The sequence below is a fragment of the Podarcis bocagei genome (genome assembly GCF_964188305.1).
Source record: "Podarcis bocagei genome assembly, chromosome: 3".
NCBI classification, from domain to species: Eukaryota; Metazoa; Chordata; class Lepidosauria; order Squamata; family Lacertidae; genus Podarcis; species Podarcis bocagei.
Genome location: NC_138127.1, coordinates 80,252,012 through 80,368,971, shown reverse-complemented (window position 1 = coordinate 80,368,971; position 116,960 = coordinate 80,252,012). Strand labels below are relative to the sequence as shown.

The following is a 116,960-nucleotide window of genomic DNA, read 5'->3' as shown; positions in this document are numbered from 1 at the left end:
TGAACTTGGGACTGTTTTGTTGTTGTTGAGATTTTCCTTAGAATGCCCAATTCCTAAGGCTTGGGCTAGGTTATGAAACTTAAGAATGTAAACATTTTAATCATCTAAAAATCAAGTAAAATTGATGAATTCTCAAGACACTAAACAAATTATCTTAATCACTCACAAGCAGTTTAGCCATACCATTTAATGTCAGCCTTGCCAAAGAATTTTTATGTGCATCTTCCGCCAAAAGGTTTAGGGTAGCATACATGATTCCATTTTATCAGCACAGCGACTGTGAAATAGGGCTGGGCTAGGGTCTAGAGCTCCCTGGAAAAGACCCTGATGTTGGGAAAGATGGAGGGCACAAGGACAAGGGGATGACAGAGGACGAGATGGTTGGACAGGGTTCTCAAAGCTACCAGCATGAGTTTGACCAAACTGTGGGAGGCCGTGGAAGACAGGAGTGCCTGGCGTGCTCTGGTCCATGGAGTCATGAAGAGTCGGACACGACTAAACAACTAAACAACAACAACAACAACGGGTCTAGAGCAGGAACTGGGAAGCATTTTAAGCTTGAGGGCCACATTCCCTCCTGGGCAACTATTTGGGGGCCACATGGCAGTGGTGGGTGAGACAAGAGGCAATAGTGGGCAAAGTAACAAATGTTCTACACACACTCATGCACCCCTCTCTATCTAGGCAAACAAGAAGCATCATCCCAGAGTTCAAGGGCACATTCCAGACTGGCAAAAAAACACTTGAGGTGTCAAGTAGGGCAGCTGAGGAGTGTGGCTGTGGAGTGTCAAGAGGGTCACATAGGCCTGAGATTCCTGAACTAAGGGCACCCTGTGACTTAGAAGGACTTCGCCATAAATGGTTGAGAATTTTCCCCTAAAAGTTTTTTATTCAGTCCAATTTACATTTTCAGTTTTCCTCTAAAGTAACAAGAATTGTAAGCATACTCTGCTTTTACATAAAAGCTTACACACTAAAGTTGGTTCATAGGCAAGTTGTGGTCATTCATGGATGGTGACAGATTGACCACAATCGCCCATGCATAGGTGAGCTCAAGGTTGGATTACTGCATTGTGAGGACTACCTTTGGGCTTGATTCAGAGGCTGCACCTGGTGTGTGGCTAACAATCTGCTACTCGGCCAAGTCCAAGGTGTTTGTACTAAAGTATAATTTAATTAGCTACTTGAGAAACCGCCTTAGCCCTTATATACCTTGTAGATCATTGCAGTTTGTGGGAGATTTTCTGATGCAAATTCTGATGATCTCAGAAGCCCGCTCCACAATAACTCAGAAAAAGACTTTCATTGTCGCTGTCCCGTTCTGTGGAATAGCATTCCTGTCAAGATATGACAGGTACCCACTATCTGTGCTTTCCAGGGACTAAATGAAGATATTTTTCTTCTGATGGGCTTTCTTAGCTGAATAAATGGGTCTCTGCTACAAGTGTATATTCTGTAGTGTTTTGTTTTAAATGTATCATCTGTTTTTTTTGTGTGTGTAACTTTTCTTTGCTGTTTTTATTGCCTTGAGATGATTTTGTAGAAGGCGATTAGTAAATTGTGATTGTTAAGAATATAAAGATGGCAGCAAGTAAATATTTATTGCAACCATCAGGACACATGGCGTTTTGCAGAGTAGAAGACAGGCCTTTGCCCAGACAAACCTGCAGCCTGAAATTTGACACAGGGAAAATGGAGAGGAGGGGTAAATGAAGAATATGTGATGGTTTCATTTTAACCTGTGCTTAGGATGATTTGGGGAAGGGCCATAGCTCTATGGTACAGTATCTGCTCTGCATGCAGAATGTCCCAATTTCAATCCCTGGAATCTCCAGGTAGGGTTGAGAAAAACCACTGCTTGAAACCTAGATAGGCACTGCCAGACAGAGAATCATAGAGTTGGATGCCCCCACCCCCTGCCCCAGCATCACCTAGTTCAACCCGTTGGAATGCAGGAATCTCAGCTAAAGCATCCATGACAGATGGCCATCCAACCTCTGCTTCAAAAACCTCCAGAGAAAGAGAGACCTCAAGCTCCAGTCAATGTAATACTGAGGTTGATGAATCAATATTCTGATTCAGTATAAGGCAGTTTCCAGTGTTGTAATGAGCTGCAGATGTGAATGTGGGGATTCAACCAAAGGTGTCATGGAAAAGTGGGTTTTGACTATGGATGTGAAGGAAGAGGTGGCATCAAGCAGCTGTCTTGGGAGCCAGTTTCATGTGTTGGGCGGGTAGTTGTGGAGAGAGTGGATTTTGGGGGACATTAAAACATCTGAGGATGATGGAGCTTGGAGGAAAGAATGTAATAGGCAGGGATATATCTGGGTGTGGGTGGGAAGTGAAGTGGGGAGCAAAGCAAAGGCAGTCTTTGAAAGTAATAACAAATGACTCTGCTGGAGCTGGGAGTGAGCAGGAACCTATTGTAGGGAATTAAGGAAGGCTGCAGGGGGCAGGTAAGCCATGCCTCACATAATTGATCAGAAGTCACATACACCATTTAAATGGCAATTCCCTTCAACTTGCAGAGAGACATCAAATATTTTACTGAGGGGGTCAAAAGGACCTTAGCTCCTAGGAGTTGGCTCCTATAAGGAAGGAAGAGCGTCACGTGGCCAGACTGAGGCTATTATTTTGGCAAAGTGCAGGATATACATGAGGTGACCAAGCTGAGACAAACAAGAGGAGAAGATTGGTCATCGCCCAGCTAGACCTGCAATCAAAAGAACTTAAGAGGCATGCTGCATCAGGCCAAAGATCCATATAGCTAAGCATCTTCACACTGGCCAACCCAATGCCTTACAGGAAGCCTATAGTCTAAACCAGGCATGGCCAAACTTGGCCCTCCACCTGTTTTGGGACTACAACTCCCATCATCCCTAGCTAACAGGACCAGTGGTCAGGGATGATGGAAATTGTAGTCCCAAAACAGCTGGAGGGCCAAGTTTGGCCATGCCTGGTCTAAAGGGTCTATCTGATTCTGCCTCGGCTATATTCTTCCATGAGGTAGTACAGCTGTGAAGAGATTTATTGAGTGCTAGATGATCTATCTATGAATTTGATGCACAGGTTTGGTGATTTTCCTTTAGTGACTCTGCTGGCCAGTTGTGCCCTTTAATTATAATATATTTACAGTGATAGATTCCCTTCCCAACCCCCAACCCCAAAAACCCATGTTGCTAAACCAAATTCAGCCTCAGAATTAATGTACTTTTTTCTCACATAAAGTATTAGAAACCAGTAATGCAGAATAAAATGGGATTTGGGGGGTGGGGGAGAATGATTAGAATCTTTATGACAGCTCCTGCTGGAGGAAAATGTATATAATTCCCAATATCTTAGTAATCAAAAGAACACTTCTAGTACAGCGCTCGGACAGTGAGGCATGGTAAAATTCTTAATTACTTGGGGAATTACTTTAGTAGCGACATCAAATGAAAACAAGATAAGCTTATTAATGAATTCCAACCAAAGAGCTACTGAACTAAAGATGAAATAGCATAAAATAGGAGGAACTGATCATTTCATGTAACTGGTTTATGGATGTGTAGTGAAGTGTTTAGCGAAGATTAAGTACTGGAGGGTTTATATCATTAAACTAAAAAAAATGTGATCTCGCTTCTCTTGCAGAGGCAATATGCCTGCAAACCTAGACTCACTTTGGATTCAAAGTTTAGAATTCTGATCAATTTCTAGACCTGAATATGTTCAGAACCTACTTCTGGCTGTCCAGGTGAATGAGACAAGGTCGGGGGTAAAAATGGAGACAATGGGGGCCAGGCCACCACATGCATTATGTCAACTTGATTTCAAAGAATGCTTGTATAAGGCTTATGAATCATAAGAGCATAAGAAGAGCCTGCTGGATCAGGCCAATAGTCCATCTACAGCATCTCATAGTGGCCAAGAACATGCTTATGGGCAGCCTGAAAGCAGGACCTCACCATCACATCACTTGCCTCACTTGTGGTTCCTAGCAACCATATTCAGTCTGTCCACACTGACTGGCAGCAGTTGTCCTGGATTTAAGGCGGGGGGGGACGATGACACTCCAGCCCTACCTAGAGAGGTCACTGATTGAACCTGGGACCTGATCCTGTCCCACTGAGCTACAGCAAAACATTATATATATATATATATATATATGCTTTCGTAGATTTTCACGGGTACAGGAATGTAGGTTTTGGTGTCTTCGGGTGTCTTCCCGTGTAAGAGTTGGGGTGTCTAGGCGACGTTTCGACGAGGTCTCACTCGTCATCTTCAGGCTGGTGCTTTCGGCTTCTTGTTACTAGAACAGAGCAGGATCTCAGTGTTTGAGTTCCTATAAATGACCCTCCTAAGTGGTACTCAGAATATCACTCAAGTAATCACTCAAGATATCCCTCAAGTAATTAATGAACAAAAGAAGAAAAGGCACATTAACCTAGGAACTTCCTCTCTGCCCAGAACGTTGGAGGCTATACACCACACCCCCTCAACAGTATTTATAGGAACTCAAACACTGAGATCCTGCTCTGTTCTAGTAACAAGAAGCCGAAAGCACCAGCCTGAAGATGACGAGTGAGACCTCGTCGAAACGTCGCCTAGACACCCCAACTCTTACACGGGAAGACACCCGAAGACACCAAAACCTATATATATATATATATATATATATATATATATATATATATATATGTTTTGGTGTCTTCGGGTGTCTTCCCGTGTAAGAGTTGGGGTGTCTAGGCGACGTTTCGACGAGGTCTCACTCGTCATCTTCAGGCTGGTGCTTTCGGCTTCTTGTTACTAGAACAGAGCAGGATCTCAGTGTTTGAGTTCCTATAAATACTGTTGAGGGGGTGTGGTGTATAGCCTCCAACGTTCTGGGCAGATAGCAAGTTCCTAGGTTAATGTGCCTTTTCTTCTTTTGTTCATTAATTACTTGAGGGATATCTTGAGTGATTACTTGAGTGATATTCTGAGTACCACTTAGGAGGGTCATTAGGTGTGGATTAGTTGCTAAAGCTTTCGTGTCTTGACCTCTTGAGCTTGTGAAGAGTTTTTCTGAGAAGATGGCTGTACTGCACTTAGTTGTGCTCTGGCTTGGCTTCGTGTATAGGGGCGAGCTGTGGTTTTGTGCCCTGTGCCAGCCAGATCTGTGTAGGGATTGCAGGGGGGTGCAGCATCCGGAGGTGCCACTATGGTTTGGCTACTGGATGGTGTCTGTAATTTATCTGTGGAGAGGGTCTGGGTTTGGGTCTGGTGTGGTTGATTGGAGATGGCGTTCTGTGTGCCTCTGGTTCTGGTGTCGGTTTTTGTGGGGAGGGCTAATTTCCAGATGTCTGGCAGGCGGGACGTGTCGTCACGCTTGTTCATGTTGTGAGGGTGTTTCTCTATCTCGATGGCTTCCATGATTATTCTCTTGTGGTGATGTTCCATGTTAAAGAGCAATTTGGAATCTGCAAAATTAATTTCGTGTCCTGTTTCTTTCATGTGTTGGTAAAGAGAGGAAGTTTTTTCTTCTTTTTTGACGGCATTCTTGTGTTCTGCGATACGTGCATTTATTCGTCTGTTTGTTTGTCCAATGTACGTGGCTGGGCAGACTTTGCAGGGTATTTCATAGACCCCTTGGTTTTCTAACTGGATTTTATCTTTTGGGTTTCTGAGGATATTGGCTATTTTTTGGTTGGTGCAAAAGGCTGTTTTGATATTGTGTTTATGGAGGATTTTGCTAATTTTATCTGTAGTGCCCTTGATATAAGGAAGGAGGGCCATGCCATTGTTTTCTTCTGTGTCTTGGTTTTTGGGGGGTGTTTCTTTTTGGATTAGCTTCGTAACCCTGTTTTGCTGGTATCCGTTGGCGATTAACACATTTGAGAGATTCTGTAACTCAGTTGTCAAGTGGTCTTTGTCAGCCAGGCGTTTGGTTCTGGAGATGAGAGTCTTGGCTACGGAGTTTATTTGTGCAGGGTGGTGGTGTGATTGTGCATGTAAGTAGCGGTTGGTGTGTGTTTTTTTCCGGTAGATAGTGTGTCCTAGGGAGCCATCAGGTTTTTTGTAGATTAGGACGTCAAGGAAGGGAAGTTGGTTGTTGGCTTCTATTTCCATAGTGAATTGTATTTTGGGGTGTAGGCTGTTGAGATGTGTGAGGAAGCTATCTAGTTTTTCCTTCCCGTGTGGCCAAATTACAAAGGTGTCGTCAACATATCTGAGCCAAAGTTTGGGTTTGTGTTCTGACTTGTCTAAAGCATTGGTTTCAAAGTGTTCCATGTACAGATTTGCGATGACCGGTGAGAGGGGTGATCCCATAGGTGCTCCTTCTATCTGTTTGTATCTTTGTCCATTGTGGATGAAGTACGTGTTGGTTAGGCAGTGGTTGGTCAGGTCCAGGATGTATTCGGGGGGATTGTATTTGTTTTGAATGGCTGTCAAGGCTTCATTAATGGGCACTTGTGTGAAGAGAGATACAACATCGAAGCTCACAAGTAGGTCATCGGGATGTAGGTTTTGCTTCTTTATTGTTTCTATGAACTGGAAGGAGTTTGTAACGTGTGAAGCGATAGATTCTGCATAGGGCTGAAGTTGCTTAGCGAGAAATTTAGCGAGATTTTGTAGAGGTGAGCCTATGGAGCTGACTATTGGTCTGAGTGGTGTTCCTTCTTTGTGTATCTTGGGGAGACCGTAGAGTTTGGGGCATCTGGATGATTTTTCTCTGGGGATGATTCTTAGCTGGATTTCTTCACTGATAGGAGAGGCTTTTATTTTGGATTTGGTGGTTTTTTCCAGATAGGTGGTGGGATCTGTTTTTATAGGTTGGTAGGTAGGGTCTTGGAGTAGATTTGATAGTTTTGCTTGGTAGTCCGATGTGTTCATCACAACAGTGGCATTACCTTTGTCTGCTGGGAGAATGATTATGTTGTTGTCTTTCCTCAGGTTGGTGAGTGCTTTCTGTTCTTCTTTGTGTAAATTGCTTCTGGGTGGTTTGCTGGAGCAGAGGATGTTGGTGACTTCAAGTCTGATTTTATTGGCTTCATCTGGGTTGATTTTGGTTAGGCTAGCTTCGACTCCGCATATGATGTTTTCCGTGGGGATGCGTCTCGGGGCGACTGCAAAGTTGAAACCTTTGGAGAGTACTTTGGTTTCAGTTGAGGTGAGGATCCTGTCTGATATGTTATGTACTGTTTGTTTCATGGGTTGTTGTGGAGGGTGGCTGGGCTTCTGGCGTTTCTCTAGTTTGTGGAGTTTGTTGGTGTGTATGTCTGTCTTATGTGAGGACTCTGTTTCAGCTCTCCAAACGGCTAGTTGTTTGCATTTGTCCCAGAGTGCAGGGTGGATTTTGTTACAGAGTTTGAGGTGAAGAGTGAGCAGATCTTTGTTGGTTTGGTTTAGTAGGTATCTTTTCTTATGTAGTTCGTTTCTGATTAGGGATAGTTCAGTTCGTTTCAGGATCCTTTCGGTAGCTGGGGTTTTAGAGTGGAATTTAAGTTGGAAGCATGTGGGAATTAAGTTGTTGTCTCGGCAGTTGCGTAGGAACAAGAGATCACATAAGATGGTGGCTCTTCGGATTTCTAGTTTCTCGTAGGTTCTTGTCAGCTGGAAGGTTTCCTCCCCGTAGAGGTGAGATATTTGCTTTCGTAGATTTTCACGGGTACAGGAATGTAGGTTTTGGTGTCTTCGGGTGTCTTCCCGTGTCAAGGGCACTACAGATAAAATTAGCAAAATCCTCCATAAACACAATATCAAAACAGCCTTTTGCACCAACCAAAAAATAGCCAATATCCTCAGAAACCCAAAAGATAAAATCCAGTTAGAAAACCAAGGGGTCTATGAAATACCCTGCAAAGTCTGCCCAGCCACGTACATTGGACAAACAAACAGACGAATAAATGCACGTATCGCAGAACACAAGAATGCCGTCAAAAAAGAAGAAAAAACTTCCTCTCTTTACCAACACATGAAAGAAACAGGACACGAAATTAATTTTGCAGATTCCAAATTGCTCTTTAACATGGAACATCACCACAAGAGAATAATCATGGAAGCCATCGAGATAGAGAAACACCCTCACAACATGAACAAGCGTGACGACACGTCCCGCCTGCCAGACATCTGGAAATTAGCCCTCCCCACAAAAACCGACACCAGAACCAGAGGCACACAGAACGCCATCTCCAATCAACCACACCAGACCCAAACCCAGACCCTCTCCACAGATAAATTACAGACACCATCCAGTAGCCAAACCATAGTGGCACCTCCGGATGCTGCACCCCCCTGCAATCCCTACACAGATCTGGCTGGCACAGGGCACAAAACCACAGCTCGCCCCTATACACGAAGCCAAGCCAGAGCACAACTAAGTGCAGTACAGCCATCTTCTCAGAAAAACTCTTCACAAGGTCAAGAGGTCAAGACACGAAAGCTTTAGCAACTAATCCACACCTAATGACCCTCCTAAGTGGTACTCAGAATATCACTCAAGTAATCACTCAAGATATCCCTCAAGTAATTAATGAACAAAAGAAGAAAAGGCACATTAACCTAGGAACTTCCTATCTGCCCAGAACGTTGGAGGCTATACACCACACCCCCTCAACAGTATTTATAGGAACTCAAACACTGAGATCCTGCTCTGTTCTAGTAACAAGAAGCCGAAAGCACCAGCCTGAAGATGACGAGTGAGACCTCGTCGAAACGTCGCCTAGACACCCCAACTCTTACACGGGAAGACACCCGAAGACACCAAAACCTACATTCCTGTACCCGTGAAAATCTACGAAAGCAAATATATATATATATATATATATAAATTTTTATTTTTACTTCCATCAATCCTGTCTGAAAATTTTCCAATCTAATCTCTCAGTATGCATTTCTTATCTTCCCTATTACATTTCAAACTCATAACCAATACAGTATCTCTATCTTTTTCTACTTTGTAACACTTCGTATATTTATTCTTACAAAACTTCTTGTAGTCCTACTAGCGTAATTTGTTGATTACAGTTGCTCTTCAAGTAATTCATATACTTCTTCCAATCTTCTGTAAATCTCTAGTCCCGCAGGTTTTGAATCCTTCCTGTCATTTTGTCCAATTCTGCATAGTCCATTAATTTTGTCTGCCGTTCTTCTTTCATCGGAATTTCTTCTTGTTTCCATTTCTGGGCTAACAATACTCTTGCTGCAGTTGTTGCATATAAAAACAATTTAACATCTTGCCTATTAATGTCCTGACCTATAATACCAAGCAAAAATGCTTATGGTTTTTTAAAAAAACGTATATTTCAACATCTTTTTCATCTCAAGGCCTCACACTTTATTGGGTCTGGAAGCGGAAGAAGGAAAGCAGAAGATGACAGGGAAAACTTTTCCAAATCCACTGTCCCATCAGCTTTATAAATTTCCGAAGAAGCCAATGGATCAAATACCCCGGGGAGGAAATTGCCCTTCTCGTGAGGCAGCACTTTTTCCTTTTGTTTTAAGAGTTCAGTCGCACACAACGCCATTGTTTTCCCTGCCTGAGCCTACCGATCACGGCTATTGTGCGTCGGTATGTGAAGTGCCTGGTGCAACAGGAAGCCCTGGAAATGGGTGTGTGTGTGTGTGTTGTCAACAGCGCCGTTTGGCACAGGATGTTGGACTTCTTGGATCAGCTGCCAAGCCTCGGGAAGCGGACTCTCCCCGCCCGCTGCCCTTTTGTGGGGACACAGGGAGGGCAGGCTGCGGCCTTGGCGCTGGCGCCGCCTATGCGAAAGTGTCCCTGTAGCGCCACCTGTTACTTCTCTCCCGCCGGCCCCGCGCGCGGATCTCCTGCTGCGCGCTCGGCTGAGGGAAAGGGAGCAAAGGTGCCTCAGGCGCGCCGCCTGCGCATTCTCCGCGGGGCCACCTGCGGGCGCCATGACCGTCGGGGGGACCCGGAGAACCAACTACCCCCGGCGGGGGCCTGCGGAGGACGAAATCTCTATCCTGGAAAAGGACGAGGAAGAAGAAGAGGAGGAGGAGGAGAGGAGGCAGACAGCCCCAAGCGGCCCCGCTGAGGTGGGGGAGTCCGGTTGCGCCTCCAAGAAAGTCGCCTTCGCCGTCCTCCCGGACAAGTACGAGCCTCTCGGCGGCGCGGGAGACGAGCAGCAGCCCAAAGCCGAGCGCAAGAGCAAGAAGCGCAGGAGGAAGCTCAAGAAATACGGCAAGGTAGGCGGCGAGGGCGGCGGGACGAGGGGCGCCTCAGCCGCTTCGGGCGCCCCGAGGCCCTGCGCGCTCGGCGGATCATCGCGCGCAGGTCCGTTATTCGGGGGTCGCTAGGCGAGTGTCTAGCCCAGCCTCGGCGCCCCGGCTATCGGATAGGATGAGGGAAGACTTCAGTCATACTTTATATAATAAAACAAATACAGTGGTACTTCGCGTTATGTACTTAATTAGTTCCGAAGGTCTGTTCCTAACCTGTAACTGCTCTTAACCTGAAGCATCACTTTAGCTAATGGGGCCTCCTGCTGCTGCTGCGCCGCCGTCACACGATTTCTGTTCTCATCCTGAAGCAAAGTTCTTGACCCGAGGTACTATATCTGGGTTAGTGGAGTCTGTAACCTGAAGTGTATGTAACCCGAGGTACCACTGTATTTAAAAAGAGCTGGGGGACTTCTGGACGCATCGGATTGTTGAACTGGCTTCACCACACTTCACTAGCACCTTGTTGTCAGAGTGGTAAAAAACTGGATCTCACCCAACCGCGACATAGGCACCTTGAGTTATGTTGTGGGAATGTGGGATACAGTGGTACCTCAGGTTACAGACGCTTCAGGTTACAGGCTCCGCTAACCCAGAAATAGTACCTCGGGTTAAGAACTTTGCTTCAGGATGAGAACAGAAATTGTGAGGAGGTGGTGCGGCGGCAGCAGCAGGAGGCCCCATTAGCTAAAGTGGTACCTCAGGTTAAGAACAGTTTCAGGTTAAGAACGGACCTCCGGAACGAATTAAGTTCTTAACCCGAGGTACCTCTGTATTTGGTCTGAGTGGTGTGCAAGCAGAGCTGACCCATCCAGGAGGCTGGCTAAGTGAGGCAACCGCCTCAGGCACAGGAGCCAACTCCTAGGGGTGGAGGTCCCTTACCCCCTCAAAAAAATATTTGAGGGGGCCAGGGCCCCCTAAGTTGATGGACATGGTGTGCATGTGCCATGTCATATGATCAATTATATGGGGCCGGACTTACCTGGGCTCCCCCAATATTTTATTCAAGTTGGTACCCCTGGCCTCAGGTGGCAGGATCCACAGGGGCAGCAGATCCTGATGCAGATCTCTATTCCTCCTTTGTTCCTTATGCAGATCTTCACTCACCCCTTCTTCCTGGGTGGGCTTGGGTGTGAAAGCCCTTGTTTTTAGGGGCTAACCAGGCTGGGATAGCAGGCTTGTGGGTTTTTGAATGTCTGATGTAGATTTTTTCAATTTTGTTGTTCTGTATGGGACAATGACAATAAAGATTATCGTATCGTTTTCCTCAGGTGCCCAAATGTCTTGGGCTGGCCTTGTGCGCAAGGGTTTATGCTTAACCTTTCTATTCAGATGACTCCTAGAGAACATGTAGAGGGTCTAGGATGGTGCTCAGTTCAGTTCTCTCAGCATTCGTAAGGTCTTCTGTACAATGATCCAAGACCGCCCTTTCTTACTTTCATACCCAGTTGTTGACAACCTTGGGTGCATGTTCATTGCACGTTTGAAGCCACCTGCTTTTGAAGGACTGAAAAGTAAGGAGCTAAGCTTTTAATGATCAAAACCTGAAATGAAATAATGTTCAATGTTCTCTAAAAATGTGGATTTATTAATTTTTATAAAAAAATCATTTCAGGTTTTGATCATTAAAAGCTTAGCTCCTTACTTTTCAGGTGCCTGATTAATAAAGCTGAATTCTTGTCCTCATAATTAATAACAGTTAATTTTGTTATAATTAATACAGCAGCTGGTCTTGATAGCTGGCAGCAACACTATTTAAAACAGTCGGGGGGGATCTCATTAAAGAAGAAAAGGGTCTAATAAATGCCGAAACCAAAATTCTTATGATAATAAAATTAATAGTAGTAATTTGATTCCTTACTTGCCCTTCATCAAATGGTCCCAGTGTGGGTCACAACAATATAAAAACACAATATTAAAATCCGTTAAAACAAATTACAATAAAAAGAATAGGGTGGATCCTATATATGCATGTGTGTATCAGGTGACAAAGTGGCAGGAGGCTAGAATGTTCATTTTCCTTGTAACTGTGCTATCCTGAATGCAATCAGTTGTTTGAATTTGTACACTGAAAGTTTATTGTTTTAAATTCCATTTTGTTTTAGTTATTTAGAAAATTTTGTATCACTTCCTTCACTAAAAAGCAAACTCAAGTAGGGTCATATCCAGATAAAAATACAAAACTAGTCAATAAAACTATCTCAAGCCTGAATAGTAATATTTATTTATTTAATTATAAAATATGTACGCCTATTGTCAAAACCTCTAATTGGTTTACTTCCTTTTGGAGGAAGGGCGTGATTAGATAATTATGTTATAATTATCAATAAAAGCAGAAGTTAAAGACAAGCTGGCCTAAACAATCAAAGTATACATAAAACCAGTGGTTTGAAGTATACCTTTAAAAAAAGCCTATTTAAATTCATGACAATCTTACATATGTGGGTGGGATTGCCTAAGCAACAAATAATTCAGCAGGCAGTAAAAACAATACAATGAAGGCACCTGCCCAATATCAATGGGTAAGGAGTTTAAAAATGTAAGTGCTGCTGAAAATTAAGTTCCCTATCAGTGCAGGACAAATATTTTGTGGTACTTGTAAAAGCGCTAGTTCCTCAAAGTGGTCGAATGGGCATATATGGGGTAAGGGGATCCCTCAAGTAAGCTCATTCTGTATCTGTACCAGGTGGCTCAATATCTCAAAACCCTTCTGGTGAATTTGTTCAGCTGGCGCCAATAGTTGAACCATGTTGATGCCAATCATGCCTCGAGGGAAGAACATGTCACATTCAAGGCCCTGTCTCAAGCTAAAGCACCTAAGGTTTTGCTTAGTGATAGAGTGACAAGAAGGACCTTCCTGACAAATCTTAAATGCCCAGGCATGACAATGCCAAGGGAGGTGCTTCTTTAGATAACTAGGTCCTAACTCATTCAGGGAAGCATTCAAAACTTGATTTGGGCTTTGTAGCATGTAGGTTGCCACTGCATACTCTTCAGAAGCGGCATTGCATGATTTCAAACAACTGAAGCATTTTGCACCAGCTGCTGCCTCCAAACCATCTTCAAAGCCACATTGAGTGCATTGCTGTAATCTAGCCTGGAGGTTACCAGAGCATGGATTACTTTGTTTAGGATAGTGCTGATAATCTTAACTGCCCTAGAGCACACCAGTCCTGGTTTGCTTGTTGTAACCACAGCTTCAGCTTTGCCACCTTCAAGTGAGTCTCCTGCTGCACATTCTCCTATGCTGCCCAGTATGGGTGAAATTTTCTCCTTGCTCCCCGACCATGTACATGGTGTCCCCCCCTCTCTCCCTCCCTCCCTCCCTCCCTCCCCTCTCTCTGTTTTCTGTCTGTCTGCCCCATCCCTTCAACACCCTCCTCAAAATCCAAGTCTTTCTACAAGGCTTAAAAACCTCTTAATCCATCTCCCTGTAGCAAAGTATTACGTGCGTAAACCTGCTTTTGCTCACACAAAAGCGCTAAACGGCCTTGGCCCAGTATACCTGAAGAAGCATCTCCACCCCCATCGTTCTGCCCGGACACTGAGGTCCAGCACCGAGGGCCTTCTGGCGGTTCCCTCACTGTGAGAAGCTAAGCTACAGGGAAGCAGGCAGAGGGCCTTCTCAGTAGTGGCGCCCGCCCCGTAGAACGCCCTCCCATCAGATGTCAAAGAGAAAAACAACTATCTGACATTTAGAAGACATCTGAAGGCAGCCCTGTTCAGGGAAGTTTTTAATGTGTGACATTTTAATGTATTTTTAATCTTTGTTGCAAGTTGCCCAGAATGGCTGGGGAAACCCAGCCAAATGGGTGGGGTACAAATAATAAATTACTATTACTACTATTACTATTACTATTACTATTACTATTACTATTACTATTACTATTACTATTACATTTGCTTCTCTCTCTAAACCCCATTTTATCTCCCCTGTTGCCTATTTAGATTGCAAACTACTTGGTAAAAGGGATCTGACCCCCCCCCCCTTTATGGAACTTCATGTAGACAGATAGGTGAGGCATAATACATTCCTCTGTTTACAGTGCCCCGGTGTGATTGCTGTTGTTTCTGTAGGCAAAACAGCACACATTAAACAAGAGGGGGTATCAGTGACTCTGATGGCTGTGCTGTTACCTCCACTGGTGGAGGCAGCATACTTCTGAATGCTGGCAGCAGGGAAACAGCAGAAGATGGAGAGTGTTGTTGTGCCCAGGTGCTGCTTTTGGGCTTCCCATGGGCATCTGGTTGTAAGAGCAGGATGCTGCACTAGGTGGGCGTGGGCCACTGGCCTGATCCAGAAGAGGCCTCTTACCCTCTTAGCAGGTTTGAGGAAGTTCATAACCAGGTTTGAGAATTAAGTCTCTATATATCCTTAGATAAAAGGTGAAGGACACTCCTCCCTGCAAAGAACCTAGTGAGGACTGAGAGTGCTGCTCAGTGGCTACAGAATGCTGGTTGGTTGACCGTTGACTGTTGGGAGGGGACAAGGGGAAATTGAGTGGTTGGAATCCTGAAAAAAAGAGTGCAGCATTTTGTTGCAGGCTCCACTTATAAGTACGTAATAACAACTTTACGTTCAGGCGATCTTCTTTGGATAATTTTTGTGGCAGAAGGCTGCTCTTGCAGCACAAACAGAACTGTCTTTGAAAAAACAAATAACAAGTTAAATCCAGTGAAGGAGCCTGTTGGATTTCACCCCCCCCCTTTTCCCTTTCCCTTTTAAGAAGAAACCAGTCTATCTGAGCTGAAGCCAGCATTCCTGTAGATCAAAAGAGAGACCTGCCATTTCAGTTTGTAAAATACTCTAAGCTTATCCACGTGACAGATGCTTTGCATCTCTTTGTGCAGCATTTCTTGGCTTGGCATCCTTACTTTGACAATGTTCCAATTAGCAAGAAGTGTGAGGTTCGTTTCCCACCCTCTGCAACAGAGACAAAGAGATAAAATAATAGACCTCCCTTCCGTACTGTGTCCGACTGCATCAGCATTAACACTTTGCTGCTGGTTTGCTGCAAGAGTTTTACCAATGAAAATACTACTCTTGCTGTTTATTAATTAATCAATTCATTATACGTATACCTGTCCTTTTAAGAACATAGGAAGCTGCCTTATACTGAATCAAACCATTGGTCCATCTTGCTCAGTCTACAATGACTATCAGGGGCTCTCCAGGGTTTCAGCACTACCTGGGGATTGAACCTGTGAACTTCTACATGCTCTGCCATTGGAATTACCAGTCTTTCCCCCATACCAACCCTTTTCTGCAAGAAGGTCAAGGTGGCCAGTGTGGTGTAGTGGTTAGAATGTTGGACTAGGACCTGGGAAACCAGGGTTCAAATCCCCACTCAGCCAGGAAGCTCACTGGGTGACCTTTGGCCAGTCACTGTCTCCCAGCCTAATTTACCTCACAGGGTAGTTGTGAGGAGAAAATGGAGAGGTGGGGAGAGCCATGTATGTCACCTTGAACCCATTGGGATATAAATGACCCTTTCCCCTTTTATCCTTACAACAACCCTGTAAAGTAGGTTACTCTGGCCCAAGTGACTGGTCCAAGGCCATTCAGTCAGGGACAATGGCCATAAGTTCCCTATGCCTGGATAAAATAGTAAGCATCAGGTTGTCTGTGGAAATTTCATATATTGTATGGGTCAACTGAAAGGATGATTAGCTCACGTGTTGGTGCTGATAAGTCTTGTATATAAGATCCAACATACAGCAGTCATGCCACCTTTAAAGCACATTTGAAACACATTCTTTTCCTCAAAGAATTATGGGCATTGTAGTTTACCCCTCAAAGAGTTACAATTCCAGTAACCTTAACAAAGTGCAGTGCCCAGAATTCTTTGAGGGGGCAAATGTGCTTTAAAGGTATAATGTGTGTACACAGGGAGTTTGATGGCCATGAGTTGTTGTCTGTGTCATTTGCTACAGGTTTCGGTGAGACTTTCACATCCCGCCTCTTAAATATTGCTTCATCGTGTATAGGAAATGAACACAAAGGTCATGCTGTATGTTTGTGTTGGAAAGTACCTTGAACCCTGCTGAAATCAGGGCTCCATTGTTTTGGCCAAGGTCCAAGCATTTTATGACACAATCTTTGCCAGGCCCAATGAAACAAAAGAGGTAAAGTAATTTGGCCAAGGCTAGATAGAGGATGAGACAATGATGTCCTTTATGTGACCACCTCTGTTGGTGGCATTCCAGCTTCATCTTTCTCTTCCTTGAACAGGAATTTATTCTGATCTTGCACCAATGACTTCACACAATTCTAAGCATTTGATAGGGAGTTGGCTGCACCAGTGCATTTTAAAGAGGTGTGATTTGTAGGCCCTATCACAGAGATGGGGAACTCTGAACCTTCCAGATAATGTTGGATTACAACTCCCATCAGCCCAGCCAACATGGCCTGTGGTCAGGGATGATGGGATTTGTAGTCCAACAACTAGAGGGCCACAAGTTCAATCACTGCCCTGCCTTAAGCTTGCTGCTGCAGCAAGTTTTAGAATTAGTTTGGACCAAAGGGCCAAAATGTAGCCACTTCATAGAATTGAAGAGTTGGAAAGGACCCTGAGGGTCAACTATTTCAACCGCCTGCAATACAGGAATCTCAGCTAAAACATCCATGACAGATGGCCATCCAACCTCTTCTTAAAAATCTCCAAGGAAGGAGAGTCCACCACCTTCCAAGGGAGTCCATTCCACTGCCAAACAGCTCTTACCATCAGAAAGTTCTTCCCGATGTTTAGTTGGAATCTTATTGTTTATAACTTGAAGCCCTTGGTTTGGGTCCCACCCCCCAGAGAGAGAGAAAGCAAGCTTGCTCCATCTTGCATGTGACAGCCATTTAGATATTTGAAGATAGCTATTATATCTCCTCTCGGTCTCCTCGTATCCAGGCTAAACATATCCAACTCCAATTCCTCATAGGTGACCTTGATAATCTTGGTAGCCCTCCTCTGCACACGTTCCAGCTTGTCAATATCCTTCTTAAATTGTGGTGCCCAGAACTGGACACAGTTGCCCAGGAGTGGTATGCTCAAGGCAAAATGGAGCAGAACTATTACGTCCCTTGATGAGGACCCTATAGTTCTGCTTATGCAGCCTAGAATAGCATTAGCTTTTGATAATTAATGTGGTATCCTAGTGTTTTGAATGTATAGTGTTGATATGACCAAGCCTTTATTCAGACTCACTCAACAATCCACAACTAAGTTTTTCCTGAGTATGAACTGATGAATGAGCCCATGGTGATAGATAGCTGGTGTTGTGTAATCTAGTACTTGAGGCAATCTCAGTCTAAAGGAAATAGCTTGAATTCCAGGGAGTCTCATACACTCCTCCAGCACCAAGTATTTGCTGCAAAAACAGCATAGCAGCCTCCAGCTTCCAGTGAGGTTTTGTTTCATTTGTCCCAGCATGAATCTGGGGGAGCTGCCTTTTGTTCTTTTTAATGTCCTTTCAACCCTCTATTCCTTAAGGCTTGTTACTTATTATGTTATAAAATAAAGGCAACAACCTTACCTATCTAAATAAAGGTTTTTCCCAAAAAGGTGATAGTCATAGATTCACATAAAAAGAAAGTCTAAAGAGAGCAGTGCAACAACGATACCTAATAAAAAGTAGAACACAATTACAACAAATTACAAAAAAAAAACAACCCGACAAAATTTAAGTGAACACAAAGGTCACCAATATTCAAAAATATTGAATATTGCAAAGCTGATGACATTAGCTCCTAGCAAAACCAAAGACCAGAAATTCCCCACTGATTTATTTTGGAAGCAGCTTCCGTAGGCTGTAACAGATGCCATGGTAGAGTGGTGGTACTCACCTGACCCCATGAGTTGTCAGGAGAAGGGGAGGAAGGTAGGGATGATGGCATAGTGCAAATGCACCAGTAGAGCCAATCTAGCGCTCCTGCTGAAGGGTGGTGCAAGGTAGGTGGAAACAGTCATTCCCTGATGGCAAACATGGTCTCTCTCTCCCCTCACAGTTCTTCCTCTTCTCAGATTTTAATGGAGTTCTAAGGTGCTTGATGTGCCTTCCTAAAGGGGTGCAGGCAGTGTAAAGGAAGTGGTTTTGGTGAGAAGGAATTGGGGGTAGGTGGGGGATTGCATTGTATATTATCTGTTTGGGTTTACATTATTTGTAAGCTGTCTTGAGAACCCTTTGAGGTATAAGGCAGGAAAGGAATGTCCGTATGTGTGCATGTATATGTACGTAGGTTGGTCAACGAAAGTGGTATCATATAGAGGAATTCCATGGAAAACAAAGCCTTGCAAGATTGTGATAAATGCTGGTTCTCAAAAGTCACATTCAGATGAAATCAACATGGTATCCAGGGCCAGCCCAAGACATTTTGGCACCTGAGGCAAATCACAAAATAATGCCCTGCTCCCCAGCAGAGTAGACTAGGTGAGTGGAGATCCGCATCGGAAACAAGGGGGAGGGGGATAAAAATCTATATCAGAACCTGCTGCTCCTGTGGATCCCTGCACTTGAGATGATCACCTCACCTTGTCTCACATGTGAGCTGGCCTTTGTTACAAATGTATCCTGCTCCCTGCCCCAAGGAACTAAGGGGCTGCACCTCATACCAATTAACCAGTAACTCTGTGTGGTAGTGTAGGCTGAGAGATGGTGGCCAGCTCCACAGTGAGCTTCATGGCTAAGTAGGGATTCAAACCCCAGTCTCCCAGATACACCACTCTTTCTAGTACACTGCACTGGCTTTCCTATACCTTGTGACCAGAAAGCATTGTGAGAACAGAGCCTCACTCAAGTAATATTTTTTGAAGCTGAAAATAAATGTAAAAAAATCTGTGTGGTGTAATGGTTAGTGTTGGACCAGGACCTGGAAGACAGGGGTTCAAATTTCAACTCAGATATGAAGTTCACTGGGTGACCTTGGGCCAGTCACAATCTCTCAGCCTAACCTACCTTACAGGGTTGTTGTGAGATTAAAATGGAGAGGTTGGGAGACCCATGTATGCCACTTTGAGGAAACATGGGGTATATGTTGTCACTTTCTTGAGTATGTCCTGCTCTTCAGTAGTGTTCTCTGTTCTTTTCTTCTAGAATGTGGGCAAAGCACTGCAAAAAGGATGCCGTTATCTGGTACTTGGTCTGCAGGGATTAGCTAATGCCTACTCATCTCCTCTTGGAGTGCCTGTTTCAATAGCTACGGCGTTTCGTTAAGACTTGCAGCCTGCCACATTTGGGTTGAAGATGGAAGGAACGGTCGCTGAAGCACCTGGCCAAATTTCCCTTTCGCTGAAACTTCGTCTTCAGAAATGTCTCCCAACTCAGCACCAAGAAAGAAAAAATAGATCCGATTGAACATTCGGGATGGGTCATTTGCTGCTCTGGACTTGAGTAGTTCTCTGATAAGTGCTTTGATCAAAAGAATGAGTAAGGCCAAAAGAACAAAACGTTGATTAGCTGGGCTAGCTTTAGAAATATAGTAATTGTGTGTCAACCACTCACCAGCAGGATTGGCCCAAGACATTTGGCCGCCTGAGGCAAGGATGGCACCCCACCTCCCATTCCACGTGCAAAATTCAACTGGATTGTCAGCTGAATGAACATTGGTGGCAGGACAGTGTCCCCTGCAAGACATGAGGCCTGAGAGGTATAGGGCAGACTATGCGACATGCACAACTCTGTCCTTCAACACCTCACCTCCATTCCTCACCCCTTGAGGCAGCCACCTTTGCCTAACAGTGGTGACTGGTCTCCACTGGGACTGCTGGCATGTAAGGCAGGAGGCCAACAGTAGGTGGAGCCAGAGCCAATGACAGGCACAACCACGGTCAATGATAGGCAAAGTCAATTAATTCTAATTTTGTCTCTATCCTCCTCCTTGCTGAGTTCTGCACAGGAAACACTGAAGCTAAGGAGGAGGAAGCTGAAAGCCAGTTACATCCTTTGGACCAATTATAATTGAAAAAGGTAGGGAGATGGAGGTTGACTGAGGGTAAAATGAAGTTGGTGCGGTAGTGCCCCATTCAGCCCAATGGACCAGACTGTACTGCCGCCTATTAGTCGGGCTGGCCTTGACAAAAGCAAAATCTGTGGACAAAGAAAAGGGCAGCATGTAGGAGGAAATGGAGGTAGAGTGACAGGTAAGGGGGACACATGAAAGGAAAACAAAGAGAGGAAGTTTTCATAATTCTGGTCAGGCCTTAGTAAAGCTGCATGGTGGGCTGGTGTTCCACAGAGGCAGGAAAAGCTGCATCTATGGAATGTCTGTATCAGAGATTGGGAACTTCTGGATGTTGTTGGACTACAACTCCCATCATCCCTGACCACTGGCCATGCTGGATGGGAATTGGAGTCCAACAGCATGTGCAGAGCCACAGGTTACCCATCCCTGGTCTACATGTTAGAGCACGCAGGAGCAAGAGCAAAAGCGGGCAAAGACCAGAAAAGATGGATGAAAAGAGGGAATTGGGAAGAGAAATTATTTGACAAAATAAGAGCTTGAGGACATTATTGCATTGGACCCATCACGTAGCCAAGCATCTTGCGATCAGTTCCAGATACCTTGGGAGTTCTGGTTCTTAGCTGGAGAATTGTGAGAGCCCTGTGGGTAGGGTTGCCAGGCCCTGGTAGTGCTTTTATCTCTCTTAAGGGAAGGGAACATTTCTGCAAGCCATGCCCGCTTTCACCAGCCTTGCCTCATGCCCACCATCACTGGCTGAAATGTGTTTTTGAGGGCAGATAATTAGTTTCATTTGCTTGGATAGAGGATAGAGGCAGGGGTGTGTGTATAAACTAGCCTGTGGTACAAAGGTAACATTTACATTCATTGCTCTGCCTGCTTTTGCCTCTGGCCCTGCCTACCACTGTCATGCAGCCCCCAGAAGGCTGCCCAGAAGAGCTGAATAATCTTCCCCACCACTGTGCTAATTTCGCACCATGCGTACTTTTATAAACCTCTATTAAAGGTGTGGGAAACCTTTGGTCCTTCAGATGTGGCAGAACTATGACTCCTATCAGCCTCAGCAAGCATGTCTCAATAGCTAAGAGTTTATGGGAGTTGTACGTCGGCAGCATCAGGTTAGAACATGAGACCATAAGATGATCCTGCGGGATCAGGCCATCCAGTTGTCACAGTGGCCAGCCAAGCTGCTTATGGGAAGCTCTCAAGCAAGACCTGAGCCCAAGAGTACTCTCGTCTCCTGTGGTCTCCAGCACTGGTATTTGGAAGCTTTACTGCCTCCAACTCTGGAGGTGGAGCACAGCTGCCATGGCTAGTATCCATCTATAGCCCTTTCATAGAATTAAGAATCTAATCCTCTTTCAAACCCATCTAAATTGGGCACTATGCGAGCAAGTGCCATAGTTTATGTGTTTATTTTTAAAAATACATAAAGAATTTTCCAACATTCAGCTTCATTGTATGTCCATGAATTCTAGCATTATAAAAGAGGTTCCCCACACCTACTCTATTATGTCATTTCCCCACCACTACTCTGCGTTAGACTTTCATTCTTCTTCTGTATCACCTGCTTGACCTGTGACTGTAGGTCAGGGGTGAGGAATCTTCAGCCCACAGGCCGACTTAGACCTAGTTAGGCCTCCTCTCATGGCCCCAAGGCAATTTTGGCCAAGCCACACCCACCTGCCCTACCCTTGACTTCATATATGTCATCAGTTGTGGGGCAGATGAAGACCTGGCTCAGCTGAAAGGGGGTTTACAGGTACCACGGATGGGTGGTGCTTGCGAAGTCCTACTTGGGTCTTGTGAAGCACCTCACAAAATGATCCTGAAGACCCCTGCAGGCAAAAATGGGCCACCTGGTGCCATGATGTCAGGTGATTCATAAGTGAGTGTCTCCCACCTGTCTGTCTGCAGAAGCTCCTAGGTTCACTCTCCAGCATCTCCAGGTGAGGCTGGGAAAGACTCCATGTCTGAAACTTTGGAGAACCACTACTAGTCAGTGTAAATAAATAATACCAAGCTGGATGAGCAGTTGGTCCATTTCAGTATAAGGTGGCTCCTTATGATCTGATTGTCCTGGGACCATGTGGCTTCTGACAGCATTGCAAATGACAATTCTTGTTCTACTAGTGGTGCAGAGGGCCACCTTACATCCTCAATAGTCTAGGGCAGTTCATGTGGCACTCAAGGGCATTTTTGGCAGAGAAATCAGGGCAGGAATAGGAAGTAGCCCCAGCAATCTTGCTTTGCAGCTAGAATGCTACACCTAGGATTACAAAGCAGGTGGGAGTTGTGTAAGACATCTGTATGGCATGCAGAATTTTGCCCCATTTGTTGGGTACTAGATGTTGCCTTGGCACAGCTCTCTGTTTATCCTGCTCCAGTCAAAGCAGCTGTAGACAATCAAGCAGCCTGTGTGTATAGGACAGAAGTATCTGTCATGGTGTTTAATAAAACTCATCTTCCTGGAATGCCCTAGGCACCAAGAGTAAGAGATCAGATGAATATCTCACTGGAAAAAGCATTAAGCTGGCTTGCTGGGTTTAACCTTATGGATGGAAATCTCTGAAAACTGCCATTTAAAGAATTATCTTGTCCAGTGTTGACAGAAGAATCGAGCCTTTGCATTCCTGAAATGATATATTTCTACCTAGATAATAGTTAATTTTGATATGTTTTATATATACCTTCTGAGCTTTACAGAATTCATTCAAGAATACAGTACTTGCTTTTTTAAAGAAATATGCTTTAAAGCTGGTTGTTATTTTGTTTTACTTAATATTAATGAACCTGCTAACAAGTAAGCTGGTGTACTAAGATAAATTAAATAGATTTAACCAGAGTGCAATTTGTGTGTAAACTGCTTTTGATTTTCCAAACATTCTCTACTATTAATCTTGTCTTGTGGACAAGACTGGACTTAACCTTCCAGGGGTCCTTTACCTTTACCTTACCTACTATTCATTCAGGACTGGTGTGCGAATAGCCCATAAGGTAAGATCTCTGTAACAACTTCCTATAAAGTGGGTTGTCTTCTGTGAATCACAATTATTTGTTCATTAATTTAGAACATTTTCACCCAGTTCTCCAGCTGAAAAAGGGGACGGGGAGGAAGAGGAAAGCAAGCAAACTCAGATACCGATTCTAGAAGTTACAAGCAAGATTCATACAATTATCAGCTTGAATGGAAACAGTTCTGAGGAAGCAAGGAGTCTCTTAGTAGAGCTGATGGAGAGACTTTGCTTTCCTCTCTGCTGTTGCTGGATGGCAGTCAAGAATGTAAATAGAGTGTGCTGGGTGAGGCCAATGGACCATTCAAGTCCAGCATCCTGTTCCCACAGTGGCCAGCTATAGGAAACCCTCAAGCAGGGCCTGGGGGCAAGAGCATCCCCACCCACCCTCACCCCCCAGTATCAAGAAGCATTACTGCCTCCAGCTGTGACTTAATTAGTACAGTTCTGGACTAATTAGTATATGCAGTTCATGATTTATATAAAGCACCTAAAATCCTGGGTACTGGACAAAAGTGAGGAAGAAGGAGATTCTTTACACAGATAAGGTTGTATAGTTGCCTGATTTTTGCTCCAGAAAAATCTCGTCTTCCATTGTTTTTAAATAAAGCAGGGATAGGGAATCTGTGTTATTGGGCTACAACTCGATCACCTTCTGTGAACTCCATGGGAATTGGAGTCCAGCGACTTATGGAGGGTCAGAATTAAAGACTGCATCCCCCCCCATGATGCTAAGGATACATTAGAAAACATGCTGTGTCTGTGTATGAATAGATGGTACACCCATGATCCAGAACATCTGTACCATTTAATATCATGGCTTAGTCCCAAAGAGAACAAGCAGCTTTTGCTTGATAAGGGTATCGAGAATCTTGTGTTGTAGATCCCTAGACCCCTTCACAGAACTGCATTTCCCAAAGTTAGCTATTAAGCCTATGGGCGTAGATACGCCAATGATATGGCACTGCTTATTTTATAGTTATTGTGTTCTCTATCCCCTGCTGATTTCTGCAAGGTCCCAGGGCATTTTTATCAGAACTCTTGGCACCTTCGTAGTCCATCTAGGTGTCTTGGTTGAGTGAAAAGGATCTAGGAGGATCTAGTTTAGTGAAAAGGATCTAGGAGGTTGAGTGAAAAGGATCTAGGAGTCTTGGTTAAGTGAAAAGGATCTAGGAGTCTTGGATGAGTGAAAAGGATCTAGGAGTCTTGGTTGAGTGAAAAGGATCTAGGAGTCTTGGTTGAGTGAAAAGGATCTAGGAGTCTTGGTTGACCACAAACTTGACATGAGCCAACAGTGTGACGCGGCAGCTAAAAAAGCCAATGCAATTCTGGGCTGCATCAATAGGAGTATAGCATCTAGATCAAGGGAAGTAATAGTGCCACTGTATTCTGCTCTAGTCAGACCTCACCTGGAGTACTGTGTCCAGTTCTGGGCACTACAATTCAAGAAGGACACTGACAAACTGGAACGTGTCCAGAGGAGGGCAATCAAAATGGTCAAAGGCCTGGAAACGATGCCTTATGAGGAACGGCTAAGGGAGCTGGGCATGTTTAGCCTGGAGAAGAGGAGGTTAAGGGGTGATATGATAGCCATGTTCAAATATATAAAAGGATGTCACATAGAGGAGGGAGAAAGGTTGTTTTCTGCTGCTCCAGAGAAGCGGACACAGAGCAATGGATCCAAACTACAAGAAAGAAGATTCCACCTAAACATTAGGAAGAACTTCCTGACAGTAAGAGCTGTTTGACAGTGGAATTTGCTGCCAAGGAGTGTGGTGGAGTCTCCTTTTTTGGAGGTCTTTAAGCAGAGGCTTGACAACCATATGTCAGGAGTGCTCTGATGGTGTTTCCTGCTTGGCAGGGGGTTGGACTCGATGGCCCTTGTGGTCTCTTCCAACTCTATGATTCTATGATTCTATGATCTAAGTTCCCCCATTACTGTTTGTATGTGGGGCTCCAGCATTACATTATAGCCAGTGGGCAGCTGTCACACTGAAATATGTTGATAGGAATAAATGGCAGGCTGTCAAAAATCTTAAAGGGAATCGATACAAGTAACGCATTAAGGGGGGAACTGTTGACACTATAACTCTTTTTATTTATTTATTTAAAGTTTGTAGATATAGTGGGAATAGTTTGGTTTCCTGGAGTTCTTCCCTGGTGAGAAAAAAACCCTATAATTGCAGTGAATACTTTCCTTGATGTGCCTGCTTTAAAATGTGCCTGCAAAAAAAAGGCATGATATAATGTGTAGTCATATCAGTCAGTACTAATCCTTTGCTAGTCAAAGTCCAAAGTCCGCTTTGAGAATGAGAAAGGTTTTAAGGATCACCATCCAGCTGCACTAAATTAAGAGCTTCAACACCAGTGTTTACACCAAAGAGAACACAACATTTTTTTGTTATTATTTATAACTTATACTTTAATATACCAATTCCTTCATAATCTTTACCTGTTAGATCACATTTTGCAGAACACCAGTGCCTTGTAAGTTTCTCTTCATCATCAAATTGCATGCTATATAAAATCTATAGGCTCGGGTCCAAAGGCACAAGATGCAGCAACTTTGCTAAAGTTAAGATTGATTTGGTCAGTGTCTGAATGGGAAAGAGAGAGACTGCCTGGGAATCCCATGCAAGCAATCCTTAATTCAGCGAAAGGAAGGTGGGACAGATGGTGGGTTAAGGCATTCAACTGCACTATTGTAAAGAAATTCTCTGTTTGTTTGCCCAATGTTTATTCTGTTTGCCTTACACAAAATGAAGACTCTTGTCCCATAGAAACTGCTAGCGGTTTATGCCACGCAGCCAGCCCACTATTTGGAAAGGCTTCCCTTAGTCATGCTGTGTTAGTCCAGTTTCTGCATGGGAGAATTGAGGAACCTAAAATGCACATTTAAAAATGGGAACTTAGAAAGCAATCTCTGAGCTATTTGGACTCATAATTCCACCTAACTGGAAACATATGTTACACATAACAACCGTGTCCAGCTTGCATGTTTGGTCACAGAGGCACAGGCATTCCTATGAAAACTAGGATTCCTCTGTCGTAAGACTGTTCTTTAGTGCCCTCTACTGTGAAGAATTCAAATTCTCCTGAGAATAAAGAAAAGTTGTTTTTCAACAAGGCATTAAAAAGGAGATGCATTAGACACACACTTTGGAGCTACCATTAGACGGAGTGAGGCAGCTGTATCAGGAGCTGGTTGGGATATTGTGAAAGGGTAGCAAACTGTTAGTGACTTTATTATTGTTGTACAGTCCTTTTGCCACCAGGGAGGAGAGGGGGGAGAGTGCTTATAGGCTGTTCTGCCTTTTGTGCCAAAATCTCCTTAGGTACTATGCATCTTTACTTGATGTGTTTGCCATTTGCTATTCTGGCTCAGGCAGCCAAATGTCTCAGACCAGCCCATATTTAATGGTCCTCTACATTAAAGGGACGCGGGTGGCGCTGTGGGTAAAACCTCAGTGCCTAGGACTTGCCGATCGTATGGTCGGCAGTTCGAATCCCCGTGACGGGGTGAGCTCCCATTGTTCGGTCCCAGCTCCTGCCCACCTAGCAGTTCGAAAGCACCCCTAAGTGCAAGTAGATAAATAGGGACCGCTTTATAGCGGGAAGGTAAACGGTGTTTCCGTGTGCTGTGCTGGTGCTGGCTCGCCAGCTGCAGCTTTGTCATGCTGGCCACATGACCCGGAAGTGTCTTCGGACGGCGCCGGCTCACGGTCTCTGGAGTGAGATGAGCACGCAACCCCAGAGTCGGACACGACTGGCCTGTACGGGCAGGGGTACCTTTACCTTTACATTAAGTTTAATTTTTCCTTGGTGCATCTAACCCATTTTAGATCTCATGGCAACCAGGCGATGAACCTTTTTTTGCAGTGGTACCCAACCTCTGAAATCTCTCTCTTTCTCTGTGTCACACACAGACGCACACACACACGTGTGTGTGTAAGGCAGTTACCACCTGTGATGTTGTTTCAGCATCTGTTAAAGGCTGCTTTGTTCATTTAAGCATTCTGCTGATTTTATTGCCAGCCTTGTTCTGATAATTTTTACTGAGGTTTATTGTACTTCTTTTATGTCTGCATTTTAATGTATTTGTTTTGTACTTTAGTAGTAGAAGAAGAGTTTGGATTTGATATCCTGCTTTATCACTACCCTAAGGAGTCTCAAAGCGGCTACCAATCTCCGTTCCCTTCCTCCCCCACAACAAACACTCTGTGAGGTGAGTGAGGCTGAGAGACTTCAGAGAAGTGTGACTGGCACAAAGTCACCCAGCAGCTGCATGTGGAGGAGTGGGGAAGCGAACCCGGTTCACCAGATTACAAGTCCACCGCTCTTAACCACTACACCACACTGGCTCTCAGTAAGTAATAAGGGTTGCAATCCTAAATATTACTTACTAGGGTAAACTTGCATAGAATTGCAAGTGTGTCTTGTTGGTTTGATATGTTTTGTACACTACCCTGAGGTAGTTTTGATAATGAAGGACAGCATAAGAGCTGCTGCTGCTGATTTTATACCTGATAGAAGGTAGCAGACAAACCATTATGTAAGCTCAAACATTAGTATCATTGCTCCACTGATCAGTGGGAAAGTACATTTGTGTCCAAAGGAACTGGGCTAGAATGCTAGCAAAACCAAGAAATTGAAGTGACTAGTTTTTGCATGGGCACCATACATTTTAAGCAGGTGGCAATTCTATGCAAGTTTACCCTAGTAAGTAATATTCAGGATTGCAACCCTTATTACTTACTGAGCCACTTAGGCTATAACCTTAAACACATCTACTGTACTGGGATTAGACTCCATTAGACACAATGTAACATACTTCTGCATAAAGAAGAATTGGATTACACTACTTGTGATGTAAAACCAAGGTACTTTAAAGCTTAGAGGGTGTAGCAGTGCCTTTTTAGGATTCCCACGCTAAACATCAGGAGCCCTACAAATTACAGGAGTTATGTAAAGAAATTACATCTTATTTTAAGGTTGTAGGCAGAAATACAGAGACAGAGATTAAGCACAGGTCACAAAAGAAAGAAAGCTGAACTAAACATTGGCTTCAAAACAGTAACTTCTATCACCATGTTCCAGGAATGTACATAGTCATTTATAATGTGACTCAGCAGATTGCTCTGTCATAATTCCAAGACGGCAGAGTGGGTGGAGTTTGGCAGGTAACCTGGTATGCCGAAAGAGCAGGTGAGAGATGAAAGATTTGGATGGGTGATGGCCTGGGAACTACATTGCAGAAGCTCCTGCAGCCAATCGGAAACCGTGGAAGCCCTGTTGGACGTTCGACTTCCAAAAATAGTTCGCAAACCAGAACAGTCACGTCCGGGTTTGTGGCATTCGGGAGCCAAAACGTTTGAGAATTAAACTGTTCGAAAACCAAGGTACAACTGTACATTTGCACCAACTTGGAGTTCCATGACAGAAGAAAGGCAGGATATAAACATTTTTTAAAAAATGAACCAGGATTCTCGTTTTAAAAAGAAAACGGAAGCCAGGGTGAGGCACATAATTGTAAACAAGTTCTAGACTTTATTTCTCAGGAATGTTCTGGATCGGTTGTTTAGACTTCTAAAGTCTGAACAATGTAAACTCATATTCTGCAGCTGGAATGGGGAATCTGTGGCTTTTCAAAAGTTGTTGGATTACAACGCCTATCATCCCTGACCATTGGCCATGCTGGCCGGGGCTGAAGGGGAAATGGAGTCTGACAACATTTGGAGGCAACAATCATCCCTGATGATTCAGGTGCAAAAGACACACATTTAACAGGAAAGAACTCGGAGCCCCATAATTTGCTTGGAGGATCAGAACTGAACTGAGTGCACAATCTTTCCACATACCGTATTTTTTGCACCATAACACTCACTTTTTTCCTCCTAGAAAGTAAGGGGAAATGTCTGTGCGTGTTATGGAGCGAATGCCTGCGGGTGGCAGGGGGGATCTGCTGCAGTCGTGAGCAGAGGATCCATGGTTCCCCTTCCTTCCCTCCTCCGTGGTTACAAAGCATGGATCCACATGGATCCTCAGGATTTTTGCATTGGGCTACTCCAAACTCACTGTTAGATCACATGTCTGTGGCCACAGCATGAACCACAAAAATCATATATCCACTATTTCATGTAGAATATTTTTTTCTTGTTTTCCTCCTCTAAAAACTATGTGCGTGTTATGGTCTGGTGCGTGTTATAGAGCGAAAAATACGGTAACTTTTTTTAAATTTTCGCAATGTATTTTTATGGTGATGGGGGAGTTATTTTGTCATTGCCATTTCTGAACAAGTGGGAGTCAGGAATCTTTGCTGCTCTACTGCAACTCACACCAAAATTCACCAGGAGATCCTGATCTACCATCTTTGCAGGGTAGTACACAATGAAGTGACACCATCCCACACCTTGGGTTAGAACTTGACCCATGGCACAGTCACAAAGAGGTTGATCTTGATGTGAATAGGTTATCCTTCAGTGCAAACGCAGCCAGTAAAAGGTCTCCTGCTGCTTATTGGTCTCTCTGCAATTTTTGCACCACTAATTATGCATTCTTGAAAATAGGTGTACCTGGAAGGCGATTTCTTACTGAGAGAGACAACTGCAGATGAGACCCATTATCTTGCTGCTTTGCAAAATAGCTCTTTTCTTTCAGGCATTTATTATGAATGCCTCTATTTTTAAGCCTATCATTGGCTAGTTATTTGCTAGAATAATTCCGTCCTCTCCTTTAGCTACATTGCGATCACTTAAAGTGCATGACTCACCAAGCTTTCCCCCTGGAGAATATAAATGGTAGAGTAGATGTTTTCATCAACCTCCCTTCTGTTTGGGGAAAAAAATATGTTTATGTTCATTGTTATTTTCTTTAATTTCCTGCCACAGGTCCCCAAACAAAACAGAACAAAAACCTTCTAAAAATATAGCTCCCTGTCAAAAGGACGGCTATTATTAACATGGAATTGTCACCAACCCAACCTTATCTTTTCTGTGTTAACTGTTAAGGTTTTCACCATGAGCATTATTAAGTTGGACTCTTAAGAATTACATTTCTAAATCTGAGATTTAACTAGAGAATCTTTGCTTCAATAGATTTGTATCTCAGGCAAATAAAAGGAATGCACTCTAGCTGTGTACTACTCCTTTTTAAGATTTTATTTTTATTTTTTGAGATTTCATGAGGCACTTAGCCAAGGCAAACTGAAGGTCAACAGCAGATGAACCAAAAGGCTTGTTGTATACTGCAAGCAGAAGGTAGGAATTTGCTATGCCCACACCAATAAATATGGCAATTAGGAATCTTTCTGTTCTGCTCTCCTGTGGTTTTGAGCTTGGCATAATCACCTTTATGCTAACTGGACTCTGGCTGAGACCCAGAACCAAATATTCACAGTGGCCAACCAGATGCCTATGAGAAGCCCACAATCAGGACATGAGCACAACAGGGCTCACCTGTTTATAATACCCAGCAACTGGTATTCAGAGACACCTACAGCTATCATTGATATAGTAGTCATTGATAGCCTTATCTTCCATGAATCTTAGACAAGGATGCTGGACTAGTTGGGCCTTTGGCCTGGTCCAGGAGGGTTCTTAAATTCTTAGAAACATAAAAGAAATACTGCCCTGCCTTCTCCAGCAGGAGACTTCTCAAGCTAAAAAGTTAAGATGCTTCAAAAGTGATCAATATCCTGCTGGAGGAAACATCTGAGCAAACGTTAATTACAAAAAGCAAAACTTCCACCTAGAAATGTTTGATTTGATTTAATTGAAGCCCTTAGAGTTAGGGATCTGACTGCATCCACAATTAACACTTGGATATTGCTGTGGTGGCGACTTTTGCATTTCAAAGGAATCCTATAATTGCTTAGGGCTCCACCATGTGCTACAAAATCAGTGGTTACACTGCATGCATCCATAGTGCACTACATGTAAGAGCGAAACATCTTCTTTAAAGCACTTGTTGTTATTCTTGTTTTGGTTTATCTCTTCCTGTTGCTGCTCTGTTCATTGTGAATATAGTATTGCAAGTGTCAACAGAGTTAGACCAGAACATTTGAGGCTCTACAATTCAGTGCTTAACACCATAGCCAGACACTGGAAAGACTTGTCAGGTGTGAACATGGACCACTGGTACCAAATTGTATGGGAAACAACCTTACTGGAAAAGCTAACCAACAGACTGAAACTGACACGGGGACAAATAGAAGAGGACACCTTCACCCCAGTATGACTCCCCTTTATCACATACACAGCTTAACAGTCAACAACAAGAACCCACTGACAGCATATGAATCAATCCATCCACCCCCTCACAAATGCAAACAAACCCCACTGCAACCAACTACAGATAACCAACCACGCCTTGCCCCTCTCCAATCCCTCTCATTACCAATAAGCAAGTAGAAAGAGAACCTACCCAGTTGACACTGACACCCCCCACATGTACACCATATAAAAATAATATGTTTCCCCATCCCTCCCTTTTCTTCTCTGACCCCATACTAAATACAAAACTAATGTCTCATATCAAATGTAACTGATTTGCAGAAAAGACTCTACAACCTGAAAAGAGAGACAATGCATGTACTTTTGTAAACTAAAAAAATCTTTATTTTATTTTTAAAAAACACCAATTCAGTGCTTGAATTGGTTGGAAAACAGATTCCAGTTTAGCTGAGGTTTTTGTTTTTTTTAATTAATGTTTATTTTCTGGGTTTCCATAAATTCAGGGTAGCTAATAAGTATTGAAAGCAGAAGTCTGCATACTCTCCCAGCAGCCACAGCTGAAGCCCCTGGAGATTATTGTTTGCTGACTGGGGCTTCGATTTAGCATAGGATGGGGAAGAGCTGGCTTGGAAACAAGACAGCACATGTGAAAAGGAGCTCAGGATTGTAGTCAATCGCAAGCTGAATGCGAGTTAGTACAGTGATGCAGGTGCGGGGGAAAAGTGAATACAATTTGGGGATGCATTCCTAGCCCAAATCATGAGAAGTTATAGTCCCACTTTTATCTTGCACTGGTTTGACCTCTTCTGGAATACTTCAAACACTTCAAAGGATATAAACAATTATTACATAAAATAGGATACAGTGGTACCTCTGGTTACTAACTTAATTTTTTCCAGAGGTCCATTCTTAACCTGAAACTGTTCTTAACCTGAGGTACTTTAGCTAATGGGGCTTCCCACTGCCGCTGCCACGCGATTTCTGTTCTCATCCTGAGGTAAAGTTCTTAACTCGAGGTACTACTTCTGGGTTAGTGGAGTCTGTAACCCAAAGTGTTTGTAACCCGAGGTACCACTATATAGACAAATTGGAACAGGGTCAGAGGATGGAGACCAAAATGAGCAGCAGTATGGAAAAGCAGTCCTATGAGGGAAGGGTGAAGGGACAGCAGGGTATAATTAACATGCAGTAAAATACACTAAGGTGCTGGTGACCTTGATGAGAGATGATAGTACTTCACATTTCTGAAGGGCTGTCACACAGAGAGCCAACAACCTTTAGCTGTCAAGTTGTAATGTGATTCAGTATGCTACCTAAAGTTTGGCACCTCCTGTGTTCAGGATCCCCACCCCACATCCCACCAGGTCCTAGTGAATGCTAGAGCTAAAAATGCCCCCGCACCTTTAGCTACTCCATTAAGTGCTATGTTTTTTAAAAAACTACTTGCAGTGATTGGTTGAACAATGGATTTCTGTTTATATGCCTGGCACTTCACATGCATGCTTGCACTGGCATCAATACTGCAAGAAATGTCTGTTACGAGGGTCTGCCTTTTGCTGGCTTCATACTTGTCTACAGTGCAGAAGCAAGTCACAATTCCAGCAGTCACCATCTCCACAGTGAGAGAAGCAGTGTATACAGGCAGATGCACTGAAGGTGTCTTGCTGAAGGACCCATCAAAACCTGAAGCCAATACTGACCTTTCCCCCCATGATAGAATCTGCAGTCCCCTTAGCACCAGTCAGATAGGTGAGCCAGAAGAAGAGCAGGAGACACTAGGGATTGAACCCGGAACCTTCTACATGCAAAGCAGAGGCTCTACTACTAAGCTATGGCCCTTCCCATCCTCACAACTCAAGGAAACAGGATGGAGTTTGCTAAATGCTTTTTATTTCAAAGCAGCAATAGTTTCCCCACGTTTCATCAGTCAGGAGAAAGGTGATCCAGACAAATCCTTGGCTCTAGCTGCCTTTTGCTTTCATGTTCGCTATCAAGTCATGCACCTTCTTATTCAGAGCCCCTCCATGGACTCCCTTTTTGCCCATGAGAAAGATGAGCGCTTTGGCACCCTTCCCAATACAGATGGATCTGCTGTCACCACCTTTGGTTCTCGTGTCCATCACAGCATCTTTCTCTACTAACAAGTTGTCTCGGATTACGCTGCACTTCTTCCCTGCTATGGTGATCCCAGTCTGCAGGAATGCCTTTCTGTCCTGCCCAATAATTATTCCTACTTCCTGGGGAGAGATGGCGGCCAGCAGGCCTCCTGGCTTTGAAGCCCAGACAGATTTGTTGTCAGAATGTCCCACGATCGCTACATCTTCAATGTTTTTGTCCTTCAGGACTGTATTGATGTAGGCTTTCCAGTCTCCCATCCTGCTTTGGCTCCCACAATTTCTTCTTTGACAAGTGTTCTGCCTTTTCTTTGTCTCAGGACTGGGTTGTTTTCCAGCTAATGTTAAAATATTTTTAAAAGTACATATATAAATATATACATTCATCAATTTTAAGATATGTATACACTACTTTTTTAAAAAAAACACCTGACTCCAACATTAGTTTACAGAAATATAAAAGATTAGGCAGAAAGTTAGAATGCATCGCCAGTGTTGAAACAATGATTCTTCAACAACAACTTCGTTGGACTGGTCATGTTGTGCGGATGCCCGATTATCGTCTTCCAAAGCAACTACTCTATTCCAAACTTAAAAATGGAAAGCGTAATGCTGGTGGTCAACAAAAGAGGTTTAAAGACTGCCTCAAGGCAAATCTAAAAAAATGTAGTATAAACATTGACAACTGGGAAACACTGGCCTGTGAGCACTCCAGTTGGAGAACAGCCTTTACCAAAGGTGTCATGGGCTTTGAAGACACTTGAACTCAGAACGCAAGGGAGAAACGTGCTAAGAGGAAGGCACGCTTGGCAAATCCACACCGTGATCAACTCCCGCCTGGGAACCAATGTCCCCATTGTGGAAGGATGTGTGGGTCCAGAATTAGCCTCCACAGTCACTTATAGACTCATTGTTAAAACCATGTTTACGGAAGACAATCTTACTCGGCTATGAGTGATCGCCAAAGAAAGAAGAAGAAGAAAGCAAACCATACTCCTTTGCCACTGGGTATGGTGTTGAATGTCACTCTATCCAGCTCTGCTAGGCTCCAGGCTAGTGCAGAAATTTGCCTGCTCTCCACCTTCCATGCCCTGGCTGGCATGTGCAGCAGAGCTGCAGATGCACTGCTTCATTAAGTCCTGCTGGGCAGCAGCTGGAGTTAGGGGTTATACTCCTAAACAGCTTTCCACAATGTGGTGTGCTCCAGATGTTGTTGCACTCCAACCGCCATACAGCCCCAGCCAGAGATGGTCAATGGCTAGGAGTAATGGAAGATGTTGTCCAACAAAAATCTGGAGGGCACCGGGTTGGGGGTTACCGCACTAAAACAAATGAATAATAAAAAAGCATACCAAAAACAATTGTAAAAATCCAAAAGAGTACTTAAAATGCTTAAGTGGTTAAATGGTTTTTGCCTCACACCTAAAAACTGGAACCAGGGAAGCTTCTTTAGAAAGGGCACTTTTATAATGGGATGCACAGCCAAAAATGTTTGCTCTCTGGTTGAGAACTGCCTCTCTGATGGAGGAGGTTTTAGGGAACAGCATCAGCAGATGACCTTAGAATGAAGGCAGGTTAATATGGGAGTAGGTACACCTTCAAGTATTTGAGTCCCAGGCTATTTAAGGCTCAAGGCTTGGGAAAAGGCTAGTGAAGCTTAAAATACATGTTAAAAAATTGAGAAATGGGATCTGGACAAACTGTACCAGTAAAATTATAGCATCTGTATTCTGAACAGAAGCTCTTTTTGAAGGCAGCCCACATATGGCACATTGAAATAATTCACCTGGGAGTTTACTAAAGCATGGGCAAACTTTGCAAAATGCTCCAGCAGTGGTTACAGCTGCTGAATCAGTCTTGGCTGGTAAAACTCACTCCATGCCGCAGAGGGTGACATGGGTCTCTAAAGACAGAGCTTGATCCAGGGAAGACCCCACCCCCACCCCAAGCTGTGAACTTGCTCTTTCTGAAGCAGTGTGCAAGCCTTTCCAGATCTAGCTGAATACAATATCCCCAAACATGAGAACCATCCACCCTCAGTACCTCTGTAACATCAGCCTGTGGGGTACTGATGAAATGGTGCAAATTGAGATGAAAGCCTGGAAGGAATTGAGGTAAGGACTTGAAACCAAGCCCCTGGAGGTTTTAAGCCTGAGGTTCCAGCTCAAGATCCTGGGCTCGTTGGGAGTTCAGGATCAAGGCTCTGGATACCTCAAAGCTCAGATGTCAGGAAAGTTAATCAAATACCACCCTTGCTTAGACAGCCAAAGGCAGTTTGAGCTCACAAACCAATTGTTTATGTGTTTATGCTTCAACCGTTGCTAAGGAATCCACTGTGATGTCAAAAGTATCTGTAACCACAGCTGGTCACCCATTATGACCTCATACCACTCCTAAAGTAGAATTATTCTCTATCCTCCATTATGGGATTGGAAAGAAATAAAAATATGTTTTCTTTCCGCCCTTAAGTCTCCTTAATGAAGCTGATTTGCTGTAGGTTCGGGACAGAGGAAGGGGAAGGATTTCACACCACATACAATTCTACTTTGTGTGCTTCTGGATGGGGACTTTATATTGCAAGTCAGATCAGATTTTCCTGTGTGTGCATTTGGCACCTTAGAAACTACTCACCCACTAAAAGAAGGCACTAACAAACTTCAACACCAGCAGTGACTGCAGAGATTTAACAGGCTCTGTTGCCATATTGGTTCATCTGCTGAAGGGGCAAAAGCCAGATAAAATAAAAAGATAGGGCTGGCATTCTGATGATGGTGACATCCTGTGGATGCTGGAGGTGGGACTTGCAGACATGAGCAGTGCTGATACCACACCTATCTGGAAGGGCCATTCAGAGAATTGGGGTGCCTGCATCAATATTTTGATTGGGAGCTAAGCATTCAGATGCACTGGGGAAGATCTGTTGCTCAGCCAAGCACTTTCTTTGCATGCAGAAGAACACTGGTTCAATCCACAGCAATTGCAAGTAGGATTGGTAAAGACTCCTGCCTGAAATCCTAGAGAGCAACTACCAGTCAGAGTAGGCGACGCTAAGATGAACCAATGGTATGACTTGATATAAGACAGTTTCCAATGTTCTTACCCAGCTGGCACAGTCGGAAGGCTACACTTATTGAATCTAGATGGTTCTTGGCCTGACCCACTGAAGCTGTTCTAATATTATTTGAAAAATGAACGAGGAGGGTGGCATTTAATATACATGAATTGAACCAAACCTGGCTAAATCTCAGTGCTAAGACAAATTATGTTTTAAGGCCATTTCAGCAATGTAAACTGCATTATGCATATTGAAAACTTGGCTAGCTGAGGAAAATAATTCAAATAGTTGATATTTTATTTAAACCTTGCTCCAGTTGCTCAATGCTGCTTGCAGCATTATGAAATCAATTTTCCTGATTTGTAAGTTAGGATCTAATCTAACTTTGTCTTCTAGAGTAGTCCAAATAAAGGCGCTGCCAAGCTGGATTTTCAATATTCTTGAGTGAGGGAGCCAAACTGCCTTTAAGGATTATGCACTATAAGCATAGCTTTCAACATGCTGCTCAAGGTTTGGCAATAGAGCTTAGTTTGTGAGTAGACATTATCACACACCAGCAAAATGGTTTGTAAGCTGTCACTGTAATTACTTTCCTTTAACGTAGTTCTGAAATCATACATTCTAATCTCATTTGCCTTATGCATATGTGGGACACTTTAGGTAGTTATGTGCACACTTCATCCACTTCAAATGCTGAAGTGAATCAGGTGTGGGGAACCTTTGGCCCTCCAGATGTTGCTGGACTACAACTCCTATCCACTCCAGTAAGCATGATCAATGGGTAGAGTGGGAGACCAGGGTTCTTGTTCTACTTGGCCATGAAGCTCACTGGGTGACCTTGGGCCAATCTCTCTCTCTCAGCCTAGCCTACCTCACAGGTAGGATACAATAGTATTATGTACTGAGTTGAATAGGATCCAAAATGCAGCAGTCTGATTGGTCCTAGAACAATAAGATTCAGAATACAGCAGTGTGATTGGTCCTAGAACAATGCAGCAATATGATTGGTCCGCAGGAGCCACCTAATCCAGCTCCAGGTGGAAGTGAATCTCAACCTGATTGGCCTACAGGAGAATCCAGGAATTAGCCAATCACGTGCGGCCAATGTATATAAAGCAGATCTCTTGGGGGAACTTTCATTCCTCATTACTATGAAGAGCATGGAATCCATACTCGACTCCAAGTATATTTCAAATGGAGAGGGGAGGGGAGAAACTAGGTCTGCCACCTTGAGAGCTTTGGAGGAAAGGTGGGTATAAATAAATGAGCAGGCTCAAGTCAAGACCTTTTGGCACCTGAGGTGAACCACAAAATGGTGCTCCCCCTGCCAGGGAAGAAGGGGGAAGTGAAAATCTTCACCAGAAACAGGGAGGGTAATAAAAATGCGGGATTGGGAAGGGGCCTACTCTGAATCACTCTGGCGGGGAGCAGAACCCAGGAGACCCCAGAGGAGAGACCCCGCCACTTTCTCCCTGGAGTGGAAGGAAGCCAGCAGTGCTTCCTGTTCGCTGAGAGGCTGTTGTGGAGAGGCTTTGAGGGGGAGCCGAGGAGGTGGCAGCTCCAGCCTCCAAGTTGCGCAACGCCATGGCAGCAGCGGCTGGGGATACAGTGGTACCTTGGGTTAAGTACTTAATTCATTCCGGAGGTCTGTTCTTAACCCGAAACTGTTCTTAACCTGAAGCACCACTTTAGCTAATGGGGCCTCCCGCTGCTGCCACGTCGCCAGAGCATGATTTCTGTTCTCATCCTGAAGCAAAGTTCTTAACCCGAGGTACTATTTCTGGATTAGTGGAGTCTGTAACCTGAAGCGTCTGTAACCTGAAGCGTATGTAACCCGAGGTACCACTGTACCTTATTTAGAGACCAAATATGCCGCCCGTGTGGATCCTGTCGCCTGAGGCAGTTGCTTCATGGGTTCTGGGCTGTTGTTCAGCCATAGCTGGAGGGTCAGAGATTCGCCACACCTGCACGAGACAGGCTTTTCCTTCGCTTCCAGATGTTGGTTGGCCATGGGGGGGGGGCCTCCCTGCTCATTTTATAACAATACTGAAAAGTCACACCACCATCTCCTCCTGGGTCTGCAGCGACAAGCGCCTCAAGAGTCCTAAGACGAACCATTTCCCCTCTGCATGGACGGCTAACGAGGGATCTCACGGCCTGATTTCTGGCCCAGATTCCCGCCCAAACGCCGCGGCCTCCAGTGGGGCTCCAGGGGCGGCGTCTCCTCTCCCTCCGCAGCAGCAGCGAAAGCGTCGAGGGAGCGGCCTGCTTCTCATATAAACTCGCGCTGCCCCTTCGCGGCGCTGCTTCTCTCTAGCGTTGCTGCTGCAGCCGCCACCGCCATGGCCGGCTCCGCTCTTCAGTCGCTGCCCAAGCCTCGTCCCGGCTGGCTTTTGGCCTCCGCCGGCCTGGCCGTCCTCGTCGTGCTGGGGGCTGCCGCAGCCTGGCGCCGGCGGAGGCGCCTCCGTCCAGGGCGGCGGGAGCTCAAGCCGGTGGGAAGGGTCTCGGGCCTTTTCATCTACCCGGTCAAGTCCTGCCGCGGGGTGGCCGTGGAGCGGGCGGAGGTGACCGAGCTGGGCCTCCGCAACGGGGACCTGGGCGACAGGTGGGTGTGCAAGTCGGGAAGCGTCGCTTTTTCTTGCTTCTGTGGGTTCCCCACCTCACCTCCCAGCCTCCCTTCTAACTTGCTTTCCTCCCAAACTTTTGGAGAAGCGTGTGGACAGGTGCTTTAAGAACACGCGCGTCAAATTTTTATCGAATTTGATCCTTTGATCCCAGGATCGTGCGCCTGTTTACTCGGACTAAGTGCATTTTGGGGCTTGCTCCCAGGTAAGTGTGCAAAGGATCGAAGTGTGCATTTCGATGGAGCTAACCCCCTAGGCGAGCTTGCATAAGATTGTAGCTGTTTGCGCAAATCCTTTGCACACTTTCATGGGCATAGCCAGGATTTATGTTGGGGGGGGGGAGAGATTTCATGTTAGTGGGGGCTGAACCTCAGTTAAGTATTTCTATTGATTTTATTGATTTAGGGGGGCAGCTGCCCCCACTTGGCTACGCCTATGCACACTTCCACAAAAATCGTCTAGTACAGCAGGCTTGCAGGATCTGTTCCATTTACAGTGGTACCTCGGGTTAAGAACTTAATTCGTTCTGGAGGTCTGTTCCTAACCTGAAACTGTTCTTAACCTCAAGCACCACTTTAGCTAATGGGGCCTCCCGCTGCCACCACACGATTTCTGTTCTCATCCTGAAGCAAAGTTCTTAACCCGAGGTAATATTTCTGGGTTAGCAGAGTCTGTAACCCGAGGTACTACTGTATTTACTGGAACCCTGAGTGCCACAGTCAGAGGCAGTTGTGAAGAACATACCGTTAACAATTCCTGGATCAGGGATTTGTCTTTGAGTAGCAGAAGTGCAATGAGTTTACAGTCCTTCCACACAGAAGTCCAGCCCTATTGTAAAGTTGGAAGGGACCCCGACAGTCATGTAGCCCAATGTAGGAATCTCAACCAAAGCATCCATGACAGATGGCCATCTAACCTCTGCTTTTAAAAACTTCCAAGGAAGGAGAGATCACAATCTCCTGAGGTAGTCAGTTCCACTGTCAAACAGCCCTTACTGTTCAGAAAGTTGTTCCTGATGTTTAGTTGGAATCTCCTTTCTTGTAACTTAGAAGGCGAAGCTGTTGGTTCGAGTCCTGCCCTCCAGAGCAGAAGAAAACAAGCTAGTTCTGTCTTCCACATGACAGCCCTTCATATAAATTGCTTGATTCGCAGTAAAATGAAACTGCTCCAAGTGAGATAAAGGTTACAGCTGCCCGTGCCTGTTCTGGAAATAGGTTCTTTTAAACAGCACTTTGCTGTGAAAAGAGAAGCACATACCATAGTCAAAACACCCTGAAAGTGCCAAGTTAAGCTTAATCTCCTTTCACTCCCCCACCCCTAACACACAGACTCCTGCCCCCATGAGCCTTTTGCATGGAAGAAAACAAGGGCAGTGGCAGAAGGTGGAATATAATGGTATTTTTACCTGGCTATGATGTGCAACTCAGACTGTGAGTAGGGACTTAACCCTTTGTTCTTTTCTTCAGAATGTAAGACCTTTTGAATCTTGACACCTTTCACCCTGGCTTTCCTCTTCTCCAGTTGTACAACTCAGTACAGTACTTGGTGCTGGCATCCCCTGTTTGTTCGTGTTTTGCTTTCTGTCAGGCTGTATCCTGTCCCTCTTTCTCCACTGTACTTACCATGCCTTTCTCCTTAGGGTTTTTGCTTGGCTTGCTTCTTTCCCTTTTAACGGAGCTTTGGCAAACAGAAAACATCAGAGGAAGCTCTTCAGGACATGGAATTAAACATTATCACCTGCTATTTGCAACAGATGAAAGGGCTGTTGTTAAAGGGGCAGCTACAAGGGCCATTTCAAAAACTGACAAGCGTATTCTTCCTCTTCTTTCAACTGCTTCACCTTTCAGTAGAACAAAAAAGTATTGTGGCACCATGAAGAAGAAGAGGAGGAGGAGTTTGGATTTGATATCCTGCTTTATCACTACCCTAAGGAGTCTCAAAGCGGCTAACATTCTCCTTTCCCTTCCCTCCCCCACAACAAACACTCTGTAAGGTGAGTGAGGCTGGGAGACTTCAGAGAAGTGTGACTAGCCCAAGGTCACCCAGCAGCTGCAGGTGGAGGAGCGGGGAAGCGAACCCGGTTCACCAGATTACGAGTCCACCGCTCCACTGCACCACACTGACTCTAAAATGAAGACTGAAATGTATGTCTTAAGCTTTTGTGGCCTACTGTCCATTTCCATCAGATGTATAAAGCCTTATCAGCTTTCAACTTTGGTCTGTTCCTAACTCAGGTGTTGGCTTGTAATAAAAGAAGATGGACATACAGTGACCGCTCGGCAGGAGCCTCAGCTAGTATTGATTTCTGTCACCAGTGAAAATGGCTGTTTAACTCTGAGAGCTCCAGAAATGAAGGATCTTCATATTCCCGTCCAACTGTCGGTCAAAAACCCAGTGCAGAATTGCAGGTGCTTTAGACTTCCCTGTATGTCACCTCTTAGTTGTTGTACATAATTCTTAATATTCCCCTCCCCACCAAGCTACAGCAATAGAGTTGGCTTAAAAGGCAATCCTCCATTCTAAAAAATCTTGACAATAACCACAAGGGGACACCAGTGAATGACATTAATTTTTGTGTGCGTGATGCAATTGATTTTCAAGTTTTGAGCCTTATTGTCCATTCTGAAGAGTTACCACAAACTATGCTTCTGTATGTAGAGGTTTTCTATATTTGACCCTAAACTGCTTTAGGAAGAGTAGTTTTTGAACATGTGAAGTCCTTGGCTTTGTCTATGTTTTCTCTAATAGGGCAAATGACAGGTATGGGTGGGGATTTCCATTTGAGAAAATGATTAGCTTCCCCCCTTCTCCAGCATTGTAGTATTAATTATTTTAATGACAGTTGTTAGGAAAGATAGTACTGATGCCTCCCACAAATCTTGCAGGCTGTTTGGCTTTGATGTCCAAGGCAGAGACTGTGGAGAAGAAGCAGCTCGGTGGATCACAACTTTCCTGAAATCAGAACCATACCGTTTAGTTCACTTTGAGCCGAACATGGTTCCTCGGAATTCAAAAGATCTTATGGAACCTTTCCGACCCACTGATAAGGTTAGGAAACAACTTTGTAGTGATCTTTGGAGTGTGCCACACTCATAGTTTTGGTGTGAATTTGCTTTTCAAAGGTTATATTCTTTTGTCTCATGAGTTTAACCAACCAACCAACCTACTGTTGGTTTAAGTTGAGTAGTAATGACCAATATAAATGGATTGCAGGCAAATAAGTTATGTGCTGGAAGACCCCTAGTACAAGCTTAAAATAACTGGATTTTGGCTCCAATAGAATATTGTTTGAACAATGGCATTTGCTATAAGAAGTTTTTGTTGCTTTAGTTAGATGTTTCCTTTACATTAACAGATCCATTACATCCTTTGCTTATCCTTTCCCATTGTTTTATCATGTCTAAACTTGTTTTCCAAAGACCGGCTTGACCAAACTAGTGACCTCTGATCGCTTCTCGGCCTTTTGGCTAAGATCAAGTGCAAACTAGTGACCTCTGCCTTTGAAAAGCAAGTGCTGGCAGCTGCTTGTGGTGTCAGGTGCTTGTGGTGTTTATTCTCCCAAGCTTTTTATGTATTGTAACTTATTGTGTATTTTATTGTTTCTGTAAATCTCCCTAGAAGCCTTGTTAAAGGGTGGTATGTATATGATTTTTAAATAAATAAAATGTTGGTACTTGTATACAGCGCTGGGGATTTTCTTGAAAAAATCGAATTGCAAAATTTTCCTATGCAAATTGGAAAAATTGGCATAAGGTAATTTGCATCAGAAAGTTTCAGTTTCTATTGGGAAATTATCCAGTGCCCTAGAGCAGTGAAGGAGAACCTATCCCATGGGTCTAATGAGGCATGGTAGATCCCTCCCCATTTGGCCTATAGCAAGCATAGGCAAACTCAGCCCTCCATAAGTTTGCCTAGGCCTGGCCTACAGTATGGTTTGGTCCCAAACCGCACCCACCTGATGTCATGACAGGTAAACCCACAGAGCCAAATTAAAAAGGGGAAATCAGGAGTGCACTTCGAGCATACTCCTGATTATTTCTATGAAGCTGAATTACATGATGGGCAGCTCTGTCAAAAGCTGCCTGTGGGATGTTTAGGAATTCTGGATCCAGTCCCTTGGCTCCAGTTTCCTATCCTTGCCCTACAGAGTGACCTAGTTGAGCATGTTTGTTTACTGGGCTAAAGACTTTGGAACTGCTACTGTTGCCTAATACTTCTGCAGTTGCCATCAAATAATTGCTGCTATAGAACTTATGGAACAGAGAACGTTCTCTGCCACACCACTACTTGTATAGATATGTCTGCTTTGCGGCAGCCAACTCCAGTATTCTTGAGAGCCATTACATTTACTATCCGCCATAAATACTGTAGTCTAAAAAACACACCATCACACAACATGATTCTTTCACAAGGAGGAAAGGCTTTTTAATCATTTTCCAAGTAGCTACTGGCCCAGAGCCTTACATACAAATCCAACAGACCCAATACTAAAACTGAAAAATCTTTGAGAACCATTTTCCCTATAAAGGTACCCCTGCCCGTACGGGCCAGTCTTGCCAGACTCTAGGGTTGTGTGCCCATCTCACTCAAGAGGCCGGGGGCCAGCGCTGTCCGAAGACACTTCCGGGTCACGTGGCCAGCGTGACATCGCTGCTCTGGCGAACCAGAGCCGCACACGGAAACGCCGTTTACCTTCCCGCTTGTAAGCGGTCCCTATTTATCTACTTGCACCCGGGGGTGCTTTCGAACTGCTAGGTTGGCAGGCGCTGGGACCGAACGACGGGAGCGCACCCCGCCGCAGGGATTCGAACCGCCGACCTTTCGATCGGCAAGCCCTAGGCGCTGAGGCTTTTACCCACAGCGCCACCTGCGTCCCTTATTTTCCCTATACCAGTGGTCAAATATTTTATCCACACCTTCTGCTGTAAGGGGCCTTTAATGGTCATTACCAATTCAGGCTGGCCTTTTAAGCAAACATTTAAATAATCATTGAACTTTCTGATCCTTTTGTTTGTTTTCTTTTAAATCTGAGCTGTTAATAGTTTTATTCCGCCTCTGCTAGGAGGAAAGTTGTTGTTTTTTAATCACTGCATATGGGATGTTGTTTTTTCCTTTTTGTTCTGTAAGCAGCCCAGAGAATATCTGTTAATGGACAACCATGTACGTTTTAATCAATAAATAAAATGGCAATCAGCCACTGCCAGATTAAATGCTGTCTGTCTTACAACAATCTCCCTCTCTCTAGATTGCCTATCCTGACTGTAGCCCGGTTATGGTGCTTTCTGAAGCGTCTTTAGAAGAATTAAATACCCGATTGGATAAGAAAGTTACAATACGCAACTTCAGACCAAACATTCTGGTCACAGGTTGCAGTTCTCATGAGGAGGTAATACATGGAATATCCCCCTCACCAAACAATACCTTTCCATTTGTATATGTCAGAGAGATAAAGAATTATATGACCTTCCGTGAACATCTGAAGCCCTGTATTGGGAAGCTTTTATTGTGTGATGTTCTCTTGTATTTTTGTATATTCTGTTGGAAGCCGCCCAGAGTGGCTGGGGCAACATAGTCAGATTGGGGGTGGGGTGGGTGTGTAACAAAAAAATCAAATTACCGTATTTTTTGCTCTATAAGATGCACCAGACCACAAGACGCACCTAGTTTTTGGAGGAGGAAAACAAGAAGAAAAAAATTCTGAATCTCAGAAGCCAGAACAGCAAGAGGGATCGCTGCACAGTGAAAGCAGCAATCCCTCTTGCTGTTCTGGCTTCTGTTGATAGCTGTGCAGCCTGCATTCGCTCCATAAGACACACACACATTTCCCTTTACTTTTTAGGAGGGAAAAAGTGAGTCTTATACAGCAAAAAATACGGTATTATTTTTAAACTGTCACTTGGAGCAAAGTACTTTTGTATTTATAAGAGTGCAAGTTTCTATATGCAAGTAGAACTCTTTAGTGCAGCCTTGGGCTCCTTCGGGAGGAAGGGTAAGGTATAAATTTAATAAACAAATAAAAAATACGAAATAAAACACATTCTACATTCAAAGCTTACAAATGACCTAATATTGTGAACACTATATTTCCACAGGATACCTGGGATGAGATAACTATTGGTGGTGCAGAAATGAAAGGTGCAATGGGCTGCCCCAGGTAAGCAATTTTGCATTGCATCTGAAGAAGCAAGGAAGTACTTGAGGTTGCTGTTACCTCATTCTGTTTCTTCATTACAGGTGTATACTTACTACTGTTGATCCAGACACTGGCATCACGGACAGAAAAGAGCCTCTTGAAACCTTGAAAAGGTAACAAAAATTTTCTGAGTTCCTCCTCTGTCATCTGAGTAGGTAGACTAATGATTGTGTGCAGCTCTCAAAATGTGATCATGTCTTGAAATCCTGGTTCTGTGGGAATTCTCTCTGCATTTTAGTGAGGCAGTAAACTTGCAAAACTAGACTAAAAATAATACATTATCTGTTGAACTGACCATTCTGAATGCTTACTAATATGAAATCTGTCAACAAAACAACTTTTAAGAGTGCAATGTGCTCTGCTTTTTCTCTTTAATGTTCCTAATGATCTAATGGTAATAGCTGAACCAACGAGTATTATTATATAATAGTAAACAACAAATTAATATTTAGAATGAAGCATGCCAGCTGCCTTTCTGGTCAACAAAGCATTCAGTAATGACAATAATATGTTGTTATTGTAGGTGAGTATGATGGCATGCTTGTTTAGGATCAAGATGACTAGTACAAGCCTCTACTCAGAAGTAACCCTCATTTAGTCCAGTGGTACCCATTCCCAAATAAATGTGCAAAGAATTGCTGTGTGGTGGCGCAGCAATAAAACTACTAGCACATTTGGAAAGCTAAGCAGGGTCTGGCATGGTTTCAAAGGGAACATGGTCTGGGTTTCCTGCCTTGCAGGGGGTTGGATTAGATGACCCTCCTGGTACCTCCCAGTTCTACATTTCTATGATTTGAGCTGAAACGCCCTAACACTTTGGCTCCAGCCTTATTTTTTAAAACTAGAAAACGTCTTGTGGCACCTTAAAGACTAACATTTACAGTATTAGGCACAGACTTTCATGGACTATAGGCTACTTCATCAGATGCAAATTGGACATGGACAGTAAACCTCAAAAACATCTCCCATAAGAAATGTGTTAGTATTTAATGTGCCACAGGCCTCTTGGGTGTTTTTGCTGCAAAAGACTAACACTGTGTAATCCTCTGCAAAAATTTTAAGCAGTAGCTCAGTTGGTTAGAGCATGGTGTTGATAACTCCAAGTTTACAGGTTTGATCCCTGTATGGGACAGCTGCATATACAAGCATTTCAAGGGGTTGGACTAGATGATCCTCAGGGTCCCTTCCACCTCTAGTTCTGTGATTCTAAATATTAAAGAGCCTCTTAATTAAGTGTGCTTCATTTGCTATAATGTTTTTCACAACAGCTCTGATTAATCAACAAATTTGGCCCTCTGATGTGTAAGTAAAACACTCAAAACGAAGTCTTGTTGACCTGAATGCAACCAGTTTCTGTGCAACTAGCATGCAATGGAATTCTGAGCAGGTTTACTCAAAAGTTAAGACCTATTGATTTCATCACTGCTTGCTCTCTAGTAAGTACATTAATTTGGCAGTGGTTTTCTCTCTGTGAGATGTCCTTTCCATCTACTCCCAAAAGTAATTGTTACTAATTTGCCAATCATGAAAGTAACAAAGTGAAACTTTTTATATGTTTGGAAATCCTGTATTTCTATCAGCTTCTTACAAAAATGTTTTCTTAGTCACTTAACTTGAAAACAAGCATATTTAACTATTTTGTGGATGGCTTATTGTTCTCTACAGTTACCGCCTGTGTGATCCTTCGGAACGGCACATATACAGAACACACCCTCTCTTTGGATGGTATTTCGGAATTGATAAAACAGGAACAATTCAAGTTGGAGATACTGTGTACAAGGCAATCTGATGGTGTAAAATACATCATAAAAGGAACTATTTTGTACGTTTTTTATGAAAACTGTGCCAAAAATAATTGTTTGGGGGCCTTTTTAAATGGATCTTTTCTACCTTATATACAACAATAATAAATGTGGTGTTTTAAGACAAACCATGGGTTTATTTTATTTATTTTTAATAATTTTCCAAATTATTAAAAATCATACCAAATTAAATTAACATAATATCTTAAAATCAGGTTTTCCGCTTTTGTTCTGAACATACGATCATCATCATTTCTTCACATTGAAGCATCATTTCTTATGTAGAGTCGAGTTGACATCCTTCACTTGCCGTTAAACATTCTTCAGCTGCCCTCTTTTTTCACCTAACAGCACCTCCATTACATCTTATAAATAAGTAATGTGTTTCATGTGTGCAGTCCTCCAGCTGCTCTTCTGGTCGACATAGCATTCAGTAATGACAATAATATCCTATTATTGTAGGTGAGTATGATGGCATGCTTATTCAGGATCAAGATGACTAGTGCTTGATTTATGAGAGTATCACTTGATGCTCTTGCGCTCATTTTGAAAAGATATCTATCTATCCATATTTTGCAAATTAAAAAGATACTATTATAGTATGGTATGTTGTTGTTGTTTAGTCGTTCAGTCGTGTCCAACTCTTTGTGACCCCATGGATCAGAGCACGCCAGGCACTCCTGCCTTCCACTGCCTCCCACAGTTTGGTCAAACTCAGTTTGATCAGACTCATGTTGGTAGCTTTGAGAACACTGTCCAACCATTTCGTCCTCTCTCATCCCCTTCTCCTTGTGCCCTCCATCTTTCCCAACATCAGGGTCTTTTCCAGGGAGTCTTCTCTTCTCATGAGGTGGCCAAAGTATTGGAGCCTCAGCTTCACGATCTGTCCTTCCAGTGAGCACTCAGGGCTGATTTCCTTCAGAATGGAGAGGTTTGATCTTCTTGCAGTCCATGGGACTCTCAAGAGTCTCCTCCAGCACCATAATTCAAAAGCATCAATTCTTTGGTGATCAGCCTTCTTTATGGTCCAGCTCTCACTTCAATACATCACTACTGGGAAAACCATAGCTTTAACTATATGGACCTATACTGAAATGTTTAAATGTTTATTTGATTTTCCTTGAATCTTCCTGCCACACTTGCCATCCTTGCCTGCCACACCAATGTGCCATGCCACAGCCTTTGAGAACCACTGTGTTAAGCCAATGGTTTGGCTTCGCGTTACATGCAAACTGACTTCAGGTTTAGAGGATCAAAACTGTGAAAACACAAAAGGACAAGCGTTTGTGTTCAGTATCTTTTTCATTGCAACACAGCTTGCATTATCTTCTGTTGTGCGTAGTAGTGCTAAGCTTGTTTGGAACGATGCTCACTTATTCCAAAGTCCCCCCCCCAAAATGGCGGAATTTCAGGTTCTCCAGGACTATTCATTAGGCAAGACCATGCAAAAGTTGCGTTAGAGGGTGACTGGACAAGGAATAATAAACAAAAATTAGGCTGGGTGTTAAAGCCACAAGATCTGTTTACAGTTGGAAGTGGAGATAGCAGGCTCAGTCTTCTTCTGGGCTGAAGAAAGAAAAGATAACTATTGTTCCATTGGTTTGAAAAAAATATTGCTGGACTTTGTTTTGTTTTTCATTTTGTTCAACCACCCCATAACTTGTATAAACCCTGATACAGGGTTGAAAAGTTTGCCATGTTTTGATACTTTTTGGTTCATCCTACCCTATAAATGTTGGAGGTTGTTTCCTAAGCACCACGACTCCCCTTGTTCTTTCATGTGCTTAGCAGAATTGCACCCATTGCAATTGTTGCAAGTGATCTGATATGGGAAACATTATTTGAATGTATAAAAAGTGTCCTCCTTGCATAAAATCATTGGACTGAAGTAGCAGAGAAAAGTTATTTGAAAACATTGTCCAAAGTTTTTATAGTTGCTAGTAAACTGAACTAAATGTATACATGTGTATCTAATGTGGAGTCTTTATAGCTTTTTCACATGGTAAAAGTATCTATGTGCCTCCTTTTCCAACCGCCCTGCTGCCTTATATCCCAGTGCTATTTTCCAGCAAAATGTACAGTGAAGCTTGAAGAAATTGGAATTTAGGTTGCAATCCTATACACTTCTGAGATAAAGTCCCATTGAATTAAATCGTGAACTTATACTTCTAGACATGTATAGGATTCCATGTCAAGACTGCAGTCTTGTGTATGCTCTCCTGAGAGTAAGTCTCATTGACCTAGTAGGACATACTTCTGAATAAGCATACTGTGCAGCAGATAGTGCTGTTAACTAGAAACCACCATTCTGCGTATTCCTTTGTATGTGAAAATGACAGATTTCTGTCTTTGAGAAGAGTAGCAAAGGTTGATAGCTGTTAGAAGAGCAGTAATTATTTCAGTATCTCACCAAAAAATAAAAGGACCAAAAAAGTAAAAGGACCAAAATAGTGCAGCTGCATACTTTTCTTTCTTTTTAAAAGGCCTTTTATGGTGGTGAGAAGCAACTTTGTTCTACAACCAGTTTTAGTTCTGTTAATAAATGTCTCTCTGTGTTAGGGAGTTTAAAAACAAGAGGAAGCTTCAAATGACCCTCATAGTTCCTTCCAACTCTACAATTCTATGTTGTTGGGAATAATTAACTATAAAACACATTTAAAGGCCTGGGCTATGCCAGTAGGTTCCAAACACCCAAGTAATCTTTCTTTTATATTTTACCAGATAATACTTCAATAAGCTTAACTTTTATCTCTGAACTTTGTCATGGTAGTTTTTTCCTACAAAAACAACAGACTCTTAACAGTATAATTCCCAGCAGATTGTCACTGAGAGAGGGAAATATTAAAGGAGTTGAGTTCTTAGTATAAATGGTTACTTTTTCCAAAGCAGAAGTATAATGTAGATTGAAACACCACTCAAGCCCAATATAATTAAATTTTTTTCTTTTTTAAATATACTTGTCTTAACTGCAGTTCGCAAGGGAATTGTTCTGATCTAGCTGTGCAGTATCCCAATATATGTCATTGGACAGCTCATAAATAGTTGATTCCTGCTTAAGCTGAATATACTTGTTCTAAAACCAAATCCTGATAGTCTTCTGCGCAATAAGCCCCGTATCAGGAAGTTTTTAATGTTTGATGTTTTAGTATGTTCTGATATATGCTGTGAGCTGCCCAGAATAGCTGGGAAAATCCAGCACCAGATGGGGTATAAATAATAAAATTATTATTATTATTAAGATTCACCTTAAGGTCCCTGGGTGGGTTACAACATTGAAGCACAAGATTAAAAGGGTTAAAAATTCTTGCAATCACGAATATAAGGTGGGTCTGAAAAATAAAACACTTCAAATGTCAAAAGCCAATGCAAAATGGTTCTTGAATTAGCATTGTAATATTTTGTTCTTTGAAGCACCTTCATGTGTTTTCCAGTCAATAAATTATTCCTCTACCTCAATATCTTGGAGCAAGGGGCTATAATGTATGCATGTATAGAGGTATTGCTCTAAAAAGAACTACTTCAGATGTGATTGTTTCCTTACATGTGAGTGTACATGACTACCTAAATTCTGTAGGCAGCTTTGAAAATTTCAGTTCCCCATAGGACTCTCATTTGATGTAAATACACTATGTTGTTACAAAGCTTGCCAGTATGATTTCCCCCCCAAACCAGGCAACATGCCCAGATTTAACTTGAAGTTAGTTTTGGAAAGGAACAATCAGTTTACATTTCATATATACAGACACAGTAATGATCCCCAAACTGGAAAATATGGCATATTAATCAGTTAATACCCAACTGGAAGAAATGGATGTCTCAAGTGGAAGATGCACTTTTGCACCTATATGGGAGCTGCCTTCAGTGCCTAAGGGGAACTGGGAGAGAGATGGACTGTCTTTAGTCTCCCTCTCCTGTCATTTGTAGTGAAAGAATGTGTGGATTTGGGAAGGTGACAGAATTAGGGCATCTACGAAGTCCCATCCATCATTGTGGGTACCATGACGTATAATTTGGAATTCTGGCTGACCTGAAAGGAAAGTGGCAAAGTGTTCCAACACAAAGAGTAAAAACTCATTGATTTGTTTTTTTAGGTCTCTGCCTAATAACTTTTCCATGTTGAGCCCTGCAAGTGGAGTTTTTCTATTCTTCCAGCTGTTTTCTTTGGGGAGGGGTGTGTATGTTTCCTCCCTCCCCAAAATACAGCTCTCTGGGCTGCCAAGAAACCCAACGGTGAGAGTAAGCAGACATGCACACGCTTGGGTTGCAATCCCGTAGGCACTTACCCAGGAGTAAGTCTCACTGAACTCAATGGGGCTTGCTTTGGAGTAGGTCTGCCCAAGAACGCAATACCAGCTGCCATAGCGTCTGGATAAAGGCGGGGGCGCCTGCAGCGACGGCGCCTGCCAAGCGAGAAGCTGGCCAAGGAACCGGGCCGAGGGAGGCATGGCCCGGCCTAGGCCCGCCTCGGGTTAAAGTTCCCCCGCCTGCGACACGGTTTCCCCCTCGGCAACCATGGCCGCGTCGCTAGGCCGGTTCTCGATGCCGGCGCTGCCGTCCTCCCGCCTGGCCTTGTTCTGCGCCTCGGTCGCCGTGGTGGGCCTGGGAGCCGCCGCGGCCTGGCGCTGGGGCCGGCGCCGCGCACGCCGAGAGCTGGTGCGGGTGGGCGCCGTGTCCAGCCTCGCCATCTACCCGGTCAAGTCCTGCCAGGGGCTGCCCCTCGAGAGCGCCGAGCTGACCAAGCTGGGCGTCCGCAGCGGAGACCTGCGCGACAGGCAAGGAGAGGGGTGGAGGGCGCAAGAGCGGGAGGGAGGAAAATGACGAGGCTCCGCTTCCTTTCGAGAGTTGAGGGGAAGGAATGTGGGGCCGGGGGCGGAGGAAGGGCCGCGTGTGTGGTTAGTCCGTCCTGGGGCGACTTGAAGACTAACGGGCTTCTAAGGGCACCATAAAGCTCTCGCGGAGCGCGGCGTCCGCTTCCTTCTCCCGCGCGCCTGTGCAGGCCGCTGCAATTCTTCACGCGTGGGACAAATGAGGCCAGTTTAGCGCTTCCCTCCCTTATCGGTGTGAGAACCGTGTTGGTTCCGGGGTGTCTGCGCGTCGTTTTTTGGGGAAGGGGGCGGCCCTATTGCAGCTGCTACCCGCGCGCAACGAAGCTTCTTAGGACCCTCGCGCTTGCAGGCGAAGCCCGTTCTGCCCTGAGTGGTGCTGCTGTTGCTACACGTGTCCCAGAGCTTCAGTCAGGCGGTGTCCGTGGGGAATTACAATCTGGAATTCTATGACGTTTGTAGTCTTATTTATTACATTTCTATACCGCCCTTCATCCGAGGATCACCAGCTGTTTGCAATATAAAAACACAAAAATGCATAACATAGTAAGGTAAGGTAAAGGACCCCTGGACGGCTGAGTCCAGTCAAAGGTGACTATGGGGTGCAGCGCTCATCTCACTTGAGATCAAGGGGGCTGCCATTTGTCCACAGATAGCTTTCCGGGTCATGTGGCCAGCATGACTAAACTTCTACTGGTGCACTGAGGACCGTGAGAAGTTCCTGAGTGCATGGAAACACCGTTTGCCTTCTTACCACATTGGTACCTATTTATCTACTTGACCTGGTATGCTTTCGAACTGCTAGGTTGGCAGAAACTGGGACAGCAACGAGAGCTCACCAATCGGTAAGCCCAAGAGGCTCAGTGGTTTAGACCACAGCGCCACCCGCATCCCTTGCATAACATAGTAACAGCGACAGCAGCACCACCCCCAGTTTAAAAGGCCTTGTTGTTGTTGTTGGCATCCATCTGCCAATGGAGTGTGCCTTTGGGGTTGAAGGAGAATTACACTGCCAGTGGGTGTAGAGACCGATAGGGGAGAGACATGTTTTGTTGCAGCTGGGTCAGATGAAGGCATCCAGTTGTGTTCTGCAACAAACCACTTCATTTATCAATAAGGATGCTTGTTTTGATAGTGTGTTAAAATATTGCTATAGGTTTATAGGTGCTAGCATATGGGGCATCAAAGCTAGACACATGTGCATTTAAGCCAGACCCAGTGTGTAATTAAACTGTGTGCTAGACTTAGCTAATCCCTCAATTAAGATAAGTGTCAAAAGCCAATTAAGCCAGGACATGCCTCCTGTGTGAGGTGTTACTTTGGAGTAATGAATCGTTAGCATTTCAAAGGATGAAAGGGTAAATCTCATTTGCAAATGGATGGGTTTCCTCCCTCCCTCAGCTGAGAGTTTAGTTCATAAATACAAGGCCAGTGTTTTAGGTAGGTGGCAGTTTAGAATGGCAGTAAGGAGCTAAGCAATGGAGTGGCAATGGGCTGGAGCGAGAGTCAAAAAGCAGGATGCTGATGTCTGTTTTGGATCCAGTGCTGTGTCTATGGGGGAAGCCAGAACCTCTTGGAATGTAATGCTGGAGATCCCTCCATGGTAAACTCCCCTTATAAACCTGTATAATTAAACCATATATCATAAAGACACCACAGTCTCTGTTGTGCCTCGTGATCTAAATGGAATCAAAGAATGCAGATAAGCACTCCTTGTAGTCCTGGAATCTTACACAACTTGGAGATTGGGGTGGCAGGTAACAATATTTTTCTCATGGCCTGTCAGCAATTTAGGTATAACATTTAAAGGATTAACAATTCTGTCTATGTTTAATCATAGATTTTGGCTGGTGATTAAGGAAGATGGTCATATGGTCACAGCTCGGCAGGAGCCTCGTCTGGTTCTGGTCTCTGTAAATTGTGAAAATGGTCTCTTAATCCTGAATGCTCCAGAAATGAAGGAACTGACCATCCCTATCACTGCTCCTAAGAACAATCCAGTGAAGACTTGCAGGTGATGAATGAATAGGTTTTAGTCTCTCTCTTTTTTAATCGGGCTGAAAACGTTACTTCCACATATTGTTTTCTCTTTGCCTTCTTGGCCTTTGTTGTTAGGTGTCACATGTCCCTAACTGTTCATGATGGTACTGAACAAGAGTCCAGTATCAAAGACAAAATAATCTGTGCTAGGACCTCTCTCTTAAAACCTGATTCATTATACTCTGATGATTATATCAAACATATTGTTTTAATTATGCAGACCTGATCACCGTGAGTTCCGCTGTTTTGAGATTTTTCTAGATAATGTTTTATGGATACTCCAGTTTGCAGGAGGTTGGAATAGATTACCCTTGGGAGTCCCTTCCAACACTATGAGTCTATGATTCAAATAAATAAAGAAGTAATAAGGCCCACAGGCTAATGTGCCCCTGCTTGATTCATTTGTGTTCCCTACCTGAATTCCATTTCCCCCTTCTGTACTTTCCCACTTCAAGGTGGGAATACAGTGGTACCTTGGGTAACACATGCTTCAGGTTTTAGACTCTGCTAACCCAGAAATAGTACCTCGGGTTAAGAACTTTGCTTCAGGATGAGAACAGAAATTGTGCTCTGGTGGCGCAGCAGCAGCAGGAGGCCCCATTAGCTAAAGTGGTACCTCATGTTAAGAACAGTTTCAGGTTAAGAATGGACCTCCAGAACGAATTACATTCTTAACCTGAGGTACCACTGTATATCTTAAGGCTCACCCAAGTTCATCAAAAGTAGAACTTTGAATAGGACAATGCTTGTTTACTAGTTCTGCATTGCTCGTCCTCTTTGAAAGCACATGATGCAGCTGACACCAACTTTCCCATTCAGCTAGCTAGTAATGTGTGCTTCATCCTGGAGAATAAAAGTCTTTAGTGCTACTACCTCTCATCTCAGCAGGAAAGAGTAGGGATGGGGGTGCAGATAAAAAGAGGGAGCTAATAGTGATGAGGCCTTGTGATGTTGAGAGAAAAGAAGTGTATGTTAAAAGAGTAGAGCACAGGAGGGAGGGCCAATAGAGAGAGGGATTTGTTTTTCTGTAACAAATTTAAATATCCAGACACACCTGAAGTGGTGTGAAGAGAAAATGCACAAAGGTGTGCAACGAGAAAAATAAAGTGAACAGCAAAGGGGTTAAAAATAAAACTGGAATAAAAACACAACAACATGGTTCTCTTGAATTAGTAAAGTAGACCTGAGGAAGATTTGAGTTGTACTCCCTTACAAGAGTGTCTTCTTTTCAACTGAGGATAAAACCAACGTCCTTACAATGGTATTACCTTGTGTAGCACCTGTCTCCATTTTGTAATTTCCAACAGGGTGTTTGGGCTTGATATTCAAGGACGGGACTGTGGTGATGAAGCGGCTCATTGGTTCACCACTTTCTTGAAGTCAGAATCATATCGGCTGGTACATTATGAGACCGACATGGCGCCAAGAAAATGTGAAAAGATTCACAAACCTTTTCAACCTAATGATGAGGTTAGATAAATAAATATTGTTTTATTGTGAGCATTAATCATTTGCCATCCTGCTTAAAAAAAATAAATCCTTGCCATATTTTTACATCTGAATTGATAGCTGATTTTAAAAATGTAAGTCAGGACTAGCCTGGGACTAGTCATCATTCAGCCCGGACACTGAGGTCCAGCTCTGAGTGCCTTCTGGTGGTTCCCTTCCAGCGAGAAGTGAGGTTACAGGGAACCAGGCAGAGGGCCTTTTCAGCAGTGGCGCCCGCCCTGTGGAACGCCCTCCCGTCAGATGTCAAGGAAGACATCTGACTCTTAGAAGACATCTGTTTGATTTATTGTACTTTTAATATTCTGTTGGGAGCTGCCCAGAGTGACTGGGAAAACCCAGCCAGATGTGCAGTGTATAAAATAATAATAATAATAATAATAATAATAATAATAATAATAATAATAATAATAATAAATAAATAAATAAATAAATAAATAAATAATACAACATAAATAATAATTTACTTGGAGCCCTTGGCCTTTCTGAAAGAGGATGAGCTGTAATGGCTAGACTAGGACCTAAGTTTAAATATCTGCTCCGTCATGGACAGCGCTATTTTTGTGGGGGGGAGGGGAGGTGCCTAAACTCACCATGAACACCTCCCTTGTTCTCTTATAATGGCAATGGCACCCATCTGAGAACTGCTGGAACTGAGTTCAGGCTGGGGAAAAAGCCATAGTCATGGAGTCATTCACTCTTAGCCAAACCTCAAAGGGCTGTTGTGAGGATAAAATGGAGGATGAGGGGAACTGTGTATTCTACCTTGAGCTCCTTGGAGGAAAGGTGGGGTGTAAATGCAATAAATAAACAAGTTAAAGTCTGAGAGACTGTTTTATCGATAGATAAGACTTCATGGGCTATTCATTGCATGGGATGTCACAAATTTTGTAACGTCTTCCTTGCATTCTAAGTACCGAAAGAGGGAAGAGATTAAGAGGTGTAAACTGGTGGGATTTTCCAGAGCTAATAATAAATGGCAAGGCAGCTTTTTGCTATTGCTGCTGAGGAATCTGTGGAATGTGCTCATGATGAATGCTTAAGAGGGATGCCAGCAAGATGCTTATTAACCTGCTATTGTAGTGACATTGGTAATATTTATGTATCTTTGCAACACAGGTTCCCTATAGTGACTGTGCTCCCCTCTTAATCATCTCAGACGCTTCAATGGAAGATTTAAATTCCAGAATGGAGAAGAAAATCAACATGCGACATTTTAGACCAAACATTACTGTTTCAGGCTGTGGAGCTTATGAGGAGGTAGAGAAAATGTTGTTTGTCTCCCTTTGGTTTCTAAAACAATTCATCCAAAATGTGTGCATGTTTAAAAAGAAACATTTTATGCGAGCATTTGGAAAAGCACCTGAGCTATAGTGTAGCAACTGTAGTATACAGTATGTATCTTAGAATATAGACAGTTGCAAGGATTTTATGTTGGCAGCAGAGGAGAAAGCAATCATTTCCATTTCCACTATTTCCATTTCCACTATTTACAAGATGCACTGATTTAAATGCAAACAGTAAGATAGGCTCTTCATTGAACCAATTTGTATTAATGAGCACCTAACCTAAATGTTTCACTTGGAGTGACATTATCTCTGGTTTCATTTTCATTTAAAAATAAGCAGTCCAGATAGAGGACACAGGGCAGAGGGATAGAATTTTAACCCATTCCTTCCTTACCATGATCCTGAAAAAAGATATATGCAGCAGTAGAACGGGTGTCGTTTTTTAATTTAAAGTAATAGGCATTGTGCAGGTATATTTCCAAGCCCTAAAAGTGATGAGCTTCAATGTTTCTTCTGCGTGACATTTCCTTTTGGAAAAGGATCTCCTTCTTAGGGGCTTGCATGCACATTCCACTTTATTCACTGGTTACTGTACTGGTTAATCTTTGCATAGCTAGCAGAAGTATTAGCAGACAATTCAGCAGTCAGTACCCTACTTAGATGCACCTCTAGTGTTGTGTGGTGCTGCATGGCAGCTACCCTAAGGGAAACTAGTATTCCCTCCATATAAACTTTCTAAGCATTCCTAGCAGAGCTAAGAGCTGGAATGCATATCAGTTTGTTATGGGTTCGCCTCTAAAAATAACACCTCCCATTTCCGTACACACACAATCTGCTGTTGAGATTTTATGTTCTCATTTTCTTTATGAGAAAATGCTTTGCATTTGGTTCCATATTGCAACCTTCTCAGCCAAGGTTATCTCACTTGGCCTTGAAATTTCCAAAGGTATTTTTCTCTCTGCTGCCGCCGCCTTATTTCTGAAATGTTGCAGGTCAGGATGAATCAGGATTTTCCAGTGTAATATGGTAGAACATGCCAAATCTAGGCAAAAGGCACAGTGTCAAATCTCCCCCGCATTGTGAATGTTTGCACAATACTGCTATTATAATGATGATAGTCTCTGGAAAGCATTGTAACAATGAGGGTGTGTGTACAAAACAGAAACCTTACTTATTTGATCACTAACCTGGTTGATTGGTTGGTTCGAAAGACAATGGCTTTCTCTAGGGACAGATTAATATCCCTTCAGCATTTTGGGGCACCAGCAGCTGAGCACACGGAAGGTAGAAATGCAAGTCCTGGAAAGTTTGGGCTAGAGTCACAATGGGCCCAAAGCGGAAGCTAATAAGCAGTTTCACATTAAGGCAGTATAAGAGATCAACAGGGGTGCAAAGGTGAGGTGGAAGCAAGGGTTTAAAATGAGGAACCCACTTAAATGAGGACAGCAAGAAAAAGTGTTGGGAAGCACCAGATAGGAGGGCAGGGGTGTGGATTCTGCACCCTCAGGTGTCTCACCACAAAGGTGAACCAGTGCAGAGATAAGGAGGCTCCTGCTTTGAGGCTGATCCTGCAAGAGGGGCCTAGATGACCCTCGGGTTTCTTTCTATGATTCTACTGAATTATGATACAGCTCTTTTGGAGGCTGCAGCATGGTTAGTTAGTTTATAGTGGTAATATTGCCATCTTGTGGTGAAGTGTGGGAGAAGCAGCTTTGGCAGCATGCCTGAATTTGGCATCATGCCTGACCTAAATTTTGAGCTCTTAACTGGGAGTAAAAGAATGGTGCCTCTCTCCTTCAGATCCTTAAACAGCTCATTCTAACCAATGTGAACTCCTACTCCTTTACCTCACTTCTTCAGATCCTCCTCCTCCTAGTCAACCCACACCATCTCTGCAACTGGCAGAGTGTCCGCCCTGTGCCTAAACATTCAGTGAAGCCCTCATTCAACCCAAAATGACATTCAGCCTTCCCTCAGAAGCAGCTGCACTGATTGTCAAACTCCAACTGGCTTTCTTCCCACAAGAATGGGAACTTTTACATAACCAGGCCATAGTGAGGATGAGATTGTGCATGTGCGCACACATTTGTGAAGGTGACTAGCTATTTGGGGAGCCATTGGAGACTGAGGGGAAGAATGGCTCCAGCTTCCCCTTCATTCTTTCCCCTCCCCACAATTCAGTTATTCTCTTTCATCTGTCCTCCATAACCCTTTTCTTTCTTTCTTGTGTGTTCCAGAGTCTTCTCTCATGCTCTCTGCATCTACATGCCTGCTCCCTCCCCTCATTTTCCCTCCTGAAGCATCTACCCAGCTGTTCACATGTACACCATGTGTCCCTCTTTCTTTCCCTCTTTATTTACTTGCTATAATGTAGGGACAATGAAGAAGTGATGATGCAGGGTAGTAGTCAACTAAGATATAGGTAAAGGTAAAGGGACCCCTGACCATTAGGTCCAGTCGTGACCGACTCTGGGGTTGCGGTGCTCATCTCGCTTTACTGGTCGAGGGAGCCAGCGTACAGCTTCCAGTTCATGTGGCCAGCATGACTAAGCCGCTTCTGGCAAACCAGAGCAGTGCACGGAAACGCTGTTTACCTTCCCGCCAGAGTGGTACCTATTTATCTACCTGCACTTTGACGTGCTTTCAAACTGCTAGGTTGGCAAGAGCAGGGACCGAGCAACGGGAGCTCACCCCATTGTGGGGATTCGAACCGCCGACCTTCTGATCGGCAAGTCCTAGGCTCTGTGGTTTAGACCACATAGTTGGGATTAAAATCCACTGTTATTAATGGACCTAACATGGCCATATTCGGCAATATCAGCAGGTCTACTTTGATTTAAACTGAATACTACCCACGATTGTCTTCACATAGGGGTCATGTAAAAAGCATGCAAGTCTCCAGATGTTGCTGAACTACACCACCCATCATCCCTGACCACTGGCCATGCTGGCTGGAACTGATGGAAGTTGGAGCCCAACCCACCTGGAGAGCCACAAGTTCCCTGTCCCTGTGCTATTGCAAGTTTTTGTCAGCATGTGGCGACTTTCAAGTTTTACCATATCGGGTTGCTTCCACAAAACCACTTTATCGCATGAAAACTGAGTTGGAAAGGGCCTTTTTGATGCCTCTTCCACTTAAAAACCAGTCATGGGAATTTGGTTTTGAAGAATGTAATAACTAGCCTTTCTGGCTCAGAAGAACAGTCCATGTAAGTAACTAGCCCATCTGCTAGGCTAAATAATTCCAGATGAGGCAAAAGAAAAGTACTAATATAATCCTTATTTCAGTCTTGTGGTTTAGCAACACCTGACCCTTTCATTAGAAAAAAACACATCATTTCCATTTTAGTTTTAAGCAGCTGCACATCAGCAAATAGGGGGTGAAATCTGTTGAACTTGAGTATGAGAAGTTTAGTATGAAAGTAAACACAAATTGTTGCTTGATTTTCCCTTAGGACACCTGGGGCAAAGTTATAATTGGTGATGTGGAACTGAGAGAGGTGATGGCATGTGGCAGGTAAGCTTGGGGTTGGCAAAGGGAATAATCAGCTGTTTGATCCTGTTTCCTACAAAATGTCGTTTGCCATTGCAGGTGTCTTCTTACAACTGTTGACCCAGAAAATGGCATCATAGACAGAAAGGAGCCACTGGAAACACTAAAAAGGTAAAGTATGACAGCAATCATGAACAGTTACACGTCTGGCATAGTGTTGGGGTGATCCTCATTTATTGCTGGCAGCAAAATGCTGGTCTGTATCTTCGCCAATTTAACCCAGGTTTACCTTTATGGGGGGTGGGGGTGGGATTGATTTGGGAAAACACTGTTGCCAATGACCTGCTTGTGATATCTCAATAACCCATTTGGAAGTTAGGCCCCTATCTGGAAACACCATTGCTCAGTAGATGAGTGGCACTGCTTCTGAAGCTAATCCTACGTACTGTGTTCCTTGAGACTTACACCCAAGTACCTTGTGTAGGACTGATGTGTATGCCACTTTTTAAAATTTAAAAATATGGCTTGTATTTGGGTAGTATGCATTTATGTCCATTGACTTTATCTTCCTGCATTACTGCATATATTTCTAGGCCTTCATACATGATGTTCAGCACTGAAGGTAAACGAGTTCACTTGACTAGAGAAAACTCAGAGTAACTTCTAAGTTAAACATACAAAGGATTGCTCCCTGAGTCAAATATCTTTTTTAACTTTTCGGTTTTGGATCAGGGTATTAAGAGGCAGCCAGTGATCTAGACTACCATTTGAAAGTAATTTCATGACTGAACCTCCGTCAGCTTCAAACTGATGCTCAGAAAACAGGTATAGCTGCATCTAATGCAAGCAATTTGCGTACAACTCCCCTTTTGCATGATATGCTGAAGATCCCATTTGGGGGATAAAAAGCAATGCAACAATCCTTGCCTATTGAGATCAATAAGGTGTCTTCACTGTACTCTTTTCGGTGCCAGCTAAAAGCATTCCTCTTTAGACAAGCCTACACAGAAGCTTAGAAAGTTGAGGCAACTTTAATCTGTTTTAGTATTTTAACTTTTGTTTAATTTAAAGTAGGGTTGTAATTTTTCTTGATTTTACTGTTTTGTCTTTTGCAAACTGATTTGGGTCCTCCCCCCCCCCCAATTGAATGGTGTATAATTTTTATGAAATATGCAAACAAACAGGGGTTCAAATTTGGATCTGCTATGGGTCAGCTAAGCCGTGCGGAGACTGTTTTTGCTTGAAACCTCTCCATGCTTATCTCAAATGTCTAGCAGTGTAATTTGCCAAGTCTCTGCACGGAACAGGGGTGGTAAACCTGTGGTCCTCCAGATGTTACTGGACTCCCAACTCCCCTCATCCCTGACCATAGGCCATGTGTGCTGGTGCTGATGGGAGTTGGGATCCAACAGCATCTGGAAAGGTTCTCCACCCCTGATACAGAATGTCTAAGACAGCACTGGTAAACTCTACATTCAGTTGAAGCTGATGGGAAACTTGATGCAAACCTGAGGTTCCATGTGGCAAGCCATGCTAGATGCAACAAACAGGGAGAGGTAGCCTTTCACTTACATAACCTAACATGTAAAGTAGCCTGAGTGCTGCCCACTGAAACACCACGGAGTACTGTTGCTATTACTTCTCCTAATATTGTTGTAAACATTTATTTAGCATCAGTAATGCTGCTTAGTTCTGTGACTGCCTCTTCTGGTATGTCCCACGGAGGACCTTACAGTCTTCAAACAAAAACATCTTGGAGGTCCCGGGCCACAGAGAGGTTAGGTTGGCCTCAACCAGAGCCAGAGCTTTTTCGGCTGTGGCTCCAATCTGGTGGAACGCTCTGTCACAAGAGACTAGGGCCCTGTAGGACTTGACATCTTTCCGTAGGGCCTTCAAGACAGAGCTGTTCCACCAGGCCTTTGGCCAAGGCACAGCCTGACCCCCTCCTTTGGTAATTCTACCTAGAACTCTAGCCCAATGGTTGCCATAAATTTGATGTGAACTGATTTTATAATGAATTGATTTTAGAATGCTGTATTATTTTATTGTTGTTAGCCGCTCTGAGCCCAGCTTCGGCTGGGGAGGGTGGGATATAAATAAATTATTATTATTATTATTATTATTATTATTATTATTATTATTAACCCTAAGTATAGTACCCTTAGAAGAGCAGAATACGAAAGGCATTTTCTTAGTTAATTGTAGTACAGTTGTGCAACACTAATTAAATTATGCTGCAACAATTATTAATTCATTCACTCATTGCATTACATTTCTATACTGCTCCCCAGTAATTTCGTGTGAGCTTGTTGATTAATTAATTAACAGTACAACTCAAACAAGAAGTAAGTTTTAATTGAATTCAGCAAGACTTACTCCCACATAAGTGGAGTAGGATTGCAGTCCTAAGCATTATTTGATTAACCATTTCAGGCCAGGTCTGAAAATTAAGGGGAAACTTGGATTTTTTAAAAGTCAGTTTTGGTTCCGGCAGATTACCATAATAGGAAATGTAAAAGAGTACATTAAAAACAACAGTTACCATCTTGCAATGAACGTTAATTGAAAGTTATCTCATGCTTCCCTCAATATCTCAAAAAAGGCACCACTATTGATATTTTGGTAATATACAAATGCATTTAATTGTATTGTTTAATTAATCATCTTCCTCTAAAACTATTAATCAGCCAATAAGTCTTGCTTGGCTGACTGCTCTAATGATAACACAGAGGATCTCACAGGTTTCTGTCCCATAATCTGGTCTATCATATAACATTATCCGTCTAAATTTGCAGTAATAAAGCTTGAAGGTCTTATGCAGCACAGCCAGCGTCCAGGATTTTGCTAAGCCTTTAAGCCATTATAAATACAACTAAGTGTAAACTTTCAAGGGGGGCACCATAAATTTGGGCGAGAGAAGGTCTTCCGCAATCATCCCAAGAGCTCATCTGGCAAATGCAAAGTGCCTTCCTTGTCTGCGTGGGGAGAGTTTAGCATGACAGGACACTAAATCTCAGCCAAGTAAATGGTGAAAAGAAAATAATTCTCCTACCACTCTATCTCCACAATGTCCAAACAGCAAAAGTGATTCCTACCCCTCCATGCCCCCCATCAGTTACTTGACAAGCCCACAGCAGCCAGGGAAATAAATTTCAAAGTACCCAAGAGGTTTTAAAAGCCATTTTAACTCTTTCAGCTCCCTTCACAATTCACTTTTGTAAGACACCTTAGGAAAGCGAATGAGATGCTATTCTCAAAAGATGGAAGACTCTGCACGTCATTTAAAGTACCACTGTTACAGCTACAGACTTGGAACGTCGCCATGCGAAATACTTTTTCTTGAGTGTTGTTGCCAGGATTAAACCTGCTGCGTGAAAAGCAGGTGCCCTGGCAACTGAGCTGTGGTCCCTCCTTAGAAGAAGTGCAGGATAAAAATAAATAAATGTAAAACTGGACCCTATGAGCCCCCTCGAAAGTTTTAAAATGTGGGGCAGCTGTGTGAAGAAACAGTCACATTGTGTGGGTAAATTTAAAGGTAACAGTGTTTTTCTCACAATGTTCCTTCACAATGTAACCCGTTTCTTCACATGCTAACAGTCCTTTGCCATAATTTCACTAATAAAGGTCCTATTTTTTTCTTTGCAGCTACCGCATGTGTGATCCCGCGGACAAGCATCTCTACAAATCTGCCCCCTTGTTTGGGAGCTTTTTCACAGTATCTAAACTTGGAACCATTAAAGTTGGAGACCCTGTCTATAAGATAATCGAATATTAGGAAGGGGTCAGAGGACTCTTTGCCTTAAAGTGCTTATCTGTTCAGCAGTTGCAATGTTGTTATCATAGGGCACAAACCAGCCAAATTTCAGCATTTAAAAATTCCTACTGATATCAGTGAAAGAAATTTAAGCACCTATGTGTCTTGTTCATTCATGTGCCAAGTGTTTAGTTTTGGCTAATTTGTGCCCATACTTCCGGCCGGTTATAATTTTACTTGGCTTCTTAGAGAAAAAGACCTGCATTGTAATTTGTAACTCAGATTCGTATAATGTTACCAGATAATTGTTTATTACCAACATTTTGAACTGAACTCTCAAAAGATGCCGAAACTTTATGGGGGTGGAAACAGGAGTCCTGTGGTATACTGTGAAGACTAACAGATATTTCTTTGTAGGCAAGATCACTTTGTTATACCCATGGTGTTATCCTTAGTGTCTCTCTCTTGTTTTTTGGTCACTGTTTTGGAAAGGCAGCATTTAAAATAGATAAATAAATAAATATATATCTGTTAATTGATTATATCTGCACATGGCATCATAATGAACTATGTTAAATGTGTCCAGGCCTAATGTTTTAGACATGCCACAGCTCATAATTCTTACTGCAGGGAAGGCCATGGTCCTTGGAGGGCAATCTGAGTTAATCTGTGATAAATGGTAGACTGATGGATCAATGATGTGTTTGATAAGACTGTGTTTGTTCATGGGAACAGATGGCACCCACCTGCAAGTTCATTTGATTTGAATGAATAGTCACAATTAGAGAGACTGCAGTTAAAAAACATGTGATCCTTGTGTTGTATATACATTTGAAGACACTTTGTAAAAGGCATTCTTGCAGTGCAATCATAAACATGTTTATTCAGAAGGTGAATTCATTGGGGCTTGCTCCCTAGTAAGTGTGCTTGTGATTGCATTTACTCGGGAGTAAGTTTTGTTGAACTGGGAGGTACTTCTGGGTAGACATGTGTAGGATTACACTGTTAGTGTCGCCTGTGAAAAGACCTAACTTTGAGAGTCCTTCCTGAAAACCTGAACAGTAGATTCAGCTGATACTTAAAAAGATGTACTGCTAACTTTATCAGCAGCCCAGTGCTGCTCCTCCCAGCACAGAGAGACATTTTTAAAAATTAAGGCCAGATCTAAATAAAATGTCACACAGTGCTTAAACTATTAGATGGACACTAAGATCAATCTGTAAGGAGTTTGGGGGTGGGGAAGGTGTGAATAGAAATGGCAAAATGCTCGTGTGCCAATTCCAATACTAATTTTAGTGATCTAAGTTAAAGTGGAAGGCAAGTGTAGTGAAATACCAGATAGAGTGAACCCCTAGAGTCCATTTTGGGGGCCTAATCTGGCCCAAAAAGCTCAACAAGTTCAGTCCTAAAAAACAACCTTGTTCGGCCCTCACGCATGTTCACTTCATCAAATCTGGCCCTCTTTGAAAAAAGTTTGGGCACCCCTGCCCTAGAACAAAAAAAGAATGAAGTAAATATGCTCATTCTTACTTCCACCCTGGGGTTTGGACTTTGCAGGTGGGACGTCTATGCATGGCATTGCATTAGCCTCAGTTATTAGTCCTTGCATAAGTAGACTGAGGCGACAATTCCAATCTTCTTTAACCTGGGAGCAAACCCCATCAAATTCAACGCAAGTTACTTATGAGCATATACAGTTAGGGTTACACTGTGAGGTTGCAATCCTACACACTTAACTTGGGAGTAAGTCCCTTGAAGGTCAAATGGTGCTTACTTCTGAGTAGATATACCTAGGACTGCACTGTTTGGCTGCAATTCCAAAGCACTTATTTAGGTATAAGTCCCACTGAATGCAGTGGTTAAGAAGGAATCACTACAGCCCAGTGATGGTAGCATTCCTCCAAGTTTTGCATGGACACCATATATTAATTTATATGCCCAAGGTATTTAGATCAGGCATAGGCAAACTTGGCCCTCCAGATGTTTTGGGACTGCCACTCCCATCATCCCTGACCACTGGTCCTGTTAGCTAGGGATGATGGGAGTTATAGCCCCAAAACATCTGGAGGGCCGAGTTTGCCCATGGCTGATTTAGATCTTTGTAAGACAAAAATGCTCCATATTCTGAAGTGCCCCCATTGCAAAATGGAAACCCTGTTAAGTCTCATCGATTGTATTTCTACCTGGTGGCCCCCTCCTTTTGTTCCTTAACTATAGATGTGACACCCAAGAAATGATGGCACATGAGGCAAGAGAAACAGATCAAAAAGGGGCCACCATTTTAGCTTCTTGCTTGTTGGTCTGTGTTCAGAAGAGTGGGCTGGCTATAGCAGCCTCGCTAGCCTTTGAGCGCATGCTCTGTGGGCTCCCTGTGACAGCTGCCGGGATCTTCTTTCTTTCCTGGAGCTCTGGTTAGCGTCAGTTAGGAAAGCTTTTGGTAAACAACTGACTAATTGATCGCTCAGCTTTCACATAGCTACCGCCGTGCTGCGCCCACATCTGTGTACCGTTCCTGTCACCCTCATGCCATAACATTGGAGAAATGATGGCTGTTTCTTGGAGATTCTTCTGTAGGCCTCGTTGCCAAGACCAAAGCTGTAATGGTTTGTTATTATGACCTTTTGTTATTCCATTAGGGCTCAATTGCTCGGAGAAGAAGGGAAAAAAGACATGTGCATACTTTAGGAAAGTTTTCACCCTTTCCATTGACCTGACATCACAGTTTATACTAGAAAATGTATTAATGACAAAGTAGTGTTTTCATGTCAGGAGGACCAACTTTAACAGCTATAATCTGCCCTTAGTCATCATAAATATAAATGTATTGGTAAAACAGCTCTTGTTAATGCAGCCAAGATAAATGCTAGGCTATATTTCAAACCAATTGAAGCGCACAGAAAGAGAGGCTCTGTGTGTGTGTGTGTGTGTGTGTGTGTGTGTGTGTGTGTGAGAGAGAGAGAGAGAGAGAGAGAGAGAGAGAGAGAGAGAGAGAGAGAGAGAATGTGTGAGTCAGCTGAAAAACACACTATTGTCAAATGGCTGTTAACATGATTCCGCCTTTGCTTGTTTTTCTTTTTGTAGAGCAGTAATTATCTACTTGAGGCCTTTGGATTTCTGGAAGGAGAACACAAATCTTTAAGCTAAGGAAAGGACCACTTATAGGCAGTGATGTGGTGCTAGATTTAGAAGTGTAGCTCCCATCGCCATGTCCCCACTAAGGTTATACCTCAGACAATATCTGACCAAAGCTTCAGACTTGATGGAATAATGGCTGTTGATACTCCTGCAAGATGCTTTCATGGGGGGTGAAATATTATTAAGTCCTTCAGCAAAAACTCCACATTAGACTGTTTCCCCTCAGTTAAGGGTGGGGAACCTTTTTCAGTTTGGTGGCCACATTCTAGCTCAGTTGGTTAAGGTGTGGTGCTGATAACAGCAAGGTTGCAGGTTTGATCCCCATATGGGACAGCTGAATATTCCTGCCTTGCAGGGGGTTGGACTAGGGCCCCTTCAAGCTCTTCAAGTCTATGATAATTTCCCATGGACCACCTTCCAAGGGTCACATAGCCCTGGTTGGTGTTGCAAAAGTGGGTGTGGCTAGACACAAGCCACTCTCCTTCAAGGCAAGCAAGAGGTATTAGCATAGTTCAAGGACGCATTCCATCCAGGTAGAGGCAGGTGCAAGTGCAGAGCCAATGAGGGTGCGTCATCTGAGGTGGATGGTCTGGGCAGAGTCTTCTGGGTCAGATAGGGCTGGTGCGCCACATTCGGACCCTGTGCCTGATGTTCTCCACACCTAAGCAGTGTCTCTCCCTTCCTCTGCTCAGTTTAGAGGGTCTCTACCTGTAGTGTTGCCTCAATTTGCCTGCTGAAAGTGAGTAGAGTGATTCCACCCCTGTCTAGAACATGAGGTCATTCAATGTCACTGAATGGTATACAATTCAGGGCAGACAAGATAAAAGTATTTCAGAGAGTGCATAGTTAAGCAGTAGAATTCAATTCTCCAAACTGTGGTCAGGGCCGTCAACTTAGATGGCTTTAAAAGGAGATTAGGCAAATTCATTGAGAATAAAGCTATCACTGGCTATTAGACATGATTGGTATATATTGCTTTTAGGGTCAGAGGCAGTCTGCATCTGCTGGGAATCACAGGTGGAGAGAGGGCTGTTGTAGTCATGTCCGACTTGTGGTCCTCCTATGAACATCTGGTTGGCCACTATGGTGGAAAAAGATGCTAGATTAGATATACCTTTGGTCTCATTCCGCTGGACTCTTCTTATTTCTTTAAGTAGGTGCAACTTGAGTGTATATATCTGATGTCTGGAACACAATTTTTCTTCCTGAAGCTAAATAGTCCTTAATATAAATTTACAACCCTACAACAAAAAGCAAGTTGAAAGCCTAAAGAGTTACCTCTCCACTTTGCATAACAGAAAATCAACTACTTTTTAAAAAATGTAAATACATAAAAACACTTACAAAAAAGTATACTTCAGATGCATAAAATTAAGTGCTCCTATATACTGAATGGGGTGCGGGTGGCGCTGTGGGTTAAACCACAGAGCCTAGAACTTGCCAATCAGAAGGTTGGCAGTTCAAATCCCCGTGATGGGGTGAGCTCCCATTGCTCGGTCCCTGCTCCTGCCAACCTAGCAGTTCAAAAACACGTCAAAGTGCAAGTAGATAAATAGGTAAATGATAAATGGTCACTTTCAGTAGCAGGTAAGCCAAAATGCATCCAAAACCAAAAGTCCTATTGGGATGCATTTCGCTTTGCCTGCTGATGAAACTGTGTGTGTGATGATTGATAATATTGTCATTTATCTGTTTTAGACCTCTAAGTAGTAGCAGTTGCCAGGACATTGTCCTGTTCACCTCTGTATAGTTCCATCCTTATTTCAGACATTGAGTAGATTGCAATGTTAAGCTGGTGATATTGTGAGGTTTAGCTGGTGAGTTACTGCGATGTTGAAAACCAGATATCACCTAGCTTTTACACACATTGTGATTCGCAGTATATTGCCAGCTTAAGTATTATGAAACAATTATCATGATGCAATTTTCAAACCAGTGTTGGACGATACATTGATATATTGCCCAGCCCTAGTGTCCACTTCCCAGAGAGGTGAATGATTTCAGGGGTGACGGTGGGTGAAGCTTCTCTGATTTTGGCTTCCTTTGGGAGGAAAGGTCATTGAAAACTTAAAACACTTTCTGCAACATATTTGCTTTATTTACAAATACACAAGCTGAGCATAGGAGGAGACAGCTAGCATAGCACTCCTAAAACCATCAAATTCATTGCCACACCTCAAATCTTCAAAGAGGGACATCTGCAGCCCCAGATGTCATTTCTTTAGCAGTTCCCAGATCTGCTCACACTCTGTGTCTTTCGGTCATTTCTCTGTTGCAAAGCATCCCATTTTTCTTATGTTCCTTTTCAACACACATACGATACTTGAACAATGAGTTTCCACAGACAGATATTCCTTGAACATCCTGGGTCATTTCCATGCATTTTGCCCGTCAAAAGTTATGGCCAACATGGCTGGCAATGCTTATTCCTGGTCAACATTTATAGCACTTTGTTATACAGCAGACCTGCAGTTTCAGTGGACCTCCCATTGTGGGAGATAGATGGGAAAGTGTGGGTGGCATTCAATGCTAGAACTATTCTGGGCAGACCCATGGAAGTTAAGAGATGTGGCTAACTTATGCCCATTAATTTTAGTAGGGTTACTCTGAGCAGGACAGGGTTGAATGCTAGACTACATCTTTTATGCACTGATGCTTCATCACATAGCAGGAGAGCAAAGACCATGGCCCTGTTCAACCCTCTCAAATGCTTTATCAATATGAGGAGTACACATGTGGTTTTTGTAGGGCAATTCTTCGTCATTACCCTTCCATATCAAATGTAGCCTATCAGGCCAGCACCAGCAGCCACCAGGAATGCGCAGTTCTGGTTCAAATACCCCCCTCTGTGCATAGTAAAATATAAAGTGGGTGACTGGCTCAAGGTTATTGTATAATTGCCAAAGCCACCCTTCATATGGTGTCAGTTTCAAGCAGTCTTCATATGGTTAAAGAAAGCGTGTAGATGAGCCCTAAGCAAGCTTTCAGGTCTCTCTGAGATCAGCTCATTTCTGTTTCTGGGGATGGGGGAAGCACAGTGTAATGTGATGGAGCACATAAGGGGGAAAATTACACATGTGCCCTTTGTTCAATGGGAATGACAAAGGACATATTTAGAGGCTCAGCTTTTAGACCTTAATCCCTTTGGAAAACAATATGCCTCTCAGGAATCCTGGAAGTAGAATAATGGTACTCTGTGTTGTTTAACTGCTCAATTATTTAACTACAGTTACTTAAGTCTCTGGAGGGAAGGATGTAATAAATCTTTAAGTATTTGTTCTGGTTTATGGCTGAAGGGAAACTGTATAGCTCTAAATCAGACGGTGTAAACATTTACAATGGCATATTTTTCCTACATGGGGGCATCTTGGCATAACATTTGGGAAGACGGGCTTCCAGGTTCTTAAACTTTGCATCCATTTCTCACATGACACTTGGAAGGTAATAGGTGTGCATGGATGTCATCTTCAGATTCCTGAACTTTTCGTGGAGCCAGGATAATAGCAATGTCTGCTTCCAAGAGAAGATGTGTAGAGTCAGCCAGAACTCTGGGGCTGCATCTGGAAGCCTGAATTCAGAAGATATGTGCAAGCTGAAATCCATGAAAAATTAAAGCATTGGGTAGAGAACCTTAGATCCAAGGGCCATACATGATCCTCCAAGTCTCTCTATCTGGTATATGGAGCTCTGGCCAGACCAGGCCCCCACAGCCACACCCCACCCTCCTTTAGTGATTTTACCTGGCCATAATGTGTCTTTAGTTTTGCCCCCATTATCACCTCAGTTGAGTTCTACAAGGACAACACTGAGACTGAGCAGGAGGAAGCCGACAGGCAGCAGTGCTATCTCTGAATGGGAGGTAAGTAAGAGGACGGGTGTTGGGGGCTGATCGTTGAGGTCAGATGGAAATTGGGCAGACAGTGTCCCATTTGCTTTAATGGACCTGCCTCCACCGGCTGCAGGCAACCTTAGGGGTACAGGTCGCCCACCTGTGCATTAAGGTATCGCTGTGTCTTCTGGCTCTTCTCACAAGACACCACTTGTCATGACAAGCATATTATTTGCATACATTAATAATAATAATAATAATAATAATAATAATAATAATAATAAGAAGAAGAAGAAGAAGAAGAAGAAGAAGAAGTAGTAGTAATAAAGTAATAATTTATTATCTATACCCCACCCATCTGGCTGAGTCTCCCCAGCCACTCTGGCCGGCTTCCAATCAAGTGTTAAAAACAATACAGCATCAAATATTAAAAACTTCCCTAAGCAGGGCTACCTTCAGATGTCTTTTAAAGATAGCTGCTTATTTCCATCACATCTGAAGGGAGGGTGTTCCACAGGGCAGGTGCCACTACCGAGAAGGCCCTCTGTCTGGTTCCCTGTAACCTCACTTCTCGCAATGAGGGAACCGCCAGAAGGCCCTCAGCACTGAATCTCAGTGTCTGGTCTGAATGATGGGGGTGGAGACGCTCCTTCAGGTATACAGGACCGAGGCCGTTTAGGGCTTTAAAGATCAGCACCAACACTTTGAATTGTGCTCGGAAACATACTGGGAGCCAATGCAGATCTCTCTTTATGATTTCAACAGAATTGTCACAGGCTCTCCTTTTCACTGAGCTCCAAGAAAGTTAGCAGGGACAAAGAGAGGAGAGTTTAGGGTTGCCTTTTGCGGAAAGGTGACAGTCTGTAAAAGTCAACAAGCTGGAGAGAGGTTCAGAGCTGTTTTGGAGCTTGTTTGATTTCTGTTTGAATCCTAGGCTGCGGCTATGGGAGAAACAATACCCCCTTGGAGTTTTGATGCTGTCAGCCCCCTCCATTGTAGGCTCAGTTTGTATGTATGTGTAAATAAACCACATATCATAAAGGCGCCACGACCTTCATTGTGCCTCGTTTCCTGGGCTTCTGGAATCTTGCACCACTCAAACCTGGGGTTGTTTGTAACAGTATATTACAGATGTGGATGAAATACAATCTATGTTCTCATCTATCTTGAATAATGCCTGAGCATTAAACTGATGCAACAAACAAGGAATAGATTTATATTAGAGAGCAAATGTGTTTTGACCCCTGAGGGTTCTTCCTCAGAAGTCAAGGAATCTGTTAACACTGTGGTCTCTGTAGTTGATAAAGTGAGCTGACCAAATACATATACATAAGGTTCCTGTGCATACCTGGTGTTGTGGTGAATGCGAAGATATATGAGCTGCTATGAAAAGGTGGCACATTTCTGCTGGTGCCCAATCCTATGTGTTTTAAGGCATCCTCCAGATCTCTGATTATGAATGTCAACTGCACACATAGATTTCACAGGATGTGTGTCCCTAATTCAAGTTACAGTGTTTTCCTCTTATTGAAATGTAGAGGGCAGTCAAGCTCAGCAGAACTGCTGAAAGTAAAGCAAAGAAATGTCATCGGAGGTTTTGCAAAAAAATAAATACAACTGCACATTTCAAACAAAGCTTTCTTGGGAGACAAGTTTATAGCAGGTCAGGCCCATCTTCTCACACTAGAGGCTGTTGAAGGGGTTCACCAGGCATGTAAAGATTTCCCCCCTCTTGCTCACAAATTCACAGCCCTGGGGTGCTGCTGCATCACCTAGGCTGGTGCCTGGACCTCCAGGTATCGAGGGTTGCTAGGATCCCTTCTCACAAACTCCATCTCGGGAAAGACTTCATCCCATCTGCTAAATATTGTCCTGTTTCACACCTCTTAATACGAAATTATTCTCTTCGGGAATACAGCTCTTTCCCTGCAGTCCACTGCATAGATATGGACTTGATGAAGAACAATAGCAATCTGCCATGGGAATGAAGGAGACAGCATGATTCTATACCTATTACTCTATTATGCCCCATTGGGTTGCATCCAGTGAAGACATTATGCAAATGAAATGAGTTATTTCCATGGACAGTAGTGTAGTGATTACTTCAGAAGGTAAATGGCTTTTCTGTGCGCTCTGGCACTCGTCACGGTGTCCCGTTGTGCCAGAAATCGTTTAGTCATGCTGAATACATGACCCGGAAAGCTGTCTGCAGACCAACGCTGGCTCCCTCAGGCTGAAGTGAGATGAGCACTGCACCCCATAGTCAAGTTTGACTGGACTTAACCGTCCAGGGGCCCTTTACCTTTTTACCGATGAATTCAGTAGTGCAGGGTGCCCTCACAATAGCCACAGCCACATTCTTTCCCAACCACAGCACCTCATAGCCATGTCCCTTCTAAGATTATACAACCTCCTAAAGTTATGCAATAACCATCTAATTATACAAGAATCATAATTAAATATGCTGTTTAATGATAAATGAAGATCAGCTAGATCTTCTATTTTCTGTGCACGTATATGGCTATATGATTTGGAGTGCTCCAATATCTTCTTAAGTTGCGTGACTTAAGTTGCGCTTTCCTTGAAGTTCCATTGCATGTAACAGAACTTGCACACCTTTCTCTTGAAACAGAAGCACCTTGTGGTTTCAGTATTCCTAAATGCTTAGCTTTAAAGCAAGCCGAACAACAACTCCTCACGGTTTTTCCTGCATGCCTTCTTCTCCAGAGTGACCCTAGGAGCCAATCCTCAGTGGCTGACAAGCCTCCTTTCACTCTGATTGGCTCCAGTCAGCACAAAAGGTAAGGAGATTTGTTCTCAGTGGCTCAAAAAAACCTCCCCTTTCATGCTGATTGGGCAGCTTTAGGACACTGGGGGTAGCAAGACCTGCTGCAGAAAGAGCAACAGGTCTTTAACATATATACACACATCCCAGTGACCCCAGATAAATACACCTCTGCTCATGCGATGGAACTTTCCCTCCTTATCCCTGGGCCTGCACCCCTGATTCTGCTATGGAGATTCAGGGGACCCCTCAGAACAGATTTGGGGAGGGGGTGCACAGGAGGAGGAGGGGGAGTTCCTTCACAGGAGCAGAATCCGCCGAGTTCCATGACCCTTACTCCCAGCTCCATGTGTAAAGGGGATTCACTGCAGCTCAGAGAGCCAGCGTGGTGTTGTTGTTAAGAGCGGTGGACTCGTAATCTGGTGAACCGGGTTCGCTTCCCCGCTCCTCCACATGCAGCTGCTGGATGACCTTGGGCTAGTCACACTTCTCTGAAGTCTCTCAGCCCCACTCACCTCACAGAGTGTTTGTTGGGGGGGAGGAAGGGAAAGGAGATTGATAGCTACTTTGACACTCCTTAAGGGGAGTGATAAAGTGGGATATCAAATCCAAACTCCTCCTCCTCCTTCTCAGTGGTAGAGGACGGACTCTGCCTGCAAAGGGTCCTGGTTCAATCCCTGGTATCTCTAGGCAGGGCTGGGGAAGATGGGTGCTCAGTCCAGCCATACCACTAGGCAGAGAGAAGCAGCTGCCTGAGGCCAGCGCATTTAATTTGGCAGGTCTGGCCTGAGAGAGCCAGAGATGACAAAATGGCGTAGGGACTTCTTGCTTCAGGATTCCGAAGGCCTGAACCCTTTATTCAGATAGAATGTTCTGCAGGGAACTTTCCTTACAGGGATGCAGCTTATAAAACTGGATGTTGCGAAAGCTTTTGACAGCTTGGACAGCTATAACTGCTCCCCAGGCAGCTTTATAATCTGATTTAGAAATTGCTCCCAGCTGTTGCAAATGTATTAATCGGTGTGATAATTTTGTTTTGTTGCCTGTTCTAATCGTGGGAGATCCCAGTTTGTGAACATCTGGACTGAAGAAACAACCAGGGCAACAAAATTAAAAGTGGGGGGGGGGGAGGAGGAGGAGAATGCATTATGGCTGACACGTCAGGGGCACAGCTCTCTGCAAGCCAACAGGCACTGAGCTAAAAGGCATGCAACAGCCTCTTCCTTTCCAGTCGGGCTGCAGTGTGCAGGGTGTAACCCATTTCTATTGGAACCCATTTGGCATTATGATCAGATATTAACATTCTACACCTGTGATCTCTTCTGGCCCTGATTCTTGCCTGGCTGGAGGTAAGGGATCCTTAATCCTGCCTGTGGTACCAGATGACACAGTGATGCAATTCTTAATAAAAGACACACGAGACCTGCAACAAAATGTTGCAGAATGTGGATTGCTCCTGTTCTGCGATCCAGCCAGCCAGCCATGACTTACAATATTTTTCGCTCTATAACACGCACGTAGTTTTTAGAGGAGGAAAATCCGTAGGCATGCCACCCGTAGGCATTCCCTCCATAACACGCACAGACATTTCCCCTTACTTTTTAGGAAGAAAAAAGTGAGTGTTACGGTGCAAAAAATACGGTATTTAATGATACTCCATTTTCCCTCCCTGTATGGTTTTCTGTTTCCCTCTCTACATCAGCATTCTATGGCCACTGATCATTCAGTTGTTTTTGAGGTCCCCACCCGCCAGTTTCTATCAGAGCAACAAATTCTAGCTCCCATGCATTGGCCTTGTACTAAATTTGCTTTTTCAGCTGTTTTAAGGGTATCATCAAGGCTATGAGTCTTTTGAAATCCTATGCAATGCAGAAACCCCCCCCACAGAATTTTGACATGGGCTGCAGATGTCAACCTTCTGTGAATTTCAGCTTACACTAAAATGTTGGTGCTGTTGTTGTTCTTAGACTTACGGCTCCAAAAATATAGTCAATGAACAGTTAGGTTTGCATAACAAAGGTTGAGGATTACATGAATAATTGTAGGTACCGCCAGCCTAGTTTAGTGATTAATGAGCTAGCTATACATTATGTGCTAATGCATGTTAACAGTGCCTTTTAAAAAAGGCAAAGAAAAGCCAAGCCACTTTGAGAGGGGGATTTTAGACCAGGGAAGTAGAAGGAGCAAGTGGGAGATGGTATATAATCTGCTGTTTGAGCCAAATTCACCCCCTTGATTTCACCATGGAATTCAAAACATGTGTTTGCAATTATTCAGACAGAACATATTGGACTCTTCAAATCTTTTCTCCTGGGGCTGTCCTGAGCAAATTCACATTTTTTAAAGTTATAAATATGCCTGTAAACATTCTTAAAAGAAATTGCCACAAATGCCACCTGAGACACGTTCACAAAGAGACTGAACATCCATATATCTGGGGGAATCCACCAATACAACCTATATGCCGGTGCTCAAGATGATCAGCTGCATATGCCCATTTACTTTGAAGTAAGGCCCATTTTATTCAGTGTGCCTTAAAGGTAAAGGGTAAAGGGACCCCTGACCATTAGGTTCAGTCGTGGAAGACTCTGGGGTTGCAGCGCTCATCTCGTTTTAGTGGCCGAGGGAGCTGGCATACAGCTTCCGGGTCATGTGGCCAGCATGACTAAGCTGCTTCTGGTGAACCAGAGCAGCGCACAGAAACGCCGTTTACTTTCCCGCCGGAGAGGTACCTATTTATCTACTTGCACTTTGACGTGCTTTCAAACTGATAGGTTGGCAGGAGCAGGGACCGAGCAGTGGAAGCTCACTCCGTTGTGGGGATTCGAACCGCTGACCTTCCAATCGGCAAGTCCTAGGCTCTGTGGTTTAACCCACAGCGCCACCCGTGTCCCTCAGTGCGCCTTATTCCCAAGTATATAGGAAGACCCTTGAGATGTTGCTTTACATCAAGTCAAGCTATTTGTCTATCTATCCCACTATCACCTATTCCAGTAGGCTTTTAACTTTTTCAGACTCTCCTTTTTGTCCAACATGAATTTGGGGATCCATTTTTTTTGGCCACATATTTTTGGCCGCATGGTGGTCATGCTGCTTTTGCAACCCACCTTGGATCAAGCTGCCACTTGGTTGTGAGTCCTGACCCACCAGCTGAAGGGTCCACTTGAGGTGGCAGCAGCTCTCCATGGAGTCAGATAAAGGTTCTTCCTATATCCTGCTGCACACTCCTTTTAACCAAAGATGTCAGGGACTGCATGGTGGGGTGGCAACTTCTGCAGGCATAGCATGTGCCTTACTAGTAAGGGCATTATGCATTAGCAGTTTAAAACACAGCCAGATTGGTTCCCTTCCAATGTGTTTCAAGCCATGTTTTCCATTGTTCTGTGCACCATTACCTGGGTTATGGGGAGTGGGTGGGGGGCGCGCTGTGGTCTAAACCACTGAGCCTCTTGGGTTTGCTGATCAGAAGATCAGTGGTTTGAATCCCCACAATGGGGTGAGCTCCCATTGCTTTGTCCCTGCCTCTGCCAAGGTAGCAGTTTGAAAGCACACCAGTGCAAGTAGATCAACAGGTACCACTGCGGCAGGAAGGTAAATGGCGTTTCTGTGTGCTCTGGTTTCCATCACGGTGTCCCGTTATGCCAGAAGCGGTTTAGTCATGCTGGCCACATGACCCGGAAAGTATGTCTGTGGACAAACACCAGCTCCCTCGGCCTGAAAAGTGAGAGGAGTGCCGCAACCCCATAGTCGCCTTTGACTAGACTTAACTATCCAGGGGTCCTTTACCTTTTTTTTTACCTTACCTGGGTTGTTTCCCTGCATCTGCAATTTCCCCAAACTCCTAGTCAACGAAGGCACCATCTGTGCATGTTCAATAGATGGCTTCCATTTTCAAAGGGGATGGAAGCTGACTTGAGGGAAAACATATCAAATGTGAGTATTTATCAGGAAATGAAAAAGTACATATGAGTTGTGGCTAAAGGTCACACCCGCCCCTTAGATATGTAGCACATGATGTATCCCAAAGGATCCTGGGAACTGTAGTTTGTTAAGGGTGCTGGGAATCATGGCTCTGAGAGGGGTAAACAACAGTCCCCAGAATTCTTTGCGAGGGTAATGTGGTGTGGATGTGATGGTCATGTGAACTTGGTTTCTGACACCGATGGTGGGAGAGCACTAGGCCTTCACCAAGTATGCACAGGATCACAGCCCAAGTCCCATCTGAAGGTTCAGAAAGTTATAGCTAGGGGATACATACATGAACACAAATACTTGTGGTAACACAAAAAATGGGCCTTTTCTGTGGTGGCTCCCCATTTGTAGAATGCTCTCCCCAGGGATGCTTGCCTGGTGCCTTCATTATATATCTTTAGGTGCCAGGTGAAAATGTTCCTCTTCAACCAGGTCTTTGGTTGATTAACATTCTATGGTGGTTTTTTTTTTCTTCCAAAAAATGTGTTTGTGGGAGGGGAGCTATTGGTTTGTTTTTATTCTTGTTTTTCTTTCATTATGTATTCTTGTGTTTTGATTTTGTATTTTTGTGTTGTGCATTGCCCTCTGATCTTCTGATGAAGGGCAGTATACAAATTTAATAAATTATAAAATTATAAAAATATACCACTATCCTTCATGGGGGGTTTGAATAGCACTATTTACATGAAGGTAGGTGAGCAAAGCTATGGCCTTCGAATGCACTGACTTTTTCAACCGATGATGTTGCCACCATCAGCATTAAAAACAACCACCAACTTCGGTTTTACCGTACGGCTTTGAAGTCATTACAAAAATATAAATCTCTTTGGATATATTCATGAAAGTTCATGGGACCCTCAAATAAAGCCCCCCCCCACACTTACCAGCTCTATAAAACATATTGCTTTTTTCCTCCTCCTTCAAACTGGTATTTTTATATTAGCTCCCTCTAAGAAGAGACCAGCTCTTGTACCGTAAAATGACTCCAGATGGAGACCTTAGTGTAGTCCATTGACTCCACGCGCAATGTAAACACAAAAGGGAGGCTTATGCTTCTAGTTCTCATCTTTGCGCAGGAAATAAGACGCATGCCGCTGGCTTAAGGAACTGTAGATTTATTCCACTAGAAATGTCTGTTTTACTATGTGCTTTTCCATCGGCCTCCAGAAGGGCCTCAGAAATGAGTTTGGTGAATGGACCTTGTATACTGGTAGATACAAGTTGATAGACAGTCTGTGGAAAGTAGCCCCAAAGGACTCTGGGCTACAGTGAGATTCCATGGCCTACCACATCTGGCGGGTCAACGTTTCACTGGCTTTGAAAATCTCTGCTGTTCTCTTCCAGCTGCCTGCACCTCATCCCTGCCAGAAAGGGAAGTTATTCCCCCATCCCACTTAGCAGATGGGGAACATTTGAAGAGCAAAGAGGGGCTAACTGACTTGGCCAGTGTTGGGGTGAAATATTCAGAACACATCCATGATAATAATGATCGTCTGTAGAAAAATCTTGCACATAGTTGCGTACCCTCCAACATTTCTCTGTTGAAAATAGGGACGTCCTGTTCCATAATTATAATAATAATCTTACTGTTTATGCCCCATCCATCTGACTGGGTTGCTCCAGCCATTCTGGGCAGCTTCCAACATATATAAAAACATAATAACACACTAAACACTAAAAACCTTCCTTATACAGGACTGCCTTCAGATGGCTCGGGCGTCGGATAACTCCATATTCTCTAACTTTTCTCTGATGAAAATAAGGGACATTCTGGGATCAAATCAGAAACTGGGATGGCTTCTGTAAATCTGGAAAATAGGGTCTGCTGCTGCCTGCCACCCCCATCTCCAAGCAGCGAGAGATTCCAGAGCTCCCGCGCTTATGCAGGGTTCAGTTTCGTTGGAATGAAGGTCAGCAGAGACCTGAGTCTGAGATGGAGGGGCTCACAGCATTAACACCCCAAAGTATCTTGCTCCTCCATTCATCACAACTTTGGATCTGGCCCAGGTTGTTATTCTTCTACCTACTAGCCAGGTGGGATGCGGGTGGTGCTGTGGTCTAAACCACAGAGCCTAGGGCTTGCCAATCAGAAGGTTGGCAGTTCAAATCCCCGTGATGGGGTGAGCTCCCGTTGCTCGGTCCCTGCTTCTGCCAACCTAGCAGTTCTAAAGCACGTCAAAGTGCAAGTAGATAAATAGGTACCGCTCCGGCGGGAAGGTAAACGGCGTTTCCGTGCGCTGCTCTGGTTCGCCAGAAGCGGCTTAGTCATGCTGGCCACATGACCCGGAAGCTGTATGCCGGCTCCCTCGGCCAGTAAAGCGAGATGAGCGCTACAACCCCAGAGTCGGTCATGACTGGACCTAATGGTCAGGGGTCCCTTTACCTTTACTAGCCAGGTGGAGGGAGAGCCCTATGGCACAGAGCAACTTATTATGCTAACCATGGTGCTTGACTCGTCTGCCCCAGCCACTGCCTAAACAAGGGACCTGCCTTCATACCTTCCATCTATCCACACAGATACAGGAACCCAATAACTGGAAGGGGCTTAGGACAACAGAGAGACTGCCCCCCCTCCAAAACTCACAACAATATGTTTTCCTAGGATTCACACCTTGTGGGTGGAGATGGATTTCTTTCTTTCTTTCTGTGGGAGTGGAAGGTGATGTCCCCTGGCCCCAGAAGATCTTGGGGATTGAGGCAGAGCATAAGGAATCAGACGGCCATTAAGCTATTATGTTGCTCTCTTTCCTCACCAGGACAATTATTTTTAAAGCCCCAATAACTGCACGTTCTCTGGATTTATTGCTGTGTTTTCCTCAGTTATTTCCCCCTCAAACACTAACATCCCATAAGAGGTTTTTCTGACTCAATACCTTTGAGAATTGGAGGACATTTGCTCCCATCAACCTTAAAAATTGGATGATTTATGACAGTCAATCTCCTCCCTGCCCCCAATTTCTAATTTTATCCTCATCATCCTTATTATTTAAGCAGCACAGCATATTGAGACACCAGAGGATGGAGGGGGGGCATGTTTTGGCTGGCTGACCATTCCTAACCAGTTATGGTGATTGCTGATATGGGAAAAAGTCTTTATTCCAATTCCTCATCCTGTGTATCTCTTCTATTTTTACTTCCACCTTTTGCCTCAAACATCGATATGATATTAATGCCAATGGGAATGGAGGAGGCTGCTGTAAAATGAAATGTAGTCCACTTCTCAAACCTATCCCTGTTGGTTGTTGTTTTAAAAGAAAGCTTGTTTGGTCACTGATACAGGGCCGTTCCAGAGTGGCCTTTGGGGGGTGGGTGTTGTATTTTGCAGCATGTCATTGATCATAGAATCAGAAGGGACCCTGAGGATCATTTAATGCAACCCCCTTGCAATGTAGGAATATGCAGCTGCCCCTTATGGGGATCGAACCTGCAACCTTTCTGTTATCAGCACCGTGCTCTTAACCAACTGAGCTATTACACTTTAAGCAACAAGAATGCATTAATGGTGGATTTATCACGATCCAGCCATACATCATTCTGTTTCACTAGTTGTTCCGTGGTGCTTCCCCAAGGTCCCTGCATCACTATGATCTGGAAGAGCATCTTGTCCTATGGTGCTATTGAAGGGGCACAACAACAACAAAAAGAGTTACGGGATTCCAGAAGAATGTTTGGGTACGTGCACTGATTGGAAATGAAGCAGCGTGACCACCCTGAAACTTCTGCAGGTGTAAACAGTATTGACAGCCTGATATCTGCTGCAGCTCCAGTTCTGTGGAACAGCTTCCTGCTGAGATACAACAGGCTCTTGCTATCTCTACTTTCCAGGAGCATTTTGAGGACATTTTTGCTCCAGCAAGTTTTCCCAGCTGGGCAAATGGTTCTTTAGCGCGGGTGACCAGTTCTTAGGGTTTCAGTCTTTTAAAAAAAGTATTTGTAGTGTTTTTCTTTTTAGTTATCTTATAAATTGCCTTGAGAGGGCGGGTTAGAAGGCAATTAATAAATCAATGATGATAATAATAAATAAATATAATAATAATAATAGCATCATGAGCACAAATCATCATGACAGCACAATAAATAGGGCCTCTGGAGGGGCCTACAATGTCTCCTTCAGTCAAACTCTCCAAAATGCATAGCATGGAGAGGAAAAGAGTGGTTCTCGTTCTCTCTCTCCCCTCCCAATCACCGCACTGGCATATCTTTAGATACCTTAAACGTTGGAAAAGCCACAAGATCAGGAACTTTCTCTTCCAAAGTCAATCCCGCTTTCATTAAGAATTGTTATAAGATGACATTTACAGAACAGAACCAGGCTATATCGAACAAAGATAGATCTTTGGGGAGTTGTCAAGGCTGAGAACGAGCTCATTCCCACCATCTCTGTGCTCCAAATAATTTTCAGAAACTAGCGTCTAGGGAGCCCACCGAGGTACATGCTGAGAGTAGGCTGGGTGGAGGGAAGAGAGAGAAGGGAAATGAAATGGGGTTAATGGGGAATGTTTAGAGGGCTGATACTGAACCCACTACATTCCTTCCATGGATGTTCATAACCCCTGCAGCAGACCAAGAGCAAGATCTGAATATGCACTTGCATTATAGACCCTTATTTGTATCCAATGATCCTGACTCTCTAACTTGACTATTTGGATCTGTCCTCCCAAGGGACTGGTGCATCCTCACTACAGTGGTTGGCTTGGGCAACAGGAACCAAGACATGGCAAGTTTCTCCTGCCCCATGGCATTCCCTGACCTTGGGAAGACTTGGGAAAGGGCAACAGAGCTGGCGTCCACATGGGTTGGGGTGAAGCAGCGGCCTCAGGCGGCAAAAACAGAAGAGGCGGCGCCCCTGCAGACTCCTTGCCCACCCCACCACCGCTGCAGAAGCAACCCAGGTAAGGGAGGCTTTGACAGCGGCAGAGAAGCAGAGTTTTGCTGACTAGCATTGCTGCTGGTCTCACCCCCTCCTAGGGCTGGCAAAGCTTCCCCCTTACTGAGTCAGCGGGAGCCAGAGGTGTTCCATTGCTCAGCTTTGCTGCTGGGCGGGAAGGGAGCTTTGGGAAATGGCAATGGCAACGGGTGTTTCACCTCAGGAGCTGCAACATCTTGGTCCACCCTGGAAGTGCAAGCCCATTCAGATTCTGTGATTCCACCCTGCCATTTTGAAATCATGTCTTTGCAACCACCTGGCTCTGGCCAAAGAAACCTGAGAGATCTGCATTGGCTCCCAGTACGTTTCAGAGCACAATTCAAAGTGTTGGTGCTGACCTTTAAAGCCCTAAACGGCCTCGGCCCAGTGTACCTGAAGGAGCATCTCCACCCCCATCGTTCAGCCCGGACACTGAGGTCCAGCGCCGAGGACCTTTTGGCAGTTCCCTCATTGCGAGAAGTGAGGTTACAGTGAACCAGACAGAGGGCCTTCTCTGTAGTGGCGCCCACCCTGGGGAACACCCTCCCTTCAGATGTGAAGGAAATAAGCAGCAAACCTACTTTTAAAAGACATCTGAAGGCAGCCCTGTTTAGGGAAGTTTTTAATATTTAATGCTGTATTGTTTTTAACATTCGATTGGGAGCTGCCCAGAGTGGCTGGGGAAACTCAGCTAGATGGGCGGGGTATAAATAATAAATTATTATTATTATTATTATTGTTGTTGTTGTTGTTGTTGTTGTTGTTGTTGTTGTTGTTGTTTTGTTGTTGTTGTTGTTGTTGTTGTTGTTGTTGTTGTTGTTGTTGTTGTTGTTGTTGTTATTGTTATTATTAAAAGGAGGCCAACCAAGGAAATCCCTGTGCACCAAAAGGGTGGAGCAGGTCAGATCATAGATAAACCTCCAGAGAAGGCTGCTCTGTTAGGGCTACTGGGGCACTGTCCTACTAACCTCAGTATGCCCTCAGCCATTCTTCCTTCCCACCATCTTACCTGCCTTATTTACAACCAGATTAAGGGATGGCCCTGGCTGTCAGCCTCCTCCTCCTCCTCCTTAGTCTCCGTGTTGCCCTTGTAGAACCTGGCAGGGACGAGGATGGGGACAAAGCTAGACTGAACAGACACTGCCTGTCATGGGCTCTGGCTCCCCCTGCTGTTGGTCTCCTTGCCTTTCACCCTACCAGCCACAAGGGGCATCAGCCACAGCTGCAAGGCTCCATTGAGTCCAGTGTCCTCTTTCCAACAGTGGCCAGGCAAATGTCTTGGAAAGCCTACAGCTCATCCCTTAGGCTGCAATCCAATGCCCACTTTCCTGGGATTTACTCCTGGGACTTACTTCTGGGAAGAAACATCTAGGGTTGCACTGTTCTCATCTTACCTTGACCCAGACTTACCAAGTGGCCATGGAAGGTGATTAGGAGACCAATTAATTAATTAATTCCATTATTTGTTTTCCCTTCAAACTCATGATTCTATGATTCCGTGTGGCAAGCTGCATCATTGCAGCCTCTCAGTAGAGGGCTAGATATCGTACAGCACAGTACTGCTGAGTGCTGCCCCCATGTGGCGAGTCATATCACTACAGCATCTCAGTGCAGAACCTTCCGGACTGGTTTTCTCCAAGCTGGCTGCTGGCTCTTTCTGGTCAGGCTTCCTGTCTCACTGAATGTTGCTTGAGCAACAAGGTCTTCCTGAGCTCTAGTGTGTCTTGCATTTTTGGTCTTGCTCTTCGTTCCAGAGTCCTTTTGGTCCTGACTCCCACTTTCAGTCACCGTTCTGACTCCACATCATTCATTGCCCCGTTTTCAGCCCTGGGTCCCTGACACACTATTGTTGAAAGTGAACACCAGTTTAATTCCTGATAAGGAAGACACCTGGAGGAAGAACCCATCTCCGTGGTCAGGAGCACCTTTTAGCAGTGTTGGCTGGTGTGACAGCTGTGGCCATTCCTGTACCAGGAAAGCTTTACCACAGTAGTCCATGTGCTGGTACTGGCAAGACAGTGATGCACACTGTGTAGTTGTTATGTATTCAGTGGTCTGTGTTTACCTGAGCTTGAGTCTGGACTAAGGATTCTGAGCACCTGTGTTTTGATTCGATACATGATATCCAATCACAGAACATTTCAGTATTTGGGCCTCTGCCACTGGCCCTTAAACTCTGAGTCATGATTCGCAGCTTGGAAGTTTAGGCAGACAATCATGTTGGGAGAGGGAGTGGCCCAGGCCTTCAGAAATGTATATAAGCAGTTGTTTTGCTCCTGTTGTCCAGTTCTGCTAGTTCAATAAAGGTTCTTGCTGTTATCACTGTGTCTTGCCCAGTGAGAACCCACCTACACTTCAGTGGTGCTTTCCCTTGGGCTTGGTCCAGAAATTGCAGAATTCTGGACTAATAGGAGTGAGACCCTGTCAGCGTTTTACAGCCCTGCTTGGAGATCTTCTCTGGCTGCCGATTTGTCATCCAGGCCAAATTCAAGATGCCACTATGAGTATGTAAATCCCCTTTATCTTAGCCCATTTGTGCCCACCCAGCCACTCGGTGTGTGGAAACTGGCACTTCAACCAGTGTCACATAAGTTTCATTCTGCACTTGCAAGGAATCAGTCCTTCAGCATGGAAGCACCTGCTCTTTGGAACTGCCCGTTGATATTAGGCAGATACTTTCATTGTATTGTTTTTTTTATCTCTGCTAAGAAGTTTTAGTTTGTTTAGGCAAGCCTACCCAGAATCCACACTACAGGTTGAACTCTTGTTGCTCTTTCTCAGCTTCTGCCAACCTAGCAGTTCAACAGCATACCAGTGCAAGTAGATAAATAGGTACCGTTGAGGTGGGAAGGTAAACGGCATTTCCCTGCGCTCTGGTTTCCATCACGGTGTCCCATTACGCCAGAAGCAGTTTAGTCATGCTGGCCACATGACCTGGAAAGCTGTCTGTGGACAAACACCAGCTCCCTCGGCCTGAAAAGCGAGATGAGCGCCGCACCCCATAATCACCTTTGATTGGACTTAGTCATTCAGGGGTCCTTTACCTTTATCTTTTACCCAGATACATAATTGTATCGGGTATATTTGTTTCTATAACTACTGGCTTTAATTGATATTCCAATAAATTTTATGTCTACTTATTTTTAAAGTTTGGGTTTGTATGTAAACAGCTTAGAAAGGTTCATCAGTTCAGCAGTATATAATTAATTAATTAATTAGGACATGGAGGCTTATATGAGTGGAGGTACTCTGTGAGTAACCTCGGCCCACCTCAGTAGACATCCCTGCTCCATGACATCTGCAAAGCACTTTTGAGGAAAACAGCAACGAGAAGCTCATGTTCTTGAGTCTGAGTTATGAAGGAGAGGTTTTTTCCCCATCCCTGCCAAAGACAATAATTCCCCCCCCCTTTCAAAATAAACATCGCCCTGGAATGTGCTGCAGCAAATGGCTGAGGTTGTATTATATTTCATGCAGCTTTCTAAACAATTTTCAACCCTTGCTGGCTCTCTGTCAAACAGAAGGCGACCAACAATAGCACAAGCCCATTAAAGCTGAGAAGGTTCCTTCCTGAGGTGAACATGGCCAGAAATAGTCATCTTGGCTCGCTTTTCCATTTGGCACTGGGGACTAATAATGCGTGTCCCACTAATGGAAATTATCTAATTTCATCTGAGCGCAGCTCCAGAGAGATCTGGGCTGACGCACAAACAATCAATACTGCCACATTCTTCTTGAGGAGTGGAACAATGGAAGGCTGGTGGAACCGTGTGGAACAACGTCACCCCAAAGAACAAACAGAAGGTGTAAAAATAGGCATCTAAAGCAGCCGGGCTGTTCTTCATTCACAGGGAAGAACAGTTTGTTGACTTCTCCCCTTGGCACACTTGGTTAGATGTGCAAGGGAAGGCCGCCGAGAACCAAGAGAATACAGTAAATAGAAGCCACTACTTTTCCATCTGCGTCTGAATGTCCTAAGAAACCCAGAGCGTACATTACACATGCCTTCCGAACACCAACCATGCAATTCCCACTAGCAGCGCAAAATCATTTTTCACTGAGCTGCTCATATACTAAGACTGGGAAAAGCTAGCTTTTTGTATGGTTTTAAAGAGTGGATTTATAAAATTCCAAGTGTTTTAAACACATAAAAAATCAAGTAGTCCTCTCTCCTATGCCAATCATGTCCACACATTTCAAGCCTAGTTTCAGAAGAATCTTTATTATTTGTTGTGGTTTTTTTTTCAAAGCTCAGCAATATTTTCTCAAAAGCTCTGTAAACCTACATAGACCTTCTCTGAAAATTGTCATCAAATGTCTACTTGATCAAAGAAGGGATTGGTTGGGCTTGATGACACCTGGTGCTTTTTTCCAAGGGGTCCTTAAGAGTACGCAGTACTAGCACCTCTCTCTTTTTGGTTAAACAGTGTGACACTTATTGTAACATCTTTATGGTGAGTGCTGGCACCTATTTTTCTAAAGAAAAAGCAGTGGTGTCGCCTAAAAGTTCCTAGTCCACTGAACATGAGAAATAAAGATGCTCTCCTTCCTAAGGGTAAGGTAAAGGTAAAGGGAGCCCTGACCATTAGGTCCAGTCATGACCGACTCTGGGGTTGCGTCGCTTTACTGGCCGAGGGAGCCGGCGTACAGCTTCCGGGTCATGTGGCCAGCATGACTAAGCCGCTTCTGGCGAACCAGAGCAGCACACAGAAACACCATTTACCTTCCTGCCGGAGTGGTACCTATTTATCTACTTGCACTTTGACGTACTTTCAAACTGCTAGGTTGGCAGGAGCAGGGACCGAGCAATGGGAGCTCACCCTGTCGCGGGGATTTGAACCGCCGACCTTCTGATCGGCAAGTCCTAGGCTCTGTGGTTTAGCCCACAGCGTGTTTCTCCCATCATACCTGAGTATTGGTCATGCTGACTGAGGAGGATGGGAGTTTTGGTCAAACAATGCCACAGGCTCTCCACTTCTGCCACAGAAGAAGGGCATCTGTGAACTGTATTAAGGTGAGGGAAGGAAATGAGGGGAGGCCTGGGACATGAAGTAGCAGCCACTGGGAAAGGAATTAGATGTAGAAGAGAGATGACTGCAGCCAAAGAAAAAAAGAAGAGAGGCAAACAATGAAAGTAGGAAAATATACCTCTTTTGCAAGTATGAGAATAAGATCGCATCATGAAATGACAGCCAATCAGCTAGTTATTTATGGCATGCATATCCTTCCCCTCTTCCATTATGGAGATTAAGGCAGCATACATGGGATTCCCAAGCAGTCTCCCAGCCAGACACTGACCAGATCCAGACCTGCTTAGCTTCAGCAGAACAGCTGTATGACATGCCCCAAGACCACATCCTTAAGACTTAGATTGAGGATAAACCTGCATGACTACAGGAATGTCAGTAATGGAGGTGAGGGGTTAACTGTGGCTCTGGGGTAGTCAAATGAGGTCTTCAGAAAGAGTCTGGAGCAACCGATCAGGGCTGAATCAAAAGAGGCTGGAGAGGAAGAAGCAGGACTAACAGTCATAGAAACACAGAATGGTAAGGGACCATGAAGGTCATATAGTCCAACTCCCCCCACAATGCAGGAACCTTTCACCCATGACCCTGAGATTAAGTCTCACACACTACCAACTGAGCTATCCTGCCTGGTGAACCCTCTAGGGCAGGCTTCCTCAACCTCGGCCCTCCAGATGTTTTGAGACTACAATTCCCATCATCCCTGACCACTGGTCCTGCTAGCTAGGCATCATGGGAGTTGTAGGCCAAGGGTGAGGAAGCCTGCTCCAGGGTTTAATCACAGATGGTGTGCAGCTTGTCCTTCTATTCTTTTTGCACCGCACTGTTCGAATCATGAATATTTCCACAGGCAAGGTACCAGACCAATGGACTGTGCAGCCATTCCCCAAGCCCCGCTTCCAAGGCGTGGGATCCCAGGAATTTGCTGCAGCGGCATTTTGTGTGCTGCCTGTTGAAGCGCAGAGGTTGAGAGAGCGTCAGGCCAGCGGTCTGCAGTTTTACAAGCTGGAGACCAACACACCACACCGTGGCAGCTCCAATCAACGTGAGCGCTAAGGGGGAGTCTCTCCGTCCTCCTTCCTAGCTGCCTTTGAGCAGGGGGGGAGCTCAAGTGTTTCAAAGCCCACAGGAGCTTGAAGAGAGGAAACGGCGCAAGAGCCGAGGCGGTAAACAGTTGCTTGAGGACTTGATCTACCCTTCAGTAGATTCAAGCTCAAAGGCAACCCTAAGGGGCTTGTATATGAGCTACACAATCATACATGTTTATTAATTTAAGCTGTAAGAGTCCCAGTGGAGGCAGGAAGACTGGCTGTGTTTTGACTGTGATGAGGCAAAAGGGGAGGCAATAGGACATTTTAAAGGGCCGTCGTTATGTTGGGCTTGGATGAGTTTCTTCTATGTACTGGGGGTGGGGGGTGGAAGAGGCTGCCAGGGCAATGGCCCCGGGCACATCTTTTAATGCACTGTGCATTTGGCTCCTCATACCACCCTGCCAACCTGCGCCACTTTGCAAGGCTGGGATCTGATCTGAATGATTTGCCAGGTGAACCTGCCTTGTGCCAGCTATCTAATTTAATATTGCCACTCTGCCTCCACCGGCAGTGGATTTCCAGGGTTGCAGACAGCAGTCCTTCCCAGACCTACCTGCAGATACCAGAGCTTTAACTTGGGTTCTTTTCCAGGCAAGACATGTGTTGTACTACTGAGCGTCTCTAATGCTGCAATCCTATGCACATCAACATGGCATGAAGCTCCATATGAGACTCACTTCTGACTAGATATGTGTAGGGTTGCACTACAAGTTAGCTTATCTTATGATGCAGATCTGCATGGTTTTTAATCTGTGTTACACTCTTGGACAATGGAAGCAGTGAGAGATTTTACTTTCTTGGGCTCACTGCAGATGGTGACATCAGTCACGAAATTAATTCTTGGGAGAAAAGCAATGACAAACCTAGATAGCATCTTAAATAGCAGAGACATCACCTTACCAACAAAGGCCCGTATAGTCAAAGCTATAGTTTTCCCAGTAGTGATGTATGGAAGTGAGAGCTGGACCATAAAGAAGGCTGACTGCCGAAGAACTGATGCTTTTGAATTATGGTGCTGGAGGAGACTCTTGGGAGTCCTTAGACTGCAAGAAGATCAAACCTCTCCATTCTGAAGGAAATCAGCCCTGAGTGCTCACTGGAAGGACAGATCGTGAAGCTGAGGCTCCAATACTTTGGCCACCTCATGAGAAGAGAAGACTCCCTGGAAAAGACCCTGATGCTGGGAAAGGAGAAGGGGACAACAGAGGATGAGATGGTTGGACAGTGTTCTCGAAGCTACCAGCATGAGTTTGACCAAGCTGCGGGAGGCAGTGGAAGACAGGAGTGCCTGGCGTGCTCTGGTCCATGGGGTCACGAAGAGTCGGACACAACTAAACGACTAAACAACAACAACAACACTCTTGGACTGTCTGTTTTCGGAGGCAGGTGAGCTATGCTGTCTAGAAACTGCAAATGATGACCTGGCTTCTTCTATTTTTATTTTTTTTTGTAATGGGTTATCAAATAGCACAGTGCAGCCACCACCTGGCTCCATCTATTGTTCTTTTCCTTGAACATATGCCATCATTCACTGGCAACCTGACAGCATCTCAGGTCCTTCCGAAGTCTAATAAACCTGAATTATAGTAAAGCAAATCTGAACTTTTGACCTTTTGTGCATTGCTTAGCCATTAAGGAAATGTCCATTCTTGTTTCTGTTGCATAGGAAAACCGTCTGCATCCAAACACTGAGAGGCTCTTACATTATCCCTCCCCTCCGCCGGCACAACGGGATAGAACAGAGCAGTCTTAGAATTGCACCCTGTACTATTGCCAATTGACCAGCAGGCGGCGCCAGAACATTCATTTTCCAGCGTGACCTTTCTCTTTGGGGACAGGTGTGCATATTAACCGGGAAATTGCAATTCTTTCCCTCAAAGAATTCTGGACAGCGGGCACTGTAGTTTACCTCTCACAGAGTTACAATTCCCAGCAGCCATTTTTTTTAAAAAAAAGATTATATTTCAAAAATATTAAGGAGGTACAAGTCCATAAGATGATGTAGTAATATATCTCTAAGCTTGTAGAGTTGTTTTAGTTCCCAGCAACCCTTAATAAATAAACTACAGCGCCCAGATTTCTTTGAGGTGGAAAATGTGTTTCAAATGTGCTTTAAAGGAACAGTGTGCCTGCAGCTCTTACCACTAACAATTGTCTTCCTGTGCAGTTAAACTAGATAGAGCTCTCTGTTAAAGTCAAGGACCTGGAACAATTTCACCAGAAGGAAAAGCTCAAATTGGGTAATAATAATAATAATAATAATAATAATAATAATAATAATAATAATAATAATAATTTATACCCTGCCCATCTGGCTGGGCTTCCCCAGCCACTCTGGGCGGCTTCCAACAAAATATTAAAATACAGTAATGCACCAAACATTAAAAGCTTCCCTAAAGAGGGCTGCCTTCAGATGTCTTCTAACAGTCTGGTAGTTGTTGTTCTCTTTGACATCTGGTGGGAGGGCGGAGGGCGTTCCACAGGGCGAGTGCCGCTACTATAACATAATAATAATAATAATAATAATAATAATAATAATAATGCTTTTTTTCAGCCAGAACTCTCTAGTGGGCACCATTGCTGTTCTGGCATTTCTTTTTCTAGAAAAATAGCACTGATGGATACCCACGTACGACCAAGGTTCAAGTCCCCGCTCAGCCGTGAAGCTCTCTGAGTGACCTTGGACACTGTAATACTCAGGTTAACTTACCTCACAGGGTTGTTGTTGTGGAGATTAACTGAGGAGGAGTGGGGAGAATCACGTAAGCCACCTTGAGCTCCTTGGGGCTATAAATGTGATAAATAATAATGTGAACAGAGACAGGGTTCCCTGGCTTCCTGCTTCTATAATACTAGAATTCAGGATTACCCAAACGAATCAATCCAATGGAATTTGATTTGCAGAGAGCAGCCCTGCAGCCAGTGGGAAGCCAGTTTTAGCCCAGGGCTGGGTTTGAGGGCAGCGGCTGTCCAACAGGGCAGGCTTCTCTCTCATCTTGAAGTAGGTGAAGTAATGTACAGTGGTACCTCTGGTTACGTACTTAATTCATTCCGGAGGTCCGTTCTTAACCTGAAACTGTTATTAACTTGAAGCACCGCTTTAGCTAATGGGGCCTCCCACTGCCGCCACCGCCCGATTTCTGTTCTCATCCTGAGGTAAAGTTCTTAAACCAAGGTACTATTTCTGGGTTAGCGGAGTCTGTAACCTGAAGCGTATGTAACCTGAAGGGTATGTAACCCGGGGTACCACTGTATATTGCTAGTTCAAGAGCCCTCACCGAGACCTGAAGCCCAGAGTCTAAAATTACCTGCCTGCACTGACGTTTTCAGCAAACCACCGTTTCCAGTGAAGGTAAGAGCTGTTCAAAAGCGGAAGGATGGAGTAAGTGGGCTCTCTCTCCTCCTGGAAGCAGAAGGTGACCATCTGGCAGCCCAATCTGTAGTACATTTACGTAGCAGTTGCATTCCAAGGCACCGTGCATTTAACTGAAGTTGCATATATTGGGAACACCATTGAAAAAGCCTGCAAAAACCTCCTTGCTCAGACTCCAACTCTCCACTGGCTTCAAAGGTCAGTGCAAAGGGAATGGAATTGCTAGATGCTGTTTTGCACCATTTTTGTTGTTTTTGCTGTCACGGGATGTGTCCAGTGGCGTAGCGTGGGGGGTGCAGGGGGGGCCGGCCGCACCGGGCGCAACATCTGGGGGGGCGCTCACACTCGCAGCTCTCTGCCCCCTGCTAAAATCCACGGGTTAGGGGGCGCAAATTACTTGCCTTGCCCCGGGTGCTGACAACCCACGCTACGCCACTGGGTGTGTCTGCCATTTTTGCCCCTTTAAGTGCCACTTCCAGGTTTGAATAATGTGTGTGTGCACAGCTGTGTACATATTGGACGTGCATGAAATGGTTGTTGCCTGTATTGCAGATCCTGAAATAAGCAGGAAACTGGCTCTCGTAAACACCAGCCAGCAAGAATGATGGGAGCTGTTGTTGCAGAGGCACCAATCCCCATCTGATCCAAATCAATGCCAGTGTTGTCCAGACCATTTTCCGATGGATGCGACAGGCCTTCTCATATGGCCTCATTGTTTCCATTTCCCTCACCTTGTTACACCAAGAGTGGCTAACTTGTGGTTCTCCAGATGTTGTTGGGACTCTAACTCCCATCAGACCCGGCCAGCCAATAGACAGGGATGATGGGAGCTGAAGTCTAACAACATCTGGAGAGCCACAAGTTAGATGCTCCTGGGCGCTTGACTACACAGACCTCATGATGACACATTCAATGGATCTTAGTAACATAGTAACATGCCTTATTCTCAGTCAGGACTCTGGACACCTAACTCAGTATTGTCTACCCCAAATAGTAGAAGCTCTCCAGGGTTTCAGACTGAAGACATTCCCAGGGATGCTCTGCCCTTGAGCCATGACACTTCTTACAGTCCTATTGTGTTAAATTGGGCTCATCTGGCTCAAATCCAAGTATTTCCCCCTAGTTTGCCATGCCCATGTCATTATTCCTAATTAGCTGATAGGGTTATCAGTGCAAAACAACAAAATCTTAATTCAAATTAACTGGGGGTGAAATGCAGTTTTGGAAAATGGCCATTTTGAGATTATTTGAATTTTTGAACTCTGTTGAACTTATCTCCGAGTAAGCAGATTTAGAAATTGCTTTCAAATTATTTCACAAACAAAAGACTTATGTAGCCCTCTCTAATGCAGTGGGAAGTAAATCCCACTGAATCCTATGCAAGTTAAAGGTAAAGGGACCCCTGACCATTAGAGGTCCAGTCGTGGCCAACTCTGGGGTTGCGGCGCTCATCTTGCTTTATTGGCCGAGGAAGCCAGCGTACAGCTTCTGGGTCATGTGGCCAGCATGACTAAGCCGCTTCTGGCGAACCCGAGCAGCGCACGGAAACGCTGTTTACCTTCCCGCTAGAGCAGTATCTATTTATCTACTTGCACTTTGATGTGCTTTCAAACTGCTAGGTTGGCAGGAGCAGGGACTGAGCAACGGGAGCTCACCCCGTCGCGGGGATTCAAACCGCCCACCTTCTGATCGGCAAGCCCTAGGCTCTGTGGTTTAATCCACAGTGCCGCCCGCGTCCCTCCTATGCAAGTTAAGGGTGCGTAAAATTGAGGGTTTGTGGGTGCTGTGTGGTTAGACAGGGTTGGAAATAATGAGAAATTATTTGGTGGGATGAAGCCATTGCAGGGTAGAGTGCCAGAGTAAGATGGAGGCAGCTTGGGTTCAAATCCTTACTTATTAGAGAAGTGTGTAGCCTCTTTCCACCTACCTTGCAGGGTTGTTGTGAGAACAAGAATGGCTACATGGCTACATGGCTAAACTCTGTTTCCATGGTCAGAGACAGTAATGCTTCTGAATATAATAATAATAATAATAATAATAATAATAATAATAATAATAATAATAATAATTTATTATTTATACTCTGCCCATCTGGCTGGGTTTCCCCAGCCACTCTGGGCGGCTTCCAACAGAATATTAAAATACAATAGTCTATTAAACATTAAAAGCTTCCCTAAACAGGGCTGCCTTCAGATGTCTTCTAAATGTCTGGTAGCTGTTGTTCTCTTTGACATCTGGTGGGAGGGTGTTCCACAGGGCAGGTGCCACTACTGAGAAGGCCCTCTGCCTGGTTCCCTGTAACTTGGCTTCTCGCAGCGAGGGAACCACCAGAAGGCCCTCGGCGCTGGACCTCAGTGTCTGGGCAGAACGCTGGGGGTGGAGATGCTCCTTCAGGTATATGAGTTTCTGGAAAGCACTGGGGCAGGAGGGAGGAGAAGGCTCTTGTGTTTGGTCCTCTGTGGTTTTCCCACAAGCATCACTGACACAGTCAGCCATTGCCCTGATCTAGCAGACAAGAGAGAGAGAGAGAGAGAGAGAGAGAGAGAGAGAGAGAGAGAGAGAGAGAGAGAGAGAGAGAGCCATGCCCTTTAATAAAAGAAACATAGGAAGCTGCCTTATACTGAGTCAGATCATTGGTTCATCTAGCTCCATATTGTCTACACTGACTGGCAGCAGCTCTCTTGGGTTTGAAGCAGGGGTGTCTGCCTGCCAGCCATCCTGGCAGATGCCAGGAATTGAACCTGGGATCTTCTGCCTGCAAGACAGATGCTCTGTCACTGAGCTCCCAGCCCCTATTTCGACAATACTTGGTCTTCATGGCCCAGAAGGCAAAGTGAGCTCTAGGAAAGTAATACAGTGGTACCTCGGGTTACATACGCTTCAGGTTACATACGCTTCAGGTTACAGACTCCGCTAACCCAGAAATAGTGCTTCAGGTTAAGAACTTTGCCTCAGGATGATAACAGAAATTGTGCTCCGGCGGCACGGCGGCAGCAGGAGTTCCCATTAGCTAAAGTGGTGCTTTAGGTTAAGAACAGTTTCAGGTTAAGAACAGACCTCCGGAACGAATTAAGTACTTAACGCGAGGTACTCAAACACCTTGGTTCCCAAATGCTGAAAACCTGAAGTAAGTGTTCCAGTTTTTTAATGTTTTTCAGAAATCGAACGTCCGATGCACTTGTCGGCTATTGTTTCCGGGGCGCCTGCACCAATCAGAAGCTGCGCCTTGGTTTTCGAACATTTTGGAAGTCAAACAGACTTCCAGAATGGATTGAGTTTGACGCTTTTGTTTTTGCTATTTATTTTGCATTTTTATTTTTGAGGCTTTTTTGGTTAATTTGCTTTTGCAACTGTGTGGAACCCCGTTCAGCGACTGATTGATTGATTGATTGATTGATTGGCTGATTGTCAATCAATGAATGATTGTGTGACTGCGGAAATGGTCAAAAGCCCCCCATCCAAAGAATGACTATCATCAGTGCAGGTAAGAAAAAAAATTAATTTTAATTTTTATCATCTACAATACTGCCTTATTTATTTTATAGTACAGTACATTGATTACTGTTTTCATTTTATGGATCGATGTCCTCGTTAGATAGTAAAATTCATTTTAAATTGCTGTTTTAGGGGTTGTTTTTAAAAGTCTGGAACTGATTAATCCGTTTTGCATTCCTTTCTATGGGGAAAGCACACCTTGGTTTTGGAATGCTTTGGTTTTGGACTTCCGGCACGGATTAAGTTTGAGAACCGAGGTACCAGTGTATAGCAAAACGATCCCGGGTCAATACCTCGGGAATCCTGCTTCCAAACCATTAGAAACCCAAATTGCAGGATAAGGCTGCAGAGGTCCTTTCACTGAACAGCGGCGAAAGAGGACAGCAAAGGGAAGGAAGGCCGAGGCGACCGCAAGAGCGTCACCAGGGGCTGACTGGGTAGGTTTCTGGAGGGTTTTGCAACGGAGATAAAAGCGCCGGAGGGTAATTACAAGAGCGTTTATTCTGGCCCCGTGGCCCAGCGTGGGCTGCCTGCAGCCACTTCAAAGAGGTGTTTTAAGCAGCAGTCAAAGCTCAGCAACCAAAAAGAACATCGCACTCCCTGATGCAACCATCCCGCTGCACGACACTGAAAACAGGAAATGCCCAGTATTATCGCATATATTTAACTTACGTTGCAGATTTTCAGCATCCGGCAAGAATGCCCGTGTGTCGCTTTGGCACCCAGTTGCTTCGGAGGGTCCCCAACCAACTCCCTCCCCCTCCCCTGGGCTTCCGTACATTTCAGAGCCGCCAGGCAAACAGACGTCCATCGGGCTTTCCTAAGCAATGGAGGAAATTTAATCTGGTGCGCCTGGAAACACAGGAGTCCTTTTCGAAATGAAAGCTGGCAGCCGCTCACGTCTTGATCCTGTGCTCGAGGTACACCCTAATGATTGCAGGGGTTGCCCCAACCATTCTGGGCGACTTCCAGCAAAATACAGAAACACAATAAAACACCAAACATAAAAAAGCTTCCTTATACAGGGCTGCCTTGCTATAGGATCCGGCTTTAAGCATGCTTTGGATTTCCTTATTGTGGGGCGGACGTGTGGCCTTGAGTCAAACCGCTTGGACTTTAAATGATTTGTGGACTGAACCAGCGCGATCCTAACCCTGTCTACTCATCAGAAGTAAGTCCTGCTAAATTCGGTGGGGCCCACTTCTAAGCAAGTGGGTTTTGAATGGCAGCCTTCATCGCCTTGACACTTTTAGGGTTGTGTTAGCACTTGAGGACGCCGGGAGCGCGATTAATTCAGGGATAGGGAGCCTCTGGCTCGGTAGATATTGCTGGACTCCAACTCCCATCAGCCCCAGTGAACTTGGCCAGCGGTCACGGATGATGGGAGCTGGAGTTCAGCACCATCTTCAGAGTCCAGAATCCTAACCCCTGAATTAGAGGAGGCAGGAAGGTGGCCTCTCGCCGCGTTTTTTCACTACGCTCCAGTTCCCGCGGGGACGAAAATGCCATTAAAATCAGTGTGGCGCCCCTTTCTCCCAAGGATGAACACCTGAGATTAAGGTGTTTAATCGCCTTAAAAGAGTCAATGGGTGTTTTTTAAAGCCCCGCCAAGGACTGCGGTACCGATTTAGTCACCGGTTAGACTCCTTTTTACTTAGATCGTTTTATATCGGTTCATACGCGCACGCGCGCGTGTACGCGTGTATGTCTACGTGTACTTACACCTACAGAGAGACTCCAGCTCAGAGGAAAGAAATAGAGTCATGGGATGCCTTTGGGATGGGGGTCATCTATAAAAGGCAGCCGCAGGAAACGGCTAAACTGAAGGGGTAGGAGAGGAAGCGCAGGGGGGCTTTAAGGAAAGCCAGAGAAAGCGGGGAGGGCGACGTGTTGGAGCAACGCCAGGCCGCCTTCAGTTGGGGCAACAAAGCAACCAGCCAGACCAAAAATCAGCCACTTTGCCGTGGCGTGGCTGCCGCAACAAGCCGCAGGCTCTGCGCTGGGGCGAAACTCTCGTTTCCATTTGCAGGTGGGGGGTCTGGTGGGCATTTGCCCTCTCATCTTCACCAGCCTTTCTTTCCGACCATATTGGCTGCTGCTCATCGTTGCATTTCCTTCAGCATTGGGTGCGCTACGAAGGCCCACATTTGTTTGGAAACGCCGCACGAATTTTTGCAGGGTTTTTTTTAGTTTACACAGGTGCAAGTCGACCGCCGACGACTAAAGGACTTCTTCTTCTCTTTATGAAGATTAGACTGTAACCCAAACCCGGTCACACGTGCATGTGACCTTGCACGTGTGAATTATTATTATTAGTAGCATTAGTATTAATTAAATTTGTTTGCCGCCCTATACCCATAGGTCTCAGGGCGATTCACAACATAAAATCAGCCATTACTTTCTCTCAGTCCAAATTTAAACACTTGCTTCCGTGTAGACCTCTGTAGGCTTGCGCTCTTAGTAAGGCTGCAGTCCTATTCATGGCTGCCTGCCTGTTTTCCCTCTCTCAAAACTATAATTCTCAGCACCCTTAACAAAACTACAGCTCCTGTGATTTTTTTTTTTCATATGAGGAGGGAATGTGCTTTAAATGCACCGCGTGCACGCAGCCCATAACTTGGAAGGTAAGAACAGCCTGCAGGATCAGGCCCATCTAGCCCAGCATCTTGCTCTCACGGTGGCCAACCGGGTGCCCACGGAAAGGCCAAAAGGAGGACACGAGCGCACCAGCAACCTCCCCACTTGTGATTCCCAGCAACGGGCATTCAGAGGCATATACGGTCAATCCCCTTTCAAGGCCATCCAAGTTGTGGCCCTTGCTACTTCTTGTGGCAGTACGTTCCATAGGTTAACCACGCGCTGTGAGACTTGGGGGGGGGGGGGAGTATTTTCTGAACAGGGAGGTCTGCAGAGCCGAGATTGTGGCCGCAAGGCAGCTCAGGAGGACGGAGTCGTTCCCTGGCTGCAACCCCCTGCTTCTTCTGCTCCAGGAGAAAGAAGAGGTTAAGCAGGAAGCGAAGTGGCTTTGCAGAGCCCAGGTCATCTCCTGTTTTTGATAGGCTCCAAGGCGGCCTAAATGAGCGGATGCGCCTGCGAGATTGGGGGCCCAAAATAGAAGCGCCTTCAGTATTTTAGGATCCAGCAGAAATCCTTATTTCTTCCGGAGGGGGAGAGAGAGAGAGAGAGAGAGAAGAAAAGGAGAGGGGGGAGGGAGGGAGGGAGAAAAACACACACACTCCATAATGAGCCGGAGCGCTTCCCTTCTCGATATTTGTGCAACTTTATCTCGACCGGCAAGTTGCGGGGGTGACGCAAATCCGCCCCTGTGTATTACAACCACGAAAATAAATGCGAGGAAACCAATTCCCTTCTAGCAATGAAAACATAAATATACAGCTGCGACTTTTCCCTTTAATCTTCCCATCCGGGGGACTTCGCGAAAAGTCCCCGATGAACTCGGAGGGGAACTTAGCCCAGCCAGGCAGATGGGATGGAGAGAGATTCGCAGGGGAGGGAAATAAATCCTGACTAACCCCCCACAGAGCGATTGCCACCCTTCTTTCTGCCATTGGTAAATCCAGCTCAAGACTGTTTTCACTGACTGGCAGCGGTTTCCCGGGGCTCCAAACGGGGGTCTCTCTCACTCTCTCAACCCTACCTGGAAATGCCATGTGAGCCATCGCTGCCCCCCCCCCCAATTTATTTACCCGCTAGGAAAATTTATGTTCCAGCCCCGGTGACAGGCTGGATGCCCAAACCTGCAAGCCGCGGGCTTTATTTGTCCATTTAATTGCATGTCTTCCAAGGAGCTCAAAGCAAAGTCTCCTTGGAAGAAAATTCCCAGGTATAAAGAGACCTTTCCTCGCTGGAGGTATTTATGCATAGGCTAGAAGGCCATCCGTCAGGGATGCTGGTGTAGCTGCGTCCTGTACTGTAGATTCTGCGTAAATGGTCACTTCTGTCTATGTAATTAGATAGCCCCGCCCTCTTCTCAAATCTCACAGCAACCCTGTGAGGTGGGCTAGACTGAAAGATGGCTGGCAATGTCCCACTGTCACACAATCCGATTAAGGTCCATTTGATCCAGTTTTCAGCTTCTAACAGCGGGCAGCCAAGAAGGATCACAAGCAGACCCCGCAGGCGATGACCAGTCGCTGTTATCTGTCTTCAGCATCTGGTATGTACAGGCAAACTTTATCTGCCCATGGAAGCTCTGTGGCTAGTAATAGTGGACGGACACATTGGCAGGCTAGTAGTAGTAGTAGTAGTAGTAGTAGTAGTAGTAGTAGTAGTAGTAGTAAAGCTAAGGGTGCTTTCATCGACCACCTAACGTAGAGGTAAGCAGGGAATCCTTGGGCAGTGAGTTCCGCAAGTCAAGTCGTGAAGAAGCACTTCCTTTCCTAACAGGGCAACAATATTCCGGGTGAAAGCTGCTGCTCTTTTTCTCTGGGGAGAAGCGATTTCTGGGTGGTTGTTGGTCTTTCGGTGCTCTTTCGAAAATAACAATAACAGACGGCTCCCACCCCGCGAAGAATTCCCCCACCAGGGCCGCAGCTTTCCCTTCCCGCTCCATCCAAGGCGCGAGGAGGCGCAGCCCGAGGTCAGCCTTTTCATTGTAACATATTTGGGAGAGTATTTCCTACAAGTTATTTTTAGATATCCTTAGGCATTTAAAAGTTGATCGAGCGGTTTCCCTTCTCCCCTCCCCCGCATCTTTCCGTTCCTTTATCCAAAATGTGCTCTGCCCCCCCCCCCAAGATTATCCAATACACACAAAATAGATTTGGGGTCGTCGGCAGATCGGCTCCCTTTTTAGCAGGGCGGCGACTACAAAAGGGCGAAGGGAAAGGTTTCGTTGTGAAGGCCAGAGGCCCAGCTCCACCTCTGTGAGACTAGAACGTGGCACTCATATAATGTATTTCATATTATTTCGCACATTACCTCGGTGATTTTCCGAGGGAGCTTAAATTTGTCTGGGTGTTGTTGTTGTTGTTGTTGGTTTTTTTACTCCTTCCAAACTGAACAGTAGTATCTATCCACGAGACACTGATTCGTGTAACTGACGACCCAATTCGCCATCCCTGACCTTAAATCGATCTCGACTCAGTTGCAACTTAGAACCGTAGGTCCCTGTCCAAACATGTTTACTTGAAAGTAAACCTTCCCTGATGTTCCTGTTCCTTAACTGAACCGATTTAGAAAGGAGGCTCCAGGCTGCGCTCTTAATACAACCATATCCAGGGAAGCGGAGTCCCGTTGAAACGAAAGCGAATGACTATCATTTTGCTTTTTAAGAGTTTTTTTAAAAAAACATTTCTGCTAGAACAGGAATAGAGAGCCTGCGACCCTCCAGATATTGTTGGACTACGAGTCCTATCCTCCCTGACCGCTGGCCTTGAATGAGGCTGATGGGAGTTGGAGTCCATAAAGATCTGGAGTGACTCCGATTCCCAATTCCTGGTCCAGAATGGGAATTCTTGGGATGCGAGCAATCCTCCAGAATTTGTCCAACCTCTGCCTTTTTCATCCTCTTCACCGGATTGAGAAAAGGTCTGTTTTTGCTATTCGAAATCCACCCACCCAGCACTTAATTGGGCTTTTGTAATGTTTTCGTTTTCAGTAAATCAATAAATGGGACTTTCATCCCCCTCACTCAGTGGCAATTCTTCCACTAGCTGTCATGGAAAAGGGTTGCAGCCACGCAAGCCGGTCCTCATCCAGGTGAAACCGAAGTCCCTGGGCCATGATCCAAAGAAATAAATCGCTTTTGATTTCAGGGGGAAAGTCCTTTAGTCACATACGCGGTTGAAACCAGCGGAATCCCAACTTTGAAACGGACGGCTTCCCTTAATTTTTAGAGGCGGGGATCGTTACACTGAAGCAATTCCAATTATCTTCGGTGGCATTTACTCTCAAGTAAAGATACTCAGGGTTAGGAGCTCCTTCACACCGAAACACTAATTCTTGGGAAGCAAACCACTGGGATTTACGTTTAGAATTCCCCGAAAACCCGCCTCCTTTATTGTAACAGGGATTTGGGGGTGCTATTTATTAAAATAAATCCTCAATGTTTGTGTAGGAACTTTGCAAGGTGAAGTTTTGCAACTCCTCTCTGTGTGAATAATGTGGTTCCCCCCCCCGAAAGAATTGGTTTTCTCTTTCACTCATGGCCTTACATTATTGTTATTTGGGCTGTGATCCTAACTACGCTAGCTTGATAACTGGAGGAGTTCCGTCGAAATTGAGCAACCATCCCTAGGTTCCAGTCGCTAAATAGGTCTGGTGATCAAGTCGCCGATTATATCCATGATCCTCAAGAAGTGTTGATTCTTTTCCTTTGGATGCAGACGCCCTCCCATATTCTTCAGAGGACTGCCTGCTGTGTCAATTTCAGCCTAATAATATTCATCTTATATTAATAGAAAACCACAATTGCAATTGATCAGAAGTTAGAAGCTGCAGTGATTAAATACTAGGCGTCCAAGAACGCAAAACAATTTTCTCTTCTAGATGCTGAGAGGCCGCACCTCCCTCCCGAAGCACAATCGTGTGCCATTATGATTGAACAGCACTCATTATCGTGCACAAATCTGTACATTAATCCGCGCATAATTTTGATTCTTGCAGCAAAGGAAAAACAGCTCCCAAAGAGCTAAATGGCACTTGCTCCCTGAGAAGCCTGCACGCGATAGCAAGCGGTTGTTATCCCCCTCCCCGAAAGATGTATGGACACGTCGGTTTTATCCGGCAGGGGAAGGGTACCTCGAAAGGTTTGAATCAGCTAAACTTCGTCCTGTTCAGAAGGATGGAAAGATGTTAAACCTAAAGAGACCTCAGCTTCATCCAGGTGCGGGGCGGATACTAAGGGAAATTAACAGGCTGCAGAAAAAGGTGACAAGTCGGAGAAAAACGGAGCGGCTTTTGGCACAACCGACTCTGCAGTTTTGCCAGGTGAAATGTTAAAATCTAAGCATGAGACATGAGATTCATGAAATACTTTTAACGCTGCGATATGCCTTCCCGGCACTTGATATTCAAAATAGCACGCCGAAAGATGCGCGTATTCTCTCGCAGCCATGTCCAGAGAAACACTCTTTTACTCCTGCGTTAGTTAACAGCCCTTTGAATCGAGGATTGTGAGGCTTCCATTCAACAACTCTCTCTCTCTCTCTCTCTCTCTCTCTCTCTCTCTCTCTCTCTCTCTCTCTCTCTCTCTCTCTGTCCCCTCTCTCTGTGTATCTGCGTGTGCGCACGCGCGCGCGTATTTTCAAAAGAGCTGCACACAGCCCAGCCAGCCATGGCTAAGGCCATTTAAGCCCCCTTGACGTCAGTGGGAAAATGACGCGCAGGTAGCACACCCTCTCCCGTGGAAATCAGTGCCTCATTCCATGCAAAACTTGTGTGACTGGTTTTTTTTGTTTTTGAGTCTCTGCCTGCTCAGTGAAAACTCTTGCCATTTCCTCAACATTCAACCATTTAAAAATAAATTGACTGCCCGAATGCAAATGTCTTTAAATAACCTCCACTTTATCCTCAGCGCATTACAAGAAGCCCTTCTGAAGTTAATGGCACTACTTCTGCTTCGACTATGGCTGTCAGTATACAGAAAAGATAGATTAAATGCTTACGTTATCAAGTAAATGTCAGCTCCTGCCTCTGTTTAAACCGTATGCACAATTTACAGTGCAATCCTAGGCACGTCTACTCGGAAGTAAGTCCCATTGTGCTCACTGAGATTCACTGCCAGGAAAGTCTAAATAGGATCGCAGCCTTATGAAGTGTATGGATGCCTATTGGTTTTGTGGAAAGACAGACTTAACTGATGATAGATTTTAAAACGTAATTTTAAAATAACAAGCAACCTTTTAATAGGATTCTCATTCACTTGAGCAAAGCGCCCTCTTCTAGTATTTCTGTTTAAGCCCAGACTTTTTTTTTTGTCTAAATGGGATTATTTCGTCTTAACTAGTTGCTGGATTTGCAGGAAGCATACTGTATACCTTTGACTTTGGCGTTTATTTATTTTTAAATAGGATACCAGACATTTAAAGTTCATCACTTTGAGGATCCACTGACTTAAACGGGAGAGTTAAGCACTGAAAATTAAGCACCATTTAAACATTCCCATTGAACTCAGTGGAATAGAACTTTGGATGATCTGGTAGAATATTGCGAATTCGACTGACGTGGTTGTCCTAGGCATCCTATCGGAAATAATCTCTACTGAACCCCATGGGACTCACGTCTGACTAAACATACATAGGGTGCACATTTACATTTTTATTACATACAAATCAAAGGTCAACTATCTGGGCTGATATATTTTGTTTGTAGCGCATTCTGAAGCAAAGGTTCGTATTGTTTGCGCTACCGCTCTCTCTTTTGGCGAGGGCTCTCTCTCTTTCTCTAAATAAAATATTAAAGTGTTTTACTGCACATTATACGAACCTGCCTTTTCCGGGCCAGACCATTAGTCCACCTAGCTCAGTACTGTATTGGTCTTATCGACACTTAACAGCGACTCTCCAACCGTGTTTGCAGGAAGAAGAAGAAGAAGAAGAGTTTGGATTTGATATCCCGCCTTTCACTCCCCTTCAGGAGTCTCAAAGCGGCTAACATTCTCCTTTCCCTTCCTCCCCCACAACGCTACCTGGAGATACCGGGGATTGAATCCGCGATTCTGCATGCAAAGCAAGAGCCACTAGACGGGGCCTTTCTGCCCTGCCCGAACAATTCAGAAGCTCATTTTGTTTTCAGGAAGCAGAAAGACATCTCTATGAAGGTTTAATCTTTCTTCCCAATCCGCAAAATTTTAGACTGAATTAGAGAAGGAGACGCCCTTTCCATTAAATTATAGAGATCGAAAATCTGTGGCAGCGCCTGATACTGCTGGACTCTGACTCCCAGCAGCCCCCACCCCAAAGGTCCAGGATGGTGAGAATCGTGGTCCAGCTACGCCCCCCCCCCCGCTAACGAGGCCTCCTCGCTCCCTCTTCCTCTTTGAAAGCGGCGCTGGGAGGAATGCGAATTGACTCCGGATTGTTCACCGCCTCCAGGAAACGGGAAGAAAGGCAGGGCAGCCCTGCGTCGGACCTCTTTGCGCCTCGTCCTTTGACAGGGTGCAGCAAAGAAGGGCCATTGCAGGCTGTTGAGCCAGAATCTTCCCCCTTCTCCTTGGCGCAGGCAGAAGCGGCGGGCATCCCTGGCTCTGCCTCCTCCTTGGCGCGCAGGAGGCGTGGCTCGCCGCCGCCCCGCCCCTTCGTCCTCCCTCGGCTACACCTCCGCTCCTCCGATTGGTCGCCGGCCGCCCAATCCGCTGTGTATTTGCTCTTTTGACGCCGCGTTCGAAGGAGGGAAAACAGAAAAAAAAAAAAACCTGGGTTCGGGAGGAGGCGCTGCTTGGCGGAGCGAGGTGGGCGGGCGGCTCCTTTTCCTTGTCTCCGCGTTCCCCTCCTCCTCCTCGAGAGGGGAGTTTCTCCCCCGCGCCTAGTTGTTGTTATTTGGTTTGACGCGCCTGTCTTTCCCCGCCGGCTCGCCTCGCACAGCGCTGCCTGTCCCCGCTCGGCTCCCCCAGCGATGCGCGCAGGCCGAGAGGCACTCAGTGGGCGCTGACGATCTTCCTTCGACGGCCGCTGAACTTTTCCTCCAGCGGCAGCAGCAACAGCAGCCGGGCGTGGAGGGCACTCCCTGGGCCCCGGCAGGATGTACACGGCCGGCCTGGCGCCCTTTTACGCCTCCAACTTCAGCCTGTGGTCGGCGGCTTACTGCGCCCCGTCGGGGCCCGGCTGCTTCCCGCTGGATCCGTCGGGGCTCAAGAAACCTTCCTTCTGCATCGCGGACATTCTGCACGCCGCCGCCGCCGCCAGCGCCGCCGGGGAGGCGTCGTCGGTGGACGGGCTGCCCGGAGCGCCCGCGCTGGCCGCGCACCTGGGGGCCGTGCATGCCCACTCGCAGTTCCACGCCGCGGCCTCCCCGCTCCGGCCCACGCCCCTGGTGGCCCCCGACGGGGCCGTCGCCTTCCCCGCCCGCCTGTCGCCTCTCTCCGCTGCTTTCCACCACCCTCACCCGCAGCAGCAGCAGCACCGCTCTCCCGGAGGAGGCAGGGGCCCCAGCCACCAGACTCATCCCGGCTCGGCGCCCGCGCCCTCCAGCAAAGACTTGAAGTTTGGGATTGACCGCATTTTATCCGCCGAGTTTGACCCGAAACTCAAGGAAAGCAACACGCTGAGAGGTAGAGAGAAAGCCGAGGGTTTATTTTGATTTATTTTTTAAATCCCCACCCTCTTCCCCATCCCCACCCCATTGGTGAATTTAAGGAGTCCTGCTTTTGAAGCAGGAAAGGGGGTTTGTGTGGATTGACAGGGAACCCTCATTCATTCCAATGGACGCTGAGCGCAATTTCGCCGTCGATCGTGCTCATAGCTGTATCGATCTCGCGCGTGTGTCTGTATCTGTATATAAAAATGCATGACTCTATGGATAATTAAATAGGGAGGCAGTGAGACAGATAGGCAAGCCCCTCCGATTTCGGAGTTTGATTCCTGGAATTATATGTATGGAAATATTAAATGATAGCCATGTCCATAATTTAAAAGATTCGTGCCTTAGAAGAATGACAGCCCGGCATAGCTGTCAACTTTTCCCTTTTCTTGCGAGGAATCCTATTCGGAATAAGGGAATTTCCCTTTTAAAAAGGGGGAAAGTTGACAGCTATGCAGCCTGGTTCAGCTCCTGGCATTTCAGGGCCCCTGGAGAAGGGCTGCGGTGGGTACCCTAGCCAGGAAGGCGAGCGTTATTTCGTCCCTGCCCTTCATGTGGGTCCCCCCCCCAGGCATCTGAGTTGACCACGGTGGGCTGGGTTGCCCTTTGGTCTGATCCGCTTGGGCGCTTCTAATGTTCTCAGGAGAAAGGGTATTCTGGCGGCCTTCACCAGTTCGTGGATAGGTAGGTGCAACCCCGAGTATTTGCGCTGGGTGAAAAGTAAGTTTCATCGCGTAATCGACGTGCTCTTCGGGTGGGGAAGGAACCCAGCGCCTTCATATTTGTGCTGCTTGTTGCTCAACGGAGCGCAGAGTTGAGCAATCGGCTTGCCTAAAAGTTTCAGAAAGCAGCAGCAGCAGCAGCAACAACAAACAGAGTCCGCCAGCCTCCCCATTCCGGCACGTATTTACTTGGAAGTAAGTTTCTTAGATTTCGACATTGCAGTGAAAGCATGCTTAAGCTCACTTTCTTTTGAAACCAGGGCGACTAAATCATCGACGTATTTCTTTTGTCCCATACCCAAACAACCTCAATCTTGATTGATCTTTGGGTTAGTGGGGTCTGGGCGAGAGAGAAAATGACCTTGGGGCATATTCCCCCCAAAGACTGCCAACTCTAGCATGGAGGCCTGGTGCACTGGATGAAAATAATATCCCATGTCAGTCAGGGCTAAATATTCCCATTGATGCGAACAAGTAGGAACTGTACCCAAGGTGGTTTCACTTCTCCATTTGGTAAATGGGTCGTCAACGCTTGGATTCCGAGGGTGACTCACAGACAGACCTCTTCCCTTCCAGTGGGATTTTTGAGAGCCCCCCCCCCACAAGTCATTATTGTTGTTGCTGTTGTTATTGTTATTATTCTCTCTCGGAACCGTGCCAGATCCACTCCATAGCTGAGGCAGATCGCTTGGATTAAAACTCAGTGGGCCCCAAATCCTCCTCTACCCGCTTGGCTAAAAAATAAAAATCCCTTGACCCCAACGGAACTTCTCTGCCAAGTCAATGCGTTCGCCATTCCCTTCGGACATAAATCCAAGAGTGTCGGGTTAAAAGTGTGCCGGATCACGAGCGGGAGCTCAATCCAGACGTGTTAGTGAAACTAATAATTACAGAGAGTGAACGCAGCTTTTTAACAGGGGCGCTGAAAGAAAGGCGTGTGTTTTCACGGTAAAGCGCCTCTATACCCCAATAATGTTGGTTTGGAGATTCTGCTCTGATCCGCCAATCCCCTTTGCTTCTTCCTTGCTCTTTCTCCCAACACCTTCTGCCCTGGACTTGCGAAATAGGAGGATCGCTCAAACCACCCCGAGCCAAAGAGCTTAATTGGGGGAAAGTTAATTTTCCCATTTATTGCCATCAAACCTGCCCTGGTAACACAGGGTTAGTTCTCTGGGTTACTTCTCGACTTCAGTCTGGAGTACCCCCGCAGGAAAAAAGTTGGGGATTGCAACCCATCCTAAGCAAAACCACAACAACCCGCCACCCGCATCCTGAACCTAAGAAGGTTTACCCGGGAGGATAGTCCCATTGCTTTCACCCGGACGGGGGGTGGGGAGGGCTCGCTTCCAAGTCAAAAATAAAATTAAATATCTGTAACACCGTGGTTGGGTGTGAGTGGAAGAGGCAGCTTCAAGGCTCCCAGCCTCCGCACACATTTACTCGGGACGGTTCCATTGAACGGAACGGTGCTCCTTCTGGGTGTAATTAGCAGCCTCGCCACCGTCCAACAACGTCGTGCAAAAACCCACCGTTCTTCCCGTCTGCCTAGACAAGGGTAAGCCGCGCTCCCGGCAGGGTAGGACTTTGGGGGGGGGGTAGAAGTGGAGCCCCCCTCTCAGCAAATGAGCAGGAGGCTCCCCAAGAACAGCAGGATTGGCTTCCCGTATTTCCAAGTGAGGGAAGCAAAAGGCACGACCGGGCGGGGGATCCCAAAGAAGGGCCTCTCCATAAGACCTAATTCTGCCCAGAGTCTAACCTGCCTTAACCTGGCTGCGAGGGGCTTCAGGGAACGTGCGCCTTTTCTCTCTCCTTGCCTTCTTCTGTAACCGAGCTCTCCTTGTTCCTGTGCCCGCAGATTTGACTTCCTTATTAACCACCAGCCGCCCATCTGGGGTTCATCTCCCCGCCTTACAGCCTCCGGCCGGCCAGTTCTTCGCGTCTCTAGAGCCCATTAACGAGACCTCCGCGGTCCTGGGGCCTTTAAACACAACCCCAAGGAATTCCGTGCAGCACCAGTTTCAAGACACTTTTCCAGGTACAGACGCACCCTTCTTTTAAACCCGCATCCAGCGCGCACGGGGCGACCCCCTTCTGCCCCAAGCCATTCTTTCGCTCTGCTCTCCGGCGATCGCATTCCCAGGAACGCGCGAGGTTTACTTGGGAGTAAGGGCCGTGGGAGTCAATGGGACTTACGGCCAAGCAGAAAGCTCGATTAGGCGCCAGATCCTAACAACCGCGCAGTCCAAGCGCGCGTTCTTTAGGATCGCGGTAAAGGCGCCATTGCGAGTTTTCGGTGGTGATGGTGGCGGCGGGCTGTGAGTGCCCAGCTCCTAACCGTGTGTGTAGGAACGGTGTGGTAAGAGAGAGAGCCTTGAGGATTGAGAGGGGGTGCTTGCGAGAATTTGCCCCCCCCTCGGCCTTGCCTAAAAACAATCCTAAAAGGCTATTCATACTTGGAAGAAAAGTTCCCATGGGATCCACGGGCTGCTTACACTGCAAAGAGAAGTAGGTGCTGTTTGGAAAGTCATGAGTTTACAGGTAGCTCACCTTCAGGAAGAATCGGGGAATGGGAGGGGGTATATGGGGGCATGAGCTTCAATAGACCTGATCTCCAACACTAACGGTGCCTAAAAGTAAAATAAAGGCGGAACTCATGTGTGGGGTGAACTCATAAAGTGGGGTGGGAGGGTGGGATGAGTGCTTTGAAATAAATCGAGAGTACCCGTTAAGTGTTATTTTGCATATTGTTAGGATTTTCCCTAAGAGACCCATGGGTCTTTTATTAGTGCCCGAATCCTGAAGGTGTTGGGCTACCAGTGCGCCCCACTGAACGCGCTTCGCCCTTTGCTTCTTCGGCGCCTCGGCCTCTCATTCAACCTCTCTCTCTCTCTTCTTTCCTCTATTCCTCCCTCCCTCCTTCCTTCCTTGGTGCCTTCCTTCCACCCTGCAGGGCCCTACGCGGTGCTCACCAAAGACACGCTGCCTCAGACCTACAAGCGGAAGCGCTCGTGGTCCCGAGCGGTTTTCTCCAATCTCCAAAGGAAAGGCTTGGAGAAGCGCTTCGAAATCCAGAAGTACGTCACCAAGCCGGACAGAAAGCAGCTGGCAGCCATGTTGGGACTCACGGACGCGCAGGTAAGCGCTTGCGCGGGGCGCGGATCCCTGGTTCGACGCGCCAGGGAAACAGAAAACGGGCAGAAGGTTAGGATCGGGTTAACTTAACAATCAGTGAAATGTAGTATCAGTAAAAGTCTGGATGAGAGGACATTTCCCCTTTATTTCAAGAGGGCAGGCCTTTAATCATCATCATCTTTATGATGTTTTACAAATTCCAGAGAAGTAGGGGTGACACACACACACGAGTCTTACGCCACTTTAAAAACTGTTTGATTGTGGTATAAGCTTTCTTGAACTAGAGAACCCACGTAGTGAAATAAACGGGAACCTCGTCCCCTAAGGCTGCAATCCAGGGCATGCTTAGGATTTCCCTGCGAAGCGTGCGCTCGATCCTGTGCGTATTTACTCCAAGAGAAGTTCCTCTGAATCGCTAAGCCTTACATCTTTCTTTGCCGAGTTTGTTTGCGTTTGCTTCCGCGTAAACCAAAGCGGAGGTTTCTCCCCCTCCCACCATTGCAATCTTGAGAGCTAGCCCCCTTTGCGTCCAGCCGCACTTTTGGTGGGGAAATCAGCAAAGGATCGGGCTGCGCGTTTGGGACGGCGGGGATTAGACAACCGTGGGCAGGCGGAGAGAAGAGAGCCATTGAGATACTTGCGCTCCCCACCCCCCTCGCCTCGGGCTTAATTTGTAAAGTATTGCAGCGTTAATATGAGGTATCTTCACATTGCTTGGTGCTTAGTAATGCAGTAAATACATGTCGATTTGCTGAAGCGAGCAAAGGGGGGGAAAGGGACCAGAAGTTCACTCGAAGATTTATGTCAGTTACACCCGGAGTGTTTGTTTTGGCTGAGAGTGGGAAAAGCCAGCGAGGAAGGACAAAATTGGCTGCGAAGGGAGATGAGGATTGGGGGCTTCGACTGTGAAGTGCAGCCCTGGTAGGAAACGCGACTAAAGAAGCGGGGAGGCCGTGTGATATTTCGGCCTTGTGAAGTGCTGCTTTGGAGGCAAGCTGCTGACCGTTAGACAAGCTCGAGGTGTTTCTGGTGGGGGTGAAAAAACACGAATGCTGCTCGTGGGTGCAAAATCTTGCAAGCCAAGCACCTTTCTCCTCGAGAGACCAGCCTCTCCCCACCCTGGAATGAGCTGTAGAACAGTCCAGCAGGACACATAGATATCCTCAAGGGATTTTTCAAAGTACTTTTCCAGCCCCTTATTTCATTGTAATGGAAAATATTCTATAGGAGGAATTATATCCCTTGCACACAGAGAATATTTCCCCTTGGCAATAGAACCTGAGTGGTGTAATAACATCTAAGGCTATATGTTTGTGGTGTGTGTTTTTCAGAGTCTAGGGAAATATATTGGAATAAATTTCTTCCTGAATACACACAGAATATTAAGGTGTGCTGAGGAACGTTTATTTATTCATTCATTTCTTTTACATCCCGGCTTTTTCTCTAAGGAGTTGAAGGTGGATTGCATAGTAATAATAATAATAAATAATAAATTTTTATTTATACCCCGCCCTCCCTGGCCAGGGCTGGGCTCAGGGCGGCCAACACCAAACATGAATTACAATAAAACGTAACAGGAAAAAAACCCACAAACAAACAAACAAGCAGTTAATTAAAATACAGCTTAAAATGCAGCCTCATTTTAGTAGTAGCCCATAAATCAAGACCATAAAGGGAGGAAACATCAGATATTCACCCAAGCCAGCTATCCATGCTGGTCCTACATGGGCCAGCAAAAAAGCCAAGGGAAAATTTGTATACCAAATCCCATATAAGGGGTCAGAGTAAGTCTAAGCCAAAGGCCAGGCGGAACAGATGTCAAATCCCGCAGGGCCCTAGTCTCTTGTGACAGAGCATTCCACCACGTCGGGACCAGTGCTGAAAAGGCCCTGGCCCTAGTTGAAACCAATCTAACTTCCTTGAGGCTTTGGACCTCCAATGTGTTGTTATTTATGGACCATAAGGTCCTCCGCAGTGTATACCAGGAGAGGTGGTCCTGTGGGTTCAAGGGTCCATAGTTCTTATTTAATCCTCACAACAACCCTGCGGGATAGGTTAGGCTGAGAGCGAACGACAGGCCCAAGGTCACCCAGTGAGTTTAAGGGCTGAGTGGAGATTTGAAACCTGGACACACTAACCATTGTACCACATGTACTATTTTCATTCATGTTAACATAATTATATGCTGTACCCTGCCTTTAAAAAGGATCAGGTTACCAGTGTATAAACTGGTCCCAATCCAATTAAAGTTAATTTTCAGAAGCAACCAATCAATACTTTTCAGTAAAGATATACAGGATTATGCTTCAGGGTGCACCAAAAGTAAAGGGATAAATTAGGTTACAACCCCAGTTACCTGAAAGTAAGCCCCATTGAATTCAATAGGCTTTACTTCTGAGTAGACATGGTTAGGATTAAGCTCATGACTATATTTTGTGGGATGAGGGGGCATATAGGTATAATAAAGAATACACTATGGCTGCAGTGCTGTGCATGTCCTACCGAACATCAGAGTTTTGGCTTTCTATACAGTGGGGCCCAATCCAATGCCGGAATAGACTTCACCATGTTGAAAACTGCATAATTGTGACCACTGAACTTGAGAAAGGCAGTCACCTATAGCTGCTAAATCTGTATTTACCAAATAAATACATTAATTAAATATAAATAAATCAATATTATGTAACCTCTTGCACCTAAGAGAACAAGCACCAATAAAGGAGACATCTAGGACATGATCCAACCAAAATCATGCACACTCCAGCCCCACTGATTTCGGTGGGAGAGTTCATATATGTTTACCAGTGTGATCATATGCACATTGGCTCAGAAGCCCCATTCACTCCAATGGGACTCACTCCCAGGAAAGTGTGTATGGGATTGCAGCATAAATTTCTCCTGGTTGAAAGCAGTGGGGTTTGATAGAGCTTGTCTTGGTCTGTGCCCTTGGTTTTTATAAGGACAATCCTACTGTCAGTTGGGAAAGACACACATACATGAAGAAGTGCAGCCCCAAATCTTCGGTGTTAACATATTTCCGTTCAAGTAGCATTTGCCTATGGAATATTAGAGATCAGCCACAAAGCCAGCAACATTGATTTCAAAGTGCAGCTGGTCTGCTGTTGCCTTGCCACCCAATCTAGTCTGGCAGCAGTGAATCTGGGACTCCAGTAGAAAATTGGCAATAATTTATGCTAACCCTTATGCGAGCTTGCAAAGCTGAGCACTGTACTGTAGACAGTGGCGTAGCGTGGGTTCTCAGCACCCGGGGCAAGGCAAGTAATTTGCGCCCCCTAACCCGTGGATTTTAGCACTCGAGTCTCTTCCGCGCCCCCCCCAGATGTTGCGCCAGGTGCGGCAGGCCCCCCCTGCACCCCCACGCTACGCCACTGCTCCCACCACAAGTCTTCAGGACAGCCATCCGAAGGCTGGCGCGGGGAGAAGGTCTCTCCGCCCCACTGCCAGGCTTCGGAGGAGGTCCGAGGACAGTGGGGTTCCTGCTTCCTCGAGGAGGGCCGGCCAAACGCGCCCCCCCCCCAATGTTGCGCCCGGTGCGGCCGGCACCCCCGGCACCCCCCACGCTACGCCACTGACTGTAGAGCCTGCTAAACAACTAAATATCAGTAATGAAAATACTTTTCGCTAAAGAAGAGAGAGAGGGGCATGGGATTGGAGGGAGCGGGGAATAAGGGACTGTGCTGTTCTATTGTGACAATGTGGAAGGCCTAATAAGCTATACAGTAGACACATTGATTTCGAAAGATCACTTCCTCAATGATATTTGCCTGGATAATGCAGAGATAGCAACTGCCATCCACATAATATACATTGAGTTGTTTATTCAACATTTAGATCTATTCCAAGTACATCCATTGAAATCAGCTCACTTAGGCCCATTAATCCCAGTGAGTTTGCCCTGAGTATATCTGAGTTGGGTGAAAGCTCCTTCGTTCCAGCAGACTGGCTTTCTTTTCCCTTTCCTTTTTAATTGAAGTGTTTCCATTCAATATACTCAACCCCAAGAGAGAACTACAAAGGACTCCGATGGCAGAGAAGAAAAACCTCAATGGGGATTTTGTGGCTAGTTGCCAGGAAAACACCTCTTCTAGATTAATACAGGAATCCTAGACATATTATCATTTGAGTGCAGGTCCCATCGATTTCAACAGAATACCCAAGTGGGCTTAGGGAGGAGTTTAATATGTAAAGAGTAAACATCTTTGGACTGCAATTGTATGTGTATTGCCTAGCAGTTCCACTGAAATCTTTAGGGCTTACTTCTGAGTAAACAGGATTGGCACTGCTACCCACCCACTATGGAAAAACATTTCTAGGTTTTGCTATAGCCTCTCTATGCTGTATTTTAAACAATATGTTCAATTTTCATGAGAGCCTATGATGAAAAATCAAGATGACAACTGCATTTACGGTCGTTTGTTTCCTTTATTTCATTTTTTTTTACATAACTGTTTTAATTTAAGGTAATTATTTTAAAAGATTGAAATAAGAGAGGCCAGAGTAATAATAAGTCTTTGCCTTTTGAACATACTTCCTATCTTCTCTAATTCATTTTTGTTCGAAAATTGGAAACGAGTGGTTTTCTTATTAAATTCAGATCTGCTCATTTCTGCTTAAGCTTGGGCTTGTGGGCTGCTCTTTCCCAGATCTACTCAGCACAATGGGATCAAGTGCCCATGATCCCTGTGATGGCAAAAATTATTGTGTGAGTGTCTGGAGGCGGTTGGAGGATGGATGGCGGCAAACAGATTGAGATTGAATCCTGACAAGACAGAAGTACTGTTTCTGGGGGACAGGAGGCGGGCAGGTGTGGGGGATTCCCTGGTCCTGAATGGGGTAACCGTGCCCCTGAAGGACCAGGTGCGCAGCCTGGGAGTCATTTTGGACTCACAGCTGTCCATGGAGGCACAGGTTAAATCCGTGTCCAGGGCAGCTGTGTATCAGCTCCATCTGGTACGTAGGCTGAGACCCTATCTGCCCGTGGACTGCCTCGCCAGAGTGGTGCATGCTCTGGTTATCTCCCGCTTGGACTACTGCAATGCGCTCTACGTGGGGCTACCTTTGAAGGTGACCCGGAAACTACAACTAATCCAGAATGCAGCAGCCAGACTGGTGACTGGGAGCGGCCGCCGAGACCATATAACACCGGTCTTGAAAGACTTACATTGGCTCCCAGTACGTTTCCGAGCACAATTCAAAGTGTTGGTGCTGACCTTTAAAGCCCTAAACGGCCTCGGTCCAGTATACCTGAAGGAGCGTCTCCACCTCCATCGTTCTACCCGGACACTGAGGTCCAGCACCGAGGGCCTTCTGGCGGTTCCCTCATTGCGAGAAGCCAAGTTACAGGGAACCAGGCAGAGGGCCTTCTCGGTAGTGGCGCCCTCCCTGTGGAATGCCCTCCCACCAGATGTCAAAGAGAACAACAACTACCAGACTTTTAGAAGACATCTGAAGGCAGCCCTGTTTAGGGAAGCTTTTAATGTTTGATGTACCATAGTATTTTAATATTCTTTTGGAAGCCGCCCAGAGTGGCTGGGGAAACCCAGCCAGATGGGCGGGGTATAAATAATAAATTATTATTATTATTATTATTATTATTATTGCAGTAGGGAACAGAGGGGGTACTATAATACAGCTAAGTTGTGGACGGAGAAAATATTTTCTCTACGCTCATAAAACCTTCTAATAAAAAATAAAGGAAAACTCACACAATATTTCACACGTGTTCAGAATTGAACCCTGAAATTTATTTATTTTCCTATGCCCATGAAGACTAGAATGTATTACTCTTTTAAACCATGAATTCCTTATTTTTATATCTCTGGGCCAGGGGTACAAGAATATGGGCTGGAGGTTAGTGGTGCCCTGGACCTTGGGAGAGGGAGAATTGCAGTCTAGTCTCAGGTCCCCCATCTGATGCCCTGTGTGTCTCTGCTCTGTGGTTCACTTGCAGGTGAAAGTCTGGTTCCAGAACAGGCGCATGAAGTGGAGGCACTCCAAGGAGGCGCAGGCGCAGAAGGACAAAGAGAAGGAGCCAGAAGAGAAGCCAGCAGGGGGCGCCGCGCCGACAGTCGAGGGAGAGGTGGAGCGCAGCCCTAGCCGCTCAGAAGGCGAGAGCGAAAGCAGCGAGGCCGAATCCCTGGATCTGGAGCCCGGCAGCGATGCGGAACGGACTGAGGCGGGGGCCGACACCGAGCAGGCCCTGCAACGGCACAGCCCCGAGCTGCAACACCCGGCCGGATCGGAGACTGCAGTTCACCCTGAGCCGCCTTTGGCTCCCACAGGCCTGGACCAAGGCAGAGAACCTCTAAGGCGCCTAGAGCCTTCTTTTTGCCTACGGGACTCCCCATGACTGCCTCTCAGAGAACCAGCTATCTGTTTGGGAAGCTGCCAAAAGCCGAGTGATCGCCCCGCTTGGGAAATAGTAGCACCCCCTAACTGCAGGTGGGTGTGGGGACAATAACCCCTAGGAAATATGTTATTTTTTATGAGGTAAACTACCTCTGAACTGCCAGATTTGGGGTACTAACCTCTGCTGCAGGTGGGAAGATCAGAGGTTTCTCGAACTATGTAGGGCATCAGCCCACAGCAGTGAGTGGGCTGTGGGGAGAGGGCAGTCCTGCTCAGCCTCAGGATCTAATAGGAAGGAAACTCACAGAAGTAGCTCAGGGGAGACCTTTCCCATCTTTGCTGGCAGAGGAGCCTTCCCAGGTCCAGGAAATCACAGAGACCATGTCTTCTTCTTTGTCCTTCTCTAACTCCCCCACCTGCCTCCCCTCATTCACAATGTGAAGTATTTCACCAACCCCAACCCCTTGCCAAAATGTGTTGCTTTGTGTAATCTGGCCAAGAAATACTGCACTGAAAAAAAAAGAACAGAAAAGTAGACTGTAAATAAATTGTTTGTTTAATTTGTGATGTCTGGTTTTGTTACTAGATAGAACAGCCTAGTTGGGTTGATCCACAACTGGGACACAATTAAGACCTTTAGAGGCTCCACATTATCTTCTGTACCATGAAAATAAATAAAAACAGTATTAAAAAAGAGAGGTTTTGGTACCCTGATATATATCTAATTCAAAATATAAACAAAAATAAACCATAAAATAAAATTTTATTTTCCAAAATGAAACA

General features: G+C 45.1%; 5 protein-coding genes and 1 long non-coding RNA gene across 7 annotated transcripts; 4 read left to right on the top strand and 2 right to left on the bottom strand.

Moving 5' to 3' along the window:
* The first annotated feature begins 9,621 nt into the window (after window positions 1-9,621).
* LOC308582700 (required for drug-induced death protein 1) lies at window positions 9,622-22,997 on the top strand. The gene is made up of 2 exons (XM_081186139.1): window positions 9,622-10,167; window positions 19,282-22,997. The coding sequence occupies exons 1-2, from the start codon at window positions 9,877-9,879 to the stop codon at window positions 19,399-19,401; spliced, it is 411 nt and encodes a 136-aa protein (XP_081042265.1). The 5' UTR covers window positions 9,622-9,876; the 3' UTR covers window positions 19,402-22,997.
* A 10,262-nt stretch (window positions 22,998-33,259) lies between these two features.
* On the bottom strand, window positions 33,260-35,796 carry PFN3 (profilin 3). Its single transcript, XM_081186138.1, has 2 exons — window positions 35,549-35,796; window positions 33,260-33,843 (listed from the first exon to the last, which is right to left on the bottom strand). Exon 2 carries the CDS (start codon window positions 33,764-33,766, stop codon window positions 33,353-33,355), a length of 414 nt encoding a protein of 137 aa, XP_081042264.1. The 5' UTR covers window positions 33,767-33,843; window positions 35,549-35,796; the 3' UTR covers window positions 33,260-33,352.
* A 3,060-nt stretch (window positions 35,797-38,856) lies between these two features.
* Window positions 38,857-47,307, top strand: LOC308582683 (mitochondrial amidoxime reducing component 2-like). Its single transcript, XM_081186103.1, has 7 exons — window positions 38,857-39,165; window positions 41,419-41,592; window positions 42,070-42,232; window positions 44,430-44,570; window positions 45,277-45,338; window positions 45,419-45,490; window positions 47,043-47,307. Exons 1-7 carry the CDS (start codon window positions 38,903-38,905, stop codon window positions 47,164-47,166), a joined length of 999 nt encoding a protein of 332 aa, XP_081042229.1. The 5' UTR covers window positions 38,857-38,902; the 3' UTR covers window positions 47,167-47,307.
* Window positions 42,239-44,423, bottom strand: LOC308582725. The gene is made up of 3 exons (XR_014005811.1): window positions 44,052-44,423; window positions 42,677-43,686; window positions 42,239-42,626 (listed from the first exon to the last, which is right to left on the bottom strand). It is a non-coding gene; the product is annotated as an uncharacterized lncRNA (long non-coding RNA).
* Window positions 47,308-51,556: 4,249 nt separating the features above from the next.
* LOC308582682 (mitochondrial amidoxime reducing component 2-like) lies at window positions 51,557-64,628 on the top strand. Its single transcript, XM_081186102.1, has 7 exons — window positions 51,557-51,951; window positions 53,843-54,016; window positions 55,350-55,512; window positions 56,668-56,808; window positions 60,293-60,354; window positions 60,430-60,501; window positions 63,976-64,628. Exons 1-7 carry the CDS (start codon window positions 51,692-51,694, stop codon window positions 64,103-64,105), a joined length of 1,002 nt encoding a protein of 333 aa, XP_081042228.1. The 5' UTR covers window positions 51,557-51,691; the 3' UTR covers window positions 64,106-64,628.
* Window positions 64,629-105,055: 40,427 nt separating this feature from the next.
* HLX (H2.0 like homeobox) lies at window positions 105,056-116,737 on the top strand. 2 transcript variants are annotated; one of them, XM_081187592.1, is made up of 4 exons: window positions 105,062-105,925; window positions 108,532-108,711; window positions 109,627-109,811; window positions 115,780-116,737. In XM_081187592.1, the coding sequence occupies exons 1-4, from the start codon at window positions 105,397-105,399 to the stop codon at window positions 116,176-116,178; spliced, it is 1,293 nt and encodes a 430-aa protein (XP_081043718.1). In that variant the 5' UTR covers window positions 105,062-105,396; the 3' UTR covers window positions 116,179-116,737. The 2 variants fall into 2 exon arrangements, with proteins under 2 accessions (XP_081043719.1, XP_081043718.1); XM_081187593.1 differs by lacking the exon at window positions 108,532-108,711 and having other exon boundaries at window positions 105,056-105,925.
* Window positions 116,738-116,960: the final 223 nt, after the last annotated feature.

Excerpts from the sequence above, each read along its gene's own strand:
- LOC308582700 (XM_081186139.1), top strand. The coding sequence starts at position 9,877 with ATGACCGTCGGGGGGACCCGGAGAACCAACTACCCCCGGCGGGGGCCT. Across the intron at positions 10,168-19,281 it reads AGCTCAAGAAATACGGCAAG|AATGTGGGCAAAGCACTGCA; the intron begins GTAGGCGGCGAG and ends CTTTTCTTCTAG.
- PFN3 (XM_081186138.1), bottom strand. The coding sequence starts at position 33,766 with ATGGGAGACTGGAAAGCCTACATCAATACAGTCCTGAAGGACAAAAAC.
- LOC308582683 (XM_081186103.1), top strand. The coding sequence starts at position 38,903 with ATGGCCGGCTCCGCTCTTCAGTCGCTGCCCAAGCCTCGTCCCGGCTGG. Across the intron at positions 39,166-41,418 it reads AACGGGGACCTGGGCGACAG|GTGTTGGCTTGTAATAAAAG; the intron begins GTGGGTGTGCAA and ends TTCCTAACTCAG. Across the intron at positions 45,491-47,042 it reads CCTCTTGAAACCTTGAAAAG|TTACCGCCTGTGTGATCCTT; the intron begins GTAACAAAAATT and ends TGTTCTCTACAG.
- LOC308582682 (XM_081186102.1), top strand. The coding sequence starts at position 51,692 with ATGGCCGCGTCGCTAGGCCGGTTCTCGATGCCGGCGCTGCCGTCCTCC. Across the intron at positions 60,355-60,429 it reads GAGGTGATGGCATGTGGCAG|GTGTCTTCTTACAACTGTTG; the intron begins GTAAGCTTGGGG and ends TTGCCATTGCAG. Across the intron at positions 60,502-63,975 it reads CCACTGGAAACACTAAAAAG|CTACCGCATGTGTGATCCCG; the intron begins GTAAAGTATGAC and ends TTTTCTTTGCAG.
- HLX (XM_081187592.1), top strand. The coding sequence starts at position 105,397 with ATGTACACGGCCGGCCTGGCGCCCTTTTACGCCTCCAACTTCAGCCTG. Across the intron at positions 108,712-109,626 it reads GTTTCAAGACACTTTTCCAG|GGCCCTACGCGGTGCTCACC; the intron begins GTACAGACGCAC and ends TCCACCCTGCAG. Across the intron at positions 109,812-115,779 it reads TGGGACTCACGGACGCGCAG|GTGAAAGTCTGGTTCCAGAA; the intron begins GTAAGCGCTTGC and ends GTTCACTTGCAG.